Source organism: Podarcis vaucheri, assembly GCF_965113315.1.
Source record: "Podarcis vaucheri genome assembly, chromosome: 7".
Classification (NCBI taxonomy): Eukaryota; Metazoa; Chordata; class Lepidosauria; order Squamata; family Lacertidae; genus Podarcis; species Podarcis vaucheri.
In genome coordinates, this window is record NC_138765.1 from 71,681,010 (window position 1) to 71,818,247 (window position 137,238).

A 137,238-nucleotide genomic window follows, 5' to 3' on the forward strand; every position below is an offset into this window, starting at 1 on the left:
GCCCCATTAGCTAAAGTGGTGCTTCAGGTTAAGAACAGTTTCAGGTTAAGAACAGACCTCCGGAACGAATTAAGTACTTAACCCAAGGTACCACTGCATTAAAAATGGCAGCATGCTCTCCTCCAAAGGATACCCAAAGTGAACTCTGTTGCACACCCACCATACATGTAAAGGACACCTGGGAACTGTCTTTCCCCCCACACAAAGCAGCCAGCACATATACTAAGCAACCATTTCCAGGAATCTTTGTGGGAAGGCATGTGTTTTAAACCTGTGGGGCAAAGGAAGTAATGGTTTACAAACTTACAAGTGCTCTTACTTCCCATGTCACAAACAAAAGAAGTCAGGGCTGAGAAAATGGTGACCTGCCAACCTTCGCCTAGCGAGTTCATGACAATGAAAAGAAAATATCAGATTTGAGTCAGGCCAGACTTCCCAGCTCAAGATTTACGTCCCCGAATAGCTGGTGTGCACTGCGCTGTCTTTGAGCATCAAAGCTCATCTTGTAGGAGGTTTTGGGCTTATCCATCCTTGGTCCAGATAAGAGGAGGGGGAGGGTGGACCTGGTTGAAAAGTCCGATAAATGATCTTCTCTGAACCTTTTCGGAACCCCAGGCAACAAAGCAATCTAAGTGGCCCTCCTGAACCAGCCTCAAGACTTTGAGCTGTCTGGCAGAGCTCCAGAATGCTTCATACCAAACACAGAAGCCCTTTCTTCCGCTTTAACAGACACTTCTGTTTGGAAGGGCCCAGCAAGCAGCCTCTTGTCTGATGCTCAAGGCAAATGAAGCAGCCGTGAGAATGATTTAACTGTTCACGGCAACAATGGCAGCTCCAACCTGTTATCTTAATGCTCAGCACCAAGAGGAGGCACCCACACTTTGCAGGCACTGGGAACAAGCACATGGGACAATTCCAGCTGCAGACTTGGGAAACAGGAAGAGAGGGCCTTTTCTGCACCAAAGCTGCAGTCTTAATCACAGGTCATAGAATTGTAGATTTGGAAGGGGCCGTTTGCATCAATTGTCCAACCCCCCTGCAATGCAGGGATTTTGAACTCACAGCCCTGAGACTAAGAATTGCCTGCTCTACCAACTGAGATATCCTGACATCTTGTCTCTCAAGAGAGAGCTCTTCCTCTTTAGTCTCAGGGTCACCCCTTGTAGAACTCAGCAGGGAAGAGGATGGGGAGAAAGCTAGCATTGCTTGGCTTTGCCTGTCATTGGCTCTAGCGCCACCTACTGTTGGGCTCCCTCCCTTTTGTCCAATGGGCACCAGCCGCCCCGGATCCCGCTGGCCACTGTTGGCAACAGAATACCAGACTAAGATGGATTTTGGTCCGATTTAGCAAAATCATTGCATTCTTGACCTCTGAACAAAACCTCTACCAGGAACCCAGGGATCCCGCAGGAAAAGCTCCCAGCCTTTCTTTTGGAGAGGTTGACTGGAACCTCTCATTCCGGAAATAATTGATGTAGCCTTGATCCTCAGTGAAGAAGTGATGGATTTAGTTCTGGAGGGAGGGCTCACTGCTGCGTGCCAGTATTGCCTGCCAAGCTCCCAAAGATGCCAGTACCTGTTTATGCTTTCTGACCCATAGCCATTTTAATTGCAAGGAAGCCCATCATGCTGTTAAAGCCCAAAACACAGCTGACATGGCTTGGATTTTATTTTTTAAGGACTCTGATCCAGTTTCAATTGCTACTAAACAGGCCAGAGGCAGGGCTGTCAGGTGGGGTTCAATTCTGCCCCCTGTACTGCCAGGTGACGGTTCCTGGGTTTGGTAGTGCAAACTCATGTCACCTTATTGACGTTTTAAAACTCCTGGAAAAGACTTAACCTGAATTTCTGGCTTCTCTTCAGACGTTCTGTAGGATCTTCTTCGCAAGGATGACAGAAGCAGAGGCCCTTGTGCAGCCGACTTAAAGGTAAACTCCTAATGTTGTGATCTTCCTTGGGAGGGTGTTGTGGTCTATGAGAGAGGCTCTGTCACTGAGTTAAGGGCCGCTCCTACAGTCTCCTGTTTCCACCTCCAATAGGACAGGGGTAGGAGGAAAATAATCCTAACCTGTTGTAGGGATTCTTACAGTCTTATTTTCTTTCTGGAAAGATGGGAGGGTTTTTTTAGAAATGGCGGAGGAATCAAATTAAGTTCACATTTAAAGGAAAGCCTAACAAAGTCACTTTCTCCAAAATAATCACTGAATCAAAACACAGAGAATTTCTATTCCCTTCACAGAGCTAACAGATCCCAGAGTTCCCTGGGAAGAGGGATCAGTTGTTAAACCACTCTGGGAGTTTTAGCTCTCTGAGAGGAATAGGGTCTCCTACCAACTCTCTGCACCCTTAACAAAGTACAGTTCTCGGATTCCTTGGGGAAAAGCCATCACTGTTGACAGTGATATGCTACTGCAGTGCAGATGGGGCTTCAGTTCAGTCTTGAATGAATGTTTGTTGTGATTAGTTTGCGGGGCTGTTATACAACAATGAGCAGTCAGTGAGCAATTTGTTCTGGTGTGCTTGCAGGACTTTTTGCTGCCTTCCCCATAGAAATCTGCTTCCCTTTTATTTATTTTTCAAAAGTGGATTTGTTCCAAAAGGGTAACAGAGCGCTTTGATCTGTTTTCATTGCACAAGCCTACAATTATGGCATGTGCTAGGATCCCTCCTACAAAACACAGAGAATTTCGGGGCATCCTTTGTCACCCTTTCCATCAACACATGGCCAGCTCCCTTCCATCATGCCTTCTTCCCCTGGTGCCCCGAGTTGAGTCAGTCGCTTTCCTTCCTTTCCCCCTGAACACGACCAGACCGTGCAGGCGAAAACTTAAAATCATTAATAGCTCAGAGGCAGAGCATCTGACCTGCATGCAGAAACTCCCAGGTTCAGTTCCTGGCATGTCCAGGTATGCCTGGGTAAGACCTGGAGAGATGCTGCCAGTCAGTGTAGAGAGCACTGAGCTTTTAAAAAGAAAATCCACCCAAATTCCTGTGAACCAAAGAAGCCAGGGCCCTTGAGTTTTGTTCTTTGTGCTTCTTCCTAGGTCTTAGTGATGCACATAGAGACCTATAAGCTCAGCTAACTAGCCAGGCTAGAGGCCTTATGCCTTATCTCATGTTAGGAGCAGCTTTAGTCCCAAGGTTGTAAACAACATTCCTAAGTGTCTACATTTGACAAGAGAGAGTCCTTTGTTTCCTTGCCTAATGAATAGGTAATAAAGGAAAGACCATACATGGTATACCGGTAATTAGTATTGCGTTGTAACTTTAGATTGGAGGAGGTTTATGCATATGTACAGTGGTACCTTGGGTTACAGATGCTTCAGGTTACAGACTCCGCTAACCCAGAAATAGTACCTCGGGTTAAGAACTTTGCTTCAGGATGTGAACAGAAATCGTGTGGTGGCAGCGCAGTGGCAGCAGGAAGCCCCATTAGCTAAAGTGGTGCTTCAGGTTAAGAACAGTTTCAGGTTAAGAACGGACCTCTGGAACGAATTAAGTACTTAACCTGAGGTACCACTGTATTGCTTTAACAGATAACAGCTATGTACGGTATATAAAGCAGGCCTCACCCTTTTGGGCTTTGTTCAGCTTTTGGAGCGTGATCCCGCTGAGCCATTATTGCTAGCAATAAACACCGTTTGTTTTCTCACCGCCACGTGGAGATTTCCTTCAGCCTCAAACGTTAATTTTGCTACATTAGTATGTCGTTTTTTAAAAAAATTCTAGCTTACCTTATTCCTTGGGGAACACTTTTTTAATGTGGCAAAGCTGGCAGCACAGAGGACAATTCAGGTGCTTGGAATTGGCATTATTGCGCAACCCTTTATTTTTATTTATTTTTATTTTTGTAAGGGTGGAAGTCTTTTCATGCTTGCCTAACTCGATTTTCCTCAAGCCATTGGTCAAGGAAATCAGCATGAAATAAAAAATATATATGATTCTGACAGTCTCTTGGGAGCAGAGTGCATATATGTGGACTCTGAGCACAGATGCGTTTCATAGAATTATAGAATCGTAGCGTTGGAAGGGGTTCAAAGGAGCATCTAGTCCAACCTCCTGCAATGTTTGTGTGTCTTCATTCTGTAAGTTTTTTTCAAACGACACCCGTCTCCCCACCCAAAGCAAACAGGGGACAAGCTGGAATCCATTGTTGGGAGCAAAGCTCAGAGGTTGCTGCAATTTGGGGGGTAAGCCGTGGCAATTTTGGGCAGGGTGAGGATGGAGAGATACCCAGAGCCTTACGTGTGTCTCCTCCTAGCCCTTTGTAGTTCTCCCAATGGCGGTGGCTTTGCAACTGATGTCCTTCTGCGTCGCTCTCATTTCAACCCTCTTCCTGGTCGCGGCCACATGGACCGACTGCTGGATGGTTAATGCTGATGACAGCTTGGAGGTGAGGATGAGGAACAGGAACAGGTAGCTGAGCTCCAGCATGTTCTACTACGCTGGGGTAGCTAGCTTGGTGCCTATATATGCAACCATTCCCTATTCTCCAGATCTATCATTGCATCCCCCTTCCCTCAGGGCCTCTGCATAATAAGAAAGGTTGCGGTCACCCTTCTCTGCTTGTGGAGTGCTTTCCCTGGCCATGCCCACCTGGGGCCAACCTTTACATCCAGTGGAGGCAGTTCAATCTGCCCTCAGCCAGGCTCTCCCACATCTCTACCTGCTTACAAGTTCAGAGGGTGGGGCTGCCTGTTGGCTCCCCACTCCCTAGTCTCAGTGTTGCCTTTTGCAGAACTCAACAGGGAGGAGGATGGGGGTGAAACTGGAATCACTTTGCTCTTTCTGTCATTGGCTCTGGCGCCACCTACTGTCAGGCTCCCTGCCTGCAAAATGGGCACATTTTGGCAGCTAAAGTGTTCATCTCTCCTGGGGTACTTGATGAAATTTGATTGTAAACCAGCCCTGCGTTAGGCAACCAACTAGTTATAGTAGTAGCAGCAGTAGTAGTACTAATATAATAAATAATAGGTGAGGAAAAGGTACTGGTATGCTTTTGAACTGCTATGTTGAACTGCTAAGCTGGGACAGAGCAACAGGAGCTCACACTATCACACAGATACAAACCGCCAACCTTCTGATCAGCAAGCCCAAGAGGCTCGGTGGTTTAGACCACAGCGCCACCCGTGTCCCTAATCACAACAGGAACTGAGCCCAATTACCTATTGGAGCTCTTTGCTGTGAAAAGTGAGTAGCATATGGCTTGAGAATCCAGTTGCAGAGTCAACTTTACCTGTTGCAATCCAATTTATGCCACAAGGTGCCATAGGAAGGCACTGGACATAGTAAAAGATCCATCGCATCCTGGTCACTGTCTCTTCGAGCTCCTGCCGTCGGGACGGAGATACAGGACGATGAAGACAAGAATGAGCCATCTTAAGAACAGCTTCTTCCCCAGAGCGATCTCGGCCCTGAATGGGAAGCCTGGACTTTGAAAGTCATCTAATCTTCCTTGCTGTTTTATACTGTATTGTTTTAATTAGTGTTTTTATAGTTGTTTTGATTTTGTGTGGAGTGCCCTACCTGGGTGGATGGAGCAGCCAAGTAATTTCGTTGTCCCCGAGAGGGGGCAATGACAATAAAGATATTATTATTATTATTATTAACATGCAGAGATGCTTGTGGAGTAAGAAAAGTAGTTTATATTATAGGTAGTACATAACTTGGATAGGGACATTTTTTCATTCTATCCTAACCAATTAATCTGGGCAATACAAAGGCAGCCATGCTTGCTCCTTTGTTCTCAGAGGGTGGACCCAAGGTGCCCTCTCATCTTGAGGTCCAAAAGAGAAGTCAGAGTAGGTGGAGGAAGTTGTAAATAGGATGCAACCTAAGATGTTTCAGTCTAAAACATCCAGTCCTTTTCAGCTCTGGCCCGGCCTGGTGGAACACTCTGTCACTAAAGACTAGGGCCCTGCGGGATTTGACATCTTCCCACAGGGCCTGCAAGACAGTGCTGTTCCGCCTGGCCTTTGGGCTGAACTCAGTCTAACCCCCCCTTTATTTATTTATTTTGATGGAACCCCTAATGTAGGATTTTGTATATAAATTTTCCCTCGGCTCTTTTTGCTGGCCCATGTAGGACCAGCATGGATAGTTGGCCCCGGTGAATATTTGACATTTTCTCCCCTTATGGCTTTGATCTATAGGCTACCACTAAAACAAGGCTGCATTTTAAGGTGCATTTTAAACTGTATTCTAACTTATATTTTAATCAACTGTTTGTTTGGTTTTTGTTTTGTTTTAAAATGTTTTTACTGTATTTATATTTGGTGTTAGCCGCCCTGAGACCAGTCTTGGCCGGGGAGGGCGGGGTATAAATAAATTATTATGATTATGATTATGATTATGATTATTATTAACCAATGAGATAAAACAGTAAGCTTAAAGGTACAGCGATAGCCTGGAAATGTGGAGGTCCCTTTCTCTATTTGTCTCAGCCCCAAGCAACACCCCTTTTTGTACCCAAAACGTCTGATGATGTTCTTTGCAGGTCAGCCACAAATGCCGAGGACTGTGGAGGGAGTGTGTCACCAACATGCAAGACGGCATCAGGACCTGCGACCAGTACGACTCCATTTTAGCAGAGCATCCCCGTAAGTCTCCAACACCTGATGGGCTGAAGCATCTTCGGGTGCATTCAAGCTTTCTCAGCCTTTGCACAATTGCGACCCTCCCCTTCTACAGTTGGCCCCAATTGTTGGAGGTGCTGGGATGGGTTTCCGAGCATGTTAAGATTGCTAAAAGGGCTGGAACTGATGATCAGGCCTCCAGGGGTGGAGTAAAAATGCAGAGATGAGGGTTGACCAGTGGAGAGTCCTTTTTAAAGTAAGGTTGGATAGGCTTACGTCAGTGGATGGAGAACTGGATTTGGAACTGATGGGCCAAATCTTTATCTCCTGCCCCCCCTCCATGGGCCAAGTTTGACCTGTCAATCATCTGACATCACAATGACATCAGGGGAGCTTTTCTTTAAATAGAGCTGCGCACTGAGGCCCCGGCCGTTGTCTGGTTATTGGGGCTTGCACTGCACAAGGCATGACCTCATGGGTCAAATCGGGAGCCCCAGTACAGTTCTCCACCTGTGGCCTATAGTGATGATAATAATGTGCCCGTGATCTGTGGCAATGCAAATACTCTTTGGCAAGCTGTATCTCTCTCAGCCTCAGCTTGTTTTTTGGCAGTATAGGGGTAATAACACTGCCCTACATTTTTAGAGTTGGATGGGGGTAGTGCTAGCCTGGAACAGGCTTCAGCCAAAATCATACCCTCCAACATTTCTCCAATAACAATAGGGATGTCCTATATAACAACAACAACAATTTTATTATTTATACCCTGCCCATTTGAGTGGGTTGCCCCAGCCACTCTGGGCGGCTTCCCAACATATATAAAAACATAATAAAACATTAAAAGTTTTAAAAAAAACTTCCCTATACAGATGTCTTCTAAAAGTTGTACAGTTACTTATCTCCTTGGCTCAGGGGTTATGTAACTCCAAACCCTCCAACATTTATCCAATGAAAATACAGTGGTACCTCAGGTTACAGATGCTTCAGGTTACAGACTCTTCAGGTTACAGACTCTGCTAACCCAGAAATAGTACCTCGGGTTAAGAACCTTGTTTCAGGATAAGAACAGAAATCGCATGGCAGCGGTGTGGCAGCAACTGGAGGCCCCATTAGCTAAAGTGGTATCTCAGGTTAAGAACAGTTTCAGGTTAAGAACGGACCTCCAGAACGAATTAAGTTCTTAACCCGAGGTACCACTGTAGAGACTTCCTAAGGAAAAGTGGGGCATTCCGGGATCTAATCAGAAACCGGGACGGCTTCTGTAAACTGGAACTGTTCCTGGAAAATGGTGACTCTTGAAGGGTCTGGTCTGCAAAATGGGGCAGGGGCAGGAGGCATAATCTTGGATGGGCTGGAGGTCAGAGGCACCAGATTAGGTAAATAAGGAAGCAAGAGCTAGAGGAAGAGGCAGAGGCAGAGAGGTAATCAGAAGACAGGTCAGGTGCCAGCTTGAGCAGGGAAGAACCAGGGGGGAAGAGCCATAGCTTAGTGGTAAAACATCTGCTCTGCATGCAGAAGGTTACTGGTTCAATCCCTGGCATCTCCAAGTATCCTAGGAGAGACCCCTGCCTGAACTCCTGTATAGCTGCTTCCAGTCAGTGTAGAGAATCATCAATCATGAGCTGGATGCACCAATGACTCAGTATGTTAGCTTCTTATGTTTCTATTTAAATCAACTCTTTATCTGGCACCTTGCTTTAATTTTAGGAAAGGGACCTAGCTCAGTGGTTATAGCTCCTGATATGCATGCAGAAGGTCCCATTTTAATCCGGGTAGAGAAATGGGAGGGACTTCTGCGAGAAATCCTGGGGAGCTACTGCCCACTGGTGTAGACACTGATGGTCTAGGTGGACAAATGAGCTGGCTCAGTATTAAACAGACCTTCAAGGTTCCTCCCAACAGTCAGCCAGGGGACGCCAGGCCAGTCAGATTCTTCTCTGACTGACCTTCAACTACCTTGTATTTTGCTGTCCCTTCTCAGTGAAGATTGTGGTGACTCGAGCATTGCTGATCACAGCTGACATCCTCTCGGGATTTGCGTTAGTCTTGCTGGCGCTGGGCCTCGACTGCATCAAGTTTCTCAAGGACGAGCCGCACGTTAAGCTGAAGATGCGCTATTCGTCAGGATTAGTCCTGGGAGTCGGAAGTAAGCGCCTTTTCCATTGGGGTCTGGCTTTGTTGTTATCGACCAGGACAGCTACTGAGGCAAGCCTTGAGGTGGAAAGTGGAGTCTCCTGTACAACGTCTCTCATCCCTCATAATTACACAGCGGGATGCATTGGCCCTGATTCTAGGACAGGACCATCCAGGTCTCCTTTTCTGCTCCTTTAGATAAGACAGCCATCCTGTGTTGTGCCATGACTCACAATGGAAGCCATTTTGTGTTATGCCCCCACGCCTACAGCCAACAGCCATTTTGTGTTATGCTGCACACCTCAGGGCAGCCATTTTGTGACTGGCCCAAATATGCCCACCGGCCCAAAATGGTTTGCGACCCCTGGCCAGTTGATATGGAGCAGGTTTGCCACATATATGAACATATATGGAGGGATTTGGGTATTGGCCCAGCATATGGACTAACGCCTATGCCTTTCTTGAGAGAATTGTGTTTTCTTGGCCCACCAGGTGTCCTTGGACTGGTGGGCTCTGTCTGGTATGCCGTTGACATCTATATGGAGAGGACCACTCTTGTCTTGCACAGTGTGTTCTTGGGAGTCCATTATGACTTTGGATGGTCTTGCTGGCTGGGAATGGTGGGGTCCTCAGGATGCTTCGTGGCGGCCATTGTGTTGACTTGCTGCCTTTCTGCCACCACAGGAGGTCAGTACGAAGAGTTAAGAGTTCAGAGACAGCAGCAAAGGTGGTGTAAGAGGAAAAACCATAGTAGTTATCACTGACTGTGGCTATCCCCAATTGTCCTAAGGGAGGGGTAGGAAACTTGTGCCTCCCTATAATGCTAGGACCTGGGGCCATCCAAGAAAACCAAACGTAGGAGGACTCAGGACAGAGAAAAGTACTTCTTCACACAAGTCATGGTTAAATTATGGAACTCACTGTACTAAGAGGTAGTGTGAGCCACCAACTTGGATACCTTTACAGGAGGACTAGACAAATTCAGAGAGGCTATCAATGGCAACTAGCCAGTTATCACTATGTTCTGCCTCCACTGTTGGAGACATTATGCTTTGGAATACCAGTTGCCGGGAACCACAAGCGGGCAGGGTTGCTGTCGTGCTCAGATCCTGCTTGGGGGCTTCCCCTAATGGGCATCTGGTTGGCCACAGGATGCTGGACTAGATGAGCCTTTGGCCTGATTCTGCAGGGCTCTCCTTATGTTCTTACATTCTCCAGATATTCTTGGGCTACAGGTTCCAACCGCCCTACTAGCTACTAGCCATGCTGCCTAGGGATGATGGGCCCTAGCTGAATTCCTCCCACCCAACAGTGACAATTTAGAGGTGATGTCAGGAAACCCTGCTCACAGTGCCCTCTCTCCCGCATGGGAGAAGATAACCTAGCAGGGCTGTTACAAGATAATGTATGCACAATGGTGTAGCATGGTGGTGGGACTACCGGGGTGATTGCTCCAAGCGCAATTTTTTTAGGAGTGTGCCTCTGCAGCTTTTGCCCCAACCAGAGGTGCTCCCTGTCCTGCCTGCCTGCCTCACCTGAACAGCACGCCAGGCAGGAGCTGGGAGAGGATGGGCCCTTGCATACCTTGGCTGTGCGGTGCCCCCCCCAGCAGAGGAGGCGGGCGGACAGTGAGACTTGCTGCGGTGGTGATGCCCCAGCCGAAGGAGGTGCACACACATGTCCAGCCGCTGCACTGAAGCTCTGTCCGGTAGCGACATCAGCACCACATGGAAATGCCGCTTAGGGGGTGCAATATGTTCCTTGCCCCGGGCAGAGGCAACCCACGATACGCCACTGTGTATGCACCACTCTCCAAGAGCACTAGAGAGGGCCACGTCGATTTCTAAATAGTGTGACTTCAATTCTTCTTTCCAATGCAGGTGCTGCCCCCCGCAGGAGACCTCAGCGCCCGACACACCATTCGCCCATAGTCACTTGCAAAATGTATGCCATGGCTTCCCGCGTGTGACACGGAAGCAAGCGGTCCCAGCGAGCAAACTGCCTCTGGAACAGCTGCTCACGAGCCTTTTCTCTTCATGCTGGCTTTGGAGGGAAGGCATAAGACCACTTTGGGGCCTTAGCCGCATGGTGTGCCTTCTCCCCCCCCCCAAAAAAACCCCCCAACAACAGTCCTACTCCTGTGTGGCTTAGATGACTGCTCATGCAGCAGAAATAGGGAGCCCCACCTTGCCCCATCCCTGATATTGTGACTCTGCCTCAGATCCACTCTCTGATGCTTGTACATTGAGCGCAGCTGTTTGCAAAGGAAGCCCTACAGACAAACACACTCGTGCCCTAGAGCATGGAAATGCTATTGATCGCAACACAGCTTCTCCACACCTGGGTGGCATTCACACAGCAGTTTATTCCATTTTCCTTATTGTGCTCTATCTGTGAATTTCCACATTATATTTGTGCTTCCACATAACGTAAAAGCCCCTTCCAGAAATGCAGCAGAATATGGTGTAAGCTGAGCTTCATGTGCCACTTGCTTCCAGGAAAAAGAAGAAAATCATTTGCAAATAGCATGGAAACGAGTACTAAACTTGCACTACATCCCACTATAGTTCTTTGTCATGCGGACGCTCAAATGTGATGTGGAAATTAACAGCTAGGGACATGTCAGGAAGCCAGAAGGAATCACTATGTGGTTGCCGTGTAGCCCAAGCTCTTTGGAGCGAATCCTATAAATATATAGGATATATAAATCCTATATATTTATAGCACCCCTAGATGAGATGTGGGGTTGTCATATTGCAGCAAGGGCTGGATGGGGGCAGGGGGATTCAATTCCTCTCACATTTAAAGGCAAACGTATGGAAATTTGTACTTCCCTAAATAGAAGTGCAACCATTATTCAAAATTCACACTTCTCTGAATTTTGCAGTGCGGTTCTCTGACCAAGTAAATGCCTCTACCAGGGGACAGGGTGTCAAAAAAAATAACACCTGTTAGTGGGGAAAATGACGTTCAAAACTGTATTCTATAGGGGGAGATTGCTTTGCCAAAGTGTGTTTCTTAGGGGAAATTGCATATGAACCTGTGCATATTAGGAGAAAGTTGCACCACAACACTGACAATTTTTCATGAGGACTTTAAAAAAGAATTGAAAAAGAGTGTGTTTCTTAGGGGAAATTGCATATGAACCTGTGCATATTAGGAGAAAATTGCACCACAACACTGACAATTTTTCATGAGGACTTTAAAAAAGAATTGAAAACTGATGTGGGAACAAAGAGGACTGAACGTAAGGCTGGAAATATGAGAAACGGAGAGAACCAAAATGGACAGCTTCACCCATCATTAAATACTGGATGTCTTTTGCCAAATCACAATTCCTTTTTTAATATATTTGCAGCTCCAAGGGAGGATAACGTGTCACCTTCCAGCACTTAAAAACAAATTTGCAAAACTTCTCAAATGCAGCAGAAATGAAACGGATGCATGGCTAAATCTGAGCCCCCCTTTGAGCTTGACACCAAGGCCATGTGGTCCTTCTGGCTGCTCCCCGGTTGGCCCTGCTACCAATCGGCAGTCAAGTGTGAAGACCAGTCTGATGATGCAGAAAAGACACAATGCAATCCAACCAGCCAGCTGCTTCTGGTTTAATTGGAATCTTGCTTTATGGTCGCACCCGCTTCAAATATTTAAATCATATAGCTTTTAAAGCACGTGGCATTTAAAGCATATGGCTTCCACCAGAGAAGCCCAGGAACTATAGTTTCCCCCCTCGCAGAGCTCTAATCCCCAGCAGCCTTTACAAACGACATTTACTAGAAAGGCAACGGTTGGTTTGTCAGCAAAGAGAGGGCTGGACTCCTCCTTCATAGGTAGGTTTGCGGCCCTTTGGAGGTCAGTGGGCTGCAGAGAAGGTTCTGCTTTCTCTTCGGCGCCTGGGCATCAAGGCAGTCGGCAGTGATCAGTAAGGCACCACCGGAAGTGGTGCAAGCGGCGCCCGCGGCAGCCATCCAATAGGAATAGCCAAGCTCGTAAGTCACGCCAGGGATGCCCAAGCTAACCTGAAAGAGAACTGAGATGGTGAGCGATCCCTTTTCTTAAAAAAAACCTGGAAGCATTTTTATTAGGTATAGTAGGTGAAGCATAATTGTAGTAGGTATAGTAGGTGAAGCATAAATTGTTCATGTATGCTACTACTGCAGCAAGGACTCTTTAAGCCCAAAAATGGAAGCAACAAGGAGTACCAATGATTGAAGAGTGGCAGATGAAAACGATGGACTATGCGGAATTGGCAAAGCTGACCGGGAAAATCCGAAACCAGCGTGATCACGCTTTCCTAAAAGGCTGGAGTAAATTTGTACAATATTTGAAGGGTCATTGTAAACATTTACCAAGTTGTAAGAAATCTTGTAATGATAATGGTTATTAGCTTTTTATATTTATTTGAAAGTGGAGATAAGTTGAATGAGAAATACGTAAAATGGAAGATCATGCATTTTCCATTCAAAGTTCACCCTTATATCATAGCGTTCATACAAGGGTGAACTTTGAAAACCATGAGACGGGAGGGAGGGGAGTCAATTTGGCTCAGAAGAACAAAAAACAATGTGGATAGTAAGATTATGTTTAAATTTTGAAAAGCAATAAAAACACTACAAAAAAAGAGATGGTGAGCGATCCTGGACACACTGCAGGCATCGAACCAGGGGGAGCAGCACATTTTAAAGGCATGTGTTGATTACCATTAAAAAATTCTCACTTGTAGGGCTCTGCAGGCAGAAAGCCCCAGGTTCAAATTGGGGCATCTCAGGTACTTCTGGGGAAGGGCTGAGACCCTAGGGAACTGCAGCTAGTCAAGGCAGGAGGTGGATGGGGAACGCCCTAAAGAATCCATGTGGCTTCCAAGACGTTCTATACTAAACTCCATTCCCATTGGGGAATGGCCACAACTGTGTAGTAGAGCGCCTACTTTGCATGCAGGAAGGTCCCAGGTTCAAATCTAGCCATCGCCAAGCTGGGCAGGGAAAGACTCCCTTCCTAGAGAGCTGGGGCCAGTCAGTGTCAACAATACTGGGCTAAGCAGACTCTGGCATAAGGCAGCTTCTGCCATATAGCTCAGTTGGTAGAGCCCAAGACTCTTAATCTCAGGGTGGTGGGTTTGAGCCCCATGTTGGGCAGAAGTTTTTGGCAAGGCAGGGGGTTGTACTAAACGTCCCTTCTAACTCTACAGCTGATTCTTCTGTTCATATGTTCTTTTAGGCTACCTCACTTACCTCAAGCTTATACTTCTGAACGGTGTCGATGCCGTACCACAGAGAAGCAACCGCTCCAGAGAGCCCTGTGAAAGGGAGACCATTCCACATTAGAGTTTCCAGCTACCGTGGCTTCCTTGATAACAACAACAACAATTTATTATTTATACCCTGCCCATCTGGCTGGGTTTCCCCAGCCACTCTGGGCGGCTTCCAACAGAATATTAAAATACAATAGTCCATTAAACATTAAAAGCTTCCCTAAACAGGGCTGCCTTCAGATGTTCTCTAAGATCTCCTCTAAGGATAAATAGAATTTTAAGCTTTTTTTTATAAAAAAAAAAGCTGTGTGCACACCTTCGGCTGGTGTGTATCCACCTAGCTAACTTTTATTACCACTGCAATAAATGGACAACGCCAACTTGGGCCAATGAATTTCAATGGGTCTATCCTGAGTAGGACCGACACTAGATTGACCTCAATCTCATACAGGGATGGGGGTTGATTTTTATTTCATCTGCATTGAAAGGTGAACCTACCTATTTTTATTTTTACATTTCTATCTCACCTTTCCTCCATGGAGCTTAAGATGGCATACATTGTTCTCCGGCTGCTGATTATATCCCCAGAACAACCCTGGGAGGTAGTTTAGGCTAAAGAACAGTGGCTGGCCCAAGGTTACCCAGTGAGCTGAGGGATTTGAACCCAGGTCTCCCAGGTCTTAGTCCAACATTTCTAACCATTACACTCAACCACATTGGCTTTCTAAAACAATTCAAGAATACAGCCACCCTTAGAAATTTGTGCTTCTCTGGATCGAGCCAAGTAATGTTTACAAAAGTGTATATGATATTGGGAAGAAGGAGAAACATACAAACGCATTATATTGGGGGGGAATTGCTCTGCAAAAAGAAGGTGTGGAGTAGGCAAAATTGGAAATGTAAAAAAAATGCGAACAGTAGGAGAAATGTGCACTACAATGTGGACATGTAGAACTTATCATAAGAATTGGGGGGGGGGGGATGAGAGCCTGTGAAAAACCGAAATTGGCAGATATGCCCATCCTTGGTATCACACTGAATTCTGGAAGGGCGAGATCTCTTCGTCATATTCTAGAACATCATCCTATGAATCAGGGTCCTATTCAGTGCTAGTCCTACTCTGAATAATGGGCATGACCAACTTAGTTCAATGGGTCTGCTCAGTGCCAGATTTATGTATAAGCTAAACAAGCTGTAGCTTAGGGCCCCGCTCTCTTGCCCCCCCTCAAAAAAAATTAAAGGTCCATAAATTACCATATAGCATATATTCAACACAAAAAACAGTGACAATTTGTTGTTGACAAAGGACAGCTGGACATATAAATGGCCCCATTACCTTTAGTAGCTTAGGGCCTCATCAAACCTAAATCCAGCCCTGGGTCTGCTCTGAGTAGGACTTAGCTGGAGACAACCCTATACTTCCACATATTACCGTATTTTTCGCTCTATAAGACGCACCAGACCTCAAGACGCACCTAGTTTTTGGAGGAGGAAAACAAGAAAAAAAATATTCTGAATCTCAGAAACCAGAACAGCAAGAGGGATCGCTGCGCAGTGAAAACAGCAATCCCTCTTGCTGTTCTGGCTTCTGGGATAGCTGCGCAGCCTGCATTCGCTCCATAAGATGCACACACATTTCCCCTGACTTTTTAGGAGGGAAAAAGTGAGTCTTATAGAGCAAAAAATACGGTACTCTCTTTCAACTTACATTTACTTGTTTTGAGCAATCTGCACTGCTTCGTCACCACAGCTTTTCAGACTGTAAGAAGTTGCAGGTGCAGACAGTCATAAATGCGGGATCAGGTTTAACCTCCCCAATACCACTGTGAGCACAAATAATCATATGCGGAATAAAAGGGAATCTGGAAGGTTCCTCGGTTTTTTGGCTGCTGTTAAAGGCTTTAATGTGGGACTAATGTAAAAAAGGAAGAGGAAGGAGGCACCCTACAAACAAGACTGTGGAAGGCAAGGTCTAGATCGAGTACTATTCTGCCCCAACCTGAAACAAGGCAAGGCTGTGCTTACCTCCTAAGAGGAACAGGATCCCAGCAGCCAGGGAGAACTTCTGTTTCTGAAGGACTCTGCCGTGCATTAGCTTGGTACATTTCATGCCAGCAATGAAGGGAGGTATGGCAGAAAGAGTCAGAAAGGCAGAGAGGATCACCAAGACCCGAGTGACCACGAGAACAGCTGGTGGGATGGGGTGAAGAATCGAGAGAGAACAAGACTTTAGAAGATGGAAAGCACCTTGAAAGGAGATCAGGGTTTAATGGTAGACTGCAGGCAAATTTTGCTGTGGGGTTTCTGATGCTCAGCTATTTAATAATGGCAGCAACAACAAAAAATCTCCCCCCCTTCTCTCAAAAACCTCCTCTGGGTTAGAATAATAGAACTGTTGAGTTGGAAGAGACCACTAGGACCATCTAGTCCAACCCCCTGCAATGTAGGAATCTTTTGCCCAACGTGGGAAACTTCACTCCCAACATGGGTTGCCATATGACTGGATTTTCCCGGACATTTAGCAATTTCTGCCTGGAGACTGGTGACCTGCACAACTTGTAACCTGACCAATGTTGGGCCATTGTTGTGACTTATGGAATAAACCCACTGGCAATAACTGAGCTGAGAGTCTTAGTACTGCCTCTTTGACTGGGAGCCTCTGATCCCAGGTTCAATCCCTGAAAAACTCCAGGTGAGGCTGGGGGGGAACTGCTGTCTGAAACTTTGGAGAACCACTGCCAGCCAGTGTTGGTAATATTGAGCTAGATGGACTAATGGTACAGGGCAGCTTCCCGTGTGTCCTGTCCACCTTTGCAAACTGCTCCAACCAGGTGGACCTGGTTTATTTCCCTTACCTGGATGTTCGCTGAGATAGGAGATCGGGATGTCACAGGTCCAGAGGTCGGCGACGTTATCAAACACACACTCGCTCCACAACCCCCGGCACCGGGCACTCAGCCCCACTGAAGACAGGGGGTCCTTGGCGTCTTGCTAGAGAAGGGAAGAGAGAAAGAAATGTTTTGTGCAGGAATGAGGCACCGCTGGGGGTTTTGTACAGACAGGTGGAGTGAAGTGAGATGGAGTTGAGTAGAAAGGTGTTGGTGGACTAACTCAGTTGTACCCAGGCTGCCCGCCCCTCCAATTGGTTGGAGCCTCAGGATTGTGGCAGGAGGGAATCTGTCCCCTATTCGAGGATGGAAAGAACCTGAGGCTCTCCTGATGTGGTTGGACTCCGTTCAGCCCCAAGCATGGCTAATGAACTGGGGTGGTGGGAACTGTAGTCAGTGGAGGCTGGTGCCCATGAGGTCTGGTAGGACAGAAGGAAGGGAGGCCAACAGTAGGTGGCGCCAGAGGGCATGGCAGGCAGAGCCAACTCATTCTCGTTTTGTCCCCATCCCCCCCCCTTGAGTTCAACACTGAGACTAAGGAGGAAGATGAAGACACCCAGGACTACACTCTGGACTCGTTGTAAGAAAGAAGGAAGGTGAGTGGGGAGGAATGATTGGGGGTTGGGTGGAGAGAGACTTTGAGAACTATTTTTTTTAATTTGAGGTTCTTAAGCAGTGGTCCACAGACCACGGGCTGTTCATGAACCCCATTCAGCTGGTCCACAGACCAGGACAGTTGAGAATAACTTCTTCACACAGTACGTAATTTGTGGAACTCGCTCCTGCAGGAGGCAGTGGTGGCTGCCATACTTGGATAGCTTTCAAAGAGGATTGGAGAACCTCCTGGAGGAGAAGACGATCAATGGCTGCTATCCATGGTGGCTGTGTTCTGCCACCATGGCTGGGCTAGATGGGCTATTGGCCTGATCCAGTAGGTTCTTATGTTATCATGTTCTGACTGTCCTGTGTCTCAGGCACTCTCATCCTCACAACCCACACTCTCTCTTCTGTCTGTATCTTTCACACACACAGGCAGCTTACTTTTATAAATATTAGCAAATACGTTTGACAGAGCAGACTCCTGTGCATCCAACACCCGGAGAGGGTTCAGCAACGAAGAAAGGAAGAGGCGGCGATGGCTCCAGTGGCCAGTGTTTACCCAGTGAGGGCAAAGCTGGGGGCACTGGCCCCTCTTTATCAAAGTCACCAGAAGCAGGTTTGACCTTTCCAGGAGTACACCGGCCCTCCCTCGCCGCTGCGGTATATTTTCCCCAGAGCTTAACGTTCCTATGGCAACCAGGCCTTGGGTTTGACAACAGCACAAGCCAAGCACCCCTCCAGTTCTTCTATCAAGCAAGTTTTCAATTTCTTCAGAGAGGGAAAGGGGGACCAAGAAAATTTTGTATGCTGGGATGAGGGAATGGCTCTGAAGCTGATCCCAGGTGAAGAATTTCCCAGAAGGACTTTGTGTCTCCGTCTTGTAGCACACAGTGCTAGATTGCCCAATGGACTGATTAAGCACATTTCAGGTACCAGCAAAGCAGGGGTGCACACACGCACACACACAAATATATTTCTTTTGGGAAGTAATTTAACATTTGAGATTTTCAAAATAATAATAATATAAATACATAATAGTAATTTAAAAAAAATTAAAAAGCTTCTAAGTAATCATTATGGGGAAAATCAGAACTTTGTTAGACTTCCTTACCCTCCACTACAAATACCCCTCATTATTCCTGTTCTCTTTTTATTACTTATCTCCACCTAAGCCAGGGAGTGTTCCTCCTAACGCAGATCAAACTAATCCGAGGAAATCAGATCCTGTCGGGTGTCACAAATGACATACATGCATGTGCATTTCAGCATACACGTGAGTTCTGTGTCATTACGAATAGTACAATTTTATTCTATGGTTCAGTATTGTTTTTATTTTTAATTGCACATGGGGGGGGAGGCACCATAATCTTGTCAGTGCTTGGGACTTCTACAGGTTGCGATCCAGTGTACGCTATCTACACATTGCGTGGAGGAGAACAGACCTGCAAAATCCAAAGAAGCACAAAGGTTGGCTACATTGCACTTAACATCTCATTTCGGAACTTGAAGTTTGCCTTTGGAAATTGAAATCAGACAGGTTTGTGCATCCCTACCCACAGATGAAGCAGGAAAAAATGAAAACAACCTATGAAACCAAAGGGCAGGTGTTTGGCACAACACAGATTTTGATTCCACCCCCCCCCTCCCACCCCCTTCCCAGCTTTAAAGTCAAAGTCCTTTTAATTTGTTTCTTACCCTCCAGCAATCTGCTCCGGCACCCAGAACAAGAAGCAAAAAGCCCAGCCCTCCCAGTCCCATCACCAGGATGTCTGTTGCCACTGCCATGCCCGGGATCTCCATTCCACGCTCAACTAGGAATTTTCCTTCCCAACATCACACACACACACCACACTTTTCTTCTTGGAACCAGTAGACCAGAAGGTGACCAGCAGATCTAAGTGGAAAGGACTTTGGGAGGAAAGCTGGTAAAAGCCAGCATGTTCCCCCTTGTGGAAATGGAAAGAACATGCATTTTTGTTGGCAAAGTCAAACTGCTGCGTTAGCTGCACGACCAGGCTGTCTCCAGGCACTTCGAGATCATCTGCAAGTGGCTACACCGGGGTTCAGGTTGCCAGCCTTCATGTCACATTTGCCACCTACGTGCTTAATCTGGATTACTTCACTATCCTACTGAATTTGTTCTGTTGTTGTTGTTGTTCTTTAGTCGTTTAGTCATGTCCGACTCTTCGTGACCCCATGGACCAGAGCACGCCAGGCATTCCTGTCTTCCACTGCCTCCTGCAGTTTAGTCAAACTCATGCTGGTAGCTTCAAGAACACTATCCAACCATCTCGTCCTCTGTCGTCCCCTTCTCCTTGTGCCCTCCATCTTTCCCAACATCAGGGTCTTTTCCAGGGAGTCTTCTTTTATCATGAGGTGGCCAAAGTATTGGAGCCTCAGCTTCAGGATCTGTCCTTCCAGTGAGCACTCAGGGCTGATTTCCTTAGGAATGGATAGGTTTGATCTTCTTGCAGTCCATGGGACTCTCAAGAGTCTCCTCCAGCACCATAATTCAAAAGCATCAATTCTTCGGCAATCAGCCTTCTTTATGGTCCAGCTCTCACTTCCATACATCTCTACTGGGAAAACCATAGCTTTAACTATATGGACCTTTGTTGGCAAGGTGATGTAGAATTTGTTCTACAGTTATTCAATTGTTGATTTTGTCTTATGGGGATGCAGCTTCCCTCCCCAGCTCTGCTACGCATTTTGATAGGAAAGGGTTTTAAAAATTTATTTGTGAGACTCTTTTTTGGCACAGTTTGTTATGGAAAAGGAGCATACATTCCGAGTCACCTGGTAAAACTTTTCAGGATGAGGCAGCCCCCATATGGATGCGGGGCTGTATAATAGGAACACAGGAAGCTGCATCACACTGAGTCAGACCATTGATTCATCTAGCTCAGTATTGCCAACACGGACCTGGCAGCAACTGCCCAGGATTTCAGGCAGGGGCCTCTCCTAGACTTACCTGGAGACACCAGAAGGTGCTTAAACCTGGGACCTTCGGATGATGCTCTGCCACTGGGCTACAGCTCTTCCTCATCATCAATCTGGACAGGCCTGGATTTAGGTTTGATGAGGCCCAAAGCTACTGAAGGTAATGGGGCCCTTTATATGTCCAGCTGTCCTTTGTCAACAACAAATAGTCGCTGTTTTTTTTCTGTTGAATATATGCTATATGGTATTTTATGGACCTAATAGGTATCTAAAGCCATTTGCACATAACGAAATATGTATTTTATCAATTGTTGAACTGAAATACAATTAAGAAGTATATTAATAGTGATATTTTAGGGAGCAGGCTAGCAGGCAGGGCCCATTACTTACATCATAGGAGCCTTGTTGTTGTATAATTATAATTATAATTATAATTATAATTATCATCATATATACTCCTTGTATTGAACACAATTATAAAATTTATAGAGAAGAAATTTAAAATTGACTTCCAATTAATCTCACTGTATTATATTAATCTTCTTATATCTTATAGTGTGGTGGTTTGTTTGAAATTTTCTGTTATTTGTTTGTTTGTTTGTTTGTTTGTTTGTTTACTTGTATGTATGCCTGTTTTTCATAAATGTGTTTATTTTAAATTAATAAAGTTATATTAAAAGCAAAGGAGGCTTGTTGTTTAGTCATTTAGTCATGTCCGACTCTTTGTAGCTTCGAGAACACTGTCTAACCATCTCGTCCTCTGTCGTCCCCTTCTCCTTGTACCCTCCATCTTTCCCAACATCAGAGTCTTTTCCAGGGAGTCTTCTCTTCTCATGAGGTGGCCAAAGTATTGGAGCCTCAGCTTCAGGATCTGTCCTTCCAGTGAGCACTCAGGGCTGATTTCCCTAAGAATGGATAAGATTGATCTTCTTGCAGTCCATGGGACTCTCAAGAGTCTACACAACACAAAACACTGTTGCTGTATGTAGGTTTTGTTTTATTTCTTTTTTTAATCTTATATTTTGGAAAAGTACCTCTAGGTTTTTTCTTCCTTTAATTTTTTTTGGGGGGCCCAAGAGAATGGGGCCCTAAGCTATAGCTTGTTTAGCTTATACGCAAATCCGGCACTGATTCTGGAGTCAACAGAATCCAAACTTTTCTTTTCTTTTCTTTTTTAGAAAAAGGGTTATGTAGGGATACAATCCAGCGATTGCCTTGGTACCCAGTTCTCAGCAAACACCTTCCGTGCTCTCCAAAGCATACCTGAAGCTGGATCCTCCCTCAGCAGAGACTTTTCCGTGTGTGCGCGCGCGCGCTCGCGCCTCCCCTCCCGTCTTTCAACCAATCCATTTCCTGCCCTCCGCCGTTGGGTACCAGTGCAGCAGGATGCTGAATCGTATCCCAGGCTCCTGCCTCTTTAAGGCACGGGGTGGACGAGGTGGAGAGAAGGCGGATGCGTTTCTGCAGGGCTGGGGGAAAGGCAGGGCTGGAGACACAGTGACATCACCCAGCCTCCTCCCCAGCCAGAAACGCAGGATCCTAGTGCAGGGGGGCGGGAGGAGAGAGAGAGAGAGAGAGAGAGAGAGAGAGAGAGAGAGAGAGAGAGAGAGGACGGAGAGCGAACCTGCCGCCGTCTGTCCAAGGATCCCGGGGAAAACTGCAGGCATTATTGTAAATATTATTTATTATTATTATTATTATTATTGGAAGGATGCTCCACCATCTATCCTAATACAGGTAAATACATTTCCTACTGAATCATTGCCAGCCTGCTTCCTAAGATCTTTGAGACCAGGCCCTCCTTGCTAAAGGAGAAGGGGTGGGCTCCGCCTTACCTGCCTGTTTTAGCTCCAAGAGGGATGGAGGGAGGGGGTGTTTGAATGATGGTGGTTAAGAGAGGGAAATGTGGTGGGATTTTTAGGTGTGCTGTGGACTTTTGCCTTCACAGAGAGAGAACGGCCGTGACTGAGGGTTTTATCCCCCAGATTAGAATAATCCACTAGACTGAGCCTTAGCCTATGAGGGTGTCTAGACTACATATTTATACTCAAGGCTCTTTTCGTGAATCTTAAGCTTTTTTTTTAAAGTTTCTACTCTTTTGGATCCAGAGATAGAAGGAAAAATGGATTTTCAGGTTTACTCCCCCCCCGTTAAGTTTCTAGTCCTTTTGGTCCCAGATATATCAGTGAAGATGAATTTTCAGTTTTATTTTTGTTAAGTTTCTAGTCCCTTTGGTTGCAGAGGTAGAAGGCAAAAAAATAAAAAAGAGAAATATATGGGCTGTATTCCAGCTGGTTGCCCAGTAAATCTGCCCCGGTTTTCCAGTCTTCTAATCAATGAGTGAAAAGGTGTTGGGATAACAAATTGATGAATGTTAAGAGTACAATTATTATTAAAAATATGTTACCGTCAAGAATGTATTCCAGGTAATGTTTTGTAAAGAGGAGAGACTGAGCATAATGTAGTGGAGTACAATGATGAGTTTATGAGACTAGGACTGGGAAGACCCAGGTTCGAATTCCCACTCAGCCACTGGGTGACTTGGGGCCAGTAACTTATCTCTCAGACTTACCTACCTCACAGGGCTGTTGTGGGCATTAAACGGAAGCTGCCTTGCGGTATTTGGGGGAAGGGCTTGATAAAATGGTGTTGTGTATTTTATCATGCTTAGCTGACGACATGCGGTTGTATCTCTGTGAATTAATTCCATTCACACTTTTTGCACACAGCCCCGGAATCATTTGATGAAGCATTGCAGAACGATGAACAAAGTTTAATGATGTGTGGGCGAACCAGTAGAAAAGTCACCACTAGTGCACGATCATAGGTCACATCTGCACCATACACTTGAGTGTATGAGCCAGTGTGGTGTAGTGGTTAAGAGCGGTAGACTCGTAATCTGGGGAATTTGCGTCTCCGCTCTTCCACATGCAGCTGCTGGGTGACCTTGGGCTAGTCACACCTCTCTGAAGTCTCTCAGCCTCACTCAGCTCACAGAGTGTTTGTTGTGGGGGAGGAAGGGAAAGGAGAATGTTAGCTGCTTTGAGACTCCTTAGGGTAGTGATAAAGCGGGATATCAAATCCAAACTCTTCTTCTTCTTCTTCTTCTTGAGTGCTTGGCTTCCCCCAAAGGATCCTGGGGGATCCAGTTTACCACTCCTGACAGTTCCCAGAATTCCTTGGCAGAAGCAATGGGCAGAATTCAACAGCACTCTGTCAGTGCAAGCATTTCCCCCTCTACTCCCCCTGAGTTCTGATTTGGGGGATTCTCCTGACCCCACAGAACTGAATTAGGGCAGGCATGTGGGGGGACATGCAGGCAATGAGAGCGGGAGAAAGCTCCATTGCAGGGTTTCCCCAACTTGTGTCTCCAGCTCTTTTTGGACTACAACTCCCAGCATCCCTGGCTAGCAGCACCTGTGGTCAGGGATATGTGGGATGTAACATCACAAAAGCAGCCAAATACAACATTTCCTGTTTTCCCAGAGTGGACACACAGGGGAATGTTGCTCCAGCCAGGAGGACTTCCTGTCACACCTGGTCTGGAACATCCTCTCCCCCTGTGTGTGTGACCAGGTAGATGAGTGTGACCCTGGCAGACCCCATAAAAGGGCTGGTCACGCAGCCATCTTCCCTTTTTCGCCCTTCTCTCTTGATATGCTCTTTTGCTGTGAGCTGGCTCTCAGTCAGCAGCACACAGGCTCATCCCTCACAAGAGGATGAACCACACATTTCTCTGTAACTGTAACTAAAAGCTAAAGCCTGCCTTCAGGATCATACTGTGAACTGAATGTAAGTAAACCTTATCATTACAGTGGTACCTCAGGTTAAGAACTTAATTTTTTCTGGAGGTCCGTTCTTAACCTGAAACTGTTCTTAACCTGAGGTGCCACTTTAGCTAATGGGGCCTCCCCCTGCCTCTGTGCCACCACTGCACGATTTCAGCTCTCATCCTGAAGCAAAGTTCTTAACCTGAGGTACTATTTCTGGGTTAGCGCAGTCTGTAACCTGAAGCGTCTGTAACCTGAAGCCTCTGTAACCCGAGGTACCACTGTACTTTAGAAAAGAGGACTGTTGTGCCATTACAGTGGTACCTCGGGTTAAGAACTTAATTCGTTCCAGAGGTCCATTCTTAACCTGAAACTGTTCTTAACCTGAAGCACCACTTTAGCTAATAGGGCCTCTCGCTGCTGCTGTGCGATTTCTGTTCTCATCCTGAAGCAAAGTTCTTAACCCGAGGTACTATTTCTGGGTTAGCGGAGTCTGTAACCTGAAGCGTCTGTAACCTGAAGCGTATGTAACCCGAGGCACAACTGTATTGTTTCTAAGAGGGAACAGAGGGAATTTACCAGGAACAATCGAATCTGGACAAGCCAGACTGGATTGTTTAACTCAAAAGGTTCTAATGGATCTATCAACTAGCTTCCTGCTATGTTCAAGGGAATGTGCCCTGCTACTATCTCACTAGTGAGAGTGAGGAAAGATAATACTAACCAATATATCCTCTCCTACTATCCGCAACATTCCCACAGGATGATGGGAACTGTAGTCCAAAACCAGCTGGAGACCCAAGTTTGGGTAACTTGGCACTAGAGGAACTCACTGTGCTGGCTCAAAGCTAGCGCAGCTGTTTTGTTGACTGTGACCCAACGTGCTTTAAAAGTATGGCTTGGATGCGACCGATGCCACGTTGCAGAATACCCCCGCCCAAAACAAAATCAAAAAACCTCAAACCCCACCTGTAGACTTGGGATGGATCCCCACTTGTCATCTAGTCCAACCCCTTGCTCTGCAGGAAGGCAGCTGAAACTACCACTCCGTATTGCAAGCCTGTCTGATTTAGGGCAGCTGAAAAATGTTGCCAATAATACGTAAAGTTAAAGCGCTGGCTTTTCTTCGCAGGCAAAATCCATGATGATTCCTCCCACCACAACGAGCCCTTCTAGCGATGCCCTCTTCCCCACGTTGTCGTCTCAGGAACTGTGGAGGTCCCAGGTGGCAGGGTATGCAGGATCCGTCACTCGCCACATCAGCCACCGGGCCAACAACTTCAAGCGGCACCCAAAGAGGAGGAAACACATCCGGCCTTCGCCTCCCCCGCCACCCAACACCCCTTGCCCCATCGACCAGGTCCACTTTGGCGAGATCCACCCACAGAGGTCCTTCTGGGAACTGTTGTTCAATGGGTGCATTCTCTTCGGGATCGAGTTCAGCTACGCCATGGAGACCGCCTATGTGACGCCTGTCTTGCTCCAGATGGGCTTGCCGGATCAGCTGTACGGAATGGTCTGGTTCATCAGCCCAATATTGGGTGAGTGCTGGGGCCCCGATCCTCAGGAAGCAAGCTTAACTGCTCTGGGAACTGGTGGGACTTGGCAAAGTGAACCGTGGCCGGGTTGTGTCCCAATGCTAGTCCTACTCAGACGACAGTCCATTGAAGTCAACGGGGGCAGCTAGCTCAGTGCCATTCATTCTGATGGGTCTGCTCTGAGCAGGGCTTGGTTGCATGGATTTGCGATGTTCCTAAGGGCAATCCCCTTCTGCTGGTTCCCAGTCACAGGCTGAACTGGTACAGCCCAACACAGATTGGCCTTTATCTGAGACCTCTGTCTTGCTCTCCCTGGTCACAAAGTGCTGAATGACACTCTTATTTCCAACTCTCTTTTTGGGGGGGGGGGATATAATTTTTTATTGAAATTTTCAAACATTTTCACAATAAACTCTATACCCAGTAATTACATTGTTTCATAAATCCCCACTTCCACAGTGTTTCCACTGAAACATTTTCCACTGTATTATATCTTTATTACTAAAAGTTTCTCCATTTACTGTTATCTTGGCGTTTTCCTTCTGCTGCTTTTATCTCGAATCCTGCTGATGATTTTATTTGACTATGGTGGTTTATTTTTTATTTTATTTTTAAAAAATTGTTCCCAAAAGGCCTCCATTCTTCTGTGAAAAGTTCGTCATTTTTATCTTTAAATTTTGCTGTCAGCTTTGCCATTTCTGCATCTGAAGGCAGCCCTGTTTAGGGAAGTTTTTAATATTTGATGAATTATTGTATTTTAATCTTTTGTTGGAAGCAGCCCGGAGTGGCTGGGGAAACCCAGCCGGATGGGCAGGGTATAAATAAATTATTATTATTATTATTATTATTATTATTATTATTATTATTATTATTATTATTATTATTATTATAGAAGCCATTCCTCCTTCGTCGGAACCTTCTCATCTTTTCATCTCTGTGCATATAATATTCTAGCTGTGGTTTTTACATACATAAATAGTTTAGTCATCTTCTTTGGAACTTCTGTCCCTATTATACCTGCTAGGAAAGCTTCTGGTCTTTTGGCAATAACCCATTTAAACATTTTCTTCATTTCATTATATATCATTTCCCAAAAGCCTTTAGCTTTTTCTTTCTTTCTTTCTTTTTACATTTCCACCACATATGGGGGAATGACCCGTCTCCCTTCTTCTCTCTTCCAGGTTTCCTGCTGCAGCCCCTGCTGGGTGCCTGGAGCGACAGGTGCACCTCACCTTTTGGAAGGAGGAGACCCTTCATCCTGGTCCTGGCAATTGGTGAATAGATGCCCTCTTCTCTTCTCATGCCTTCCAGACCTACCCTTACAGTGCATCCGTGTTGTCCTTTTCTTTGCCTCCTTGCCCCCCTGTCCCCCTCATTCTGGCACCATGTAATTCCCAGTCACTGCATATCAGAATTTACTTACACATAGTTGTAGATACGATTCTGTTCTAGGTCAAAACAAGTGGGAACTGCAGCAGAATGTTGCAGTGCGTGAAGTGCTTTGTGACTATTCCCCCACTACCCCGGCTGGTATGTCTCCTTGAACTCTGCTGACTCTTGCTTGCCTGCATGGAAGACAGAGGGGTGTATGAGCATGAGCAGAAACTAATCTGTTGTACAAAGGTAGAATCACAGATTTATACCTTTGGAAGGGACCCCCAAGGGTAAACTAGTCCAAGTTATTGCAATGCAGGAATCACAGCTAAAGAACCCCGACAGCAGATGGCCAGCCAACCTCTGATTAAAAACCTCCAATGATGGAGAGACCAGCTCCTTCCAAGGGAGTCCATTCCACGGTCGAACATCTCTTAATGTCAGAAAGTTCTTCCTAATGTTTAATCAGAATCTCATTTGAATCCATTGGTTCAAGTCCTACCCTCCATAGCAGCAGAAAACAAGCTTAATAATAATAATAATTAATTTTATTTATATCCCGCCCTCCCCAGCCGAAGCCGGGCTCAGGGCGGCTAACAACACTAAAATAGTGCAACATTATAAAAACATCATAAGAATTAATTAAAATCAAAATTGATGGCAACCATAAACTAAAGTATTGTAAAGATTGCCAAAGGAGGGAGTCAGGCTGTGCCCTAACCAAAGGCCTGGTGGAACAGCTCTGTCTTGCAGGCCCTGCGGAAAGATGTCAAGTCCTGCAGGGCCCTTGTCTCTTGTGACAGAGCGTTCCACCAGGTTGGAGCCGCAGCCGAAAAAGCCCTGGCTCTAGTTGAGGCCAGCCTAACCTCTCTGTGGCCTGGGACCTTCAAGATGTTTTTATTTGAGGACCGTAAGTTCCTCTGTGGGGCATACCAGGAGAGGCGGTCCCGTAGATACGAGGGTCCTAGGCCGTGTAGTGCTTTGAAGGTTAAAACCAGCACCTTAAACCTGATCCTGTACTCCACCGGGAGCCAGTGCAGCTGGTATAGCACCGGATGAATGTGATCCCGCAGCGAAGACCCCGGAAGGAGTCTCGCTGCGGCATTCTGCACCCGCTGGAGTTTCTGGGTCAGTCTCAAGGGCAGCCCCACGTAGAGCGAGTTACAATAATCCAGTCTGGAGGTGACCGTCGCGTGGATCACAGTGGCTAGGTCAGGGCGAGAGAGGTAAGGAGCCAACTGCTTAGCTTGGCGGAGATGAAAAAATGCCGCCTTTGTTATAGCTGCAATCTGCGCCTCCATGGAGAGGGAGGTATCGAAGATTACACCCAAACTCTTAACGGACGGTGCTGGCACTAATTGCACCCCCGCAAGAGATGGGAGTTGCCCCCTCAATCCCATATCATCCCGTCCCAGCCAGAGGACCTCTGTCTTCGAAGGATTTAACTTCAACCAGCTCCCACGTAACCATCCAGCCACAGCTTCCAAGCATCTGATCAGTGTGTCTGGGGCCGAGTCAGGATGGCCATCCATCAACAGATAGAGTTGGGTGTCATCAGCATACTGATGGCAGCCCAGCCCAAAACTCCAGACAAGCTGGGCGAGGGGGCGCATAAAGATGTTAAAAAGCATCGGGGAGAGAATCGCACCCTGAGGCACTCCACACACCAAGGAGTGGCGGGATGACAGTTCCCCCCCAAGCGCCACCCTCTGTCCCCGACCAGAGAGAAACGAGCGCAGCCATTGAAGGACTGTGCCCTGGATCCCCACGTCGGCGAGGCAGTGGTCCAGAAGTTTGTGATCAACCATGTCGAAGGCTGCTGACAGATCTGGAAGAATCAGCAGCCCCGACCCGCCTCGATCCAGCTGTCTACGAAGATCATCTGTTAGGGTGACCAGAGCCGTCTCGGTCCCATGACCAGCGCGGAAGCCGGACTGGAATGGATCCAGAGCCGATGTTTCATCCAGAAACCTACCAAGCTGTTCAGCAACTGCTCTCTCAATCACCTTACCCAGGAATGGAAGATTCGAAACTGGGCGGTAATTGGATAGATCTAAGGGATCTAATGATGTTTTCTTTAAGAGCGAACGCACCACTGCCTCCTTCAGTTCCCCTGGGAATGTCCCGGTGCCAAGGGACAAATTGATGATATCCCCCAGGGGGGCCAGCACCTCGTCTGGACACGCTCTAATCAGCCAAGACGGGTCGAGAGGACAAGTGGTGGGTTTTCCAGCTCGGAGGAGTCTGTCCACATCGGCTGGGGATATCCGGTCAAAGTGGTCCAATACTGGACCCGAGGACAGTCGAGGGGCCTCCAGTTCCTTTATTGTATCCAAGTTGGCAGGGAGGTCATGGCGGAGCGACAGGACCTTCTCCGCAAAAAAGCTCGCAAATGCCTCACAGCTGTGTGTCGAATTGTTATTTAAATTTGGCTGTCCTTCAAGGGACGTTAAAGACCGAATTATACTAAATAATTGTGCCGGGCGAGAGCTAGCGGATGCAATGGAGGCCGAGAAGTAGGACTTCTTAGCGGACTTCACTGCCATCTCGTAGGTTTTCATAAAAACCCTATAAGATGTTCTTGAGGCTCCGTCACGGGCACCCCGCCATACTCGCTCTAGCCGTCTGAGGTCCCGCTTCATTTTCCGGAGCTCCTCAGTAAACCAGGGAGCCCGGTTTCTGCGGGGTCGCAGAGGGCGCTTAGGTGCGATCTCATTGATGGCTGCCAGGAGCTGGGTATTCCAGCCCTCAACAAGCTCAGTCAATGAGTCGCCAGGGGGAGAAAGGTCCCGCAAGGCTTGACGGAATCTATCAGGGTCCATCAGCCTCCGCGGGCGAGCCCAAATCGGCTCACCACCTAAGCAGGGTGGGGGTGGAACATCAATCCTGGCTTTCAGAGCGTAGTGATCAGACCATGGCACCTTCATCGAAGGAAACATGATCACATCTATACCGACGCCAAAGATCAGATCCAGCGTGTGGCCTGCTTGATGTGTGGGGCCCGAAACAAACTGGGAGAGCCCTAGTGTCGCCATGGAAGACACCAGGTCCAGAGCCTGTGAGGAGGGAGTGGCATCGGCATGGATGTTGAAGTCCCCCAATACCAATAGGTTAGGGAACTCCAAGGCCCAGTCGGCCGCCGCCTCCAGCAGGCCTGACAGGGTGGCTGCTGGTGCGCTAGGTGCGCTAGCTTGCTCCATCTTCCACGTGACAGCCCTTTTCAGATAACTGAAGACGGCTGTCACAGGTAATCATGCAGTTTAAAGTTGGACTTCACTATTTCTTAGCAAAAACACTATCTGCACAGACTTGAGTCTTAGGCCTAATGAATACAGCAGCTCATGCCAAGTGTTCTTCCTCCATGAAAATCAGTTGCCGAGACTGAAATTCCCCGCCTTCTCGGGGTTTTCCCCAAGCAATCGGAGACTGCGCTGGCATGCAGCCAACCTCTTCTCCTCCCTTTTCATGCCTCTTCTGGTTCTTAGGAGACCAGCAGAGAGGGGAGCTTGTCACAGCAGGAGGGAGAGACACCTGTGCTTCTTCACCAACCTGATTCCTCTCTGTCTCTTGGCCTCTCTCCTCTCACTCACCTGCTTCAGCTTCCAATTCTGGCCTTCTCTCTGCCACAGACTCTCCCCGCTCACAAAGCCCTGTTACCTCTTCGACTTCCAACGCCTCCTTCTCCCAGACTTCTCCCTTGTCTCCCTCTGACCACCTTCCCTTGTCCTCCCACCAATCCCTGGGCTCTGAGCCTTCTTCCCTTGGCGGTTCCACAGCTGGTTCCTCCCATCCTTCCTCTGCTACCAACTAGTCCATGGCAAAGGCTCTTGTGTCACCTCTCAGTCTCTTCTCCAGGCTAAACACACCCAACTCCCTCAACTGCTCTTCATAAGGCTTGGTTTCCAGACCCAAGGCAACATTTACAACCGTTGTTCTGTCTGCCACTGACATGTGACCCTTGGAAAGTTGCCTAGAAGGGAACACAACCAATCTGTGGCTCATGAAAAAGTACCAACTTGAATCCGAGCCTTCTTTGCTGTTTTCTGACTGCCTTGATTTGGTTCCCCTTCCTCCTCAGGGGCATTGCTGGGCCTTTCGCTGATGCTGAACGGCAGGGATATGGGCACGGCCTTGACCGACACTGTGAGTGACCACAAGTGGGGAATTGCATTCACCATCTGCGGAGTCATTCTGATGGACTTCTGTGCCGACTCTGCGGACAACCCCAGCCATGCCTACATGATGGACGTGTGCAGCCCGTCGGATCAGGACCGAGGACTCAACATGCATGCACTGCTAGCTGGTGAGGTTTTCGGCATATCGGCAATGGCAGTGCTGGGCATTTGCTTATTTTCAGCATTTAGACCTGGCCCTCTAGCTGAAAAGACACCCAGAGCGGCTGCTGAGACAGTTCTGCCCCTCGGGTTCACAAACTGATATATCAGAGCAAGCAAGGAAAAAGGGAATGGGAGGGAGGAGGAAAAAGCAAACTGGAGGACAAGCTCTTAAACGTAGTTGGTGATTTTAGACATAACACATATTATTCTGCTGTAAAGTGTGAGCCAGTATAGTGTATGGGAGATCTGGGTTCAAATCCACACTTAACCATGAAATTCACTTGGTACCCTTGGGTCTGCTGGTATCTCTGAGCTGAGCCTACCTCACAGATGGTTGCGTGTGTGTAGAATCATGTATGCTGCCTTGAGCATTTAAATAATCCTTATAGCCAGTGCTTTTTTCCTAAACAAATGTTTAGGGGTACTCTCATTTTCCTACTCATATTGAAATACTGCCCCACAATGAGGCCAGATTTAGATTCTCAAAATGTTTAGGGGTATGCGTACCCCCAGAAAAGAAAAAAAGCACTGCTTACAGCAACACTGAAAGATAGGTCTGCATTATTATGCATTATCAGATGGGCAGATAAAGCTAAGAGGGAGAAAATGTGGGTCTAAGGACATCTAGGCATATTCATGTCAGAGGTAATACCTGAGCTGGGCAATTTTATGATTCATCGTAGCTCAGCCTCTTAAGTCTCTGGGCATTTATGTGTTACATTTATACCCCACCTCTCCTCCAAGGATTTAAAGGTGGTATCTATAGTTCTCCCCCATCCATATTATCCTGACAGCAACCCTGTGAAGGAGACTGCATGACCCAGTCTCCAGGTCCTAGTCCGACACACTAACCACTAAACCACGCTGCCTCTCCGCATGCATCTCCAGATAGGGCTGTGAGAGAACTCTAGAATCATGGAATCATAGCACTGGAAGTGATCTAACAGGTCATCCAGTCCACCCCCTCTTTGAAAGCCTGGAGAGCTGCTGCCTGACAGTGTAGGCAATACTGAGCTAAATGGACCAATGATCTGAACTGTCATAAGGCAGCTTCGTAAGTGCCTGTGAGAGGCGATTTCAACTTTGTTCCTCTCCCCTCTTGGCAGGTCTCGGAGGTGGCTTTGGCTACGTTGTGGGAGGAATCAACTGGGACCATACTGGCTTCGGCAGGGCGATAGGGGGCCAGCTCCGGGTCATTTACATTTTTACCTCAATCACGCTGACGCTAGCGACTGCCTTGACTTTGGTCAGTATTCCCGAAAGGCCCTTGCAGTCTTTCAGCAAGCTGAAGAAGGTGATGAAGAGCCCTAACTTCCCTCTTCCTCCTTCGCCGCCCCTTCTCTTCGAGGACTGCGGGAGCGAAAACCTCGCGGCCCAGAACCCCGTCCGTTTGTACGCCAGTTTCACGAGCCCCATTTCCCCACTCAGCCCGCTCACGCCCAAGTACGGCAGCCTCATCAGCCGGGACAACTCCTTGACGGGGCTGAGTGAGTTCGCCTCATCTTTCGGGACCTCGAATATCGACAGCGTGCTCATTGACTGCTTCACGGCAGGGCACGATGGCTACTTGAGCATCCCGGCTAGCTTGCCCCGGCAGGGCATAAGCGTCAGCCTCCCTAGGGCCCCCGAAGGATTCCACTGCCACGAAAGTGCCGCCTTGGAAGCAGGAGAGAACGTCGGGGTGCTTGGGCCAGAGGGAGACTGCCTGAGGGTGGGTTCTCTGGACGCAATAAAACCACGGTCGTCGGGAATCCTGAAAAGACCGCAGACTTTAGCCATCCCGGATATTATCACAGGGAATCTCCCCGAGAGCAGTAGGAGAAGGAATGTAACCTTCAGCCAACAGGTGAGTGGTGAAAATGGTTATTTAGTAGTCAAGTTCAGCAAAAGGCCCCTGCAACTTGTTAGAAGCTTCCTTCTTCTGATTCTGTCTATAATGGTTTCCCGATTGGTTCAGCTGTTTAATCAACCTCCTCTCTTATCCTTAATAGGTTAAATCCTGCTCCATAGGGTGGAGCTTTGGCCTCTGATTCCCTCCCATTATTCCTGTTCTCCTGCAATGAAATGTTTTGTCCTTGTGGGGAACAGGGACTTACTTAATTATGGGGTAATAAAGGGGCAATTCATCAGTTTACGCTGGGCTGAACTGCACAGAAAGCCATTGAAAGCCAAAGGCGGGTGGAGGAAGTTTCTAATTAAGGGTACAGTATCCCTGAAAAGCTCAACAGCACTTTCCACACAGACATGCTGGGGGAGCACAAGTGCATTTTACTGGGGAAACATCACTGTAAATCAAGTCGGGGGGAAAAGATGAGCAGAGGAGGAGGAATATCTTACTCCGGAGCTATGCCAGAGACGTTTTGCTCTTCCTGCTCAGCTCCTGTTCCATGTTGCTTGTACGTTTTTGTATGCCGACCAGGGCATCCTCTTTGCGGTGCAGGTAGCAAACATTTTGCTGAACGGGGTCAAGTACGAGAGCGAATTGAACGGATCGAGCGAACTGTCTGAGCAGCCACTTTCAATGAAGCTACTTTGCTCGACCATCTGCCGGATGCCCAAACCCTTGAGGAACCTCTGCATCAATCACTTCCTAGGTAAACCTGTGAGTTGCTCCTGCTTTTTGCTATATTTGCACATTTGTGGTCCCAAGACTTCACAATGCCTCCAAAGCAGTGGTTTTGCAGGACCACTTGCTGGTCTTCAACGTTTGCCCAAGATGAGGCCCTGATTATGGCTGACTGCTGCCAAACAGAGCTACTGGATAAAATGTGTCTGTCTGTATGTGTTTTTAAACCTATTACCCGTAGTGGACAAAATACATTTTCTGGGCACCTGAAACTGTCAGCACAGGGATGGGAGGCTCTGTCCATTTTGATTCTCTCAGTTCCTTATTTTTTTCCAATCTTAAATTCAGTTCTCCAATTTTTGCAGCTATTTGCATTCAAATAATGATTTTTTAAAATGGACACATCTTTAAATGCACACTTTATGTGCATGTCTGTATATATTGTTGTGAGAACTGCAGTGCGGAATGTGGATAAGTATGAATTGTGAAGGATAGTTGTGTTTTGGCTCGCATATTATTTAAGAAAGTGAAAATTTGGCAGATTCCTCTTCAAATGTGTACTGAGCTGAGTTTCTCCTTTATCCTTTTGTTGGTTTTTATTTGCATCCCATTCAAATTATTATTTGCCACTTTCACGGTTATTTGTTGGATGTGTGACACTGGCTGATTTAGTTTAAGCATGCTGCCTTGATTGTTCTGGAAAAGCCACTTCCCGGATAGCATGGAAGAGAGAGGAACACACGAAAGAGCTGAGGGTTAAAAGAAGCTACAGCCTTTTTGGCCTTACAATTTCAAACTAGTGGGGAGAACCTTAGGGATGCAACCTGGTACCTAATTCATAGTAGAGGCTATATTATCAATTAGCAAATGTTAACAACAGTGCCAGCATTGTGGAATGGGTGAGACTGCAAGTTAAACGGTAGTGGTGCCATCAGAAAAACTTCAGGGCAGATGTCAAAGAGCCCCATGCAAGTAGGGACTGGCTTTCTGCAAGGGTTAATCAATTTCCATTTTTTTTTTTTAATACAAATCACTGCTTCTCTATATAGCCCCGGGGTTGCCAAGTCCTTGGAAGCAGGCTGCCTTGCATAACCGCTGCTTGATTTTCTCGCCTTCCAAACTGTGCCGCCTCCTTCACTGTCTTCCAATTCCTCCCCCAGGCTGGCTCTCCTTCGAAGGGATGCTCTTGTTCTATACTGACTTCATGGGGGAGGTGGTCTTCCAAGGGGACCCCAAAGCCCCTCACGATTCTGCAGAGTATCAGAAGTACAACGCCGGAGTCACCATGGGCTGCTGGGGCATGTGTATCTATGCGTTCAGCGCCGCCTTCTATTCAGGTACAAAACCTCTCCGGCCTTCGCCATAGAGACCCTTTTTTGTAGGGCACATGCTGTCTGGTTTTGGACATCGCTGTGGCTTTGTGTAACATCTGCGCGCATTCATGTATGTGAATGCATAAACACACGGGGCTGATGCTCCTACTCAGTTTGCCCTTCCCACCCACCCCTGAACCTACAGCCCACCTCCCCTTAAGGTAAAGGTAAAGGGACCCCTGACCATTAGGTCCAGTCATGACCGACTCTGGGGTTGCGCCGCTCATTTCGCTTTACTGGCCGAGGGAGCTGGTGTACAGCTTCCGGGTCATGTGGCCAGCATGACTAAGCCACTTCTGGATAACCAGAGCAGCACACGAAACACTGGAGCGGTACCTATTTATCTACTTGCACTTTGACATGCTTTCGAACTGCTAGGTTGGCAGGAGCAGGGACTGAGCAACAGGAGCTCACCCCGTTGTGGGGATTCGAACTGCTGACCTTCTGATTGGCAAGTCCTAGGCTCAGTTGTTTAACCCACAGTGCCACCCGCGTCCCTCCCCCTCCCCTTACTCCTCGCCAAAGATACTCTGCTGAGCCTAGAATGAAAGATGGCCCCAGGCGTGCCTTCCTGGGGAGAATATTCTGCAAGCATCCCCCTTTCTTCTTGACAAACCTTTGCAGCTTGCCCATGCCACCCTGACACCCTCTCTCTCTCTCTCTCTGCCCTGCTGCTGCAAGCCCAGCTTCACTGCTCTCCACTTCTGTCAATAGGAAGGGAGTTCCAAAGGGTGGGTGCTGCCACACCAAAACAACAATTTCTTACACACGATGGCAGGGCTGGGGCAGCTGTGGCCCCCCAGACGTTGCTGGGCTCCAGCTCCCATCACCCCATGTTTGAAAGCAACATCTGGATTCCCCACTCACTGTTATGGCAGGCTGCAGTCCAACACTCATGTAAATAGCAGTAGTTTTGAATCATAGGGTTGTAGAGTTGGAAGGGACCCAGAGGGTCACGTAGGCCAACCCCCTGCAATGGAGGAATCTCAATCATATACGAGATGGCCATCCAATCTCTGTCTTAAGAGCACTGTAGAGAAAGTGCCAAAACAGATGATGATGATGATGATGAAGAAGAAGAAGAAGAAGAGTTTGGATTTGATATCCCGCCTTTCACTCCCTTTAAGGAGTCTCAAAGCGGCTAACATTCTCCTTTCCCTTCCTCCCCCACAACAAACACTCTGTGAGGTGAGTGGGGCTGAGAGACTTCAGAGAAGTGTAACTAGCCCAAGGTCACCCAGCAGCTGCATGTGGAGGAGAGGAGACGCGAACCCGGTTCCCCAGATTATGAGTCTATCGCTCTTAACCACTACACTACACTGGCTCTCATGAAAGTTTAAAGGAGAGGTGACGCCCATCATTACTGAACGTTAGTATTACTGGCTGAGGGTGAAGGAAGTTGGAGCCTCACAACTTCTAGAGGGTCTCCCATCTCCCCCCGCCCCCCGGATTGAAGTTATATAATAATATTATTATTAATAATAATAACAATAATAATAATAATAATTTATTTATACCCCACCCATCTGCCTGGGTTTCCCCAGCCACTCTGGGCAGCTTCCAACAGAACACTAAAATACAATCACCTGAGTTTCCCCTCAGGCACAGCAAAACACACCGGATCTGCCCGAGAGAATAGTCAACGTCCTTCCTTTTCATTCCACAGCCTCACTGGAAAAACTGGAGGAATATTTCAGCATCCGCACGCTCTATTTTATAGCCTACCTCGCCTTTGGGCTTGGCACAGGACTGGCGACACTGTCGCGGAACGTCTACGTCATTTTATCACTGTGCGTAACTTACGGCATTTTGTTTTCGACACTCTGCACGCTTCCGTACTCGCTGCTGTGCGACTACTACCAGAGTAAAAAGGTGAGCCTCAGGTTTGGCGGCCCCCAACATATCACTTGGGGGTGGTTTCCACCTCACGGGTATCAAAAATATACTTGGCACCATGGGTCGAGGGATGTAGAGGAAGGAAGGGGAACCTGCGGCCCTCCAAAATGGCTGGCCTCCCTGCCTTCCATCCCACCACTCCCAAGGGGTGCCAGAAACTGTTTTCCAACCAGAGGCTTTTTCCCCCTGTCCCCTGAACAGTTCGCGGGATCGAATGAAGACGGCACCAAAAGAGGCATGGGGGTGGACATTTCCCTCCTGAGCTGCCAGTATTTCCTGGCGCAGATCCTCGTCTCCATAGTGATGGGGCCTTTGACAGCTGCCGTGGGCAGCGCCAACGGGGTGATGTACTTTTCCAGCGTGGTCTCCTTTGTCGGCTGCCTGTATTCATCCCTCTGCGTCGTTTACGAGATCTCACCAGGTGAGGAAATGGCCGAGGAGCAACAGCCGCTGATTCTGAGCGTGTGAAACTGGCGCGGGGAGGGGGATCCCGCGCCGCAGTGCAAGAGACAGTGGAAGGGGGGGGGGAACCACGGAGCTGTGCCCTTAATAAACAAAAACCACACACAAACTACACATGACTCCTTTTTGATGTCTTTAAGTGAAGGAGAAGAGTGGCAACCTCAGAAATGCAATCCTGCTCATGTCTATTTAGAAGCATGTGGGGCTCATTCCCAAGTAAATAGGTCTAGGGTTGAAACCCAAGGATGCTCCCAGGTTGCCAATGCTCTGTGAGAGGGAATCAAGCATGGACCAGAACTTTAGGTTTGGGCTATTAGAGAGGGTTCAAGTACTTGACAAATCCACTGAAGTAAAGGGAGCTTTTTTGTAGGTTGGAAAGTGCGGCAGGATAATCCATTGGAAAGTGTGGGGTGAAGAAATTATTAACGAAAAGGGAGCAGCTCCCTCCAGACATCTTTCTTATTCTGTATTCAATTGTAGAATCAGAAGGGACACAGAGGGTCATCCAGTCCAACCCCCAGCAATGCACGAATCCTGCCCACAGCCATCCCTGAGTGGGCTTGAACCACCAAACTTCTGCTTAACAGCCAGGCACACTGACCCATTGTACTACCTGAGATTTGTGCTCATGATTATACCTGAGCAAACCTGCTTTCAATACCATTTGCAAGTGCAAATATTTTAGGACGGGCATATTGCTTCATTTCCAATCTGGGCATTTCCTTTCGCTTCCTGCTGAAATCCTGGGACTCTTCATATCACAAATATCCCAGGCTGTCCTGATTTTGTTGCACTATGGCTCCAGGCAGCAATAATGTGGCAACACCAGGCACATTCAGACACATTCAGACATGGGCTGTGTTGTCTTGGTTTTCACAGTTGTAATGCTAGCGCCTCTGTCCTGTGTTCTGATGTTCCTTTCCCACTGCAAGGAAGGACCGGTTGTGTTATGGAAATGTGGCTTTTTGATCAACATACCAGCTTGTCACCAGCTAAATTTCATTCACAACAGTGGGTGCGGTCAGACACAATGACGAATGTCGTTGGACAAAGTTGCCCCTACTCCACCTTTTCTGTACATGCATGGTTCTGTTCTCACATGTAAACAGGGATAACTGAATGCAGGCAGGGCCGGATTTAGGTTTGATGAGGCCCTAAGCTACTGACGGTAATGGGGCCCTTTATATGTCCAGCTGTCCTTTGTCAACAACAAATTGTCACTGTTTTTTGTGCTGAATATATGCTATATGGTAATTTATGGACCTAATAGGTGTCTAAAGCCATTTGCACATGTTGCCATGCAAAGAGTCCATGCAGAATGTAAGCACCCTATATATAGAAATGAGCAAACCAATGATATTTTAGGGAACAGGCTAGCAGACGGGGTCCATTACTTACATCATAGAAGCCTATACAACACAAAACACTGTTGCTGTATATAGGTTTTATTTTATTTGTTTTTTATCTTATACAGTGGTACCTTGGGTTAAGAACTTAATTCGTTCCGGAGGTCCATTCTTAACCTGAAACTGTTCTTAACCTGAAGCACCACTTTAGCTAATGGGGCCTCCCGCTGCTGCCACGCCACTGCTGCGTAATTCCTGTTCTCATCCTGAAGCAAAGTTCTTAACCCGAGGTACTATTTCTGGGTTAGTGGAGTCTGTAACCTGAAGCGTCTGTAATCCGAGGTACCACTGTATTTTGGAAATGAACATCCAGGGTTTGTTTTCTTTACATTTTGGGGGGGGGGGCCAACGAGTGGGGCCCTAAGCTATAGCTTGTTTAGCTTATACATAAATCAGACACTGAATGCAAGTATACTGTATACCGCTTCAGATTTTGCCACTTTACTCCTGCAGTTTTCTCAGTTAGTAGGCTGGTTTGTTTGTTTGAAAAATGTAACCCGTCATTTCAAACAAGCAGCCCAGGGGTAAGGAACCTTCCTTCCCAAGAGCCATATGCCTCTGGAAGTGATCTGTTGGAGCATCACAGCAGTGATCAAAGCAGTTTACAGAAATCCACAGGGGAGCTAAATAACTTTAAAAAGCATTAGCCATGGGGGGGGGGGAGAGAGAGAGCTCAGTGTCGAATCCAATAAATGCCACATCAATATCAATATTAATATTAAAAAAGCAATAAACACATAACAGCTTCCTCTAGTGAACTCTGTTGGTGAATGAAATGGTCCACTCAGAAGTAAGGAGGCTGTCAGCATACTCAAGGGAGTCCTGAAGATCCAACAAAATTTTTTAGGGGAAAAGCACTATTGCAGCACAGGGCAGGGAACAGCACAAGGAGGACTAGGGTGCTTCTTGGGAAAGAAAAAGCTGAAAAGTTGTGGTTGTCATGGAATATCCTGGAGAAGGAATGGCTAGCTGGTTGGCACACTCCACACTACAACATTTTGTTGTGGGTTCTCACTTGTAATAAAGGTAAAGGTAAAGGACCCCTTACAGTTAAGTCCAGTCGTGAACGACTGGGGTTTTGGGGCTCATCCCGCTTTACTGGCCAAGGGAGCCGACGTTTGTCCACAGACAGTTTTTCGGGGTCATGTGGCCAGCATGACTAAGCCGCTTCTGGCGAAACCAGAGCAGTGCATGGAAATGCCGTTTACCTTCCTGCCAGAACAGTACCTATTTATCTACTTGCACTTTGATGTGCTAGGTTGGCAGGAGCTGGGACCGAGCAATGGGAGCTCACCCCGTCGCGGGGATTCGAACCTTCGACCTTCCGATCAGCAAGCCCTAGGCTCAGTGGTTTAGACCACAGCGCCACCTGCGTCCCTTCACTTGTAATAAGGGTAACAATACATGCCTAGCACATCATTCTAAACATTTCACATGCATGCAGTCTTTATAGCAGCCCTGGAAGGTAGGGGTGTGTATTACTATCTCCATAAAGCAGATGGGATTCATGTTACAAGAAAGGAGATTCCGACTAAACATTAGGAAGAATTTTCTGACACCAAGAACTCTTTGATAGCAGGAAGAGCTCCCTTGGAAGGTGGCAGGCGGATACAATTAAATAACCACACACTTTAAAAATAAAATTATCAATATGCACTTGCATAATTAAGAATAAATAGATATAAGCAGTAGTTACAGGTAGGTAGCCATGCTGGTCTGTCGTAGCCAAAACAAAATAAAAAAATTATACATGATAAAGCTATTTTTAACCATCTCACCCCTTGCTTTTCCCTGTAAAACCAATTGCAGTCGTTAACAGTCCGTCAACAGGTTTACCACACCTATCAGCCAATCACCCATTCCCACCACCCTTCTGAGTAATACCCCTCCCCACCCTCTCACTATATATAAAGGTCTGGTGACTTCTCTTTCAGTGTATCTGAAGAAGTGCGCATGCACACGAAAGCTCATACAATAACAAACTTAGTTGGTCTCTAAGGTGCTTCTGGAAGGAATTTGTATTCCTGCATTGCAAGGAGCTGAACTAGATGACCCTCGTGGTCTCTTCCAGCTCTACAATTCTATAATTCTATATTATTATTATTATTATTATTATTATTATTATTATTATTATTATTTATTTATTTTATTTTAAAGGATAGCTGAGGCTGCAATGCTACACAAGTATGTTGCACATACTTACCTGTGAGTAAGCTCCGCTGGTCTCAATGATGCCTACCTCTGAGTAGGCACTGTGTGTGCATCTCCTTAGCTCAGCGATAGCCTGGTGAGCTCCAGATGTTCCTGCCTACAATCCCCATAATTCCTCACTGTTAACTAATTGCGGTTGGAGTTCAAAGTTAACCGGTCTAAACGCAGAACCAATCAACAGCTGGCATCCTCATTTCCCCGCCCCAACTTTTCTTGTCGGCCAATAAAATTCCTCCCGTGCGAAGTCATCCGCGCCCATTGATTGGCTTGAGTTCGGAGAGCCCCGCGTGAATGGGGAATCTGGAAGTGGGCGTGGCTCCCTGCCCAGCTGAGCGTTCTGTTCTGAGGTCGGTGTTAATCGTGCTCAGCGATCAGATCAGAACAAGCTCTGCTAATGTCCGGTGAGTCTCTCTCAATGCAAACTATAAAACTGATAACACGAAGGGATGCTGTTAGCGGGAGGAAATCACTTTAAAACAAACAAACCAGGGTGATGGTCTCAAAGCATCGCTACAAAGCTTCCCCAACGTTAGTTTCAGGTTTAAGATACTTCCCTCCTCTTGCTGTTTAGCCAGCGCTATGTGGGATGTGGCGGGCTTGCATTTTTAAGCTGTATTACCGTAAATGCTTTTACACCCCACGTTTCCTCCAAGGAGCTCAAGGTAGAAAGGTGGTGGGGCTTAAATATTTAAATATTAAATATTTACCAGGATTTGTATTTTGCCTAATAATAGTAATGGTAATACCATCTGTAAGCGGTTTACATAAAATAATATAAAACGTTCATTAAAAAAATAGCTTTTTCTTTATTTTCCATCTCTCTTCCTTCTCCTTTCGATTTATCCTTTTCTTGTATTTTCCTCCTTCTGACTTAACTACTTAAACTAAAAAAGGAGCAGTTTTATTTCGGCATATCATAAAAATATACTTTGTAATGGGTATGTATGTATATCTTTGAATAAGTATCAACAAATAAAATAAAATAAATGAGACAAAAGTTATTAAAATACAGGTAACGTGTTGTAGCCGACGTTCAAATCAAAGTAGACTTGTTGAAGTTAATGGGTTATTAATAACTTGGGTTATTAATTTCAATGGGTCTGCTCTGAGCAGGACTAATATTGGATGCCACCCCAAACTAACAGTTTTAAAAACAAATTGGACACACTATTCACAGAAGCATAGAAGATGGCTCTCATATCACCTCTCGGTCTTCTTTTCTCCAGCCTAAACATACCCAACTCCTTCAGCTGTTCCTCATAGGGCTTGGTTTCCAGACCCATGATCATCTTGGTTGCTGTCCCTTGCACACTTTCCTGCTTGTCAATATCCTTCTTAAACTGTGTTGACCAGAACTGGATACAGGATCTGACTAAGGCAGAATAAGAGTAGAACTGTTACTTCCATTGATCTGGACACTATACTTCTGTTGATCCAGCCTAGAACAGTGTTAGCTTTTTTTTGCTACTGCATCACACTCCTGACTCTGTTAAGCTTGTGGTCTACTAAGACCCCTAGAACTTTCTTATATGTACTGTGCTGCTGTCAACCCATATGTCCCCCATCCTATATTTGTCCCTATTGGAATTCATTTTGTTAATTTTGGCCTAGTTCTCCCATCTGCTAAGGTTATGTTAAATCCTTGAATCTTGACTCTGTCTTATGTGGTATTAGCTACATTTCCTAATTTGGTGTCATCTGCAAGTTTGACAAGCACCCGGCCCAGTTCCTTCAACCAAGTCATTTATAAAGATGTTGAACAACACCAGGCCCAGGACAGAACCCTGCAGCACCCCACTTCTCACCTTTTTTAAAAAAAAAAAATAATTTTTATTGAATGATTTTATGTTACAAAAAAATACAACCATACTACCACTAAATATAATTAAGAAATAAAAATTACATACATCAATATTTAGTTTATTTACCGTCTTATTTCCTCCCAAACATTCCATACAAAAACACACATATGTGCAGACATCCACACCCCCCGCACACAAAATGATAATAATGAAAGTAAATATTTTTCCCCTTTTATCTTCCAAAATCTTTTCTTCAACTTTGACTTCCTGTCAAGTCCCTTTGCATATATTTTATCTTACAATCGAATGTACACAAAACAATAAACCTTTCTATATAAATTTTCCAATACATTCTGAAAACATAATACATCCTTAATTGTTGTCCACCTCCTTTTAGTTAATTTATCACTCGAATGCTAGCACGGAGTCAAAACTATTATTGTATTTTTTGCACATATCTTCTATAACCATCCCATTTTCCCACAAATTTTTGCTTTGAGTATCCTCTGAGTTTACTAGTCAATTGAGCCATCTCCACCAATTCGTGTAATTTGATTTGCCAATCTGTTATTTTGGACCCTCGTGATCTTTCCATCCCTTGGCCACAAGTATACGAGCCGCTGCAGTTGAACAACACCGGGCCCAGGACAGAACCCTGTGGCACCCCACTTCTCACTCTTTTATGGGATGGGAAGGAACTATTGGTGAGCACTGTTTGGGTTTGGTCAGTCAGCCAGTTTCAAATCCACCTAACTAATATTGTCTAGCTAGCCTAACATTTTACCAGGAAGCTCTACTGAAATCAAGATACGCTACACCCACAGCATTCCCCTGATCCAGCAAACTTGTAACCCCAAAAAAGAGAAAAGAAATAAGATTAGTCTGGCATGACTTGTTTTTCAGAAACCCATGGTTGGTCTTGGTAATCAAAGCATCTTTTTCAAAGTGCTCACAGACCGACTGTTTAATTCTGTTCTAGGACCTTTCCTGGTAAAGCAAGCTGACCAGTTGGTAGTTGCCTTTTTGAAGATGGGAGCAAAACCTTCCTGCTTCCAGCCCACAGGGACTTCACCTGTTCCCCAAGAATTCTCAAATATTAGAGGAGGAAACTCTGAGATTCCAAATGTGAGTTCCTTTGGTAATCCTTGAACACGGCTCAGCAGGCCCTGGATAGGTGTTGAACAATTCTACCTTCTCTCTGACACCCAATAGCATTTCTTCATCTTCTCCATGCAGAGGACCTACTGCTTGCTTGTTCTTCCTCTTGCTTCAAACATAGCTGCAGAAAACCATTTTTTATTATTTTTAATCTCTCTTGCAAGCTCGTTCTGAGCTTCTCCCTGCAAGCGTTGACCACTCATTTCTACATCATGATTTGCCTCTTCTATACATGCCCGTTTTAAATCTAAGAAAAATAAAATAAATGTTTTTATTGATTAGTTTAGGGTAATTTGGAATTTGATATTGAGTATAGAATTCTACTTTGTGAGACCCTCCTCCTCTTCTTTTTAAATATATATCAAGTTTCTAGACCTTATGACTGAGAAGTAGGCTTGAAATTGTAAGGACATTGTAGGACATTTTAGAAGCTGATGATTAAGGTCTGAGGCTTCACAACCTCTTGGCATTTCCCTGAATCGCTGCCAAGATTAGCAAAAGAAGCCAGGAAATGCAAACAAAGCAGGCATGTACGGTAAGTAAATTGTGGATTGCGGATAGTTTCATTTCCTGAATTCTCTCTGCAAAAGTTCTTTTCATATTCTTTCTTTCTTTTAAAAAATAGGTCGTTTCGTTACATATAACAGTACAAATGTTTCAGAGGTGCAGAAACAAACAATGGCCTTGCATGTTTGACATCTTGCGGCTCACAATTTAAGAAGGAGAATGTTGCAGAGCAGAAACATGGTTATTGTGGGGAGATAAAAAGAAGGCTATGAATAATATGATGATGATTCCCTGGAAGTACATTGAAGCTGTCAGCAATAAATTCTGGGATGCAGTCAAATCCAGATAAAGCCATAACTTTGCAGGAACTTCCCAGCCGTAAGCTTGTCCTAAGTTTTTGTTTCCTTGACGCAGATGGAAAGCAACACCGAGATGTCTCGCCAAGTCACTGTTCTCGTGATTGGAGCTGGAAGTCGGGGAAGGAATTATTCCTCTTTTGCTCAGCAGTTTCCTGCACGCATGAAGGTAAGAGCAGCTCAGGGGTCTTCTGGGGCTTGTGAACACACCCTTCTACTGATGTCAAAATAGCTCCAGGTGCAGTGGACTTCAAACCAAACACTTGATACTCAACCCCCCCCCAGCAAATGCCCCATTTTCCTTCACTGTGATTTTTGCATAGTGAACACACCCACGCCAATGATTTGTAATTCATGCAATTCATGATTTTGCCAGGTCAAAAATTATGAAACCGCTATCACAATATGGACTTTAAACTGGTTTTGGACAATACAATGGTACCTCGGGTTACATATGCTTCAGGTTACAGACGCCGCTAACCCAGAAATAGTACCTCAGGATAAGAACTTTGCTTCAGGATGAGAACAGAAATCGTGCTCCGGCAGCAGCAGGAGGCCCCATTAGCTAAAGTGGTGCTTCAGGTTAAGAACAGTTTCAGCTTAAGAATGGACCTCCGGAATGAATTAAGTACTTAACCCAAGGTACCACTGTATATCAATATATCAACCAGTCCTGTTCACAGGTGCGGAGAGTATTGCTTTCACTCAGGCTTCCCGTGGGCATCTGATTGGCTGCTGTGAGCATAGGATGTTGAACTAAATGGACCACTATGCTTTCCATGGTACAGTCGTACCTCGGAAGTCAAACGGAATCTGTTCGGCTTCCAAAATGTTTGGAAACCAAAGTGTGGCTTCTGATTGGCTGCAGGAAGCTCCTGCAGCCAATCTGAAGCTGCAGAAGCCCCGTCGGACATTCGGCTTCCAAACATTGTTCACAAACGGGAACACTCGCTTCCGGGTTTGCGGTGTTCAGGAGCCAAAACGTTCGAGAACTAAGCTGTATTGAAATAGCCTGCATTGGACCGCCATAGTCCAGCTATCTGCTTGTGAGATGCTGACAGCTTTCTCCCTTCGTTAGGTGATTGGTGTGGCAGACCCACATCCATTTGCGAGGAAGAGGCTCCAGAAAGCTCATGGCATTGACGAGGACAATGTGTTTGATGGTATGCAATTATTACTCTATATCTCTGCCCTGCCCTTGCTCCAAAACAGAGAGGGTCCCATCTGTGGTCTTCAGCGTAATTCATGTAGGTGTGGAGAGGGGGGGAATTGAGAAAATTGACCACTATCAGGATGTAGCCTCTGGGTGTCAGAATTCTGGTGAAAATGAAAGAGGCAATTGCTAGTGTGGTGTAGTGGTTAAGAGCGATAGACTCGTAATCTGGGGAACCGGGTTTGCGTCTCTGCTCCTCCACATGCAGCTGCCGGGTGACCTTGGGCTAGTCACACTTCTTTGAGGTCTCTCAGCCCCACTCACCTCACAGAGTGTTTATTGTGGGGGAGGAAGGGAAAGGAGAATGTTAGCCGCTTTGAGACTCCTTAGGGTAGTGATAAAGCAGGATATCAAATCCAAACTCTTCTTCTTCTCTTCCAATGTTTGCTTATTTGTCCTGTGTCTGGAAAAGTAAACCAACCCAGCAAATACCAATTGTTGCTGCTGATTTCAATATACTTTGTGTTTTCTTTGCATTGAAAGGGGGGGGGGTCTGGCTAACCCATTGACAATGTAATTTGGGTGATTCTTTATGGAAATAATGTAAACTCAATTTCGGCACAGCGGACCATGATGTAGTTTTTGGCCAGAGGTGAACTGCAGAGGAACAGAAACAGCGCTTCATTCAGGGCGGAATGGAAAAACGGTGCCTTCTGGCATCCCTGTGACATTGCACAGAAGCTAGAAGTTTCTCCAGTAAATATGCTCCCCATCTCCAAAGAGCTTACTGCAACATGCACACTGCTATTTCTCCCCTGCCCCCCCCACCAGTTTTATCCTCACAACAACTCTGTCAGGAAGGCGAGGCTGAACAAAAATTAATACATCTCTCTGACTGTTTTGGGGCTTGGTTTTTTCCTCTCTCCTCCTGCCTCTGGAAACATTGGCTGAGATCTTATTTTGCTTCGTTTCACACACTGAGTTTCGTCCAATGCTAGTGCTACTCAGAGTAGACCCATTGAACTAAGGTAGGTTGATTCATTTCAGTGAGTTTTGTCTGTGTAGAAATTAGTTGTATACACCCTGTAATGGGAATTGGGGTTGCTCGTGCGTAAAGGATGCTGAAGATCTAGGCAACGCTGCCTGGCTAAACCTTTCCCTGGCTGGACAGCCCTTTCTCCATGGCTGTGTCAGTCACTGGCAGAATCTGTCAGTGGGCATTTCCTGAACTTCTTCCAGCATAAAAATTCCTTGACGCCCAGTCTCCGCCTAGCCTCCCTGCGCGGAAGTTTCCTGCGCAGAGTAGGCGTAGCTAGCGGAGGTCCCGGACTCTCCCCGCTGGTCTCTGTGGAAGAGTCTTGGAGCTCTCTCTCCGAAGTCCTTCCCTGATCCCCTTCCTCCCCGGTGTCACGCTGATTACCTTCCCCAAAAGGAGTGTTCTCTCTCCCTCTACTGGTCCCTTCTCCTGCATGGTCGGGGAGCCTTACCTCCACTCTTGGCTCCGATGGCAGTTCACTGACACACCCCATTATGCCCCCCCCCCAGATATGAGAATGTACATTTGTGATAAATGCCTGTTTGTGGGTACGGCGATTCCAAGATAGATAAATATTTTTTAGAATTTTCTTCCTAATAATCATTTAAAGGTTATGCTAAATAACAGGAAATGGAGGGGAAGAGAACCCAGCAGCATAATATGTGTAATTTTCTGCTCTTGCGGTTCATCCTTTCACTGTTCAATCTTATTCTTTTAAGACTGGACAGCAGCGGCTGAGAAAGAGAGGTTTGCGGATGCTGTTATCATAGCAACGCCCGACAGCCTTCACAAGGTATTGCTAACCTTCTCCCACTCAAGGCTTCTTTTGAGTCAAGTCTGATTCATCTCGACTCTGCTTGCGTGCAAACAGTTTTGGTGGCAGTGCTCAGCTTAGCCCTGCGTGAGAAATAAAAGTAGAAGTAGTTTAGGGATATGCTTTGAAACAGGAAGGAGTTTAGCTTGAGCACTCACAGCCTCTGAATCTAACAGTGTCCCCCATACAGCCATGGGAATGCCCACCAAGGATGTTGGAGAATGGAAAGCAGAGAGGAAATTGCCAATGTCAGTTTGTTCCTTCCAAGTCGAGAAATACAATCAGTATTCACTGCTGTTGCTTTTGGTCTGCAAAGGATGTGAAATTGGTTACATTCCGCCTCCCCCCATTTCCTTTTATGTTTGTACGAGTGGGGTGGAGTAACTCGACGGCAATTTATTGTGCACAATGAATTAACTCTGCAAATTACCTAAGCCACGTTGTTTCCTGACAGCAGGATGAATAGCATCCATTTTGGCAGAAAGTAGACTGCAGAGGCATAGAAACGGCGCTGCATTTGACGAGCGCAAGGCAAAACAAAAAAGCATGCTGCCTAGTTTCCCTAATATCCACTTTGCCATATCACACACACCCCTTTCTCCCTGAAACACCATGGGTGCTTATCCATGCATTTTAGTATGGTTTTTGCAAAGTTTGTTTTACGCATTAAAAACTGTTCTGAAGGAGGAGGCTGTTGGAGTGATCCAAGGGTCAGCCAGTTGCCACTTCCCAAAACCTTGCTTCAGGAAAGGGATGGGGTTATGAGATTGTGCTTAGCAGTGGCTGGTGCCCATGGAGACAGGTAGGGTGGAAGGCAGGGAGCCCACCAGCAGGTGGCGCCAGAGCCAGTGGCTGGCAGAGCCAAGGAAATCTAGTTTTGTCCCCATCCTCCTCCCTGCTGAGTTCTACCAGGGGCAACACCGAGACTGTGTAGTAGGATGCTGGCGGTCTGTGCCACACCTGGGCTAAGCTGTAAGTAGGAAGGAAGGAAGGTGGGGGCAGGCTGAGGTTGCCTCATGCAACCTGATGGGCCAGCCCCCACTGATTGTGAATGATACAGGAACCGGCCAATTGTTGCTGTGCAATTCCGTCTTCTGCTGAAAGCCAGAAGACCACCATCCAAACACAGCCAAAATGGAGTCTTTGCGGTTCCAGAGGAGAGGGACCACTGAATAGGATGTCTGCCTTTAAGTTGCTATATAAAAAAAAGAGAACTATGTATTTAGAAAAATCCTTTCTCAAGACACAAAGGATGCATTGAAATGTCAGCTGCTTGATGGTAATTTGTGGTGGTCTCTTCCCCACCAGGCGCCGGCAGTGGCTTTTGCCCACAAAGGATACCACATCTTGCTGGAGAAGCCCATGGCGGTAAGTGTTACCTGTGTTAGAAACACTCATATACCGTATTTTTTGCCCCATAGGGCGCACCGGGTTTTTTTTGGGGGGGGGAATAAGGAGAAAAAAAATTATTTCTCCCCCAGGCGCAGGGCTGGGGCAGGGGAAGCCCGAGCTTCCCCCAACCCCAGCCCCTAGAACAGGCTGCTATCCGCAAGCCTAGGGAGCCCGGTGGGAAGTCGCACCGGTCTCCCCAGGCTTGCGGATATCTTCCCGAAGCCCGGGGCGCGTGGCTCAGCCGCCCCAGGCTTCAGGATGCAGGCAGCTCCCACTGCCAGCCTCCAAATCAGGTCAGGGAACAGCGGGAAAGCAGCGCTCCGCCTCCCCGCTGTCCCCCAAGCTTGTGGGGCTGGCGGTGGAGAAAGCAGTGCTTCTCCCCACCGTCAGCCTCCAAACCAGGTCAGGGAACAGCGGGAAAGCGTGCTCCGCCTCCCCGCTGTCTCCCGAGCTTGTGGGGCTGGTGGTGGGGAGAAGCGCTGCTTTCCCCACCGCCAGCCTCCAAACCAGGTCAGGGTTGGAAGCTGCTATCCGCAAGCCTTGGGAGCCCAACGGGAACTTCCACGGAGCTCCCAAGGCTTGCGGATAGCTTCCTGAAGCCTGGAGAGGGAGAGGGGTCGGTGCGCACCGACCCCTCTCGCTCTCCAGGCTTCAGCGAAAGCCTGCATTCGCCCCATAGGACGCACACACATTTCCCCTTCATTTTTGGAGGGGAAAAAGTGTGTCCTATAGGGCGAAAAATACTGTATATATTAGGCATTAAATGGCTCCTTAAACCAGGGTTACAGCTAGTTGCCTTTTGGGGGCCAGACAATTCGAAAGTTGTATTTTTCAATATGACTTTTTGGTTCCTGAAATTCAAGTAAAATATAACGGATAGAATTTGTTATATGTGATGCTAGTGTGTGAAAATAGTCGAGATGCAAGGATCCCTAGGCCTGTACCTCCAGCTGTATCTTCACTTGGCTGAAGGCCAAGCGCAAAACTTCCCCTGGAGAATTTCGAATGCTGTGTGCTGGCAGGACCTCTTGCTGGAGGAAATTGTTGAGGCCACAGTAGCAAGTCCAGGGTTAACTCAGAGGTATAATGGCTGCATGCTGGACCATAAGGCAGGCTTTCCAGTGGAAAGGAGAAGCTGTCTCAGAGCATGCCAAGCAAGGTCTTTCCTTCCTGGGTCTGTTTTCTGGGCTCCCAAGAATTCTTCCTTGGTTTGTTCTTCTGATGCCTGTTGACTTTTCGACGCACTTCCTCTGTCTTTGTAGCACTTGGCTGAGATCGAAAAATGTGCACTCAGCTGAGCCAAAAAGTGTGCATGTCAGCTATACAGTGGCGCCTCGCAAGACGAAATTAATTCGTTCGGCGAGTTTTTTCGTCTAGCAAATTTTTCGTCTTGCAAAGCACGGTGTCGGAAAAGTTTTGAAAAAGCTTCAAAAATCACCAAAAACCTCAAAAAAGGCTACCACACCGCGTTCTATGAGTTGCTCCTCAAAGTCAAGTCGCAACTATATTAACGGTGTTAACAAAAAGGAAACAAACTTGCAAAAAACGCAAGACGTTTTCATCTTGCGAAGCAAGCCCATAGGGAAAATCGTCTTGCGAAGCAGCTCAAAAACCGCAAAACCCTTTCGTCTAGCGAGTTTTTTGTCTTGCGAGGCATTCGTCTTGCGGGACACCACTGTAATTTCTTTGCTCAGGCCAGAATCTCTGACTGAATTCCTTGTGAGCAGTTGAGCATTTCTTTTGTAAGTCTCTGGGCTTAATGGTCTCGCGTGGTCAGTCAGCCGACCTTGCTGTCTTTGGAAGCCCTCCTGCTCATTCTGCTCACTTGTGAAATTCTAACCGCTGCTGAGAAGACCCAAACGCCTTCAAGTGTGACTCTAGCTGGTTGTTGATCTTCTTCCATTGACTGTTTCCATATGTCCACATCCTGGGGGCGTTTTTGGACTACAACTCCCATCATCCCTTACCCATTGACTGTGCTTGGCTGGGGCTGGTGGGACTTGGAGCCCAACAGCGTCCCTGGAAGGCCTAACCCCTGCCCTAGAGGGGTAGGAAATGCCCTATGTTCTTAAAATAGGTAAGAGCAGGGGGTAGCCAAGGTGGTGGCCTCCATATGTTGAACTACAACTCCCATCAGCCATGGTCAGTAATCAGGGATGATGGGAGTTGTAGTCCAGTAATACCTGGAGTGCATTGGGTTCCCCACCCTTGGGCTAAAGGCTCCTCCATGCTGGAAGCACCGTCCAGAAAGGAGTCTCCCTGCTGTGTCTCTGCATAAGTGGCTGATCTGGCTTTTATCAATGGAAACAAAGCCAGGGAAGCTGTGGCCTTGGGATGTTCTTGAACTACAGATCCCAAGAGCCCCAGCTGGCATTGCCAGGGATGTTGAGAGTCCTGGGGGGAGGGGCACCTGGCTTACCCTAGGTGAGGTGACCAGTGTTGCCTTGGCTGAAACTGATTGTTTATTTCCCACCTCCCTTTTGATCGCTCAGGTAACACTAGAGGACTGTAAAGAAATAGTTCTGGCCTGTAAAACCAACAACGTCATCCTCGCAGTCTGTCACGTCCTGCGCTACCATCCAGTGTCCTTGAAAATAAAGGTATGCCAGCTAGGCAGACAGTGAGGGGAGGACGTACTCTTAAAAATATCAGCCCTTCTAATTCCAAACTCGACCGGTGAGTGTCGACTGGACTGGATGTGAGAGAGATGGCCACTGAGAAGCTAGAGAAGGAGGCGTGGGAGATTAGGGTCTTGGGGAGAGGCCTCTTTCTTTGCCTGATACTTGTTCCTTTTAGCTGGAGATGCCAGGAGTTGCACTTGGGACCTTCTGCGTGCAAATCAGGCGGCCCCACCTCCTTGCAGAGAGCCTCAGAGCTATGAAGGGCCAAACCCTCTGGCCTGAAGGAAGGAGTGCTGGTTGTTTCTGCAGCACAGCGGGTTCCCCCCTCCAACCCCAGTGTTGAAGGAACCACTTCTCACAGAGACTGGGGACTGTGAGTTTTTAACTCAGAGGTAGCGTTTAGATGAGCAAACAGGCAACCCGTCTAACGCAAGGCTTCAATACTAAGCCTCTCTCTCTCTCTCATTCACGAGAGAGTGCAGTCCTTTCAAGTGCAAGGAAACAGTGCAGTTCTTACAGGGCTCAAAGGTGGCTTGTCTGCCCTTTATTCTCCTGGTAGAAAGTTCAACGCTGTGGTAATTCACCCAGCTGGCTCCCACAGAAGGGATCCTCCTGTATGCCCTTGACAAAATGCTTTCCTTCACGCTATCTATTTTCTATGTCTCCTTCATGTTCTCTTCTCAGACTCCTACTCTACACCTCTGCTGGGATGCACAAAATTTCCCTTTTTTAAAGGAGACGGTTAATGAGGGTCAAAAGGCACTGAACAGTGACTCAGAAGCTTGACCTTAATTACATTCACCTCTTTCACAGGGGAAGGTGGCAGAGAGGGTCCTCTTTGAGTTCTTGTCCAGCCTCCTCATTGGGTGCAGTTGTCTCCTGATCCTACCCAACACAAACCTCAAATAAACTGAGGAAACCAACTGCATTCACTGGATTGGTTTCTGTTCCAGGCAGGGGGCGAACGAGTGGACACCCTCGGTTTCCGCTCCCGTTTTCTTTTTCTCTGACAACGCTCTGCCCTATCTGCTTATTTTTGTTTAGGAACTCCTAGACGCTGGACTGATTGGAGACATCTGCCACATTCAGCACCTGGAACCTGTAAGTATAGAATCATAGAGTTGGAAGGGACCTCATGGGGTCATCTAGTCCAACCCCCTGCAATGCAGGCATCTCAGCTAAAGCAGCCATGACAGAGGGCCATCCAGCCTCTGCTTAAAAACCTCCAAGGAAGGAGAGGCCACAACCTGTCAAGAGGGACCGTTCCATTGTCAAACTATTGCTGTCAGAAAGTTCTTCCTGATGTTTAGTTGGAATCTCCTTTCTTGTAACATGAAGCCACGGGTTCGAGTCCTCCCCTCCGGAGCGGGAGGAAACAAGCTTGCTCCATCTTCCATGTGACAGCCCTTCAGATATTTGAAGATGCCTATCATATCTCCTCTCAGTCTCCTATTTTCCACGCCAAACATACCCAGCTCCTTCAAGCACTTTCATAAGGCTTTGTTTTCAGTATTACATGCCCAGGTTACACTGAATCCTATGAAACACGCTTCCTTGCACTCATGATGTAATAGCATGACTCCCCCCACATTTTCTCCTGCCTGTTTCCCCTTCCCCCACTAGCCCCATGCTGCCCTTATTCAGCCACCTGCCTGCCTGCCTTTGTAATTATATCAGTTCTGGGGAGTGGCACAGCTTGTCAGCTTCTTCCTGCTTAGTCTCAGTGTTGCCCCTTGTAAGACTCAGCAGAGAGGAGGATATGGATGAAACTGGAATCCATTGAGTCCACCTGCCACTGGCTCTAGCGCCACCTACTGTTGGGCTCCCTGCCTTCCACCCTACCAGTCATCCTTTTGGGCAGTGTAAAGGTAAAGGTAAAGGTACCCCTGCCCGAACGGGCCAGTCTTGACAGACTCTGCGGTTTGTGCGCCCATCTCACATCTATAGGCCGGGGGCCAGCGCTTTCCGGAGACACTTCCGGGTCACGTGGCCAGCGTGACAAAGCTGCATCTGGCGAGCCAGCGCAGCACACAGAACGCCGTTTACCTTCCCGCTGGTAAGCGGTACCTATTTATCTACTTGCACCCGGGGGTGCTTTCGAACTGCTAGGTTGGCAGGCGCTGGGACCGAGCAGCGGGAGCGCACCCCGCCGCGGGGATTCGAACCGCCGCCCTTACGATCGGCAAGCCCTAGGCGCTGAGGCTTTTACCCACAGCGCCACCCGCGTCCCTTTGGGCAGTGTACCTGTCCCCAAATTCTTGGTCAAGGACCATGTGTGTGGATGGTGCAATAAAAGACAAATGATACATTATCGAGCTATTCCAGCCTACTTGAAAAAGTGTTTAGCTAATATTTTGAGCGGGTGGGGCAAGCGCTCATAATAATTTCTCGCATTTATTTATTTGCACAAATTGGTGTGTAAATACAAAAGTCTGTTGGACAGTATACATTTTTTAAAAAGAAAGAAAAAAGAATGTCCTAAAACACAAATAAAACATCAGAAAGGTTGTGTATGTTCACGTGTGCCTATACTTGTTTATGATTTGCATTGCGTGGACATGTTAATGTTATAATTTGCTTATGCTTTTAAGTAAGTTGTAAGTCTCTCCAGGGCCTCTAACAAGTGACTAACAGACGACTTCTTCTTCTTCTTCTTCTTCTTCTTCTTCTTAAAAATACGCATTATTCATGGTGCAGAGTTGGGCCACCTTTGGGAAAAAAGTCTGTTTAAACGAAAAAGGTTTTATTGTCATCCCTGGCTGATGGAGCTAATGGGAGTTAGGGTCCAACAGCTTGCGAGGAGGCAAGTTCCCCACCTAAATTTTAGTGATTCATGCTTTCCACTCCAGCAGCACTTGCTCCCTGTCTCGAGACTGACCACAGACTGCTTTTCTCTCCCTGACCCCCCCCTCCAAGGTTGGATTCTGGCATTTTGCCCACTCCTTTGTACGAGGAAACTGGCGGAACGAAGCTGAGAGCACCTTCTCGCTGCTCGCTAAATCGTGCCACGATGTCGACCTCATCAATTACTGGATGGGCAGCAGAAGGTATGCAAGGAAGAACCCTTCTCTCTTAAGAGGCTGCTATTGTTTGCAGAGGCGGAAAGTGAGTGAGGTCCCAACGGAAGAAGACTGGCAACTTAAGTTGACAGAATATGCACAACTTGCAGGCTTAACATATAGAATAAGAGAGCAAGAAGAACATACGTATAAAGAAGATTGCCAAGCATTTATTGAGTATATGGAAAATAACTGCGCACAGCTGAAAACGCTGGCAGCATTAAGATAAATTGAACAGTGTAAATAAACTTTGATGAGTGTAATAATGGGGAAATGATTGGAATAGTTTTTGTAAAATATGCAGGGATGTGTGTGTGTGTGTGTGTGTGTGTGTGTGTGTTTGGGACGTTGCTCTTGAGGAAATCAGACAGGCCCCTGCAGCCCAGAAAGATGCCGAAAATGCATTTGTTTCAAGTTGCAAGTGTTTTAAAGAGAATGGATCTTGTTCCACATTGGCCCTTTGATCTGGATTTTATTATGTCTTTATTGTACAAAGTCTTGATACTTAAAAAAAAAAGTGCTGGTGTTTTATAAATATTGTTAGAAATAAATAAACCTCAAAATGCCTCTTCCCCTTCCCTCCCCGATTCTTCTTTCAGATGTTTGAAAGTGTCGTCTTTTGGCAACCTGTCCCATTTCACAAAAGAGCACAAGGTTGGTCAAACTTTCCAATGAGTACTTTTTTATGTTTTTAAAGGAAGAGTCTTTTGTGCATTTTGCCGCACTGGGTGAGTGGAGAATTTGAGCTGCCTCCTGCCAGCTTTCAACTTTGCCCCTGAAATAAAATCAACCCTTAATCCATACTGTGGAAACAATGATGTTCTGAGATGCTGTCTGTGAATTTAATAGTAATAATAGTTTATTTCTTATACCCTGTCCATCTGCCTGGGTTGCCCCCAGCCACTCTGGGCAGCTTCCCTTTACAGGACTGCCTTCAGATGTCTTCTAAAATTCATAAAGTTGTTTATCTGTTTGACATCTGATGGGAGGGCATTCCACAAGGCGGGTACCACTACCGAGAAGGCCCTCTGCCTGGTTCCCTGTAACGTCATTTCTCACAATGAGGGAACCGCCAGAAGGCCCTCGGAGCTGGACCTCAGTGTCCGGGCTGGACAACAGGGGTGGAGGCACTCCTGGTATACGGGGCCGAGGCTTTAAAGTTCAGCACCAACACTTTGGATTGTGTCTGGAAACGTACTGGGAGCCACATTCTGGGTTAGTTATAGTGCGCCATTTGTTTCTCAGCAATGACTTCTCTCCAACTTTCCCTTAGCCGGAAGGAGCCGCAGATCGCTGTTTAGACTGTTCGGTTGAACAAACCTGCCCGTATTCAGCAAAGAAGATTTATCTGGCACAGGCCGAGAGGGTAGGTACTGGGAGAGGTTCTTACCTTGGAGATAGGTTGATTTATTTATTCCCCCACCACAGGTTAACAAGTTACTCAGTAAGGAAAAACCAAACCAATCACTTAATTTTATTTTTTGTTTTTTTCTGACTGTAGAGGTGTACATTGATCAATTTGCAAGTGCCTGGCAGTTTAGAAAAAGAGTTATGAAAATGATTTCAGTTTGCAACAAGAAAATCACACACACACACACACACTTGTTTTTCTATGTCTATATAATTTGATGTATTTATTTAACTCGCCATTCTCCCAACTTGGGTTTCAAGGTAGCTTTTGACATTTAAAAACACCATTCTAAAATACAAAGTAATAAAAAGAAACCAGTTAAACGCAATAATTAAAGTACATCAGGACATATTTGGAACCAGAAGCTAAAATACAGTTTTCCCCACGGTCAGCAGCCCAGAGATCAGCATTGTCCGCACCTTAGTTTCCAAAGGCCTCTCTTAACAGGAAAGTCTCAGCCTTCTGGTGGAAGGGCATGAAAGAGGGAGCCACTCTAACTTCCCTTGGGAGAGAATCCCACAATATTGGGTGTATATGGTAAACGGCCACAAAACGCTGTAGGGCTAGTTGGGCTGCAGCAGTGAGGTGTAGTGGTTAGTGTGCTGGCTGGGGAGATCCAGTCTTCAGACTCTGGATCCAGCAGAGTTCTTCTTGCGTTCCTAAGATCCGAACTTGTTGAGGATGGGCTGGATCCTGCTGGGCAGCTGCTGTTGACCCGGTCTTCCTTTTGCTTCATCCCAGGGATACTTTGGGTGGCCAGTGTCTGTGGTCTGCCATAGTGGTGAGTACGATATAGAATCGCTGACCAACGCCTTGCGCCACGGCCCCTACGGAAGGTGTGTTTACGAGTGTGACAATGATGTTGTTAATCACCAGGTATGCAGCCTTGCACTAAACCTTCCTTCCTCTTCTCCCCAGCCGCCCTCCTCCGGTTATTTCTTAACCAAATTGACAAGTTACAGAAATGGCAGCATTATTGTCTTGGAAGATGTTCAGTAGGGCAAGTTCTGGGGTGACTTCTAAAACTTGTTTAGTTATTTTCTTTCTTGTATGATTGCTGTCCAGAAGAGTTGGATTTTGGGGCATTCTCACCACATGTGGAGGTATGTGCCTGTGGATTTTGGTGAGGTTCCTGGGTGTATTAGCGCTAGTTTTTGTGGTGTTAGGTACCATCTGTGAGTTTCAGAATGAATTCTTTCCTTTCCATTGATACGGATTTAAATGGAGGTTTAGACCACATTTTAGTCTATTGGGTGGGGTTAATCTCATAGCCTGTTCTCTCCAACCTCAAATTATCCTCTGCGCTTTTGCAGTGAATATTCTCTAGAAGCATAAATTGCTTGACTTTAATATAGTGCAGGACTGGGGAACCTTTTTTCAAGCTGAGGGCTGCATTCTCTCCTGGGTAATGTTCAGGGTGGCAAAAAGGAGGCAGAACAATGCAAATTTGACCTTTGTGCAGTTTTCTACACACATACATCTCTGTCTTCCATTTGGGAAAGCAAGAGGCACGATCAGAGTTCAAGGGCAAAGTCCAGTCTGGCATAAACTCTCAGGGAGTTGATAGTTTAAGAGCAGCTGGCTCCCAGTGAGTCTGCAGGGGCAGTCAGCTATATGGCACTATCTGACATGCACCTCTGATGGCCTCCTGACAACTGACACGAAATAGAAAGGGGACAGTTCCTTATATCATTTTATTTAACCAATCAGAAATGTCCCTTCAGATCAGTGAAAACAGTAATGACTCCAAGCCAATGAAAGCTGGCCTTGCTTTTGAATTTGAAACCTAAATGTCAATGCTGAACATAAAACTTCTGAATGGTGACATTTTTCATTGTCAGTTTTGGGGGTGGGATGTTTTGTTACTTTGCTCTACTTTGCTAATTTAAAACAGGGTTTCTCCAGCCATTGCTGGAATACAACTCCCATCATCTCGAGCTAGCAGAACCAGTGGTCAAGGTTGATGGGGATTGTAGTCCAAAAACAGCTGGAGACCCAACTTTGGGAAACCCTGATTTACGATTTCAAGGTTTCAGATATTTGTGTATGTGTATCATCTATCACACACACATCCACACTTTCTATTCCAAGTTTGCTAGCCCGCAGTTCTCAGATAATGTGGCTTGGACTATAACTTCCATCAGCCCAAGTTGGTGCTTACCGAAGGCATGCTTTGAAACCAGTCTTGAGTATTAGAAGCATCCGTTTAAATAATGGAAATTGAAACCTGCTTCCAGCTCCCTGCCATGTTCACTTGTTATTTTATGTCCCTTCTCAGGTTGTCAATATGGAGTTTGAAGGTGGAGCCACTGTCGCCTTCACAATGGTTGGCTTCACACACAAACTAGGCGTGAGGAAAACAACCATCTATGGGACAAAGGTAAACTTAGCTGCAGGGCTCTGTGAATGGAATTGCACCCACAGGCCGCACCCAGGGAATTCCCAATTCTGCAATCTGATCTCCAAGGTCAGTCACTGTCTCTCAGCCTTACCTACTTCACAGGGTTGTTGTAAGGATAGACTGGAGAGTGGGGGGAGGGAGTGCATCCATTACCTTGAGATCTTTGAAGAAAAGGTGGGGTGTACATGCAATACTGAATAAAATTAAAATCCTTCAGTCAGTTTCACCTCTGGTCATATTAAACACTGGCGGTCATCAGAAAACAGTTTTACCTTCCTGCATTTTTTATTTTTAGGGAGAACTTTCCTGCGAGGGTTCAGGACCAGTGGAGATTTATGATTTCCTGGAAAGGAAGAAAAGCAGCTTTTCTCCAGATAAAGCAGCCTGTGTCCCAATGTGCTTAAGTGCTCATAGTGGTGCGGACTACTACCTTATGGAGAGTTTCATTTCAGCTGTAGCGGTGAGTTTATTATGCGCATGCACCTCGCTTTAATTCCCCAATAAGTATGGAATTGTATTGTCACACACACAAACACACACACCCCTCTGCTTCTGAGATTGCCCACTATGCTTTCAAACCCATCTTCAGAGTCATAAGGACTGTACTGTGTGTACACTGGTTTCTGATAGCTACAGGGCACAGCCTGCAGTACTTTCAAGACTTTGTGTGTGTTGGAACATTGCTGAGAACTTATTTTTTTGCACGCAAATGCAGATTTGTACACATGGAACATTCTGAATTGGCCTTGGGTGAGGCTTCTATCAGCCTCAGTTCCATCTTCTGTACAATGGGTACATCTAATAACAGGACCTACCTTATAGGCTCGCCTTAAGGATTCCCAAGAATAAATGTGAATTCAAACACTCTGAAGGGCTCCACAAATGCTAGGCATTTATTATTCATCTCCAGGCCTTGCTAAAACATCTTTTGTTTTTCTCTGAAAAAACAGGAGAATAACCCATCTCTGATTCGAACCGGTCCAGAAGCCACCTTAAACTCTCATCTCCTTGTATTTGAAGCCGAGAGATCCAGAAAAGAGAATCGGGTTGTGCTTCTAGAACTGTGAAAAAGATAGGGGAGGTGATATTGTATCTCATGGTCAATTGCTATGCTGGTTTATGATTAACACTACTCTATGCAGCTGAATCACTTATGTTTCCTGCTTGGCAGGGGGTTGGACTCGATGGCCCTTGTGGTCTATTCCAACTCTATGATTCTATTCTATGTAGGGAGCAGCTTGCTTGCATACTTAAAATGAAGCAGTTAATAGCTTGCATTCCAAAGATCTTAAGGGCATCCTTATCATTCCTTTATAGCACAAGAACTACAGGAACATATTTCAATTTTCTAAGTTTGCATTCAAGGAAGACACGCCCTCCCCACTCTTGATTCTGCAGGAGCTTCTCTCCCTGGAAGTCCCTAAGAAGCCCCCAAAGGTAACCAGGGAGGGAGGGCTTTCAGTGGGGCTTCCAATATTTTGAGGAACAGCATCCCTGCTGAGGTATGGCAGTGTGAATTCTTTGCACTTTTTGGAAACACTCCAGGACGTTTTGGTATTTATCATTCTTCCCAGCTGCGTGAAAAGGTCTGTTTTAGGTGTTTCATATTGTTTTCAATGCTCCTGCCAACCTAGCAGTTCGAAAGCACGAAGTATAAGTAGATAAATAGGTACCACTCCGGCGGGAAGGTAAACGGCATTTCCATGCACTGCTCTGGTTCGCCAGAAGCGGCTTAGTCATGCTGGCCACATGACCCGGAAGTGGTACACCAGCTCCCTCAGCCAGTAAAGCAAGATGAGTGCCGGAACCCCAGAGTCAGCCGTGACTGGACCTAATGGTCCCTTTACTTTTACTATTGTTTTCAAGCCGGTGCTTGCTGTTCTTAAAACCTGTTTTTGTCGATTTTACTGTATGTTTGCAAATCGCATCACAGGAAAGGTGCTTCATAAAACAATTTACCCATGGATCAGTCTTGTATTTGAGGAGCTCCCCACCAGAGTTTCAGACAGCTGCCCGTTTCCCCGTCCTACCTGAAGATGCCAGAGAACGAGATATTTTAATTAAGGATGTTTTAATGCCCCAATAGAAATACACACAAAAATTGTCGAGTAGCACCTTAAAAAGGTAAAGGTACCCCTTTATCTACTTACACTTTGATGTGCTTTTGAACTGCTAGGTTGACAGGAGCAGGGACCGAGCAACTGGAGCTCACCCCATCGCGGGGATTCGAACCGCCGACCTTCTGTTCTTTATTACAGCAGGTAGCCGTGTTGGTCTGCCGTAGTCGAAACAAAATGAAAAAATTCCTTCCAGTAGCACCTTACAGACCAACTAAGTTTGTTCTTGGTATGAGCTTTCGTGTGCATGTACACCTCTTCAGATACACTGAAACAGAAGTCACCAGACCTTTATATATAGTGGGAGGGTGGGGAGGGGTATTTCTCAGAAGGATGGTGGGAATGGGTGATTGGCTGATAGGTGTGGTAAACTTACCGCTCTCCACCCCCTCAGTATATAAAGGTCTGGCGACTTCTGTTTCAGTGTATCTGAAGAAGTGTGCATGCACACGAAAGCTCATACCAAGAACAAACTTAGTTGGTCTGTAAGGTGCTACTGGAAGGATTTTTTTATTCATATATATATATATATATATATATATATATATATATATATATATGCTTTCGTAGATTTTCACGGGTACAGGAATGCAGGTTTTGGTGTCTTCGGGTGTCTTCCCGTGTAAGAGTCGGGGTGTCTGTGCGAAACGTCGCACAGACACCCCGACTCTTACACGGGAAGACACCCGAAGACACCAAAACCTGCATATATATATATATATATATATTTCTACTGCGTCAGATCAACACAGCTACCTACCTGAATTTAATGCCCCAATGGAACTGTTATTCCATCACAACAGCCACCCATTATCTGGAATAGCGCACATTGAGTTACAACAGGTGCCCAACACCTGCGTTTTCTGAAACAAATGAAGACATTTTTGTTCTGGCTGGTTTTCCCAGCAGGGTGAATGGGTCTTTGCCACATGTATCAGTCTTTAGTTTGAGTTTTGTTTTAAATGCATTTTCTGGTTTTGAATGGCCATTCATGTACATCACCTTGAGACACTTTAGGTGAGTAACAAAGCACTGATGGTAATATTCTGTATGCAAAGCAGATTCTCTACCACTGAACTTCCCTTCAGACAAATTTAGCCCCTCCCTTTCAGACAAATTTACAAACGATAAAGCAATCAGTGGCTAGTAGCCACATTGGCTATATACTGTTATTAAGTATTAATTTATATATTGCCCTATACCCAGAGGTCCAGTAATGGAGGCAGTATGTGTCTGAATACTTAGTTGCTTGGAAGCAATATTGTGGGATAACGGTTTCATTCATCCCCTCCTTGTCGGCATCTAGCTGCCCTCTTGGGGAGGGGGAGACTGAACTGGACCCTGGACTAGATGGGCCCTTTCGATTTGCATCAGCAAAGTTCTTACGTTCTAACGGAGTGTTCTACCCCTCCTTTGCCAGCTGCTAGCAGAACATCTGCTTTGCACGCAGAAGGTATAATTATACAGTTCTGTGATGCTATGAATTCCTGGCATCTCCCTGTAGGGCTGGGAGAGAACCCTGCAGAGGTGCTGCCAGTCAGTGTGCAGTGTTTCTCAACCTTGGGTCCCCAGGTGTAGTCGGACTACAACTCCCATCATCCCTGCCCACTGGTCCTGCTAGCTAGGGATGATGGGAGTTGCAGCCCAACAACAGCTGGAGACCCAAGTTTGGGAAATACTTGTGTAGAGAATGGGCCCAATGGTCTGACTCTCCACTTGTAAGAATTCGGTTGCTCATTATGGCAGCACCTACACTTTGGGACTCCTGCCTTCTGAGATTGAGCCTTTACTTTATTCAGTGTCTGACAAAAACATTCTTCTTTAGACCAGCCTACCCAGACGCTTAGAAAGTTGAAGTAACTTTAAACTGTTTTACTATTTTAAGCTTTGTATGTTTTAAAGTGAAGCTGTGAATTTTTATTGATTTTGTTCTATCTTTTCGCAAACCGCTTTGAGGTCTTAAAAAAAATAATCATTCAAGCTATGTATAAATTTCACAAAATAAATAATAAAAGCCGTTTTGCAGACTGATCTGCCTTTGGGATCTGCCAAATGCAAAAAGAAAAAGAGCATGTGCTCTGCCACTGAGGAGGAAACCCACAAAGCAAGACTACTTAGATCATGGTGCTGATAGTGCCAAGGTTGCAGGTTTGAGCCCCATATGGGACATCAGCTTATTCCTACACTGCAGAACTAGATGATCCTCAGGGTCCCTTCCAAGTCTATAATTCTATGATTCTTTAGTACTGTTTAGTCTGCTTGTCATGGCCAAGAGGTGGCCAGGGCCCTCAAATCTTATCCACTAACCCCTGCAAATGATTTTGTTGTTTTGCCAGACACGCCTCTTCTTAGGCCTCCTCGGACTTTCATATATACAACATACCAAGACCTAGAAACTTTTTATTTATTTATTTACCAGAAAGCTGGATTTTGCACCTTTTTAGTGGGAGGAGGCAGATCAGCAGGCAGGTGCGTAGATGGAAAACTTCCCTTCCCTCCCATCAGTCCATTAACATTCCTCTGCCAAAGTGGTCCAGGAGGAAAGCCTTTCCCTCAATAAAGTATCTCACAAGGCAGTGACTCTGCAGACACCAGAGGAGCGTTAAATCTGGCCAAGAGATGGAGAAAGAACTGATTTTTTAAAGATGGGAGCAGGAAACCTGCGGATGGTTGGATGATGATAAATGCCCAACTGGCAGCAAAGGCAGTGGACAGGTATCATGGGAGTTGCAGTCCTGCAAAGGCTCCCATCCCACATTCCTGGAAGTACCTCTCTTAGCAGGTGTTACGCTTCTGTCGAGTCAGGCTGTGAGCTAGGCCATGGGGTGGGGAAGCTGCAGCCCTCCAGGTGGAAGTGGGCTCCAGCTCCCACCATCCCTGCCCACTGGTCATTCCGGCAGGGGTTGAGGAGGGTCCAGGAGCATCTGGCGGGCCACACGTCACCAAACCTGAAGAAGGCTGCGGCTCCATCATGTTGCAAACAGAGACAGAGCCTGTGTCTGCTCGCTTCTCCTGCACAACAGGCGGTCCTTCATCCTGGCACTGCCTTCGAGGAGCTGGTAGCGAGAGCCCCACACTTTGCTCTTTATTCATTCCGAGCTGGGCTGGCTTCTTCCTGAGCAGCCCTCTCAGCCTGCTGGGCTTGTGCTTTCCTCACTCTTTCGGCGTTTGTGATGGTCATCGGATGCAGGGGGAGGAATCCAGAAAGCCCTGGGCGGAGGAAAGAAAAGGCACTTTGCTGTTGCTGTCTATACTCTTCACAGCAAGGGTGGGGGAACCTCTCTCAGCCTGATGGGTCACATTCGCTTCCGGTCAACTTTCCAGGGGGCATGTATGAATGGTGCGTGAGGCCAGAGGCAAAAGCGGCTGGAGCAATTTGTGCAGTTATTACCTTTGCACAATAGGCTGCTTTCCCTATCCTCCATCCAGGAAGCTAAGCAAAGACACATTATCAGAGTTCAAGCCAGACACCTGAGAGTGTGAAGCAGGAGCAGTGAGGGGATGTGGCTTAGGCAGAATTCTGAGGGCCAGATACAGAGGGCTGGAGGGCCACATTTGATCCCTGGTTCTGAAGCTCTCCTTCCCTGCATTATGTCTCGAGGTCAACTGTCTAAAGCATAGCACGGTGGGGAGAGGCAGGACACACAAAATCTGGAGTTCATCGCCTTCAGAAAATGTACCAACTATTTTGCAGTCATATGTCAGGGGTGCATGCTGCTGTTAAGACTACAACTCTCATCTGACCCAATGGCCAATGGTTAGGGATAATGGGAGTTGGGAGTCCAAAAAGATACAGCTTCCCCAACGCTAGGCTTAAACGCAAAGCTGTGAAAGAACTGATTGCCTGGTTGCCCGTGACATCAGGAAGCACGCTGTGCTTTCTGTTCCACTTTTTCCCCCAGACAAATTTTCAGCTTAAAAATAAACGGGAGGATTAAGAAAAAAAATTCCTGCATTGAAGGTAATTGAATTGGAGGAGCCCTGGGGCCCCTTATACCCTCGTATGATTTTATGAATCATCATTATCAGGAGCTGCCTAAGTTCAATGGATAACTGTACAATAATCAGAATTTTATTCAGCAAAACCCCACCACAAGGATAGGTTAAAATAATGCAGGAGTTTGGCATGGTGGGGAAACCATTCAAAATATAAAACACATTTAATTTTTGTATAAATGCTTTGTTCAACAAGCAAAATGTCAATCTAAGTAAGGGAACACAGAAAGCGACAACAAAACAGGAGGAAAATCCCCCCCCCAAAAAAGAAGGAAACCAGGTGGCATTACCCAGAAGTTTCTCGACGGGCTTGGTGAGATGGGCGCCATTGGCAATCCAGTATTTCAGCCGCTCGAAGTTCACACCAACGATCCTCTCATTGTGGTCGTTGGGAAGCGGGTCGTAGCACCCAATCTGCTCCAGGTGCTTCCCGTCCCGGGCTCGCTTGTTCTGTGCAGCCACGATCCGAAAGTAAGGCCTGTTGGCGCAGCCACCCATAGCAAAGCGGATGACGGTATGCGCGTTGTAGTACTTTTTCAGGAGGCAGTGCCCTGGAAGGGAGACCGTGCAAAGGCAATGTCAACAGAAGCCCTGCATTTATTGAAGATTTCCCTCCAGTGGTTAAACAAGCTGAAGGAAATACTTCTTTACACAGAGCACAGTTAAGCTGTAGAACTCGCTCCCAATGGAGACAGTGATGACCACCAACTCCATAGTGCTTTTCTTCATCTGCAATATATATCACTCATAAATGCTGATTTTTGTTTTTACACCCCACCCCACCCCGCCTAGAAGTACCAAATATCTGTTTAGTTACAGTTAATTTTTAAGTCGTTTCAGTCTTTAAACAATGGTAAAAAAAAAGGTAAAGTTAAAGGACCCCTGACAGCCAAGTCCAGTCGCAGATGACTCTGGGGTTACAGTGCTCATCTCGCTTTACAGGCTGAGGGAGCCGGCGTTTGTCGCAGACAGTTTTTCCGGGTCATGTGGCGCAACGGACCACAAAGCAGAGCAGCACTCCGAAACGCCGTTTACCTTCCTGCCGGAGCGGTACCTATTTATCTACTTGCACTTTTTGGCGTGCTTTCGAACTGCTAGGTTGGCAGGAGCTGGGACCGAGCAACGGGAGCTCACCCTGTCACAGGGATTCGAACCGCCAACCTTCTCATAGGCAAGCCCAAGAGGCTCAGCGATTTAGACCACAGCGCTACCCACGTCCCTTAAACAATGGTACCATTGAATGCAACCTCGCCGTCGCTCCCGGAACCCGTTCTGGGGGCTGGGGTCGGGGGAAGCTGGGGCTTCCCCCGCCCCCAGCCCGGCAAGCTCAGGGGGGAGGAATAATTCCCCCCTTTATTTCCCCCCACCCCCCCAAAAAATAAGTGTGTCCTATGGGCCAGTGCGCCATATAGGGTGAAAAGTACGGTAATCTCACTTACCCAGCTGAACCATGATGTCTGGTTCCTGTAGAGAAGGGGAAACAGAGGTAACAAATCAGATCCCAACACTCAGTAGCAGTCTCATATTAAAACAAAGAAAAAAGCGCCATCAGCTTACAGTTATGAACTGAGGAACCAGGCTACCTAAATTTCAGCAATTCTGAAATAAACGAGAGAGGGGGATGTGGAATAGAAGTTAAGCCCAGGGAATGAGAGCACAGAATCCTTGTTGTCTATTCCTCAATTATCCCTAACCCAGAAAGGTAGACAGCTCTTTTTATACAGTCAGACCACCAGTCCATTTACGACTGCCACCTTTGTTCTGGCAAAATATAGGACAGGATCGGGCAGAGCAGTTGGGGGGGGGGTATTATTTTTTTTCCAGCTGGTGCTGAAGTGAATTCAAAGCAATCTATTACAATCTATTGGCGCCTCTGAAATTTGTCACACACCCACACCCACGAAGTTGTAAATCTGTCTGTGCTTGGCTACCCACAGCTTAAATACATGACCTTTCTCACACCCTTTCGAACACATGCATTTGGAGAGGATGCCTAACTTGGCAGAGTAAGAGAGACACACACAGAGAACATCTTATACTGAAATATGGGACAATCCTGTATTATACAGGACAGGCGGCGCCCCTGAATTTAGCAGTTATCTATCCGCAGCGGCTCTGCAAGGTCTCACATAGCGTACACTCCCTACCTTGGGACCTTCCAGATGCAAAGCAGTTGCTCAACCACTGAGCTACGCTCCTTCCCCTCAAAATAAAGTAAGGAGCTAGTCCACATGGTTCCGAGAAAAGGGGCTGATTGAAGCAGCCGGCTTCTCCCCCGCGTGGCGAGCTGTACCTGCTGCCTGAGCCCTTAGCTGCTATTCCCCAAACCCGCGCAAGGCAACTCGGCGCGCTCACACGACCACAATTCCCCTCCAAGCGACAACCGTAGAGACGCTACTTACAAGGTCCTGGAGGTCGGAAATCACGTGAGGAGCCCGAGTCGGCCGCGCGCATGCGGCGGAACGAGCGTGGGAGAGGCGACCAATCAGAACTCGGTGTATTAAAAAAAAAGACACGACGCCGAAGCACATGCGCCAGAGGGCGACGGGAGCTGTAGTTCCGCTTCCGCGTTGCTAAGCAACCGCATTAGGCCGCGCAGGCAGGGAACCAGCCAGCGCGCTCCTTGGCCGGGCTCCGGCTCGCGCGGCCCGTGTCCCCTTGGCAGGTGAGGAGGAAGGAGGAGGAGGTGCTTAAAAAAAAAGTATAGAGATAGTTTGGTATATACGCTGAACTTAAATTTAACCACCCACACTTAAAATTGTGTGCTGTCGCATGTTAGGACAGGCTGTCTGTAATCTTCTCTCCCCCCCCACTTCTTTTCCAGTTGTTAGAACATACTAGCACATCGAAAACAGCTGGAAAAGGAAAGAAATGTGGGTCTCTCCTTGTTGACTCAGCCCCACCATTTTATAATTTGTCTTTCCAGACGGATCGACAAAAACATTTGATTGGTTCATCTAGCCACTAAACCTTGCGGCCCTGAAATAGATTGCTTTATGCCACGTTCCTAACTGCATTTACTCAAAGGTAAGCTTTAAGAGTGGTAGTGATGTTATTTGTGGAGGATAAGGTTACCTGTGGCTACTAGACAGCTGTGCTCTGCTGTCGAAGGCAGTAGACCTCTTGAATACCTTTTGCTGGGAGAGAGTATATCTTCACTCAGGTCCTGCTGACAGGCTTCCCAGGGGCTTCTGGTTGGCCACTCCAAAGACAGGACTTTGGACTTTTATTATTATGAATTCAATTTTTATATCGCCAGCTATCAAAAGATCCCAGGGCTATGTCCAACATTAAAAACACATTACAGAACACCCATGATAAAAAACATAAAAAGCATACGTACAGACAGCCTAATTAGGCAATAGTCATCATCACAGTCCTCTCCAACACACTTTCCACAGGCTAGAGGTCATTTAGTGGCTAAAGGCCTGGGTAAAGAATAATGTTTTTGTCTGGTGCCTAAAGACATGTAATGATGGCTCTGGGGAGAGTGTTCCACAATCGGGGAGCCACCACAGAAAAGGCCCGGCTCTTGTCACCCTCCAAACTTCTCTGGGATGGGGGATGTAGAGAAGGGCCTCAGATGACAAGCGCGTGGTCCAGGTTGGATTAGCCATTGGCCTGATCCAGCAGCCAAGCTCGCCTCAGTCATAAGTATGTCCCACTCATATTCAGTAGGCATGTGTGTGTGTGGGGGGGGTGTCTATCCACAGACACAGTGTGCATAGGCTCACAGTCTTTGTTCAGTCCTATATACCCCATCTGACAATAAGAAGGTCTCTTTTTCTCATAACGGGCTTTTAAACTTTGCAGGGCTCTTTACCCCTTTGTTGCAACGGGAGCACCTGAGCCGCTGCCCTCATGGAGGAACGCGACACCTTGATGAGGAAGAGCTTCACAGTGCTGCAGGAAATGAGCAAAGGGAAGCAGCGGCAGCAGTCGCAGCAGAACAATCCGGTGTGGACTCCTCCATCCAGCGGCAAAACCATCTCCAGCAAAGCAGGCCAAGCAGTGAGGGAGTACTATGAGAAGCAGGTAGGCAAAGCCTTGATACGAGCAGAATCCTAGCAGGAATTTGAAAGGGCCCTGGACATCATTTAGTCCAGCCCTGCCTGCTCAGTGCATGATGCCGTGAACAGCAGAGGTTGCCGATGTGGTGCCTCCTTTTTCGTCTCCTTTGCACCCTCAATTCCTCTCCTTCCCCAGGCTAAGGAACAGCTGGCGAGCCCTACAAGGTCTCCCTACATGCCCGAGGAGGAACTGTGGAAATCCTTCCTCATGCGCCCTGGGTGCCCCAGGTACAGCCACAAAGCTACTTCAACATCTGACCTTGGTAAGGCTCAAGAGGAAGAGGCAGTCTCTGTGGGAGACCAGGGTGGTGTAGTGGGCTGGAAGACAGCTTTCCCCAACCTATGGTTCTCCATCCAGGCACTGCTGGGCTGCAACTCCCATCAGCCCCCAGCCAGCATGGCCAATGGTAAGTAGTGGTCGGAGCTGGGAGTCCAACAACATACGGAAGGCAGCAGGTTCCCCATCCCTGAGTTAGGTGGAGCAATGGGCTGTGTTTTTCTGTGGTGCAGAGATGGGGAACCTCAGCCCAGCACCAAAGATGGCCCTTCAAGCCTCTCTTTTGGGCCTTTGGGACTCTCTCCAGGCTACATCCTGTTCACAGCCCACACCCCTGCTGTGTACCTGCATGTGTGCTTTTGTCTGGCTGAGATGCATCATTGTATTCTGTTAACATCTCCTTTCCTTTCCCTAGCTAGCAGGACCAGTGGTTCAAGGATGATGGGAATTGTAGTCCAAAAACAGTTGGAGGCCCAAGTTTGGGAAACTCTGCCCTAGTCCTACACTCCACCCTCGTCAACACACAGGAAGGATAGAGAGAGGTGGGGGGGGTGCCTATAGAGACTAGTCTACCGCAAAAGTTTACATTTATTGCTCCACCCAGTTTTGCCTCTGGCCTCACCCACCACTAGCATGTGGCCCCACAGAAGGTTGCTGAAAAGGAAATGTGGCCCTTGGGATGAAAAAGGTTCCCCACCCTGCTCTGGGGGCTGCACTCAAGCAGGTGAGATGTGTGCAGTAGCTAGGAGCAAGCAGTCATCAAAGTACTTTAATGAGCACCTTTCCATCCATCATCAATCAAGAAGGCATTCTAACTGAACTCAAGAAAATCTTACTTGAACTGTCAGGATGTTGACGTACATTCCAGATAACCGACTCCTGAGCTTGCTAAGTGCTGTTGTAACCCTAACCTGCCCCTCTTCCATAATCTTCTCACGTCCAAAATGTCTCTTCGGGTGGGCATGAGAACCAGTGGTCCTCCAGGATGTTGCTGGACTTCAGTTCCCACCAGCCTCAACTATCATGGCCAGTGGTCAGGGAAGAGGGGAGCTGTGATCATCCAACAACCTGCTGAGAGCTGAAGGTTTTGTTTTGCTGCATGCTGCATGCTGTCTAAACTGAAAAAGTGGTGCCTCCATTATTGGCGATTTCCATGCACTGTGTGTGTGAAAGACCCATGTAACCGTCTCCTTCCTCCTCCTCCTCCCCCTCCCCCTTCTCCTTGCAGAGAATGAGATAACCAAAGGCCACCTGCCTTGCAACATCAGCACCATAGGTCTGTCCTCCCAGCTCTCCTTGGAAGAATGGAACTTGATACTTCAGAGACCAGGTATCTTTGAGTCAAAGAGCTGCCTCAGATGTGAGTGCCTTTGTCTGACTTGCTGGTTCCCACACAGATCCCTCCCCTCCCCTTCCTGCTGCAAACCGGAGTTTACATCTCAGGACTATGCAGAAAGGGGTGTGGGGCAGGCAGCTTTTGCTATGTTTAAACAAAACTGCAGTGCTTTCGTTTCAGCTGCTATAACTCGCCTCTTTTCAGGCAACTGAGCTGGACAATTTCTAGCCTTCCGATGCGGTACATCCCAGGACAGCCTTCTTTTTATAATGGCAATGTATTAAATGTATCGTTAAAGGGCTCCACTATTGCCCATGGCACCCTGGGTGCTTCCAGACGATTGCTAGACCCGTGTGGGTTTCAGTCGCATCCCAGCAGATTCAGGACTAGCGCCGGAGATGATCCATAGCACTACCTTGACGGTGCCTTTCTCTCCTCCACTCCGTTGCCATTGCGCGCACAGATTGTCCAGCCTCATCTACTCAGAGCATGTCTGGGTTGCCTAAGTGGAAAAGTTTCACCGAGGGCTTGACAGGCGACGTCTACCTGAAAAGCCAAACCCGCAAAGGAAACAGAATCCCATGGTACGTCAGTCTGCTGCAGGAAAAGGTAAGGATGTAACTGTCAAAGCAGCTTGGCAGAGGAAAGGGAGCAGGGAACTGGGCCGTGCAAGGCTTACTGGAAAGCACTGGCACTGGCCAGGCCCATCCTGGTACCCTGGATGCTGAGCATGGGGGGACTCAGTATAGCCTGCTCTCCATCAGACAAACATTAATACAGCCAGAGTAATAGAGCTATCCTTCTGTAGTTACAGTTTTTTATACCATGTGTAGGCTATTTATCAAAGCATATACAGTTCTACAATTTCCACTACGTGTCCTTCCAGGGAGGCACGCGAAAGTGGGCCTTCTGGTGCAGGTCAGTGGATCTGAGTAGGTTCAACACCAGGAGAAGCACTCTGAAAGATATAGGGGTCCTGAACTACACGGGCCTTTATAGACCCAAGTCGGCATGATGAATTGGGGCTTGGGAACATACAGCTGATGGAAAGATCTCTGGCTCCTGGAGATTGTCTGCCTGTCAGAGTAAAAATTATTGGGCTACATCAGTAGTCTTCCTTGTATCTGAACATGGCTGTCTTCCCTCCCTACCCCATATAACAGTCCAGGGCCCCTGTTTTCAGCTCGAGGCCACATTCCCTTGTGGAGAGCCTTCTGCGGGGCCCGCATGCCAGCAGGGGGCACAGCCGGAGGTGAAGAGTAGGCAGGGCAGCGGGGGCAGCTCTTTCCCTTTGCACAGCAGCCTACATTCCAGCAGGGCTTCTATACAGAAGCATCCATTTCTCCATACTCTGCCAAGGCAAGTAAGAGGCATGAGCCGAGCTCTGGAGCACCTTCCAGCCAGGCAGAAACTCTCAAGGAGGGCAGAGACTAGGGCCAGTAAGGGGGAATGGCCGAGGAGTGCTGCAAGGGCCAGGAAGAGCAGCCTGGGCGGCTGCATTTGGCCTGTAACCTGAGGTTCCCCACCCTTGCCATGTAAATGGACAAAGTGTTTATTGCCCTGGTGGGGCACCCATGTCATGCAACTGTAGGAAGTGTCTTTGAGGTCTCAGCCTGGCTGTTCCCATATCTCACCCGTCGCCCCCCCAGGATACAACTTTGCAAAAGATGGAAGCGGAACTCGTCCGGAAGGATGCCGTGATCTCAGTCCTCCGGGAGGAGCTGGAAGTGATGCAGATGCAGCTGGACCAGGCCCAGCAGGGGGGTGAGATCGCCCCAGTGGAGAGACCCGCCCAGAAGGTTGGCCCAGTCCTTCTTATCTGTTTATTCATTTACTGCCTTTCTGTCCTGCTTTTCCTCTAAGGAGGTGAGATTGGCGCATACGTGGTTCTCCCCTGCTCCACATTTTACTCTCACAACAGCCCTGCGTGGTAGGTTAAGCTGAGAGGCTGAGGCTAGCTCAAGGTTAACTAGCAGGCTTCACACCCAAGTGGGGATCTGAACCCGGGTCTCCCGGGTCCTAGTTTGGCACATGAACCACTGTTTTTTAAATTTTCATTTCAACAATTTGCATGTCGCTTAACCACTATACAGTAAGACTAAATGTGAGTTAAAACTATGAAATCAGCATTCACTGGAACAACCTGCTGAGATAATCTTTGGAAAAGAAAAAATTCAGGAAGCACTGGACATTCAACAGGCCTGCCTGACCTCAACTGGAAGGGAGCGCCACAAAAATGGGATCCAAGGCACTGAACACAGAGAGGCTCCTAGAGAGAGCCATGGGGGACCACTGGCAGCTACCTCATTGCAGGGTGTTGGACTGGATAATCCCCATGGTCCCTTCCAACCCTACAATTCTATGATTCTCTGATTCCTGCATTGCGGAGGGTTGGACTAGATGACTCACGAGGTCCCTTGCAACTCTGCAGTTCTATGAAAAGAAGGATCCCGAACCACACGACACTACATTGGCTGTCTGTGTGTAATTCTGTAAGCCTCTATATGTGCCAGGGGCTCTTACTTTGCAATCCAACTAAAGGGAGAGCAGGGCAAGTGAATGCACAGCCTCTGTGCTAATGGCAAATGCTTGGAGATATGCTTGGTGGATTCGCCCTCAGTGGTGGCTGGTGCCTATAGGGATTGGTAGGCCTGGAGGCCAACAGTAGGTGGCGCCAAAGCCAGTGGCAGGCACAGCCAGAGTCAATGGCAGGCAGAGTCCCTATGCTTCCTATGCTTTGCATCCTCTGTGCCCAGTATTTCCTACAACAGTTCTGAGATAACCTTGCAAGTTCTAGCAGCATTTCCCCAAGTTACTGGAGGGCTGCGCCCTCAGTTTCCAGCTTCATCGCCTTCTGAATCTTTTATCCCTCTCCTTAAAAGGAACCGGAAGAAAAACCTACAGTGCAAGTGAGTGACCCAAACCTGCGCAGGCGAGGTGTCTCTCTGCTGGTCCTTATGAAGCAGAAGAGCATCCCGGAAGAATTTCGGCAGGAATTGGAGCGGTTGAAATTGGAGGTGGCCCAGACAGATAAACAGGTGGACTCCAAGATGGCTCTCCTTAGCAAGACGCTGCTGAAGGATCAGAATGAACTGGAGCAGCTGGAGAAAGAGGTGAGCCCAAAGGCCAGTCGGGGAGAAATTTTTCTACACTTGTAGCAAATTCGTTTCCCAAGCTCTGGTGTCCATAGAGCCGAAACAGCACCGTCCACACAAAAGAGGGGAAGTTTCTGCAGGTATGGGGAACACACAAAGATTTGCAGAAGTACAGAATGTCTATGGGGCTGGGCAGAACCCTGCCCCCTCCCCAAGCTAGAGATGGGCACCCTTTGACCTGTGGTTCAGTTGTGGCCCCCACGATTGCCTACCTGGCCCTTGGGAGTCCCTTTCCCTTGCTATCCTGCCTTTCCCCCAGGCCACAGCAAGACCTCATTCTCTAGTGTCCAAACTGACCTGGCTGGCACCCTCCTTATCAGGGTCAGAATCAGCAGTGGTGAAGTTAGGTGGCTTTAGACTCTGGTCTTAAGGACCCTACTCCTTTAGAAGGTTCAATCCCCAGTGTCTCCAGGTCACCCTCTTGAGGTGCTGCCAGTCCATGTAGACAATGCTGAACAAAGTGGAGCAAGCTTCTGAATCATAGAATCATAGAATCATAGAATCATAGAGTTGGAAGAGACCACAAGGGCCATCGAGTCCAACCCCCTGCCAAGCAGGAAACACCATCAGAGCACTCCTGACATATGGTTGTCAAGCCTCTGCTTAAAGACCTCCAAAGTAGGAGACTCCACCACACTTCTTGGCAGCAAATTCCACTGTCGAACAGCTCTTACTGTCAGGAAGTTCTTCCTAATGTTTAGGTGGAATCTTCTTTCTTGTAGTTTGGATCCATTGCTCCGTGTCCGCTTCTCTGGAGCAGCAGAAAACAACCTTTCTCCCTCCTCTATGTGACATCCTTTTATATATTTGAACATGGCTATCATATCACCCTTTAACCTCCTCTTCTCCAGGCTAAACATGCCCAGCTCCCTTAGCCGTTCCTCATAAGGCATCGTTTCCAGGCCTTTGACCATTTTGGTTGCCCTCCTCTGGACACGTTCCAGTTTGTCAGTGTCCTTCTTAAATTGTGGTGCCCAGAACTGGACACAGTACTCCAGGTGTGGTCTGACCAGAGCAGAATACAGTGGCACTATTACTTCCCTTGATCTAGATGCTATACTCCTATTGATGCAGCCCAGAATTGCATTGGCTTTTTTAGCTGCCTCGTCACACTGTTGGCTCATGTCAAGTTTGTGGTCAACCAAGACTCCTAGATCCTTTTCACATGTACTGCTCTCAAGCCAGGTGTCACCCATCTTGTATTTGTGCCTCTCATTTTTTTTGCCCAAGTGCAATACTTTACATTTCTCCCTGTTAAAATTCATCTTGTTTATTTTTGCCCAGTTCTCTAATCTGTCAAGGTCGTTTTGAAGTGTGATCCTGTCCTCTGGGGTGTTAGCCACCCCTCCCAGTTTGGTGTCATCTGCAAATTTGATCAGGATGCCCTTGAGTCCATCATCCAAGTCGTTGATAAAGATGTTGAATAAGACCGGGCCCAAGACAGAACCCTGTGGCACCCCACTAGTCACTCTTCTCCAGGATGAAGAGGAACCATTGATGAGCACCCTTTGGGTTCGGTCAGTCAGCCAGTTACAAATCCACTGAGTGGTAGCATAGTCAAGACCGCATTTTACCAGCTTCTTTACAAGAATATCATGGGGCACCTTGTCAAATGCCTTGCTGAAATCAAGGTAGGCTACATCCACTGCGTTCCCTTCATCTACCAGGCTTGTAATTCTGTCAAAAAACGAGATCAGGTTAGTCTGACATGACTTATTTTTCAGAAATCCATGCTGACTATTGGTGATCACAGCATTCCTTTCTAGGTGCTCACAGACTGTTTGCTTAATGATCTGCTCCAGAATCTTCCCTGCTATTGATGTCAGACTGACTGGGCGGTAATTATTTGGGTCCTCTCTTTTCCCCTTTTTGAAAATAGGGACAACATTTGCCCTCCTCCAGTCTGCCGGGACTTCGCCTGTTCTCCAGGAATTCTCAAAGATGACTGCCAGTGGTTCTGAGATCACATCTGCCAGTTCTTTTAATACTCTTGGATGCAGTTCATCTGGCCCTGGAGACTTGAATACATCTAAACTAGCCAAATATTCTTGTACTATCTCCTTAGTTATTCTGGGCTGTGTTTCCTTTGCTGAATCATTTGCTCCAAATTCTTCAGGTCGGGCATTGTTTTCTTTATCGGAGAAGACTGAGGCAAAGAAGGCATTGAGTAGTTCAGCCCTTTCTGTGTCCCCTGTTTGCATTTCACCATCTTCTCCTCTGAGTGACCCCATTGTTTCTTTGTTCTTCCTTTTGCTACGGACATACCCATAAAAGCCTTTTTTGTTGCTTTTAACCTCTCTAGCAAGCCTGAGTTCATTCTGTGCTTTAGCTTTTCTGACTTTGTGTCTACACGTGCTGGCTATTTGTTTGAATTCCTCTTTGGTGGTTTCCCCCCTTTTCCATTTTTTGTACACATCCTTTTTTAATCTTAATTCAGTTAAAAGTTCTTTAGATAGCCACCCTGGCTTCTTTAGGCACCTTCCATGTTTCCGTCTCATTGGTATTGCCTGACGTTGTGCTTGTAGTATCTCCCTCTTAACAAACTCCCAGCCATCATGAACTCCCTTTCCTTTTAGTATTGTTGTCCATGGGATCTCACCCAGCACTTCCCTAAGTTTTATGAAGTCGGCTTTCTTAAAGTCAAGAAATTGAGTCCTAGTATGCTTGGCTGCTCCTTTCCGCTGTATAGTAAACTTCAGAAGAGCATGATCACTCGTGCCTAATGATCCTTCCACTTCTACCCCACTAACCAGGTCATCAACATTGGTTAGGACCAGATCTAAAATGGCTGTTCCTCTTGTTGCTTCTCCCACTTTCTGGACAATGAAGTTGTCTGCAAGGCCAGTGAGGAATCTGTTTGACCTTATGCTCTTGGCTGAGTTTGACGTCCAACAAATATCCGGGTAATTGAAGTCCCCCATTACTACTATCTCCCTTCCTTTTGCATGCTTGGCCATCTGTTCCAGGAAGGCATCATCTATGTCCTCCGTTTGGCTTGGGGATCTATAGTAAACTCCCACAATGAGGTCTCTGTTATTCTTCTCTCCCTTAATTTTGACCCAAATGCTCTCACTTTGGCTTTGAGGATCTAAATCGTGGATCTCTTCACAGGTATACACATCCCTGACATATAACGCCACTCCTCCTCCTTTCTTGTCTGGTCTGTTTCTCTGAAATAGATTGTATCCCCCCATTATTACATTCCAATCGTGGGACTTATCCCACCAGGTTTCAGTGATGCCTATTATGTCATATTTAGTTTGCTGTACCAAGAGCTCAAGCTCATCTTGTTTATTTCCCATGCTTTGCGCATTAGTGTACAGACATTGAAGTCCATTAATCATTCCCCCGTGTCTCTTATTTAAGGATTTTTTCCTCCCACCACTAGGTCCGCGTGCTGTTTGCTCCATTTGGTCTATGACATTTGGATGATCATCTTCATTAATTGAAAGACTCCTACCTTCAGGAGCACTGTCTCCCTCCCCCACATTAGTCAGTTTAAAGCCCTCCTGATGAGGTTTCTGAGATTTTTGGCAAAAACATTTCTCCCAACCGTTGTGAGGTGCAGCCCATCACTTGCCAGAAGTCCATCTTCAAGAAACTGCAGTCCGTGATCTAAGAATCCAAACCGTTCCTGTTTACACCATTTGCGAAGCCAGCTATTCACTTCCACTATTTTCCCCTCTCTCCCTGGGCCACGTCGTTCAACTGGGAGGACAGATGAGATGACAATTTGTGCATTTAGTTGCTTCAATTTCCTGCCGAGAGCCTCGTAGTCTCTTTTGATCTTCTGGAGGCTATTGCTTGCAGTGTCATTGGTTCCCACATGAACCAAGAGGAAGGGGTATTTGTCAGTGGGTTTTATGATTCCTTGCAGTCGTTCAGTTACATCTTGGATCTTAGCCCCGGGGAGACAGCACACTTCCCGAGACATCTTGTCAGGCCCACAGATCACTGCTTCTGTTCCCCTCAGTAGGGAATCCCCTATCACCACTACACGCCTCCTCTTGGGTTTGGTCGGGGTTCTTCCGTGAGCTGTCCGTTCCAAGGTCGCCTGCACATTCCCTGAGGACTGACTTTGCTGCTCGTCTTCATATACCTGATCGACTGTAATGAGGGAGAGATCCTCAAATTGAGTCTGCTCTTCATCTTCCATGCTAGGGGAGAGGACCTCAAAGCGATTGTGTATTTCTAAGCAATCAGAGTGAACCCTGGGCCTCCTACTTCTTTGAGTCACGTTTCTCCATATATCTGGCTCCTGTGTTGGTGAACTAGACTCCTTCTCAGGGGAGTCCCCTGTCTCCTCCTTGGTGGAGACGGTGTGCTCTGTTGCTTCCAAGAAGAGCTCCAGCTCTCTAATTCTTTGGAGCGTAACTACACGTTCTGGCTTGGTTTAAGAAAGGTTTTATGTGCCTAAGTCATCCTCATCACTTTCCTTACTTCCAAATGTGGTCCGACCTGCTGCTGCATTTAACGGGGGCCCATCTGCTCACTCTGTGGGGTCCCAGGACCTGTGCCCTAAAGTTCTGCCTCGTTGGTGAGTAAAAGGTCTAATCCAGGCAGGGAAAATGGAGGAAGAAGGGGAAATGTTTGAGTAGAGGAACCTAGCAGAGGCCAGTTTCCTCATTTTCCAGTTGTAAATTTGATTCTGCACATTTCTACAGCAATTTGCACTTTTGAAGGGGGAAAAAAACCCAACAACCCCTAAATTCTCATGAGAATTCACCAGTATTTTAGTGTGGATTTCTCCTAATATACCCTTTTTTTTGGGGGGGGGAATGCAGTTTCCCCTACTATAAAGCATTTTTGAATGCTGTTTTCAGTAAGGTATGCATTTCTATACAAATCTTCTCCTTAGGGTGTGCATATTTTGCATGCTTTTCTTACTTGGAGAGCTGCAGTACAAAATTTGGAGAAGTGCAGATTTCAAAGGCTAATTGTGTTCCAGCTCACGTGTTGCTTTGAGAAGTACGGATTGTGTAGTTTCCTGTTAAAACGCGAACGAAATTGGCTTTCTCCCATGCCCTTACTATGGCATCCCAGTCTTTCTTTGCGCTCTCTCTGCACAGTACTCTGAAATACAGGAAAAGGTACGCTTGGAGGGCGAGGAAAAGATGCGCGTGGAAAGCGGGTCTTACAAAGAAGTGAATACGGAAGAATCGGAAGAGGAGCTCCTTTTTAGCAAGCTTCTCGAGTTCCAGAGGATGAACGACGAGCTGTACGACGAGCTGCAGAAAGTGAAATTCGATTATGACATGGCCAAGGGTAACTTTGGAAAGCTGAGATGGTTATATATATATATATATGGAAATGCGTTGGCTAATATTTTCCTTGGGGAACCAAGAGTCACCCCTTCTGGAGGCAACCTCACATTGTAGGCACTGATTGAAATGGAACTAAGGTGAGGCCACTGAGAAACAAGAGGGAGTTGTGAGCATGCTCAGTGGAACTCTGAGGTTAGTTGAAATGCAAAACAATCATTTTGGAATCCTAAGCGGGTGACCTCCTCAAGAGCCCAATGAGAGCTGAGCGTGCCCAGCAACCATGGATTGCTGAGTGTTGGTTGGAAAAAGAAAAGGAAACCAGGGAATGGGGAATGGAATGGAGTTTCCTGGGATTGGGCATGGTAGCCCATTGGAAAAAGCAAAGAAAACCAGGGCACAGGGAATGGAATGGAGTTTCCTGGGATTGGGATTGGTTGTCCATTGGACGAGAGCATGCCTGCAAGAAGGCAAAAACAAAACAGCAGCATTGGTTTGCAGGTCCCTCTCTTGTTAATTCAGAGGGTTCATGCTAGTGGAGAGTTTCTGGCGATCCATACTGGGTGGCCTCGATCACATTCTCGGGCTTTTCTTTTGATTCCCTAGGCGCGTTATCTTCCTTGCAAAGGCAGCTATCCTTTGAGGCATCCCAGCTCAGGAAAGCTCACGCAGAGCGAGAATCATTGCAGAAGGAGCTGAGGGAGCGGGGAGCTCAGCTGGAAGCCATGTCTAATAAAGTATGTTGATTGGGGGGTTTACACAGTTCTGCTGGGTTTGGATTGCGGGGAAGGCTGAGAATTCTTTTAATTTTTTAAGGCGTGCTCTTAAATAGCTGAATGCATGAGATGGTGAGGAGGGGGTCGTTTCTCAGTGGTTGAGCACCTGCTTTCTGTAAGGAAGGTCTCCACTCCAGGACACTTTTAAAGATGTAGGGAATTCAAATTAATTTGATGTGAATTTGTTACAAATTAAGAATTGAATGGAAAACAACTACGGAGTGGGAATGATTAAGTTTTTTATATACACAGATGGAGGGAAATGAAGGTTTTGTTTCAGAAATAATAATTAATGGGTTAATGTGGATTGATAAACGGATGAGCAATCCTCACTTCATAACACTGGAAATGTTAACTAGTGTACAAGCAGGAATTGACAAATGAATGGACAAGTACAAAAGGGGAAATTGTGAATTAGAGATAATTATGAAATATAAGCAGCAATAAGGGTTAATTATTGGCACATCTGGGAAGCCATTATTTATTTATTTTAAAAAAGTTGTACAGTGATACCTTGGGTTATGAACTTAATTCGTTCTGGAGGTCAGTTCTTAACCTGAAACTGTTCTTAACCTGAGGTACCACTTTAGCTAATGGGGCCTCCCACTGCTGCTGCGCAATTTCTGTTCTTATCCTGAAGCAAAGTTCTTAACCCGAGGTACTATTTCTGATTTAGCAGAGTCTGTAACCTGAAGCATCTGTAACCCGAGGTACCACTGTATTAAAGTTGTTTAATTCATTATGGATTTGTAAAAATAGATAAAAATTAACTGGAGAAAGAGAAGGTATCCAGTTCAATCCCCACTATCTCCAGATAAGGATTTGGAACAGCCTCCTCTCTGAAACCCTGGACAGCCACTGGCATTCATGCAGCCAATCCTGAGCTAGTTGGACCAGTAGTCTGACTCAGCATAAGATAACTTCCTAGGTCCCTGAGAGGGCTGAGAGAATGGATTGGCCCCTCTACATGTTTCTAGCAGGTTTGCTGCTAAGATCTTCATGGCCTTATGGTGAGATGGCAGGTCTGTGGCTGGCTGGAGGTTCACGTGGCACTTGGAGGAAGTTGCCATGGCTTAGTGGTAGAGCATCCGCTTTGCAAGCAGAATTCTCCTGGGTTCAATCCCCAGCATCTCCAGGCAGTGCTGGAAAGGTCCCCAGCACGAGATCCTGCAGAGCTGCTGGCAGATGGGAGTAGACATAAGGACGTACCAAGGGCCCTGCTCTTGCCTCAGGCCGGTGGTCCATTTTGTCCAGCATCCTGTTCTCACAGGGGCCAAAATCACAAGAGCACTCCTTCCCTCCTGTGGTTCCCAGCAACTGGTGTTCCAGTAGCATTACTGCCTCCCAACTACGGAGGCAGAGCATGGCCATTGTGGCTAGGATCCATGGACAGCCTTCTCCATGAATTGGTCTAACCCTAAATAATTGGTTGGCAGCCATCGCTACCTCCTGTGGGAGCGAATTCTGCAGTTTAAGTAATCAAGGCAATACTGAGTTAGATGCAGCTGTGCTCTGGCTGAGTCTAAGGAAGCTTCCTGTATTCTTACGGGCTGTACCTTCCAGCTGGGATTTCCGTCGGGCCGTGAACATACTAAATGGAGTTGTACTAAACAAACATACTAAATGGAGCCCTTTATCATGCTTGCCTTTTTATTTTAGTTTAGCAACTTGAGAGAGGAGAGGAAGCACGACGAAATGATGGGCTCCATCGAGAGAGAGAATTACAATCTCAGGCAGGTGAGTTGCTGCTCCCTGCCAGTAGGGAGGGCGAATATCTCAGTTTTGGTTTCTCTCATTTTTTCCGGTCTTAAACTTCGCTTCTCCACATTTCCACATCAGTTTGCATTTTTTGTGTGTGTCGGGGGTGGCGGGGAGTCCTCATGAACTTCCTCAGCATTTCCGTTTGAATTTCTCCTAATATGCCCATTGTTGCATGCATTTTCCTCTAATTTGAGGCATTTTAAAATTATATTTCCCCATATATATGCATTTGCAGGTGCGCTGCACCCTAGCGTATGCATTCCCCCCCCCCACCTTACCTGTCTGGGGAACTGCACTGGAAAATTTGGGGAAGTGTGAATTTCAGTGGCTGGACTGTGCTTCAGTTCATTTCTTGTTGCAGAAAGTGCAAATCAGGTGGCTTTGCCACTAAATGCAAACTGAATCCACAAAGCAGGTTCCTAAGTTCTTATTGTGGGTCTCCAATGTGGTGCCCATGGGCACCAGTGTGCTTGCCTGTAATTCCTAAGGCACCTGCAAAAGAGACTGAGCTTTTCATGCGCCATTCCTGTTTCTACAGCCTCAGCCTCTCTGACATTCAAGCCATTATTCTGTTTTGTTTTTTGCTTTATTAATTACTACATTTCTATCCCACTTGTCCTCCAAGGAGCCCAAGGTGCTGTATACGTGTCTCCCTCTCTCCACTTTTTTCCTACCTTTGAGGTAGGTTAGACTGAGAGATAATGATTGGCCCAAGCTGTCCCACGACAGCAGCCATCTTCTGATATGCCGTGCCCCCACAGCAGCCATTTTGCACTCTCCTCTCACATTTCAATTATTGTTGCGCACAGTGTTTGGCTGGAGAAAAATTCGGCACAGTGTGGATTTTCAAAGGATAGCTGCGTTTCGGTTTGTTTATTAGTCTGGGAACTGCAAATTACGTAGTTTCCCATTAGAAAGCAGACCAAATCAAAACCTCCATCCTTACTCTTAGTTACCAGTTCTATCTTTCTCCTCTCCTGCCACGCAGGACCTCGCTGATCTGGAATCCAAACTAACTGACAAGAGCCAGATGATTGATGACTTGCAGAGCAATGTCAACCGGCTCCAGGCCGAGCTGTTACTGAATCAGCAGCATGTTGGGAACCAGCTGAGCCAGCAAAACGACCTGCAGAGACAGCTGGAGATCTTGCAGCGGGCAGAGCAGCAAACCAGAGTCACTCTGGAGAGCATCAGTGCCAGGGTAATTTTCTCCACAGATCGCAGGGCTTCTTCAACCCCTACTACCACCCCTGTTATTGCTATTATGTCCTTGTTATTACCGTTATTACCATTTGCATTTCTTATCAACCCTTCACCACAGCAGTGCAAAAATACGCTACTAAACTCAGTTAAAACAAAGGCTGTTGGTCCATCTAGCTGAGTATTGTCTACACCAGGGCTTCCCAAACTTGGGTCTCCAGCTGTTTTGGGACTACAGTTCCCATCATCTCTGACCACTGGTCCTTCTAGCTAGGGATGATGGGAGCTGTAGTCCAAAAACAGCTGGAGACCCAAGTTTGGGAAACCCTGGTCTATGTCTACTGGCAGAGGCTCTCCAGGAGTTTTGTGCCCAGTGCAACCTGCCAGGGATTGAACCCAAGACCTTCTCTGTTTAATGCATGCTTGCATGCTTACATGCATATGTGCATGTAATGTTATGAATGTACGTTTATGTCTACACACAGGCCCAAAGTATTTTCACTAGTACCTCAGGAACAGAACTGAATTCTGTCGGTCTGCAAAATGGCAGCTCCCAGAGTCTGGTGGTTGGTGCCCATTGGAGCTGGTGGGGAGGCAGTACGTGGCACCAGAGCCAGTGACAGCTGCAGCCACTGCCAGTGACAAGCAGAGGCAGATCTAGTTTTGACTGCATCCTCCTTTCTGCAACACAAGGGCAACGCTAGGGCTAAGGAGAAGGAATTGGACAGCCAGGGCCATCCACAGGGCTGGATGTAAGCAAGAAGGCAGGCAGGTGGGGGTGAGCTGCTTATTGTGGGGCTGTACCCCATTTGCCCCTCTTCCGCTTCCCAGAGTTCCTTGGGGTAAGCCGTGCTATTTTAAATGGATAAAAATCTGAATTGAAGTTTCTAGTGCTCTTTGAAAGATGGAGACAAATCAAAAATTTGAAAATGGCATGAAACATGGCTCTTGCAAATGAGTAACCAAGAATCCTGGCCGCTTCCAGAATGTCCCTGTTTCAGGGGTGCGATTCAGTCACGTGCTGGGAAATCCAGATTGTGCAACTCAGGTGGATTTGGTGTTCTTGTGCAATAAACCCACTTCCGGGGAAAAACCAGACCTTTTGCTGTAAGGAAAGTGACAGGGATATCCACTGGAAAGTGAGCGATAAGGACTGCTTGGTGCAATGTCATTCAACCTTCTCCCAAAGAAATCAGAATAAGCAATGGTCCTACTCGGAATCTTTGTGCACGTGTATCAGGACAAATATAGACTGGTTGCCTGGGAGAGACCTCTGCCTCACTGCATTAGCTTTGATTCTAAGGAATGACATTCTCTAATTTTTGAACTAAGGCACTGTCCACTTCATTCCCCTGCCCTTTTTTTCACTGAAAGTTTGAAAGGTTTCGGAGCAGAATCATCCAGGCATCTTACAGCACCCCTGGCACCAAGTCTCCCCAGGCCGAAATCACAGACGATGAAGTTTTAGAGTCCTTACAGGTAAAAGTAACCATGTGGAAGTCAGATTGTCACTGTGGCTGCAATGCAGAAGCGGGATGGGGGAATGGAATAGCTGCCTCCATTTCTAACAGAAAGCTCCTCTGTGGATCTGTCTTCCAGAAAATAATAACAGACCGTCTAGACTTTTACCAGTTGCTGAAACAGAAAGGGGTGAAAGTCCCAGCTCTGGGCGCCGCCGAACCGCTCCCTCCAATCACTACCTCTAAGAAAAAGAGTTCCAGCAGATAGAGATTTGGAAGCTAAAGTCTCTCCTCTTCACATTCTTTCCTAACTGGGGCTTGATCCATTCTTGGTCATCTTTTATAATTCCTTTTCCTGACTCCAATTAAATGATTGCACGTAATGTTTAGTTTTTCTCTCTGACCTACTTGCCGCTTCCTCTTATTCTGCAAGAAACCTGCTCCTACTAGTGGTGTAAGTTGCTAATAATTTGCATTACCACCGAAGCAGTCATGTCATATCGTCACAATACAGCTTGAAGACTCAGCAGTAGCAACTACTTCCAAAACCACGTTATTTATTTTAATTTTATTGCTAGGGGCCTCGTACTTCGTGTTGTGCAGGAATTCTAAGACACACACACACACAAAAATCAGTGCAGTTTTTAAATCAGTGGTTGAAATCAGTGCAGGGTTCAGTCCTCCATTGTGATTCCAAAGGTGTCTGGTTGTATCCAGACATGGAAGAAAACTTGCTCCTTGATCTCAGGAACCATCGTGCCAAATTTGTGACAGTACCTTAAGAGGTGGCTAAATGAACAGACAAGCAACTTTCCAAAATATATAGCAGTCTGCATTCATGGCATAACCTTGTGGCAAGAAATTCTGTAAGTTTTAACTGTGCATCAATCTGACGCAAGTGTAAAAATTGCTCAGGAGTAACTGTTCAGATGAGATATATTTATAGGGTTGTATCCAGTTAAATCCTAATCGGAGCAGACCCACTGAAACGAATGGATCTGTTAGTCATATCCATTAATTTCAGTGAGTCTGCTATTGAGTAGGATTAACGTTGGGTCCCACCCTTGACATTGATGGAATAAATATCAATAGGAGGCCGGGTCATTATCTGTGTTCAGTAAGGCACAAATAAATGCACATTTGCTCTATTCCATGACAAGAAACACACATTTCAGCCTTCCAGATTCTTAATTGGTGCCCAGATCCAAACATCAACAAAAACCACTGCCACCCCACTTGGGAACCCTCATGCAAAGTTTGGTGGCAATATCTCAGGAGGCGGTATGAACTCATGCCAAAAAATGGGTGAAGTCACACCCAAAATGTTTCAGTACGCTATGTTAATTCCAAATGGCGCCTGGAGTTCAAACATCAATGCATGCCTCATCTTAGAAACCTTCATCCCAAGGTTGGCAATGGTATCTCGAGAGGTGGCCAAACCTATCCCAGAAGACGGGAAAAGTCACGCCAAAGTTGTTAAGGGTTTCAGAACTCACAGGGTTAAAGAGTTCTGAGTGACGTCTCTTTCCTGAGGCGTGGTCACAGACACTTACGGAAGTGGTTTACTTTGAGTGTTTCAGTCTGTCTGTGTCTCGTATACTATGCGAGAGGAAGAATGTGCGAGCTTTCGCCGGGCTGATTTATGCTGTTATACTACATGATTAAAGGCTAAGAAGATAAGGAACGCCTTGTGTTTGTTCTGAATTATTACCCACGCACAGCAATTGCTTCTAACCGCTGTGATCGCTCTGCTAACCAAGGCACCAAGGCGGAGAAAGGACGTTTGGATCGGCACGGACAGTTTGCGAGCTGCGCAACGGGAGAGTGCTGGACTCCATGTTTGGCCCTCTTGGCGCTCTTGGCCGAGCATAGGTTATGGGCAGTTTGCCAACGCTTTGAAGCTGTTGCAGGAACGTCCCACGTGTGGGGGAAGCCAGCAAGCCAGCTGAGAAGACGCTGGGGCCAGCTAGAGCTTTCTGATGCTGGAAGGAGCTCGCTGGGAAGGAGGAGCCGATCTGCCAGGAGCCGGAGGAAGCTGCTGCCAGTCGTGAGTACGCTTACCCCGGGGGAGGAGATGGCTCAGTCCCAGGAACATGGTTTTGAGCTTAAGCTGCCATGTGCGAAGTTGACCAGCCAAACGTGGCTGGAGTGGAGCTATTTAGCAGAGTTGTCCTTAGTCGGAGCCAGGCTCTGGGAAATGGTCCAGCCGATGTCTAAGGCAGCTGGGGCGGTTGCAGACCAACGTGAAGCTGAGAAGCGTGTGCTTGCGTTTTTGGCTGAGAACGTGGCTGCTGATCTGAAGCCTATTGTTCTGGGTGCCAGGAAGCCAGAGGCTGCTTGGCTAGCGCTCCAGGAAGCTTGTGAAGCTGGAGCCGGGAGTTGGCTGCATCAGAACAGGAAAGGCAAGATGGCGCTGACCACCTTCGTGGAAGCCGGTGCACAGCTGGGAAAAGCTGTGGGGCCCCTGAGGGGGGCGAAGGGTCTAAAAGCTGCGTGGGTGCTGCAACATGTCTGCGTGAGGAGCCTGGAGAGAGGCAAGCTGCTGGGAGCCCTTTACCCATCAGAGGGGGTGCAGGAAAGCGTCCTGGGAGCCCTGTGAGAAGTGGGGGGGGGTGGTGAGCAGTAAAAGCTCAGAGAAGCCTCTTTTTCCAAAGGCTGCCAAGAGTTGTTTGCGTTGTAAGCCGAAGCCTGGGAAGCCAGACAGAGCTGAAGGCTTCGAGGTCAGCCACCTGCTGCAGAGGGAGATAAGTGCTGCAGAGCTGTCTGGGAACGCTGAGATAAGTCCAGTCTTCAGGGCAACTGAAAGAGTTGTGGTTACGGAAGCTGCCAAGGACAGGGGCAGCGGGACGTTCGTTGCCATGGCAACGTTACAGGACAACTCCAGCAAGGACAGAATGTTGCAGTGGGTGGTGGATTCCGGTGCCAGTCATCACCTGATTGGAACGCCACCTGCTGGGGGGCTGCGGAACTGCAGGGCTGTTTCAGCTGGGACAACTGTTACGTTGGCTAATGGGACACAAAAGCCAGTTTCTAACGTTACAAATGTTTATGTTTCCTTTTTGCAGGCGGAGCTGGAGTGCTACATTGTGCCGGAGATACATTGTTGCCTGTTATCTGTACCTGCTCTTGTAAAGCAAGGGTACAAAATTTGCTTTGAAAATGATGCCTGTTCCATTTTCAGAGGGGGGAAACAGCTTGCCAACGTGAAATGCAAGAACAATCTCTTTGTTCTGGAAACACCTCTGGAGGGTGGGGGGAATGCTAGAAAAGCACAGGCGCAATGTGCTAGTGTTCCCAGCCATGATTCATGTGTTCATGTATGGCACAAGAGAATGTCTCATGCTTGTTTGGAAGATGTTCAGAGGTTGCCCGGCTGCACCAAGGGTTGCAAAATCACACCATGTGAGGGATCCCTAGAGTGCAGGGCATGCAGAAAGGTACAAAGGTGCAGTTTTCCCGGGGTAAAGAGGGTAACCACAAAACCTTTTGAACTTGTTCACACAGATCTTGCAGGACCCATGAAGTGTGAGAGTCTGGGTGGGGCCAGGTTTGTGCTGACAGTGACAGATGATTTTTCTCAGAACGGATGGTCTTTCTTTCTCGGAACGCAGGGGGAGGCGGCGCAACTGATCCAGGATTGGGTTGCGGAGGTGGAACTAAGGTTCTCCACCAAAGTGCAAGGGTTCAGGAGCGACCGTGGGTCACAGTTCACTGGGTCTGCTCTGAAGGAGTTTTTCAAGCAAAAGGGAATTCGTCACCAGGTGACGGATGCAAAGTCTCCTCAAGAGAGAGGCGTGGCAGAGCACAGGAGTGAAACACTGGCTGAAGCTGTCAGGGTTTTGCTGTGTGACTCTGGGCTGCCTCAGAGCTTTTGGAGTGAAGCTTGGAAATTTGCCAGCTTTGTTTTTAACAGGTCCTACAATCACGCTGTAGGTGACACACCGTTTTTTCTGTTGCACAAGTAAAAGCCACAGGTGCATTTCTTCCGTGCGTTTGGTTCCAGGGCTTCAGTGCCAATACCAACAGCTCAACGGAAGGAGGGTGGTCCAAGGTACTAGGAAATGATTTTCTGTGGGTATGATCCTGCAACAAATGGGTGGAAGTTTGCATACCCAGAGGGTGATCAGACCAAGCTGCTGGTCAGCAAGCATGCTGAGTTCTGTGAGCAGGGTGGTTGGTCACGGCCTAGGGATGGTCCTGATGTTCTCTCAGAATGTCTGTCCGATTCTGAGGGGGAGGAAAGGGATGAAGGAGAAACAGAGGCGGAGCCTGTTGCTGAAGACCAGGTTGCTGAGGAGGGTCAAGCACAGGGGTGGGTTTCTCCACAGGCTGTTAAGAGAGAACCCAAGAGTGAGCCTTCATCTCCTGTTAGCCAAGTGCAGAAGGCCCGAAGACGCAGCAAATCAGAGGGGGAGTCTTCTGTGCTGGGAGACACACTTGCTGACCCCAGTGGGTCAGGAGGAGCACCTGAGGTTGTGCTCCGGCGGTCAACTCGCACCACAAAGGGGATTCCACCTGAGAGGTTTCAGGTCACCAGTGCGTGGGTTGGTTTCGCACAGTGTGATTCTGGGAGTGTGGAAGGGATTCAACTATTGCCTGGGATAGATGCCAGTGGGAGGCAAAAGGCAATGGGAGGTGAGTTGAACTCAAAGAGGTCTGTAAATATGTGTCCTCAGTTTCCCTCAGGATGCGAGACGAGAGGGGGTGTTAAGGGTTTCAGAACTCACAGGGTTAAAGAGTTCTGAGTGACGTCTCTTTCCTGAGGCGTGGTCACAGACACTTACGGGAGTGGTTTACTCTGAGTGTTTTAGTCTGTCTGTGTCTCGTACGCTATGTGAGAGGAGGAATGTGTGAGCTTTCGCCGGGCTGATTTATGCTGTTATACTACATGATTAAAGGCTAAGAAGATAAGGAACGCCTTGTGTTTGTTCTGAATTATTACCCACGCACAGCAATTGCTTCTAACCGCTGTGATCGCTCTGCTAACCGGCCAAGGCGGAGAAAGGACGTTTGGATTGGCACGGACAGTTTGCGAGCTGCGCAACGGAAGAGTGCTGGACTCCATGTTTGGCCCTCTTGGCGCTCTTGGCCGAGCATACGGGAAAACGGGAAAAGTCACGCCAAAGTGATGTTTCGTTCTGCCACCTTGAATCAAAATGGCACACAGAATCCAAGCATTAATGTAGACGGCTGTCCCCACCTCTGAACAAACTACATTTCCTTTGTTGTTTTGAAAATAAATTATATTAAATAATAAAATTATTAATAAATTTTAATAAATATCTTTTTTAAAAAACTGCATTTCCCTGGATTCTTGGGGAGAGAAACTGTGATTGTTTTAAATGATATAATACTGCTTTAAATGTTTAGCACAGCTGGGACCTAGGAAATGAGTGATGTTTTAATTTCTCCTGGGATTTGGGGGCAGATGTGAATTTGGTGTGACCTGGGTGTGGCCCAGAGAGAGTCTCAAGGGCCATACAGAGAGGCCTGGGGAAGGAGGGGCGCTGTGTCTTGGGTCTGAGATTACCCATCCCTGGAATAGATCCAGTTAGCTGGAAGTCTTCCTGCACCTGTTTTAGGGTCCACGATCAGCTCAAGCCTGCCTGGGGCCTCCCCTTTGCCCCACGTGAACAGGGTGCCCTGCTAAGGGGATCACTTGCACATCACCCAAAAGGAGGAAAGAGATTTGCCAGGAAAGGGAGGGCACAGATTTGCGTATACTTTTCATAGGCTAATTTATATGAATAGACGATAGACCAGGGCCAAATGAAGAGGCCCCGAGGCCTGAAAAGATTATGGTGCACACACACACCTGCAATTGGAGTTCAAGATATCAACAACATTAAACTGTGAAATGAAAATTTAACATAAAAAGGGTGGATTTATTGCAACGCATGGCAGGATCTGATTTCCTTGCGTTATTTCGATCTGCGTCAATAGGATCGCTAACGATCTCCCGCTGTCATGGGAGCTGCCTCCATTAAGGCAGACCGGAACCAGGAGACTGTCCCACAGGATCTCCTAGAACATTGCTTGAAAACTGCCGCTCTGCAGGACGGAACGAGGAACTCTGGCCCACAATCGGAAGCCCCCTGGAATCCCGGAAGCAGAACCTTCGAGATAATTTGAACTGAAACGGACCTTCTCTGTTCCTGGACGCTGGGCCTGGTGCCTCCTGCCTGCAGATCCCAGAAACATAGCAGTACCTGCCTGCAGACCCACAGACATGCCGCCAACACCGTCCTCCTAATCCTGCCCGCAGCCGCTTCTCTTTCCAGTCTATTTCTGAAATTCCTTTGTAGTAAAACAGCTACTTTGAGATCTTGTATAGAATGTCCTGGGAGATTGAAGTGTTCTCCTACTGACTCCAATTAAATGACTCCTTCAGCTCTCTATATTGGACAAACAGGCCAAACCTTACGCCAAAGAATAAACGGACATAAATCTGACATCAAGAATCACAAAACAGAGAAACCAGTAGGAGAACACTTCAATCTCCCAGGACATTCTATACAAGATCTCAAAGTAGCTGTTTTACTACAAACGAATTTCAGAAATAGACTGGAAAGAGAAGCTGCTGAATTGCAACTCATTACCAAACTTAAAACCATGGAGAGACCTGGTCTGAACAGAGACATTGGATTCTTATCTCATTATACATGACTAAGCCATTTCTCACCTTCTCACCCCTTGCCTTTTCCTGTAAGACCTATTACAGTCGTTAAGAATCGTCAACAGGCTCATCTCAGCTATCTGCCAATCTCCCATTCCCACCACCCTTCTGAGTAATACCCCTCCCCACCTTCTCACTATATAGAAGGATCTGGCAACTTCTGTTTCAGTGTATCTGAAGAAGTGTGCATGCACACGAAAGCTCATACCAAGAACTAACTTGTTGGTCTTTAAGGTGCTACTGGAAGGAATTTTTTTATTCTGCACGCATGAAGGTAAGAGCAGCTCAGGGATCTTCTGGGGCTTGTGAACACACCCTTCTACTGATGTCAAAATAGCTCCAGGTGCAGTGGACTTCAAACCAAACACTTGATACTCAAACCCCCCCCCCCAGCAAATGCCCCATTTTCCTTCACTGTGATTTTTGCATAGTGCACACACCCACGCCAATGATTTGTAATTCATGCAATTCATGATTTTGCCAGGTCAAAAATTATGAAACCGCTATCACAATATGGACTTTAAACTGGTTTTGGACAATACAGTGGTATCTCGGGTTACATATGCTTCAGGTTACAGACGCCGCTAACCCAGAAATAGTACCTCAGGATAAGAACTTTGCTTCAGGATGAGAACAGAAATTGCGCGGCAGCGGGAGGCCCCATTAGCTAAAGTGGTGCTTCAGGTTAAGAACAGTTTCAGCTTAAGAACGGACCTCCGGAATGAATTAAGTACTTAACCCAAGGTACCACTGTATATCAATATATCAACCAGTCCTGTTCACAGGTGCGGAGAGTATTGCTTTCACTCAGGCTTCCCGTGGGCATCTGATTGGCTGCTGTGAGCATAGGATGTTGAAATAAATGGACCACTATGCTTTCCATGGTACAGTCGTACCTCGGAAGTCGAACGGAATCTGTTCGGCTTCCAAAACGTTTGGAAACCAAAGTGGGGCTTCTGATTGGCTGCAGGAAGCTCCTGCAGCCAATCTGAAGCTGCAGAACCCCGTCGGACATTCAGCTTCCAAAAATTGTTTGCAAACGGGAACACTCGCTTCCGGGTTTGCTGTGTTCGGGAGCCAAAACGTTCGAGAACTAAGCTGTATTGAAATAGCCTGCATTGGACCGCCATAGTCCAGCTATCTGCTTGCGAGATGCTGACAGCTTTCTCCCTTCGTTAGGTGATTGGTGTGGCAGACCCACATCCATTTGCGAGGAAGAGGCTCCAGAAAGCTCATGGCATTGACGAGGACAATGTGTTTGATGGTATGCAATTATTACTCTATATCTCTGCCCTGCCCTTGCTCCAAAACAGAGAGGGTCCCATCTGTGGTCTTCAGCATAATTCATGTAGGTGTGGAGAGGGGGGGAATTGAGAAAATTGACCACTATCAGGATGTAGCCTCTGGGTGTCAGAATTCTGGTGAAAATGAAAGAGGCAATTGCTAGTGTGGTGTAGTGGTTAAGAGCAATAGACTCGTAATCTGGGGAACCGGGTTTGCGTCTCTGCTCCTCCACATGCAGCTGCTGGGTGACCTTGGGCTAGTCACACTTCTTTGAGGTCTCTCAGCCCCACTCACCTCACAGAGTGTTTATTGTGGGGGAGGAAGGGAAAGGAGAATGTTAGCCGCTTTGAGACTCCTTAGGGTAGTGATAAAGCAGGATATCAAATCCAAACTCTTCTTCTTCTCTTCCAATGTTTGCTTATTCGTCCTGTGTCTGGAAGAGTAAACCAACCCAGCAAATACCAATTGTTGCTGCTGATTTCAATATACCTTGTGTTTTCTTTGCATTGAAAGGGGAGGGGTCTGGATAACCCATTGACAATGTAATTTGGGTGATTTTTTATGGAAATAATGTAAACTCAATTTCGGCACAGCGGACCATGAGACAAATAATGTAGTTTTTGGCCAGAGGTGAACTGCAGAGGAACAGAAACGGCGCTTCATTCAGGGCGGAATGGAAAAACGGTGCCTTCTGACATCCCTGTGACATTGCACAGAAGCTAGAAGTTTCTCCAGTAAATATGCTCCCCATCTCCAAAGAGCTTACTGCAACATGCACACTGCTATTTCTCCCCTGCCCCCCCCCACCAGTTTTATCCTCACAACAACTCTGTCAGGAAGGCGAGGCTGAACAAAAATTAATACATCTCTCTGACTGTTTTGGGGCTTGGTTTTTTCTCTCTCCTCCTGCCTCTGGAAACATTGGCTGAGATCTTATTTTGCTTCGTTTCACACACTGAGTTGTGTCCAATGCTAGTGCTACTCAGAGTAGACCCATTGAACTAAGGTAGGTTGATTCATTTCAGTGAGTTTTGTCTGTGTAGAAATTAGTTGTATACACCCTGTAATGGGAATTGGGGTTGCTCGTGCGTAAAGGATGCTGAAGATCTAGGCAACGCTGCCTGGCTAAACCTTTCCCTGGCTGGACAGCCCTTTCTCCATGGCTGTGTCAGTCACTGGCAGAATCTGTCAGTGGGCATTTCCTGAACTTCTTCCAGCATAAAAATTCCTTGACGCCCAGTCTCCGCCTAGCCTCCCTGCGCGGAAGCTTTCTGCGCAGAGTAGGCGTAGCCAGCGGAGGTCCTGGACTCTCCCCGCTGGTCTCTGTGGAAGAGTCTTGGAGCCCTCTCTCCGAAGTCCTTCCATGATCCCCTTCCTCCCCGGTGTCACGCTGATTACCTTCCCCAAAGGGAGTGTTCTCTCTCCCTCTACTGGTCCCTTCTCCTGCATGGTCGGGGAGCCTTACCTCCACTCTTGGCTCCGATGGCAGTTCCCTGACACACCCCATTATGGTCGTCCCCCCCCAGATGTGAGAATGTACATTTGTGATAAATGCCTGTTTGTGGGTACGGCGATTCCAAGATAGATAAATATTTTTTAGAATTTTCTTCCTAATAATCATTTAAAGGTTATGCTAAATAACAGGAAATGGAGGGGAAGAGAACCCAGCAGCATAATATGTGTAATTTTCTGCTCTTGCGGTTCATCCTTTCACTGTTCAATCTTATTCTTTTAAGACTGGATAGCAGCGGCTGAGAAAGAGAGGTTTGCGGATGCTGTTATCATAGCAACGCCCGACAGCCTTCACAAGGTACTGCTAACCTTCTCCCACTCAAGGCTTCTTTTGAGTCAAGTCTGAGTCATCTCGACTCTGCTTGCGTGCAAACAGTTTTGGTGGCAGTGCTCAGCTTAGCCCTGCGTGAGAAATTAAAGTAGAAGTAGTTGAAGGATATGCTTTGAAACAGGAAGGAGTTTAGCTTGAGCACACACAGCCTCTGAATCTAACAGTGTCCCCCATACAGCCATGGGAATGCCCACCAAGGATGTTGGAGAATGGAAAGCAGAGAGGAAATTGCCAATGTCAGTTTGTTCCTTCCAAGTCGAGAAATACAATCAGTATTCACTGCTGTTGCTTTTGGTCTGCAGAGGATGTGAAATTGGTTACATTCCGCCTCCCCCATTTCCTTTTATGTTTATACGAGTGGGGTGGAGTAACTCGACGGCAATTTATTGTGCACAATGAATTAACTCTGCAAATTACCTAAGCCACATTGTTTCCTGACAGCAGGATGAATAGCATCCATTTTGGCAGAAAGTAGACTGCAGAGGCATAGAAACGGCGCTGCATTTGACGAGCGCAAGGCAAAACAAAAAAGGATGCTGCCTAGTTTCCCTAATATCCACTTTGCCATATCACACACACCCCTTTCTCCCTGAAACACCATGGGTGCTTATCCATGCATTTTAGTATGGTTTTTGCAAAGTTTGTTTTACGCATTAAAAACTGTTCTGAAGGAGGAGGCTGTTGGAGTGATCCAAGGGTCAGCCAGTTGCCACTTCCCAAAACCTTGCTTCAGGAAAGGGATGGGGTTATGAGATTGTGCTTAGCGGTGGCTGGTGCCCATGGAGACAGGTAGGGTGGAAGGCAGGGAGCCCACCAGCAGGTGGCGCCAGAGCCAGTGGCTGGCAGAGCCAAGGAAATCTAGTTTTGTCCCCATCCTCCTCCCTGCTGAGTTCTACCAGGGGCAACACCGAGACTGTGTAGTAGGATGCTGGCGGTCTGTGCCACACCTGGGCTAAGCTGTAAGTAGGAAGGAAGGAAGGTGGGGGCAGGCTGAGGTTGCCTCATGCAACCTGATGGGCCAGCCCCCACTGATTGTGAATGATACAGGAACTGGCCAATTGTTGCTGTGCAATTCCGTCTTCTGCTGAAAGCCAGAAGACCACCATCCAAACACAGCCAAAATGGAGTCTTTGCGGTTCCAGAGGAGAGGGACCACTGAATAGGATGTCTGCCTTTAAGTTGCTATATAAAAAAAGAGAACTATGTATTTAGAAAAATCCTTTCTCAAGACACTAAGGATGCATTGAAATGTCAGCTGCTTGATGGTAATTTGTGGTGGTCTCTTCCCCACCAGGCGCCGGCAGTGGCTTTTGCCCACAAAGGATACCACATCTTGCTGGAGAAGCCCATGGCGGTAAGTGTTGCCTGTGTTAGAAACTCTCATATACCGTATTTTTTCCCCCATAGGGCGCACCGTTTTTTTGGGGGGGGAATAAAGAAAAAAATTATTCCCCCCCCCCAGGCGCAGGGTTGGGGCGGGGGAAGCCTGAGCTTCCCCCGACCCCAGCCCCCAGAACAGGCTGCTATCCGCAAGCCTAGGGAGCCCGGTGGGAAGTCGCACCGGTCTCCCCAGGCTTGCGGATATCTTCCCGAAGCCCGGGGCGCGTGGCTCAGGGCCCCAGGCTTCAGGATGCAGTCAGCTCCCACCGCCAGCCTCCAAACCAGGTCAGGGAACAGCGGGAAAGCGTGCTCCGCCTCCCCACTGTCTCCTGAGCTTGTGGGGCTGGCGGTGGAGAGAAGCACTGCTTTCCCCACCGCCAGCCTCCAAACCAGGTCAGGTTTGGAGGCTGCTATCTGCAAGCCTTGGGAGCCCGACGGGAACTCCCGCGGAGCTCCCAAGGCTTGCGGATAGCTTCCTGAAGCCTGGAGAGTGAGAGGGGTCGGTGCGCACCGACCCCTCTCGCTCTCCAGGCTTCAGCGAAAGCCTGCATTCGCCCCATAGGACGCACACACATTTCCCCTTCATTTTTGGAGGGGAAAAAGTGTGTCCTATAGGGCGAAAAATACGGTATATATTAGGCATTAAATGGCTCCTTAAACCAGGGTTACAGCTAGTTGCCTTTTGGGGGCCAGACAATTCGAAAGTTGTATTTTTCAATATGACTTTTTGGTTCCTGAAATTCAAGTAAAATATAACGGATAGAATTTGTTACATGTGATGCTAGTGTGTGAAAATAGTCGAGATCCAAGGATCCCTAGGCCTGTACCTCCAGGTGTATCTTCACTTGGCTGAAGGCCGGGCGCAAAATTTCCCCTGGAGAATTTCGAATGCTGTGTGCTGGCAGGACCTCTTGCTGGAGGAAATTGTTGAGGCCACAGTAGCAAGTCCAGGGTTAACTCAGAGGTATAATGGCTGCATGCTGGACCACAAGGACAGGCTTTTCAGTGGAAAGGAGAAGCTGTCTCAGAGCATGCCAAGCGAGGTCTTTCCTTCCTGGGTCTGTTTTCTGGGCTCCCAAGAATTCTTCCTTGGTTTGTTCTTCTGATGCCTGTTGATTCTTCAACGCACTTCCTCTGTCTTTGTAGCACTTGGCTGAGATCGAAAAATGTGCACTCAGCTGAGCCAAAAAGTGTGCATGTCAGCTATACAGTGGCGCCTCGCAAGACGAAATTAATTCGTTCGGCGAGTTTTTTCGTCTAGCAAATTTTTCGTCTTGCAAAGCACGGTGTCGGAAAAGTTTCGAAAAAGCTTCAAAAATCACCAAAAACCTCAAAAAAGGCTACCACACCGCGTTCTATGAGTTGCTCCTCAAAGTCAAGTCGCAACTATATTAACGGTGTTAACAAAAAGGAAACAAACTTGCAAAAAACGCAAGACGTTTTCGTCTTGCGAAGCAAGCCCATAGGAAAAATCGTCTTGCGAAGCAGCTCAAAAACCGCAAAACCCTTTCGTCTAGCGAGTTTTTCGTCTTGCGAGGCATTCGTCTTGTGGGGCACCACTGTAATTTCTTTCCTCAGGCCAGAATCTCTGACTGAATTCCTTGTGAACAGTCGAGCATTTCTTTTGTAAGTCTCTGGGCTTAATGGTCTCGCGTGGTCAGTCAGCCGAGCTTGCTGTCTTTGGAAGCCCTCCTGCTCATTCTGCTCACTTGTGAAATTCTAACCGCTGCTGAGAAGACCCAAACGCCTTCAAATGTGACTCTAGCTGGTTGTTGATCTTCTTCCATTGACTGTTTCCATATGTCCACATCCTGGGGGCGTTTTTGGACTACAACTCCCATCATCCCTTACCCATTGACTGTGCTTGGCTGGGGCTGGTGGGACTTGGAGCCCAACAGCATCTCTGGAAGGCCTAACCCCTGCCCTAGAGGGGTAGGAAATGCCCTATGTTCTTAAAATAGGTAAGAGCAGGGGGTAGCCAAGGTGGTGGCCTCCAGATGTTGAACTACAACTCCCATCAGCCATGGTCAGTAATCAGGGATGATGGGAGTTGTAGTCCAGTAATACCTGGAGTGCATTGGGTTCCCCACCCCTGGGCTAAAGGCTCCTCCATGCTGGAAGCACCGTCCAGAAAGGAGTCTCCCTGCTGTGTCTCTGCATAAGTGGCTGATCTGGCTTTTATCAATGGAAACAAAGCCAGGGAAGCTGTGGCCTTGGGATGTTCTTGAACTACAGATCCCAAGAGCCCCAGCTGGCATTGCCAGGGATGTTGAGAGTCCTGGGGGGAGGGGCACCTGGCTTACCCTAGGTGAGGTGACCAGTGTTGCCTTGGCTGAAACTGATTGTTTATTTCCCACCTCCCTTTTGATCGCTCAGGTAACACTAGAGGACTGTAAAGAAATAGTTCTGGCCTGTAAAACCAACAACGTCATCCTCGCAGTCTGTCACGTCCTGCGCTACCATCCAGTGTCCTTGAAAATAAAGGTATGCCAGCTAGGCAGACAGTGAGGGGAGGACGTACTCTTAAAAATATCAGCCCTTCTAATTCCAAACTCGACCGGTGAGTGTCGACTGGACTGGATGTGAGAGAGATGGCCACTGAGAAGCTAGAGAAGGAGGCGTGGGAGATTAGGGTCTTGGGGAGAGGCCTCTTTCTTTGCCTGATACTTGTTCCTTTTAGCTGGAGATGCCAGGAGTTGCACTTGGGACCTTCTGCGTGCAAATCAGGCGGCCCCACCTCCTTGCAGAGAGCCTCAGAGCTATGAAGGGCCAAACCCTCTGGCCTGAAGGAAGGAGTGCTGGTTGTTTCTGCAGCACAGCGGGTTCCCCCCTCCAACCCCAGTGTTGAAGGAACCACTTCTCACAGAGACTGGGGACTGTGAGTTTTTAACTCAGAGGTAGCGTTTAGATGAGCAAACAGGCAACCCGTCTAACGCAAGGCTTCAATACTAAGCCTCTCTCTCTCTCATTCACGAGAGAGTGCAGTCCTTTCAAGTGCAAGGAAACAGTGCAGTTCTTACAGGGCTCAAAGGTGGCCTGCCCTTTATTCTCCTGGTAGAAAGTTCAACGCTGTGGTAATTCACCCAGCTGGCTCCCACAGAAGGGATCCTCCTGTATGCCCTTGACAAAATGCTTTCCTTCACGCTATCTATTTTCTATGTCTCCTTCATGTTCTCTTCTCAGACTCCTACTCTACACCTCTGCTGGGATGCACAAAATTTCCCTTTTTTAATGAGGGTCAAAAGACACTGAACAGTGACTCAGAAGCTTGACCTTAATTACATTCACCTCTTTCACAGGGGAAGGTGGCAGAGAGGGTCCTCTGTGAGTTCTTGTCCAGCCTCCTCATTGGGTGCAGTTGTCTCCTGATCCTACCCAACACAAACCTCAAATAAACTGAGGAAACCAACTGCATTCACTGGATTGGTTTCTGTTCCAAGCAGGGGGCGAACAAGTGGACACCCTCGGTTTCCGCTCCCGTTTTCTTTTTCTCTGACAACTCTCTGCCCTATCTGCTTATTTTTGTTTAGGAACTCCTAGACGCTGGACTGATTGGAGACATCTGCCACATTCAGCACCTGGAACCTGTAAGTATAGAATCATAGAGTTGGAAAGGACCTCATGGGGTCATCTAGTCCAACCCCCTGCAATGCAGACATCTCAGCTAAAGCAGCCATGACAGAGGGCCATCCAGCCTCTGCTTAAAAACCTCCAAGGAAGGAGAGTCCACAACCTGTCAAGAGGGACCATTCCATTGTCAAACAATTGCTGTCAGAAAGTTCTTCCTGATGTTTACTCATGATGTAATAGCATGACTCCCCCCACATTTTCTCCTGCCTGTTTCTCTTTTCCCCTTCCCCCACTAGCCCCATGCTGCCCTTATTCAGCCACCTGCCTGCCTGCCTTTGTAATTATATCAGTTCTGGGGAGTGGCACAGCTTGTCAGCTTCTTCCTGCTTAGTCTCAGTGCTGCCCCTTGTAAGACTCAGCAGAGAGGAGGATATGGATGAAACTGGAATCCATTGAGTCCACCTGCCACTGGCTCTAGCGCCACCTACTGTTGGGCTCCCTGCCTTCCACCCTACCAGTCATCCTTTTGGGCAGTGTACCTGTCCCCAGATTCTTGGTCAAGGACCATGTGTGTGGATGGTGCAATAAAAGACAAATGATACATCATCGAGCTATTCCAGCCTACTTGTAAAAGTGTCTAGCTAATATTTTGAGCGGGTGGGGCAAGCTCTCATAATAATTTCTCGCATTTATTTATTTGCACAAATTTGTGTGTAAATACAAAAGTCTGTTGGACATTATACATTTTTTAAAAAGAAAGAAAAAAGAATGTCCTAAAACACAAATAAAACATCAGAAAGGCTGTGTATGTTCACGTGTGCCTATACTTGTTTATGATTTGCATTGCATGGACATGTTAATGTTATAATTTGCTTATGCTTTTAAGTAAGTTGTAAGTCTCTCCAGGGCCTCTAACAAGTGACTAACAGACTTCTTCTTCTTCTTCTTCTTCTTCTTCTTCTTCTTCTTCTTCTTCTTCTTCTTAAAAATACGCATTATTCATGGTACAGAGTTAGGCCACCTTTGGGAAAAAGTCTGTTTAAACGAAAAAGGTTTTATTGTCATCCCTGGCTGATGGAGCTAATGAGAGTTAGGGTCCAACAGCTTGCGAGGAGGCAAGTTCCCCACCTAAATTTTAGCGATTCATGCTTTCCATTCCGGCAGCACTTGCTCCCTGTCTCGAGACTGACCACAGACTGCTTTTCTCTCCCTGACCCCCCCCCTCTCCAAGGTTGGATTCTGGCATTTTGCCCACTCCTTTGTACGAGGAAACTGGCTGAACGAAGCTGAGAGCTCCTTTTCGCTGCTCGCTAAATCGTGCCACGATGTCGACCTCATCAATTACTGGATGGGCAGCAGAAGGTATGCAAGGAAGAACCCTTCTCTCTTAAGAGGCTGCTCTTGTTTGCAGAGGCGGAAAGTGAGCGAGGTCACTTCCCAACGGAAGAAGACTGGCAACTTAAGTTGACAGAATATGCACAACTTGCAGGCTTAACATATAGAATAAGAGACAAGAAGAACATACGTATAAAGAAGATTGCCAAGCATTTATTGAGTATATGGAAAATAACTGCGCACAGCTGAAAACGCTGTCAGCATTAAGATAAATTGAACAGTGTAAATAAACTTTGATGAGTGTAATAATGGGGAAATGATTGGAATAGTTTTTGTAAAATATGCAGGGATGTGTGTGTGTGTGTGTGTGTGTGTGTGTGTGTTTGGGACGTTGCTCTTGAGGAAATCAGACAGGCCCCTGCAGCCCTGAAAGATGCCGAAAATGCATTTGTTTCAAGTTGCAAGTGTTTTAAAGAGAATGGATCTTGTTCCACATTGGCCCTTTGGTCTGGATTTTATTATGTTTTTATTGTACAAAGTCTTGATACTTTTAAAAAAATGTGCTGGTGTTTTATAAATATTGTTAGAAATAAATAAACCTCAAAATGCCTCTTCCCCTTCCCTCCCCGATTCTTCTTTCAGATGTTTGAAAGTGTCGTCTTTTGGCAACCTGTCCCATTTCACGAAAGAGCACAAGGTTGGTCAAACTTTCCAATGAGTACTTTTTTATGTTTTTAAAGGAAGAGTCTTTTGTGCATTTTGCCGCACTAGGTGAGTGGAGAATTTGAGCTGCCTCCTGCCAGCTTTCAACTTTGCCCCTGAAATAAAATCAAGCCTCTAATCCATACTGTGGAAACAATGATGTTCTGAGATGCTGTCTGTGAATTTAATAGTAATAATAGTTTATTTCTTATACCCTGTCCATCTGCCTGGGTTGCCCCCAGCCACTCTGGGCAGCTTCCCTTTACAGGACTGCCTTCAGATGTCTTCTAAAATTCATAAAGTTGTTTATCTGTTTGACATCTGATGGGAGGGCATTCCACAAGGCGGGTACCACTACCGAGAAGGCCCTCTGCCTGGTTCCCTGTAACGTCATTTCTCACAATGAGGGAACCGCCAGAAGGCCCTCGGAGCTGGACCTCAGTGTCCGGGCTGGACAACAGGGGTGGAGGCACTCCTTCTGGTATACGGGGCCGAGGCTTTAAAGTTCAGCACCAACACTTTGGATTGTGTCTGGAAACGTACTGGGAGCCACATTCTGGGTTAGTTATAGTGCGCCATTTGTTTCTCAGCAATGACTTCTCTCCAACTTTCCCTTAGCCGGAAGGAGCCGCAGATCGCTGTTTAGACTGTTCGGTTGAACAAACCTGCCCGTATTCAGCAAAGAAGATTTATCTGGCACAGGCCGAGAGGGTAGGTACTGGGAGAGGTTCTTACCTTGGAGATAGGTTGATTTATTTATTCCCCCACCACAGTTTAACAAGTTACTCAGTAAGGAAAAACCAAACCAATCACTTAATTTTATTTTTTGTTTTTTTTCTGACTGTAGAGGTGTACACTGATCAATTTGCAAGTGCCTGGCAGTTTATGAAAATGATTTCAGTTTGCAACAAGAAAATCTCTCTCTCTCACACACACACACACACTTGTTTTTCTATGTCTATATAATTTAATGTATTTATTTAACTCGCCATTCTCCCAACTTGGGTTTCATGGTAGCTTTTGACATTTAAAAACACCATTCTAAAATACAAAGTAATAAAAAGAAACCAGTTAAACACAATAATTAAAGTACATCAGGACATATTTGGAACCAGAAGCTAAAATACAGTTTTCCCCACGGTCAGCAGCCCAGAGATCAGCATTGTCCGCACCTTAGTTTCCAAAGGCCTCTCTTAACAGGAAAGTCTCAGCCTTCTGGTGGAAGGGCATGAAAGAGGGAGCCACTCTAACTTCCCTTGGGAGAGAATCCCACAATATTGGGTGTATATGGTAAACGGCCACAAAACGCTGTAGGGCTAGTTGGGCTGCGGCAGTGAGGTGTAGTGGTTAGTGTGCTGGCGGGGGAGATCCAGTCTTCAGACTCTGGATCCAGCAGAGTTCTTCTTGCGTTCCTAAGATCTGAACTTGTTGAGGATGGGCTGGATCCTGCTGGGCAGCTGCTGTTGACCCGGTCTTCCTTTTGCTTCATCCCAGGGATACTTTGGGTGGCCAGTGTCTGTGGTCTGCCATAGTGGTGAGTACGATATAGAATCGCTGACCAACGCCTTGCGCCACGGCCCCTACGGAAGGTGCGTTTACGAGTGTGACAATGATGTTGTTAATCACCAGGTATGCAGCCTTGCACTAAACCATCCTTCCTCTTCTCCCCAGCCGCCCTCCTCCGGTTATTTCTTAACCAAATTGACAAGTTACAGAAATGGCAGCATTATTGTCTTGGAAGATGTTCAGTAGGGCAAGTTCTGGGGTGACTTCTAAAACTTGTTTAGTTATTTTCTTTCTTGTATGATTGCTGTCCAGAAGAGTTGGATTTTGGGGCATTCTCACCACATATGGAGGTATGTGCCTGTGGATTTTGGTGAGGTTCCTGGGTGTATTAGCGCTAGTTTTTGTGGTGTTAGGTACCATCTGTGAATTTCAGAATGAATTCTTTCCTTTCCATTGATACGGATTTAAATGGAGGTTTAGACCACATTTTAGTCTATTGGGTGGGGTTAATCTCATAGCCTATTCTCTCCACCCTCAAATTATCCTCTGCGCTTTTGCAGTGAATATTCTCTAGAAGCATAAATTGCTTGACTTTAATATAGTGCAGGACTGGGGAACCTTTTTTCAAGCTGAGGGCTGCATTCTCTCCTGGGTAATGTTCAGGGTGGCAAAAAGGAGGCAGAACAATGCAAATTTGACCTTTGTGCAGTTTTCTACACACATACATCTCTGTCTTCCATTTGGGAAAGCAAGAGGCACGATCAGAGTTCAAGGGCAAAGTCCAGTCTGGCATAAACTCTCAGGGAGTTGATAGTTTAAGAGCAGCTGGCTCCCAGTGAGTCTGCAGGGACAGTCAGCTATATGGCAGTATCTGACATGCACCTCTGATGGCCTCCTGACAACTGACACGAAATAGAAAGGGGACAGTTCCTTATATCATTTTATTTAACCAATCAGAAATGTCCCTTCAGATGAGTGAAAACAGTAACGACTCCAAGCCAATGAAAGCTGGCCTTGCTTTTGAATTTGAAACCTAAATGTCAATGCTGAACATAAAACTTCTGAATGGTGACATTTTTCATTGTCAGTTTTGGGGGTGGGATGTTTTGTTACTTTGCTCTACTTTGCTAATTTAAAACAGGGTTTCTCCAGCCATTGCTGGAATACAACTCCCATCATCTCGAGCTAGCAGAACCAGTGGTCAAGGTTGATGGGGATTGTAGTCCAAAAACAGCTGGAGACCCAACTTTGGGAAACCCTGATTTAAGATTTCAAGGTTTCAGATATTTGTGTATGTGTATCATCTATCACACACACATCCACACTTTCTATTCCAAGTTTGCTAGCCCGCAGTTCTCAGATAATGTGGCTTGGACTATAACTTCCATCAGCCCAAGTTGGTGCTTACCGAAGGCATGCTTTGAAACCAGTCTTGAGTATTAGAAGCATCCGTTTAAATAATGGAAATTGAAACCTGCTTCCAGCTCCCTGCCATGTTCACTTGTTATTTTATGTCCTTCCTCAGGTTGTCAATATGGAGTTTGAAGGTGGAGCCACTGTTGCCTTCACAATGGTTGGCTTCACACACAAACTAGGCGTGAGGAAAACAACCATCTATGGGACAAAGGTAAACTTAGCTGCAGGGCTCTGTGAATGGAATTGCACCCACAGGCCGCACCCAGGGAATTCCCAATTCTGCAATCTGATCTCCAAGGTCAGTCACTGTCTCTCAGCCTTACCTACTTCACAGGGTTGTTGTAAGGATAGACTGGAGAGTGGGGGGAGGGAGTGCATCCATTACCTTGAGATCTTTGAAGAAAAGGTGGGGTGTACATGCAATACTGAATAAAATTAAAATCCTTCAGTCAGTTTCACCTCTGGTCATATTAAACACTGGCGGTCATCAGAAAACAGTTTTACCTTCCTGCATTTTTTATTTTTAGGGAGAACTTTCCTGCGAGGGTTCAGGACCAGTGGAGATTTATGATTTCCTGGAAAGGAAGAAAAGCAGCTTTTCTCCAGATAAAGCAGCCTGTGTCCCAATGTGCTTAAGTGCTCATAGTGGTGCGGACTACTACCTCATGGAGAGTTTCATTTCAGCTGTAGCGGTGAGTTTATTATGCGCATGCACCTCGCTTTAATTCCCCAATAAGTATGGAATTGTATTGTCACACACACACACACACACACACCCCTCTGCTTCTGAGATTGCCCACTATGCTTTCAAACCCATCTTCAGAGTCATAAGGACTGTACTGTGTGTACACTGGTTTCTGATAGCTACAGGGCACAGCCTGCAGTGCTTTCAAGACTTCGTGTGTGTTGGAACATTGCTGAGAACTTATTTTTTTGCACGCAAATGCAGATTTGTACACATGGAACATTCTGAATTGGCCTTGGGTGAGGCTTCTATCAGACTCAGTTCCATCTTCTGTACAATGGGTACATCTAATAACAGGACCTACCTTATAGGCTCGCCTTAAGGATTCCCAAGAATAAATGTGAATTCAAACACTCTGAAGGGCTCTACAAATGCTAGGCATTTATTATTCATCTCCAGGCCTTGCTAAAACATCTTTTGTTTTTCTCTGAAAAAACAGGAGAATAACCCATCTCTGATTCGAACCGGTCCAGAAGCCACCTTAAACTCTCATCTCCTTGTATTTGAAGCCGAGAGATCCAGAAAAGAGAATCGGGTTGTGCTTCTACAACTGTGAAAAAGATAGGGGAGGTGATATTGTATCTCATGGTCAATTGCTATGCTGGTTTATGATTAACGCTACTCTATGCAGCTGAATCACTTATGATGTTTCCTGCTTGGCAGGGGGTTGGACTCGATGGCCTTTGTGGTCTATTCCAACTCTATGATTCTATTCTATGTAGGGAGCAGCTTGCTTGCATACTTAAAATGAAGCAGTTAATAGCTTGCATTCCAAAGATCTTAAGGGCATCCTTATCATTCCTTTATAGCACAAGAACTACAGGAACGTATTTCAATTTTCTAAGTTTGCATTCAAAGAAGACACGCCCTCCCCACTCTTGATTCTGCAGGAGTTTCTCTCCCTGGAAGTCCCTAAGAAGCCCCCAAAAGTAACCAGGGAGGGAGGGCTTTCAGTGGGGCTTCCAATATTTTGAGGAACAGCATCCCTGCTGAGGTATGGCAGTGTGAATTCTTTGCACTTTTTGGAAACACTCCAGGACGTTTTGGTATTTATCATTCTTCCCAGCTGTGTGAAAAGGTCTGTTTTAGGTGTTTCATATTGTTTTCAATGCTCCTGCCAACCTAGCAGTTGCTCCTGCCAACCTAGCAGTTCGAAAGCACGAAGTGCAAGTAGATAAATAGGTACCACTCTGGTGGGAAGGTAAACAGCATTTCCATGCACTGCTCTGGTTCGCCAGAAGCGGCTTAGTCATGCTGGCCACATGACCCGGAAGCTGTATGCCGGCTCCCTCGGCCAGTAAAGCGAGATGAGTGCCGGAACCCCAGAGTCATCCATGACTGGACCTAATGGTCCCTTTACTTTTACTATTATTTTCAAGCCGGTGCTTGCTGTTCTTAAAACCTGTTTTTGTCGATTTTACTGTATGTTTGCAAATCGCCTCACAGGAAAGGTGCTTCATAAAACAATTTACCCATGGATCAGTCTTGTATTTGAGGAGCTCCCCACCAGAGTTTCAGACAGCTGCCCGTTTCCCCTTCCTACCTGAAGATGCCAGAGAACGAGATATTTTAATTAAGGATGTTTTAATGCCCCAATAGAAATACACATAAAAATTGTCCAGTAGCACCTTAAAAAGGTAAAGGGACCCCTTTATCTACTTGCACTTTGATGTGCTTTTGAACTGCTAGGTTGACAGGAGCAGGGACCGAGCAACTGGAGCTCACCCCATCGCGGGGATTCGAACCGCCGACCTTCTGTTCTTTATTACAGCTAGGTAGCCGTGTTGGTCTGCCGTAGTCGAAACAAAATGAAAAAATTCCTTCCAGTAGCACCTTACAGACCAACTAAGTTTGTTTTTGGTATGAGCTTTCGTGTGCATGCACACCTCTTCAGATATACTGAAACAGAAGTCACCAGACCTTTATATATAGTGGGAGGGTGGGGAGGGGTATTACTCAGAAGGATGGTGGGAATGGGTGATTGGCTGATAGGTGTGGTAAACTTACCGCTCTCCACCCCCTCAGTATATAAAGGTCTGGTGACTTCTGTTTCAGTGTATCTGAAGAAGTGTGCATGCACACGAAAGCTCATACCAAGAACAAACTTAGTTGGTCTGTAAGGTGCTACTGGAAGGATTTTTTTATTCCAGTAACAAGAAGCCGAAAGCACCAGCCTGAAGATGACGAGTGAGACCTCGTCGAAACGTCGCACAGACACCCCGACTCTTACACGGGAAGACACCCGAAGACACCAAAACCTGCATATATATATATATATATATATACTGCGTCAGATCAACACAGCTACCTACCTGAATTTAATGCCCCAATGGAACTGTTATTCCATCACAACAGCCACCCATTATCTGGAATAGCGCACATTGAGTTACATCAGGTGCCCAACACCTGCGTTTTCTGAAACAAATGAAGACATTTTTGTTCTGGCTGGTTTTCCCAGCAGGATGAATGGGTCTTTGCCACATGTATCAGTCTTAAGTATAGTTTGAGTTTTGTTTTAAATGCATTTTCTGGTTTTGAATGGCCATTCATGTACATCACCTTGAGACACTTTAGGTGAGTAACAAAGCACTGATGGTAATATTCTGTATGCAAAGCAGATTCTCTACCACTGAACTTCCCTTCAGACAAATTTAGCCCCTCCCTTTCAGACAAATTTACAAACGATAAAGCAATCAGTGGCTAGTAGCCACATTGGCTATATACTGTTATTAAGTATTCATTTATATATTGCCCTATACCCAGAGGTCCAGTAATGGAGGCAGTATGTGTCTGAATACTTAGTTGCTTGGAAGCAATATTGTGGGATAACAGTTTCATTCATCCCCTCCTTGTCGGCATCTAGCTGCCCTCTTGGGGAGGGGGAGACTGAACTGGACCCTGGACTAGATGGGCCCTTTCGATTTGCATCAGCAAAGTTCTTACGTTCTAACGGAGTGTTCTACCCCTCCTTTGCCAGCTGCTAGCAGAACATCTGCTTTGCACGCAGAAGGTATAATTATACAGTTCTGTGATGCTATGAATTCCTGGCATCTCCCAGTAGGGCTGGGAGAGAACCCTGCAGAGGTGCTGCCAGTCAGTGTGCAGTGTTTCTCAACCTTGGGTCCCCAGGTGTAGTCGGACTACAACTCCCATCATCCCTGCCCACTGGTCCTGCTAGCTAGGGATGATGGGAGTTGCAGCCCAACAACAGCTGGAGACCCAAGTTTGGGAAATACTTGTGTAGAGAATGGGCCCAATGGTCTGACTCTCCACTTGTAAGAATTCGGTTGCTCATTATGGCAGCACCTACACTTTGGGACTCCTGCCTTCTGAGATTGAGCCTTTACTTTATTCAGTGTCTGACAAAAACATTCTTGTTTAGACCAGCCTACCCAGACGCTTAGAAAGTTGAAGTAACTTTAAACTGTTTTACTATTTTAAGCTTTGTATGTTTTAAAGTGAAGCTGTGAATTTTTATTGATTTTGTTCTATCTTTTTGCAAACCGCTTTGAGGTCTTAAAAAAAATAAACATTCAAGCTATGTATAAATTTCACAAAATAAATAATAAAAGCCGTTTTGCAGACTGATCTGCCTTTGGGATCTGCCGAATGCAAAAAGAAAAAGAGCATGTGCTCTACCACTGAGGAGGAAACCCACAAAGCAAGACTACTTAGATCATGGTGCTGATAGTGCCAAGGTTGCAGGTTTGAGCCCCGTATGGGACATCAGCTTATTCCTACACTGCAGAACTAGATGATCCTCAGGGTCCCTTCCAAGTCTATAATTCTATGATTCTTTAGTACTGTTTAGTCTGCTTGTCATGGCCAAGAGGTGGTCAGGGCCCTCAAATCTTATCCACTAACCCCTGCAAATGATTTTGTTGTTTTGCCAGACACACCTCTTCTTAGGCCTCCTCGGACTTTCATATATACAACATACCAAGACCTAGAAACTTTTTATTTATTTATTTACCAGAAAGCTGGATTTTGCACCTTTTTAGTGGGAGGAGGCAGATCAGCAGGCAGGTGCGTAGATGGAAAACTTCCCTTCCCTCCCATCAGTCCATTAACATTCCTCTGCCAAAGTGGTCCAGGAGGAAAGCCTTTCCCTCAATAAAGTATCTCACAAGGCAGTGACTCTGCAGACACCAGAGGAGCGTTAAATCTGGCCAAGAGATGGAGAAAGAACTGATTTTTTAAAGATGGGAGCAGGAAACCTGCGGATGGTTGGATGATGATAAATGCCCAACTGGCAGCAAAGGCAGTGGACAGGTATCATGGGAGTTGCAGTCCTGCAAAGGCTCCCATCCCACGTTCCTGGAAGTACCTCTCTTAGCAGGTGTTACAACGCTTCTGTCGAGTCAGGCTGTGAGCTAGGCCATGGGGTGGGGAAGCTGCAGCCCTCCAGGTGGAAGTGGGCTCCAGCTCCCACCATCCCTGCCCACTGGTCATTCCGGCAGGGGTTGAGGAGGGTCCAGGAGCATCTGGCGGGCCACACGTCACCAAACCTGAAGAAGGCTGCGGCTCTATCATGTTGCAAACAGAGACGGAGCCTGTGTCTGCTCGCTTCTCCTGCACAACAGGCGGTCCTTCATCCTGGCACTGCCTTCGAGGAGCTGGTAGCGAGAGCCCCACACTTTGCTCTTCATTCATTCCGAGCTGGGCTGGCTTCTTCCTGAGCAGCCCTCTCAGCCTGCTGGGCTTGTGCTTTCCTCACTCTTTCGGCGTTTGTGATGGTCATCGGATGCAGGGGGAGGAATCCAGAAAGCCCTGGGCGGAGGAAAGAAAAGGCACTTTGCTGTTGCTGTCTATACTCTTCACAGCAAGGGTGGGGGAACCTCTCTCAGCCTGATGGGTCACATTCGCTTCCGGTCAACTTTCCAGGGGGCATGTATGAATGGTGCGTGAGGCCAGAGGCAAAAGCGGCTGGAGCAATTTGTGCAGTTATTACCTTTGCACAATAGGCTGCTTTCCCTATCCTCCATCCAGGAAGCTAAGCAAAGACACATTATCAGAGTTCAAGCCAGACACCTGAGAGTGTGAAGCAGGAGCAGTGAGGGGATGTGGCTTAGGCAGAATTCTGAGGGCCAGATACAGAGGGCTGGAGGGCCACATTTGATCCCTGGTTCTGAAGCTCTCCTTCCCTGCATTATGTCTCGAGGTCAACTGTCTAAAGCATAGCACGGTGGGGAGAGGCAGGACACACAAAATCTGGAGTTCATCGCCTTCAGAAAATGTACCAACTATTTTGCAGTCATATGTCAGGGGTGCATGCTGCTGTTAAGACTACAACTCTCATCTGACCCAATGGCCAATGGTTAGGGATAATGGGAGTTGGGAGTCCAAAAAGATACAGCTTCCCCAACGCTAGGCTTAAACGCAAAGCTGTGAAAGAACTGATTGCCTGGTTGCCCGTGACATCAGGAAGCACGCTGTGCTTTCTGTTCCACTTTTTCCCCCAGACAAATTTTCAGCTTAAAAATAAACGGGAGGATTAAGAAAAAAAATTCCTGCATTGAAGGTAATTGAATTGGAGGAGCCCTGGGGCCCCTTATACCCTCGTATGATTTTATGAATCATCATTATCAGGAGCTGCCTAAGTTCAATGGATAACTGTACAATAATCAGAATTTTATTCAGCAAAACCCCACCACAAGGATAGGTTAAAATAATGCAGGAGTTTGGCATGGTGGGGAAACCATTCAAAATATAAAACACATTTAATTTTTGTATAAATGCTTTGTTCAACAAGCAAAATGTCAATCTAAGTAAGGGAACACAGAAAGCGACAACAAAACAGGAGGAAAATCCCCCCCCCAAAAAAGAAGGAAACCAGGTGGCATTACCCAGAAGTTTCTCGACGGGCTTGGTGAGATGGGCGCCATTGGCAATCCAGTATTTCAGCCGCTCGAAGTTCACACCAACGATCCTCTCATTGTGGTCGTTGGGAAGCGGGTCGTAGCACCCAATCTGCTCCAGGTGCTTCCCGTCCCGGGCTCGCTTGTTCTGTGCAGCCACGATCCGAAAGTAAGGCCTGTTGGCGCAGCCACCCATAGCAAAGCGGATGACGGTATGCGCGTTGTAGTACTTTTTCAGGAGGCAGTGCCCTGGAAGGGAGACCGTGCAAAGGCAATGTCAACAGAAGCCCTGCATTTATTGAAGATTTCCCTCCAGTGGTTAAACAAGCTGAAGGAAATACTTCTTTACACAGAGCACAGTTAAGCTGTAGAACTCGCTCCCAATGGAGACAGTGATGACCACCAACTCCATAGTGCTTTTCTTCATCTGCAATATATATCACTCATAAATGCTGATTTTTGTTTTTACACCCCACCCCACCCCGCCTAGAAGTACCAAATATCTGTTTAGTTACAGTTAATTTTTAAGTCGTTTCAGTCTTTAAACAATGGTAAAAAAAAAGGTAAAGTTAAAGGACCCCTGACAGCCAAGTCCAGTCGCAGATGACTCTGGGGTTACAGTGCTCATCTCGCTTTACAGGCTGAGGGAGCCGGCGTTTGTCGCAGACAGTTTTTCCGGGTCATGTGGCGCAACGGACCACAAAGCAGAGCAGCACTCCGAAACGCCGTTTACCTTCCTGCCGGAGCGGTACCTATTTATCTACTTGCACTTTTTGGCGTGCTTTCGAACTGCTAGGTTGGCAGGAGCTGGGACCGAGCAACGGGAGCTCACCCTGTCACAGGGATTCGAACCGCCAACCTTCTCATAGGCAAGCCCAAGAGGCTCAGCGATTTAGACCACAGCGCTACCCACGTCCCTTAAACAATGGTACCATTGAATGCAACCTCGCCGTCGCTCCCGGAACCCGTTCTGGGGGCTGGGGTCGGGGGAAGCTGGGGCTTCCCCCGCCCCCAGCCCGGCAAGCTCAGGGGGGAGGAATAATTCCCCCCTTTATTTCCCCCCACCCCCCAAAAAAATAAGTGTGTCCTATGGGCCAGTGCGCCATATAGGGTGAAAAGTACGGTAATCTCACTTACCCAGCTGAACCATGATGTCTGGTTCCTGTAGAGAAGGGGAAACAGAGGTAACAAATCAGATCCCAACACTCAGTAGCAGTCTCATATTAAAACAAAGAAAAAAGCGCCATCAGCTTACAGTTATGAACTGAGGAACCAGGCTACCTAAATTTCAGCAATTCTGAAATAAACGAGAGAGGGGGATGTGGAATAGAAGTTAAGCCCAGGGAATGAGAGCACAGAATCCTTGTTGTCTATTCCTCAATTATCCCTAACCCAGAAAGGTAGACAGCTCTTTTTATACAGTCAGACCACCAGTCCATTTACGACTGCCACCTTTGTTCTGGCAAAATATAGGACAGGATCGGGCAGAGCAGTTGGGGGGGGGTATTATTTTTTTTCCAGCTGGTGCTGAAGTGAATTCAAAGCAATCTATTACAATCTATTGGCGCCTCTGAAATTTGTCACACACCCACACCCACGAAGTTGTAAATCTGTCTGTGCTTGGCTACCCACAGCTTAAATACATGACCTTTCTCACACCCTTTCGAACACATGCATTTGGAGAGGATGCCTAACTTGGCAGAGCAAGAGAGACACACACAGAGAGAGAGAGCATCTTATACTGAAATATGGGACAATCCTGTATTATACAGGACAGGCGGCGCCCCTGAATTTAGCAGTTATCTATCCGCAGCGGCTCTGCAAGGTCTCACATAGCGTACACTCCCTACCTTGGGACCTTCCAGATGCAAAGCAGTTGCTCAACCACTGAGCTACGCTCCTTCCCCTCAAAATAAAGTAAGGAGCTAGTCCACATGGTTCCGAGAAAAGGGGCTGATTGAAGCAGCCGGCTTCTCCCCCGCGTGGCGAGCTGTACCTGCTGCCTGAGCCCTTAGCTGCTATTCCCCAAACCCGCGCAAGGCAACTCGGCGCGCTCACACGACCACAATTCCCCTCCAAGCGACAACCGTAGAGACGCTACTTACAAGGTCCTGGAGGTCGGAAATCACGTGAGGAGCCCAAGTCGGCCGCGCGCATGCGGCGGAACGAGCGTGGGAGAGGCGACCAATCAGAACTCGGTGTATTAAAAAAAAAGACACGACGCCGAAGCGCATGCGCCAGAGGGCGACGGGAGCTGTAGTTCCGCTTCCGCGTTGCTAAGCAACCGCATTAGGCCGCGCAGGCAGGGAACCAGCCAGCGCGCTCCTTGGCCGGGCTCCGGCTCCCGCGGCCCGTGTCCCCTTGGCAGGTGAGGAGGAAGGAGGAGGAGGAGCAGAACGGAGCGAAAGGCCAAGAGAAGCTTCAGCACAACGGCCGGAGAGAGAATAAGAGAACAGGCCCCGCCTCTGCCTTTTGGCCCCGCCTTCGTTGCGCTTGCCGGCTTCCGATGCGCATGCGTGCGCTGGTAGCCTTCATAGAATCGTCGTTGGAAGGTTTTCCCAGGGTCCAACCCACTGCGAGGTTTAAAGCACCCCAAACATATTAAATTGACTTCTTTTTAATGGATTAATTGATGAATTTAAATAAATATGCACATCATCAAACCTTGATATAGGTGCTTAAAAAAAAAGTATAGAGATAGTTTGGTATATACGCTGAACTTAAATTTAACCACCCACACTTAAAATTGTGTGCTGTCGCATGTTAGGACAGGCTGTCTGTAATCTTCTCTCCCCCCCCCCACTTCTTTTCCAGTTGTTAGAACATACTAGCACATCGAAAACAGCTGGAAAAGGAAAGAAATGTGGGTCTCTCCTTGTTGACTCAGCCCCACCATTTTATAATTTGTCTTTCCAGACGGATCGACAAAAACATTTGATTGGTTCATCTAGCCACTAAACCTTGCGGCCCTGAAATAGATTGCTTTATGCCACGTTCCTAACTGCATTTACTCAAAGGTAAGCTTTAAGAGTGGTAGTGATGTTATTTGTGGAGGATAAGGTTACCTGTGGCTACTAGACAGCTGTGCTCTGCTGTCGAAGGCAGTAGACCTCTTGAATACCTTTTGCTGGGAGAGAGTATATCTTCACTCAGGTCCTGCTGACAGGCTTCCCAGGGGCTTCTGGTTGGCCACTCCAAAGACAGGACTTTGGACTTTTATTATTATGAATTCAATTTTTATATCGCCAGCTATCAAAAGATCCCAGGGCTATGTCCAACATTAAAAACACATTACAGAACACCCATGATAAAAAACATAAAAAGCATACGTACAGACAGCCTAATTAGGCAATAGTCATCATCACAGTCCTCTCCAACACACTGTCCACAGGCTAGAGGTCATTTAGTGGCTAAAGGCCTGGGTAAAGAATAATGTTTTTGTCTGGTGCCTAAAGACATGTAATGATGGCTCTGGGGAGAGTGTTCCACAATCGGGGAGCCACCACAGAAAAGGCCCGGCTCTTGTCACCCTCCAAACTTCTCTGGGATGGGGGATGTAGAGAAGGGCCTCAGATGACAAGCGCGTGGTCCAGGTTGGATTAGCCATTGGCCTGATCCAGCAGCCAAGCTCGCCTCAGTCATAAGTATGTCCCACTCATATTCAGTAGGCGTGTGTGTGTGTGTGGAGGGTGTCTATCCACAGACACAGTGTGCATAGGCTCACAGTCTTTGTTCAGTCCTATATACCCCATCTGACAATAAGAAGGTCTCTTTTTCTCATAACGGGCTTTTAAACTTTGCAGGGCTCTTTACCCCTTTGTTGCAACGGGAGCACCTCAGCCGCTGCCCTCATGGAGGAACGCGACACCTTGATGAGGAAGAGCTTCACAGTGCTGCAGGAAATGAGCAAAGGGAAGCAGCGGCAGCAGTCGCAGCAGAACAATCCGGTGTGGACTCCTCCATCCAGCGGCAAAACCATCTCCAGCAAAGCAGGCCAAGCAGTGAGGGAGTACTATGAGAAGCAGGTAGGCAAAGCCTTGATACGAGCAGAATCCTAGCAGGAATTTGAAAGGGCCCTGGACATCATTTAGTCCAGCCCTGCCTGCTCAGTGCATGATGCCGTGAACAGCAGAGGTTGCCGATGTGGTGCCTCCTTTTTCGTCTCCTTTGCACCCTCAATTCCTCTCCTTCCCCAGGCTAAGGAACAGCTGGCGAGCCCTACAAGGTCTCCCTACATGCCCGAGGAGGAACTGTGGAAATCCTTCCTCATGCGCCCTGGGTGCCCCAGGTACAGCCACAAAGCTACTTCAACATCTGACCTTGGTAAGGCTCAAGAGGAAGAGGCAGTCTCTGTGGGAGACCAGGGTGGTGTAGTGGGCTGGAAGACAGCTTTCCCCAACCTATGGTTCTCCATCCAGGCACTGCTGGGCTGCAACTCCCATCAGCCCCCAGCCAGCATGGCCAATGGTAAGTAGTGGTCGGAGCTGGGAGTCCAACAACATACGGAAGGCAGCAGGTTCCCCATCCCTGAGTTAGGTGGAGCAATGGGCTGTGTTTTTCTGTGGTGCAGAGATGGGGAACCTCAGCCCAGCACCAAAGATGGCCCTTCAAGCCTCTCTTTTGGGCCTTTGGGACTCTCTCCAGGCTACATCCTGTTCACAGCCCACACCCCTGCTGTGTACCTGCATGTGTGCTTTTGTCTGGCTGAGATGCATCATTGTATTCTGTTAACATCTCCTTTCCTTTCCCTAGCTAGCAGGACCAGTGGTTCAAGGATGATGGGAATTGTAGTCCAAAAACAGTTGGAGGCCCAAGTTTGGGAAACTCTGCCCTAGTCCTACACTCCACCCTCGTCAACACACAGGAAGGATAGAGAGAGGTGGGGGGGGTGCCTATAGAGACTAGTCTACCGCAAAAGTTTACATTTATTGCTCCACCCAGTTTTGCCTCTGGCCTCACCCACCACTAGCATGTGGCCCCACAGAAGGTTGCTGAAAAGGAAATGTGGCCCTTGGGATGAAAAAGGTTCCCCACCCTGCTCTGGGGGCTGCACTCAAGCAGGTGAGATGTGTGCAGTAGCTAGGAGCAAGCAGTCATCAAAGTACTTTAATGAGCACCTTTCCATCCATCATCAATCAAGAAGGCATTCTAACTGAACTCAAGAAAATCTTACTTGAACTGTCAGGATGTTGACGTACATTCCAGATAACCGACTCCTGAGCTTGCTAAGTGCTGTTGTAACCCTAACCTGCCCCTCTTCCATAATCTTCTCACGTCCAAAATGTCTCTTCGGGTGGGCATGAGAACCAGTGGTCCTCCAGGATGTTGCTGGACTTCAGTTCCCACCAGCCTCAACTATCATGGCCAGTGGTCAGGGAAGAGGGGAGCTGTGATCATCCAACAACCTGCTGAGAGCTGAAGGTTTTGTTTTGCTGCATGCTGCATGCTGTCTAAACTGAAAAAGTGGTGCCTCCATTATTGGCGATTTCCATGCACTGTGTGTGTGAAAGACCCATGTAACCGTCTCCTTCCTCCTCCTCCTCCCCCTCCCCCTTCTCCTTGCAGAGAATGAGATAACCAAAGGCCACCTGCCTTGCAACATCAGCACCATAGGTCTGTCCTCCCAGCTCTCCTTGGAAGAATGGAACTTGATACTTCAGAGACCAGGTATCTTTGAGTCAAAGAGCTGCCTCAGATGTGAGTGCCTTTGTCTGACTTGCTGGTTCCCACACAGATCCCTCCCCTCCCCTTCCTGCTGCAAACCGGAGTTTACATCTCAGGACTATGCAGAAAGGGGTGTGGGGCAGGCAGCTTTTGCTATGTTTAAACAAAACTGCAGTGCTTTCGTTTCAGCTGCTATAACTCGCCTCTTTTCAGGCAACTGAGCTGGACAATTTCTAGCCTTCCGATGCGGTACATCCCAGGACAGCCTTCTTTTTATAATGGCAATGTATTAAATGTATCGTTAAAGGGCTCCACTATTGCCCATGGCACCCTGGGTGCTTCCAGACGATTGCTAGACCCGTGTGGGTTTCAGTCGCATCCCAGCAGATTCAGGACTAGCGCCGGAGATGATCCATAGCACTACCTTGACGGTGCCTTTCTCTCCTCCACTCCGTTGCCATTGCGCGCACAGATTGTCCAGCCTCATCTACTCAGAGCATGTCTGGGTTGCCTAAGTGGAAAAGTTTCACCGAGGGCTTGACAGGCGACGTCTACCTGAAAAGCCAAACCCGCAAAGGAAACAGAATCCCATGGTACGTCAGTCTGCTGCAGGAAAAGGTAAGGATGTAACTGTCAAAGCAGCTTGGCAGAGGAAAGGGAGCAGGGAACTGGGCCGTGCAAGGCTTACTGGAAAGCACTGGCACTGGCCAGGCCCATCCTGGTACCCTGGATGCTGAGCATGGGGGGACTCAGTATAGCCTGCTCTCCATCAGACAAACATTAATACAGCCAGAGTAATAGAGCTATCCTTCTGTAGTTACAGTTTTTTATACCATGTGTAGGCTATTTATCAAAGCATATACAGTTCTACAATTTCCACTACGTGTCCTTCCAGGGAGGCACGCGAAAGTGGGCCTTCTGGTGCAGGTCAGTGGATCTGAGTAGGTTCAACACCAGGAGAAGCACTCTGAAAGATATAGGGGTCCTGAACTACACGGGCCTTTATAGACCCAAGTCGGCATGATGAATTGGGGCTTGGGAACATACAGCTGATGGAAAGATCTCTGGCTCCTGGAGATTGTCTGCCTGTCAGAGTAAAAATTATTGGGCTACATCAGTAGTCTTCCTTGTATCTGAACATGGCTGTCTTCCCTCCCTACCCCATATAACAGTCCAGGGCCCCTGTTTTCAGCTCGAGGCCACATTCCCTTGTGGAGAGCCTTCTGCGGGGCCCGCATGCCAGCAGGGGGCACAGCCGGAGGTGAAGAGTAGGCAGGGCAGCGGGGGCAGCTCTTTCCCTTTGCACAGCAGCCTACATTCCAGCAGGGCTTCTATACAGAAGCATCCATTTCTCCATACTCTGCCAAGGCAAGTAAGAGGCATGAGCCGAGCTCTGGAGCACCTTCCAGCCAGGCAGAAACTCTCAAGGAGGGCAGAGACTAGGGCCAGTAAGGGGGAATGGCCGAGGAGTGCTGCAAGGGCCAGGAAGAGCAGCCTGGGCGGCTGCATTTGGCCTGTAACCTGAGGTTCCCCACCCTTGCCATGTAAATGGACAAAGTGTTTATTGCCCTGGTGGGGCACCCATGTCATGCAACTGTAGGAAGTGTCTTTGAGGTCTCAGCCTGGCTGTTCCCATATCTCACCCGTCGCCCCCCCAGGATACAACTTTGCAAAAGATGGAAGCGGAACTCGTCCGGAAGGATGCCGTGATCTCAGTCCTCCGGGAGGAGCTGGAAGTGATGCAGATGCAGCTGGACCAGGCCCAGCAGGGGGGTGAGATCGCCCCAGTGGAGAGACCCGCCCAGAAGGTTGGCCCAGTCCTTCTTATCTGTTTATTCATTTACTGCCTTTCTGTCCTGCTTTTCCTCTAAGGAGGTGAGATTGGCGCATACGTGGTTCTCCCCTGCTCCACATTTTACTCTCACAACAGCCCTGCGTGGTAGGTTAAGCTGAGAGGCTGAGGCTAGCTCAAGGTTAACTAGCAGGCTTCACACCCAAGTGGGGATCTGAACCCGGGTCTCCCGGGTCCTAGTTTGGCACATGAACCACTGTTTTTTAAATTTTCATTTCAACAATTTGCATGTCGCTTAACCACTATACAGTAAGACTAAATGTGAGTTAAAACTATGAAATCAGCATTCACTGGAACAACCTGCTGAGATAATCTTTGGAAAAGAAAAAATTCAGGAAGCACTGGACATTCAACAGGCCTGCCTGACCTCAACTGGAAGGGAGCGCCACAAAAATGGGATCCAAGGCACTGAACACAGAGAGGCTCCTAGAGAGAGCCATGGGGGACCACTGGCAGCTACCTCATTGCAGGGTGTTGGACTGGATAATCCCCATGGTCCCTTCCAACCCTACAATTCTATGATTCTCTGATTCCTGCATTGCGGAGGGTTGGACTAGATGACTCACGAGGTCCCTTGCAACTCTGCAGTTCTATGAAAAGAAGGATCCCGAACCACACGACACTACATTGGCTGTCTGTGTGTAATTCTGTAAGCCTCTATATGTGCCAGGGGCTCTTACTTTGCAATCCAACTAAAGGGAGAGCAGGGCAAGTGAATGCACAGCCTCTGTGCTAATGGCAAATGCTTGGAGATATGCTTGGTGGATTCGCCCTCAGTGGTGGCTGGTGCCTATAGGGATTGGTAGGCCTGGAGGCCAACAGTAGGTGGCGCCAAAGCCAGTGGCAGGCACAGCCAGAGTCAATGGCAGGCAGAGTCCCTATGCTTCCTATGCTTTGCATCCTCTGTGCCCAGTATTTCCTACAACAGTTCTGAGATAACCTTGCAAGTTCTAGCAGCATTTCCCCAAGTTACTGGAGGGCTGCGCCCTCAGTTTCCAGCTTCATCGCCTTCTGAATCTTTTATCCCTCTCCTTAAAAGGAACCGGAAGAAAAACCTACAGTGCAAGTGAGTGACCCAAACCTGCGCAGGCGAGGTGTCTCTCTGCTGGTCCTTATGAAGCAGAAGAGCATCCCGGAAGAATTTCGGCAGGAATTGGAGCGGTTGAAATTGGAGGTGGCCCAGACAGATAAACAGGTGGACTCCAAGATGGCTCTCCTTAGCAAGACGCTGCTGAAGGATCAGAATGAACTGGAGCAGCTGGAGAAAGAGGTGAGCCCAAAGGCCAGTCGGGGAGAAATTTTTCTACACTTGTAGCAAATTCGTTTCCCAAGCTCTGGTGTCCATAGAGCCGAAACAGCACCGTCCACACAAAAGAGGGGAAGTTTCTGCAGGTATGGGGAACACACAAAGATTTGCAGAAGTACAGAATGTCTATGGGGCTGGGCAGAACCCTGCCCCCTCCCCAAGCTAGAGATGGGCACCCTTTGACCTGTGGTTCAGTTGTGGCCCCCACGATTGCCTACCTGGCCCTTGGGAGTCCCTTTCCCTTGCTATCCTGCCTTTCCCCCAGGCCACAGCAAGACCTCATTCTCTAGTGTCCAAACTGACCTGGCTGGCACCCTCCTTATCAGGGCCAGAATCAGCAGTGGTGAAGTTAGGTGGCTTTAGACTCTGGTCTTAAGGACCCTACTCCTTTAGAAGGTTCAATCCCCAGTGTCTCCAGGTCACCCTCTTGAGGTGCTGCCAGTCCATGTAGACAATGCTGAACAAAGTGGAGCAAGCTTCTGAATCATAGAATCATAGAATCATAGAATCATAGAATCATAGAGTTGGAAGAGACCACAAGGGCCATCGAGTCCAACCCCCTGCCAAGCAGGAAACACCATCAGAGCACTCCTGACATATGGTTGTCAAGCCTCTGCTTAAAGACCTCCAAAGTAGGAGACTCCACCACACTTCTTGGCAGCAAATTCCACTGTCGAACAGCTCTTACTGTCAGGAAGTTCTTCCTAATGTTTAGGTGGAATCTTCTTTCTTGTAGTTTGGATCCATTGCTCCGTGTCCGCTTCTCTGGAGCAGCAGAAAACAACCTTTCTCCCTCCTCTATGTGACATCCTTTTATATATTTGAACATGGCTATCATATCACCCCTTAACCTCCTCTTCTCCAGGCTAAACATGCCCAGCTCCCTTAGCCGTTCCTCATAAGGCATCGTTTCCAGGCCTTTGACCATTTTGGTTGCCCTCCTCTGGACACGTTCCAGTTTGTCAGTGTCCTTCTTAAATTGTGGTGCCCAGAACTGGACACAGTACTCCAGGTGTGGTCTGACCAGAGCAGAATACAGTGGCACTATTACTTCCCTTGATCTAGATGCTATACTCCTATTGATGCAGCCCAGAATTGCATTGGCTTTTTTAGCTGCCTCGTCACACTGTTGGCTCATGTCAAGTTTGTGGTCAACCAAGACTCCTAGATCCTTTTCACATGTACTGCTCTCAAGCCAGGTGTCACCCATCTTGTATTTGTGCCTCTCATTTTTTTTGCCCAAGTGCAATACTTTACATTTCTCCCTGTTAAAATTCATCTTGTTTATTTTTGCCCAGTTCTCTAATCTGTCAAGGTCGTTTTGAAGTGTGATCCTGTCCTCTGGGGTGTTAGCCACCCCTCCCAGTTTGGTGTCATCTGCAAATTTGATCAGGATGCCCTTGAGTCCATCATCCAAGTCGTTGATAAAGATGTTGAATAAGACCGGGCCCAAGACAGAACCCTGTGGCACCCCACTAGTCACTCTTCTCCAGGATGAAGAGGAACCATTGATGAGCACCCTTTGGGTTCGGTCAGTCAGCCAGTTACAAATCCACTGAGTGGTAGCATAGTCAAGACCGCATTTTACCAGCTTCTTTACAAGAATATCATGGGGCACCTTGTCAAATGCCTTGCTGAAATCAAGGTAGGCTACATCCACTGCGTTCCCTTCATCTACCAGGCTTGTAATTCTGTCAAAAAACGAGATCAGGTTAGTCTGACATGACTTATTTTTCAGAAATCCATGCTGACTATTGGTGATCACAGCATTCCTTTCTAGGTGCTCACAGACTGTTTGCTTAATGATCTGCTCCAGAATCTTCCCTGCTATTGATGTCAGACTGACTGGGCGGTAATTATTTGGGTCCTCTCTTTTCCCCTTTTTGAAAATAGGGACAACATTTGCCCTCCTCCAGTGTGCCGGGACTTCGCCTGTTCTCCAGGAATTCTCAAAGATGACTGCCAGTGGTTCTGAGATCACATCTGCCAGTTCTTTTAATACTCTTGGATGCAGTTCATCTGGCCCTGGAGACTTGAATACATCTAAACTAGCCAAATATTCTTGTACTATCTCCTTAGTTATTCTGGGCTGTGTTTCCTTTGCTGAATCATTTGCTCCAAATTCTTCAGGTCGGGCATTGTTTTCTTTATCGGAGAAGACTGAGGCAAAGAAGGCATTGAGTAGTTCAGCCCTTTCTGTGTCCCCTGTTTGCATTTCACCATCTTCTCCTCTGAGTGACCCCATTGTTTCTTTGTTCTTCCTTTTGCTACGAACATACCCATAAAAGCCTTTTTTGTTGCTTTTAACCTCTCTAGCAAGCCTGAGTTCATTCTGTGCTTTAGCTTTTCTGACTTTGTGTCTACACGTGCTGGCTATTTGTTTGAATTCCTCTTTGGTGGTTTCCCCCCTTTTCCATTTTTTGTACACATCCTTTTTTAATCTTAATTCAGTTAAAAGTTCTTTAGATAGCCACCCTGGCTTCTTTAGGCACCTTCCATGTTTCCGTCTCATTGGTATTGCCTGACGTTGTGCTTGTAGTATCTCCCTCTTAACAAACTCCCAGCCATCATGAACTCCCTTTCCTTTTAGTATTGTTGTCCATGGGATCTCACCCAGCACTTCCCTAAGTTTTATGAAGTCGGCTTTCTTAAAGTCAAGAAATTGAGTCCTAGTATGCTTGGCTGCTCCTTTCCGCTGTATAGTAAACTTCAGAAGAGCATGATCACTCGCGCCTAATGATCCTTCCACTTCTACCCCACTAACCAGGTCATCAACATTGGTTAGGACCAGATCTAAAATGGCTGTTCCTCTTGTTGCTTCTCCCACTTTCTGGACAATGAAGTTGTCTGCAAGGCCAGTGAGGAATCTGTTTGACCTTATGCTCTTGGCTGAGTTTGACGTCCAACAAATATCCGGGTAATTGAAGTCCCCCATTACTACTATCTCCCTTCCTTTTGCATGCTTGGCCATCTGTTCCAGGAAGGCATCATCTATGTCCTCCGTTTGGCTTGGGGATCTATAGTAAACTCCCACAATGAGGTCTCTGTTATTCTTCTCTCCCTTAATTTTGACCCAAATGCTCTCACTTTGGCTTTGAGGATCTAAATCGTGGATCTCTTCACAGGTATACACATCCCTGACATATAACGCCACTCCTCCTCCTTTCTTGTCTGGTCTGTTTCTCTGAAATAGATTGTATCCCCCCATTATTACATTCCAATCGTGGGACTTATCCCACCAGGTTTCAGTGATGCCTATTATGTCATATTTAGTTTGCTGTACCAAGAGCTCAAGCTCATCTTGTTTATTTCCCATGCTTTGCGCATTAGTGTACAGACATTGAAGTCCATTAATCATTCCCCCGTGTCTCTTATTTAAGGATTTTTTCCTCCCACCACTAGGTCCGCGTGCTGTTTGCTCCATTTGGTCTATGACATTTGGATGATCATCTTCATTAATTGATAGACTCCTACCTTCAGGAGCACTGTCTCCCTCCCCCACATTAGTCAGTTTAAAGCCCTCCTGATGAGGTTTCTGAGATTTTTGGCAAAAACATTTCTCCCAACCGTTGTGAGGTGCAGCCCATCACTTGCCAGAAGTCCATCTTCAAGAAACTGCAGTCCGTGATCTAAGAATCCAAACCGTTCCTGTTTACACCATTTGCGAAGCCAGCTATTCACTTCCACTATTTTCCCCTCTCTCCCTGGGCCACGTCGTTCAACTGGGAGGACAGATGAGATGACAATTTGTGCATTTAGTTGCTTCAATTTCCTGCCGAGAGCCTCGTAGTCTCTTTTGATCTTCTGGAGGCTATTGCTTGCAGTGTCATTGGTTCCCACATGAACCAAGAGGAAGGGGTATTTGTCAGTGGGTTTTATGATTCCTTGCAGTCGTTCAGTTACATCTTGGATCTTAGCCCCGGGGAGACAGCACACTTCCCGAGACATCTTGTCAGGCCCACAGATCACTGCTTCTGTTCCCCTCAGTAGGGAATCCCCTATCACCACTACACGCCTCCTCTTGGGTTTGGTCGGGGTTCTTCCGTGAGCTGTCCGTTCCAAGGTCGCCTGCACATTCCCTGAGGACTGACTTTGCTGCTCGTCTTCATATACCTGATCGACTGTAATGAGGGAGAGATCCTCAAATTGAGTCTGCTCTTCATCTTCCATGCTAGGGGAGAGGACCTCAAAGCGATTGTGTATTTCTAAGCAATCAGAGTGAACCCTGGGCCTCCTACTTCTTTGAGTCACGTTTCTCCATATATCTGGCTCCTGTGTTGGTGAACTAGACTCCTTCTCAGGGGAGTCCCCTGTCTCCTCCTTGGTGGAGACGGTGTGCTCTGTTGCTTCCAAGAAGAGCTCCAGCTCTCTAATTCTTTGGAGCGTAACTACACGTTCTGGCTTGGTTTAAGAAAGGTTTTATGTGCCTAAGTCATCCTCATCACTTTCCTTACTTCCAAATGTGGTCCGACCTGCTGCTGCATTTAACGGGGGCCCATCTGCTCACTCTGTGGGGTCCCAGGACCTGTGCCCTAAAGTTCTGCCTCGTTGGTGAGTAAAAGGTCTAATCCAGGCAGGGAAAATGGAGGAAGAAGGGGAAATGTTTGAGTAGAGGAACCTAGCAGAGGCCAGTTTCCTCATTTTCCAGTTGTAAATTTGATTCTGCACATTTCTACAGCAATTTGCACTTTTGAAGGGGAAAAAAAACCCAACAACCCCTAAATTCTCATGAGAATTCACCAGTATTTTAGTGTGGATTTCTCCTAATATACCCTTTTTTTGGGGGGGGGGAATGCAGTTTCCCCTACTATAAAGCATTTTTGAATGCTGTTTTCAGTAAGGTATGCATTTCTATACAAATCTTCTCCTTAGGGTGTGCATATTTTGCATGCTTTTCTTACTTGGAGAGCTGCAGTACAAAATTTGGAGAAGTGCAGATTTCAAAGGCTAATTGTGTTCCAGCTCACGTGTTGCTTTGAGAAGTACGGATTGTGTAGTTTCCTGTTAAAACGCGAACGAAATTGGCTTTCTCCCATGCCCTTACTATGGCATCCCAGTCTTTCTTTGCGCTCTCTCTGCACAGTACTCTGAAATACAGGAAAAGGTACGCTTGGAGGGCGAGGAAAAGATGCGCGTGGAAAGCGGGTCTTACAAAGAAGTGAATACGGAAGAATCGGAAGAGGAGCTCCTTTTTAGCAAGCTTCTCGAGTTCCAGAGGATGAACGGCGAGCTGTACGACGAGCTGCAGAAAGTGAAATTCGATTATGACATGGCCAAGGGTAACTTTGGAAAGCTGAGATGGTTATATATATATATATGGAAATGCGTTGGCTAATATTTTCCTTGGGGAACCAAGAGTCACCCCTTCTGGAGGCAACCTCACATTGTAGGCACTGATTGAAATGGAACTAAGGTGAGGCCACTGAGAAACAAGAGGGAGTTGTGAGCATGCTCAGTGGAACTCTGAGGTTAGTTGAAATGCAAAACAATCATTTTGGAATCCTAAGCGGGTGACCTCCTCAAGAGCCCAATGAGAGCTGAGCGTGCCCAGCAACCATGGATTGCTGAGTGTTGGTTGGAAAAAGAAAAGGAAACCAGGGAATGGGGAATGGAATGGAGTTTCCTGGGATTGGGCATGGTAGCCCATTGGAAAAAGCAAAGAAAACCAGGGCACAGGGAATGGAATGGAGTTTCCTGGGATTGGGATTGGTTGTCCATTGGACGAGAGCATGCCTGCAAGAAGGCAAAAACAAAACAGCAGCATTGGTTTGCAGGTCCCTCTCTTGTTAATTCAGAGGGTTCATGCTAGTGGAGAGTTTCTGGCGATCCATACTGGGTGGCCTCGATCACATTCACGGGCTTTTCTTTTGATTCCCTAGGCGCGTTATCTTCCTTGCAAAGGCAGCTATCCTTTGAGGCATCCCAGCTCAGGAAAGCTCACGCAGAGCGAGAATCATTGCAGAAGGAGCTGAGGGAGCGGGGAGCTCAGCTGGAAGCCATGTCTAATAAAGTATGTTGATTGGGGGGTTTACACAGTTCTGCTGGGTTTGGATTGCGGGGAAGGCTGAGAATTCTTTTAATTTTTTAAGGCGTGCTCTTAAATAGCTGAATGCATGAGATGGTGAGGAGGGGGTCGTTTCTCAGTGGTTGAGCACCTGCTTTCTGTAAGGAAGGTCTCCACTCCAGGACACTTTTAAAGATGTAGGGAATTCAAATTAATTTGATGTGAATTTGTTACAAATTAAGAATTGAATGGAAAACAACTACGGAGTGGGAATGATTAAGTTTTTTATATACACAGATGGAGGGAAATGAAGGTTTTGTTTCAGAAATAATAATTAATGGGTTAATGTGGATTGATAAACGGATGAGCAATCCTCACTTCATAACACTGGAAATGTTAACTAGTGTACAAGCAGGAATTGACAAATGAATGGACAAGTACAAAAGGGGAAATTGTGAATTAGAGATAATTATGAAATATAAGCAGCAATAAGGGTTAATTATTGGCACATCTGGGAAGCCATTATTTATTTATTTTAAAAAAGTTGTACAGTGATACCTTGGGTTATGAACTTAATTCGTTCTGGAGGTCAGTTCTTAACCTGAAACTGTTCTTAACCTGAGGTACCACTTTAGCTAATGGGGCCTCCCACTGCTGCTGCGCAATTTCTGTTCTTATCCTGAAGCAAAGTTCTTAACCCGAGGTACTATTTCTGATTTAGCAGAGTCTGTAACCTGAAGCATCTGTAACCCGAGGTACCACTGTATTAAAGTTGTTTAATTCATTATGGATTTGTAAAAATAGATAAAAATTAACTGGAGAAAGAGAAGGTATCCAGTTCAATCCCCACTATCTCCAGATAAGGATTTGGAACAGCCTCCTCTCTGAAACCCTGGACAGCCACTGGCATTCATGCAGCCAATCCTGAGCTAGTTGGACCAGTAGTCTGACTCAGCATAAGATAACTTCCTAGGTCCCTGAGAGGGCTGAGAGAATGGATTGGCCCCTCTACATGTTTCTAGCAGGTTTGCTCCTAAGATCTTCATGGCCTTATGGTGAGATGGCAGGTCTGTGGCTGGCTGGAGGTTCACGTGGCACTTGGAGGAAGTTGCCATGGCTTAGTGGTAGAGCATCCGCTTTGCAAGCAGAATTCTCCTGGGTTCAATCCCCAGCATCTCCAGGCAGTGCTGGAAAGGTCCCCAGCACGAGATCCTGCAGAGCTGCTGGCAGATGGGAGTAGACATAAGGACGTACCAAGGGCCCTGCTCTTGCCTCAGGCCGGTGGTCCATTTTGTCCAGCATCCTGTTCTCACAGGGCCAAAATCACAAGAGCACTCCTTCCCTCCTGTGGTTCCCAGCAACTGGTGTTCCAGTAGCATTACTGCCTCCCAACTACGGAGGCAGAGCATGGCCATTGTGGCTAGGATCCATGGACAGCCTTCTCCATGAATTGGTCTAACCCTAAATAATTGGTTGGCAGCCATCGCTACCTCCTGTGGGAGCGAATTCTGCAGTTTAAGTAATCAAGGCAATACTGAGTTAGATGCAGCTGTGCTCTGGCTGAGTCTAAGGAAGCTTCCTGTATTCTTACGGGCTGTACCTTCCAGCTGGGATTTCCGCCGGGCCGTGAACATACTAAATGGAGTTGTACTAAACAAACATACTAAATGGAGCCCTTTATCATGCTTGCCTTTTTATTTTAGTTTAGCAACTTGAGAGAGGAGAGGAAGCACGACAAAATGATGGGCTCCATCGAGAGAGAGAATTACAATCTCAGGCAGGTGAGTTGCTGCTCCCTGCCAGTAGGGAGGGCGAATATCTCAGTTTTGGTTTCTCTCATTTTTTCCGGTCTTAAACTTCGCTTCTCCACATTTCCACATCAGTTTGCATTTTTTGTGTGTGTCGGGGGTGGCGGGGAGTCCTCATGAACTTCCTCAGCATTTCCGTTTGAATTTCTCCTAATATGCCCATTGTTGCATGCATTTTCCTCTAATTTGAGGCATTTTAAAATTATATTTCCCCATATATATGCATTTGCAGGTGCGCTGCACCCTAGCGTATGCATTCCCCCCCCCACCTTACCTGTCTGGGGAACTGCACTGGAAAATTTGGGGAAGTGTGAATTTCAGTGGCTGGACTGTGCTTCAGTTCATTTCTTGTTGCAGAAAGTGCAAATCAGGTGGCTTTGCCACTAAATGCAAACTGAATCCACAAAGCAGGTTCCTAAGTTCTTATTGTGGGTCTCCAATGTGGTGCCCATGGGCACCAGTGTGCTTGCCTGTAATTCCTAAGGCACCTGCAAAAGAGACTGAGCTTTTCATGCGCCATTCCTGTTTCTACAGCCTCAGCCTCTCTGACATTCAAGCCATTATTCTGTTTTGTTTTTTGCTTTATTAATTACTACATTTCTATCCCACTTGTCCTCCAAGGAGCCCAAGGTGCTGTATACGTGTCTCCCTCTCTCCACTTTTTTCCTACCTTTGAGGTAGGTTAGACTGAGAGATAATGATTGGCCCAAGCTGTCCCACGACAGCAGCCATCTTCTGATATGCCGTGCCCCCACAGCAGCCATTTTGCACTCTCCTCTCACATTTCAATTATTGTTGCGCACAGTGTTTGGCTGGAGAAAAATTCGGCACAGTGTGGATTTTCAAAGGATAGCTGCGTTTCGGTTTGTTTATTAGTCTGGGAACTGCAAATTACGTAGTTTCCCATTAGAAAGCAGACCAAATCAAAACCTCCATCCTTACTCTTAGTTACCAGTTCTATCTTTCTCCTCTCCTGCCACGCAGGACCTCGCTGATCTGGAATCCAAACTAACTGACAAGAGCCAGATGATTGATGACTTGCAGAGCAATGTCAACCGGCTCCAGGCCGAGCTGTTACTGAATCAGCAGCATGTTGGGAACCAGCTGAGCCAGCAAAACGACCTGCAGAGACAGCTGGAGATCTTGCAGCGGGCAGAGCAGCAAACCAGAGTCACTCTGGAGAGCATCAGTGCCAGGGTAATTTTCTCCACAGATCGCAGGGCTTCTTCAACCCCTACTACCACCCCTGTTATTGCTATTATGTCCTTGTTATTACCGTTATTACCATTTGCATTTCTTATCAACCCTTCACCACAGCAGTGCAAAAATACGCTACTAAACTCAGTTAAAACAAAGGCTGTTGGTCCATCTAGCTGAGTATTGTCTACACCAGGGCTTCCCAAACTTGGGTCTCCAGCTGTTTTGGGACTACAGTTCCCATCATCTCTGACCACTGGTCCTTCTAGCTAGGGATGATGGGAGCTGTAGTCCAAAAACAGCTGGAGACCCAAGTTTGGGAAACCCTGGTCTATGTCTACTGGCAGAGGCTCTCCAGGAGTTTTGTGCCCAGTGCAACCTGCCAGGGATTGAACCCAAGACCTTCTCTGTTTAATGCATGCTTGCATGCTTACATGCATATGTGCATGTAATGTTATGAATGTACGTTTATGTCTACACACAGGCCCAAAGTACTTTCACTAGTACCTCAGGAACAGAACTGAATTCTGTCGGTCTGCAAAATGGCAGCTCCCAGAGTCTGGTGGTTGTTGCCCATTGGAGCTGGTGGGGAGGCAGTACGTGGCACCAGAGCCAGTGACAGCTGCAGCCACTGCCAGTGACAAGCAGAGGCAGATCTAGTTTTGACTGCATCCTCCTTTCTGCAACACAAGGGCAACGCTAGGGCTAAGGAGAAGGAATTGGACAGCCAGGGCCATCCACAGGGCTGGATGTAAGCAAGAAGGCAGGCAGGTGGGGGTGAGCTGCTTATTGTGGGGCTGTACCCCATTTGCCCCTCTTCCGCTTCCCAGAGTTCCTTGGGGTAAGCCGTGCTATTTTAAATGGATAAAAATCTGAATTGAAGTTTCTAGTGCTCTTTGAAAGATGGAGACAAATCAAAAATTTGAAAATGGCATGAAACATGGCTCTTGCAAATGAGTAACCAAGAATCCTGGCCGCTTCCAGAATGTCCCTGTTTCAGGGGTGCGATTCAGTCACGTGCTGGGAAATCCAGATTGTGCAACTCAGGTGGATTTGGTGTTCTTGTGCAATAAACCCACTTCCGGGGAAAAACCAGACCTTTTGCTGTAAGGAAAGTGACAGGGATATCCACTGGAAAGTGAGCGATAAGGACTGCTTGGTGCAATGTCATTCAACCTTCTCCCAAAGAAATCAGAATAAGCAATGGTCCTACTCGGAATCTTTGTGCACGTGTATCAGGACAAATATAGACTGGTTGCCTGGGAGAGACCTCTGCCTCACTGCATTAGCTTTGATTCTAAGGAATGACATTCTCTAATTTTTGAACTAAGGCACTGTCCACTTCATTCCCCTGCCCTTTTTTTCACTGAAAGTTTGAAAGGTTTCGGAGCAGAATCATCCAGGCATCTTACAGCACCCCTGGCACCAAGTCTCCCCAGGCCGAAATCACAGACGATGAAGTTTTAGAGTCCTTACAGGTAAAAGTAACCATGTGGAAGTCAGATTGTCACTGTGGCTGCAATGCAGAAGCGGGATGGGGGAATGGAATAGCTGCCTCCATTTCTAACAGAAAGCTCCTCTGTGGATCTGTCTTCCAGAAAATAATAACAGACCGTCTAGACTTTTACCAGTTGCTGAAACAGAAAGGGGTGAAAGTCCCAGCTCTGGGCGCCGCCGAACCGCTCCCTCCAATCACTACCTCTAAGAAAAAGAGTTCCAGCAGATAGAGATTTGGAAGCTAAAGTCTCTCCTCTTCACATTCTTTCCTAACTGGGGCTTGATCCATTCTTGGTCATCTTTTATAATTCCTTTTCCTGACTCCCATTAAATGATTGCACGTAATGTTTAGTTTTTCTCTCTGACCTACTTGCCGCTTCCTCTTATTCTGCAAGAAACCTGCTCCTACTAGTGGTGTAAGTTGCTAATAATTTGCATTACCACCGAAGCAGTCATGTCATATCGTCACAATACAGCTTGAAGACTCAGCAGTAGCAACTACTTCCAAAACCACGTTATTTATTTTAATTTTATTGCTAGGGGCCTCGTACTTCGTGTTGTGCAGGAATTCTAAGACACACACACACACAAAAATCAGTGCAGTTTTTAAATCAGTGGTTGAAATCAGTGCAGGGTTCAGTCCTCCATTGTGATTCCAAAGGTGTCTGGTTGTATCCAGACATGGAAGAAAACTTGCTCCTTGATCTCAGGAACCATCATGCCAAATTTGTGACAGTACCTTAAGAGGTGGCTAAATGAACAGACAAGCAACTTTCCAAAATATATAGCAGTCTGCATTCATGGCATAACCTTGTGGCAAGAAATTCTGTAAGTTTTAACTGTGCATCAATCTGACGCAAGTGTAAAAATTGCTCAGGAGTAACTGTTCAGATGAGATATATTTATAGGGTTGTATCCAGTTAAATCCTAATCGGAGCAGACCCACTGAAACGAATGGATCTGTTAGTCATATCCATTAATTTCAGTGAGTCTGCTATTGAGTAGGATTAACGTTGGGTCCCACCCTTGACATTGATGGAATAAATATCAATAGGAGGCCGGGTCATTATCTGTGTTCAGTAAGGCACAAATAAATGCACATTTGCTCTATTCCATGACAAGAAACACACATTTCAGCCTTCCAGATTCTTAATTGGTGCCCAGATCCAAACATCAACAAAAACCACTGCCACCCCACTTGGGAACCCTCATGCAAAGTTTGGTGGCAATATCTCAGGAGGCGGTATGAACTCATGCCAAAAAATGGGTGAAGTCACACCCAAAATGTTTCAGTACGCTATGGTAATTCCAAATGGCGCCTGGAGTTCAAACATCAATGAATGCCTCATCTTAGAAACCTTCATCCCAAGGTTGGCAATGGTATCTCGAGAGGTGGCCAAACCTATCCCAGAAGACGGGAAAAGTCACGCCAAAGTTGTTAAGGGTTTCAGAACTCACAGGGTTAAAGAGTTCTGAGTGACGTCTCTTTCCTGAGGCGTGGTCACAGACACTTACGGAAGTGGTTTACTCTGAGTGTTTCAGTCTGTCTGTGTCTCGTATACTATGCGAGAGGAAGAATGTGCGAGCTTTCGCCGGGCTGATTTATGCTGTTATACTACATGATTAAAGGCTAAGAAGATAAGGAACGCCTTGTGTTTGTTCTGAATTATTACCCACGCACAGCAATTGCTTCTAACCGCTGTGATCGCTCTGCTAACCAAGGCACCAAGGCGGAGAAAGGACGTTTGGATCGGCACGGACAGTTTGCGAGCTGCGCAACGGAAGAGTGCTGGACTCCATGTTTGGCCCTCTTGGCGCTCTTGGCCGAGCATAGGTTATGGGCAGTTTGCCAACGCTTTGAAGCTGTTGCAGGAACGTCCCACGTGTGGGGGAAGCCAGCAAGCCAGCTGAGAAGACGCTGGGGCCAGCTAGAGCTTTCTGATGCTGGAAGGAGCTCGCTGGGAAGGAGGAGCCGATCTGCCAGGAGCCGGAGGAAGCTGCTGCCAGTCGTGAGTACGCTTACCCCGGGGGAGGAGATGGCTCAGTCCCAGGAACATGGTTTTGAGCTTAAGCTGCCATGTGCGAAGTTGACCAGCCAAACGTGGCTGGAGTGGAGCTATTTAGCAGAGTTGTCCTTAGTCGGAGCCAGGCTCTGGGAAATGGTCCAGCCGATGTCTAAGGCAGCTGGGGCGGTTGCAGACCAACGTGAAGCTGAGAAGCGTGTGCTTGCGTTTTTGGCTGAGAACGTGGCTGCTGATCTGAAGCCTATTGTTCTGGGTGCCAGGAAGCCAGAGGCTGCTTGGCTAGCGCTCCAGGAAGCTTGTGAAGCTGGAGCCGGGAGTTGGCTGCATCAGAACAGGAAAGGCAAGATGGCGCTGACCACCTTCGTGGAAGCCGGTGCACAGCTGGGAAAAGCTGTGGGGGCTCTGAGGGGGGCGAAGGGTCTAAAAGCTGCGTGGGTGCTGCAACATGTCTGCGTGAGGAGCCTGGAGAGAGGCAAGCTGCTGGGAGCCCTTTACCCATCAGAGGGGGTGCAGGAAAGCGTCCTGGGAGCCCTGTGAGAAGTGGGGGGGGGTGGTGAGCAGTAAAAGCTCAGAGAAGCCTCTTTTTCCAAAGGCTGCCAAGAGTTGTTTGCGTTGTAAGCCGAAGCCTGGGAAGCCAGACAGAGCTGAAGGCTTCGAGGTCAGCCACCTGCTGCAGAGGGAGATAAGTGCTGCAGAGCTGTCTGGGAACGCTGAGATAAGTCCAGTCTTCAGGGCAACTGAAAGAGTTGTGGTTACGGAAGCTGCCAAGGACAGGGGCAGCGGGACGTTCGTTGCCATGGCAACGTTACAGGACAACTCCAGCAAGGACAGAATGTTGCAGTGGGTGGTGGATTCCGGTGCCAGTCATCACCTGATTGGAACGCCACCTGCTGGGGGGCTGCGGAACTGCAGGGCTGTTTCAGCTGGGACAACTGTTACGTTGGCTAATGGGACACAAAAGCCAGTTTCTAACGTTGCAAATGTTTATGTTTCCTTTTTGCAGGCGGAGCTGGAGTGCTACATTGTGCCGGAGATACATTGTTGCCTGTTATCTGTACCTGCTCTTGTAAAGCAAGGGTACAAAATTTGCTTTGAAAATGATGCCTGTTCCATTTTCAGAGGGGGGAAACAGCTTGCCAACGTGAAATGCAAGAACAATCTCTTTGTTCTGGAAACACCTCTGGAGGGTGGGGGGAATGCTAGAAAAGCACAGGCGCAATGTGCTAGTGTTCCCAGCCATGATTCATGTGTTCATGTATGGCACAAGAGAATGTCTCATGCTTGTTTGGAAGATGTTCAGAGGTTGCCCGGCTGCACCAAGGGTTGCAAAATCACACCATGTGAGGGATCCCTAGAGTGCAGGGCATGCAGAAAGGTACAAAGGTGCAGTTTTCCCGGGGTAAAGAGGGTAACCACAAAACCTTTTGAACTTGTTCACACAGATCTTGCAGGACCCATGAAGTGTGAGAGTCTGGGTGGGGACAGGTTTGTGCTGACAGTGACAGATGATTTTTCTCAGAACGGATGGTCTTTCTTTCTCAGAACGCAGGGGGAGGCGGCGCAACTGATCCAGGATTGGGTTGCGGAGGTGGAACTAAGGTTCTCCACCAAAGTGCAAGGGTTCAGGAGCGACCGTGGGTCACAGTTCACTGGGTCTGCTCTGAAGGAGTTTTTCAAGCAAAAGGGAATTCGTCACCAGGTGACGGATGCAAAGTCTCCTCAAGAGAGAGGCGTGGCAGAGCACAGGAGTGAAACACTGGCTGAAGCTGTCAGGGTTTTGCTGTGTGACTCTGGGCTGCCTCAGAGCTTTTGGAGTGAAGCTTGGAAATTTGCCAGCTTTGTTTTTAACAGGTCCTACAATCACGCTGTAGGTGACACACCGTTTTTTCTGTTGCACAAGTAAAAGCCACAGGTGCATTTCTTCCGTGCGTTTGGTTCCAGGGCTTCAGTGCCAATACCAACAGCTCAACGGAAGGAGGGTGGTCCAAGGTACTAGGAAATGATTTTCTGTGGGTATGATCCTGCAACAAATGGGTGGAAGTTTGCATACCCAGAGGGTGATCAGACCAAGCTGCTGGTCAGCAAGCATGCTGAGTTCTGTGAGCAGGGTGGTTGGTCACGGCCTAGGGATAGTCCTGATGTTCTCTCAGAATGTCTGTCCGATTCTGAGGGGGAGGAAAGGGATGAAGGAGAAACAGAGGCGGAGCCTGTTGCTGAAGACCAGGTTGCTGAGGAGGGTCAAGCACAGGGGTGGGTTTCTCCACAGGCTGTTAAGAGAGAACCCAAGAGTGAGCCTTCATCTCCTGTTAGCCAAGTGCAGAAGGCCCGAAGACGCAGCAAATCAGAGGGGGAGTCTTCTGTGCTGGGAGACACACTTGCTGACCCCAGTGGGTCAGGAGGAGCACCTGAGGTTGTGCTCCGGCGGTCAACTCGCACCACAAAGGGGATTCCACCTGAGAGGTTTCAGGTCACCAGTGCGTGGGTTGGTTTCGCACAGTGTGATTCTGGGAGTGTGGAAGGGATTCAACTATTGCCTGGGATAGATGCCAGTGGGAGGCAAAAGGCAATGGGAGGTGAGTTGAACTCAAAGAGGTCTGTAAATATGTGTCCTCAGTTTCCCTCAGGATGCGAGACGAGAGGGGGTGTTAAGGGTTTCAGAACTCACAGGGTTAAAGAGTTCTGAGTGACGTCTCTTTCCTGAGGCGTGGTCACAGACACTTACGGGAGTGGTTTACTCTGAGTGTTTTAGTCTGTCTGTGTCTCGTACGCTATGTGAGAGGAGGAATGTGTGAGCTTTCGCCGGGCTGATTTATGCTGTTATACTACATGATTAAAGGCTAAGAAGATAAGGAACGCCTTGTGTTTGTTCTGAATTATTACCCACGCACAGCAATTGCTTCTAACCGCTGTGATCGCTCTGCTAACCGGCCAAGGCGGAGAAAGGACGTTTGGATTGGCACGGACAGTTTGCGAGCTGCGCAACGGAAGAGTGCTGGACTCCATGTTTGGCCCTCTTGGCGCTCTTGGCCGAGCATACGGGAAAACGGGAAAAGTCATGCCAAAGTGATGTTTCGTTCTGCCACCTTGAATCAAAATGGCACACAGAATCCAAGCATTAATGTAGACGGCTGTCCCCACCTCTGAACAAACTACATTTCCTTTGTTGTTTTGAAAATAAATTATATTAAATAATAAAATTATTAATAAATTTTAATAAATATCTTTTTTAAAAAACTGCATTTCCCTGGATTCTTGGGGAGAGAAACTGTGATTGTTTTAAATTATATAATACTGCTTTAAATGTTTAGCACAGCTGGGACCTAGGAAATGAGTGATGTTTTAATTTCTCCTGGGATTTGGGGGCAGATGTGAATTTGGTGTGACCTGGGTGTGGCCCAGAGAGAGTCTCAAGGGCCATACAGAGAGGCCTGGGGAAGGAGGGGCGCTGTGTCTTGGGTCTGAGATTACCCATCCCTGGAATAGATCCAGTTAGCCGGAAGTCTTCCTGCACCTGTTTTAGGGTCCACGATCAGCTCAAGCCTGCCTGGGGCCTCCCCTTTGCCCCACGTGAACAGGGTGCCCTGCTAAGGGGATCACTTGCACATCACCCAAAAGGAGGAAAGAGATTTGCCAGGAAAGGGAGGGCACAGATTTGCGTATACTTTTCATAGGCTAATTTATATGAATAGACGATAGACCAGGGCCAAATGAAGAGGCCCCGAGGCCTGAAAAGATTATGGTGCACACACACACCCGCAATTGGAGTTCAAGATATCAACAACATTAAACTGTGAAATGAAAATTTAACATAAAAAGGGTGGATTTATTGCAACGCATGGCAGGATCTGATTTCCTTGCGTTATTTCGATCTGCGTCAATAGGATCGCTAACGATCTCCCGCTGTCATGGGAGCTGCCTCCATTAAGGCAGACCGGAACCAGGAGACTGTCCCACAGGATCTCCTAGAACATTGCTTGAAAACTGCCGCTCTGCAGGACGGAACGAGGAACTCTGGCCCACAATCGGAAGCCCCCTGGAATCCCGGAAGCAGAACCTTCGAGATAATTTGAACTGAAACGGACCTTCTCTGTTCCTGGACGCTGGGCCTGGTGCCTCCTGCCTGCAGATCCCAGAAACATAGCAGTACCTGCCTGCAGACCCACAGACATGCCGCCAACACCGTCCTCCTAATCCTGCCCGCAGCCGCTTCTCTTTCCAGTCTATTTCTGAAATTCCTTTGTAGTAAAACAGCTACTTTGAGATCTTGTATAGAATGTCCTGGGAGATTGAAGTGTTCTCCTACTGACTCCAATTAAATGACTCCTTCAGCTCTCTATATTGGACAAACAGGCCAAACCTTACGCCAAAGAATAAACGGACATAAATCTGACATCAAGAATCACAAAACAGAGAAACCAGTAGGAGAACACTTCAATCTCCCAGGACATTCTATACAAGATCTCAAAGTAGCTGTTTTACTACAAACGAATTTCAGAAATAGACTGGAAAGAGAAGCTGCTGAATTGCAACTCATTACCAAACTTAAAACCATGGAGAGACCTGGTCTGAACAGAGACATTGGATTCTTATCTCATTATACATGACTAAGCCATTTCTCACCTTCTCACCCCTTGCCTTTTCCTGTAAGACCTATTACAGTCGTTAAGAATCGTCAACAGGCTCATCTCAGCTATCTGCCAATCTCCCATTCCCACCACCCTTCTGAGTAATACCCCTCCCCACCTTCTCACTATATAGAAGGATCTGGCAACTTCTGTTTCAGTGTATTTGAAGAAGTGTGCATGCACACGAAAGCTCATACCAAGAACTAACTTGTTGGTCTTTAAGGTGCTACTGGAAGGAATTTTTTTATTCTGCACGCATGAAGGTAAGAGCAGCTCAGGGATCTTCTGGGGCTTGTGAACACACCCTTCTACTGATGTCAAAATAGCTCCAGGTGCAGTGGACTTCAAACCAAACACTTGATACTCAACCCCCCCCCCCCCCAGCAAATGCCCCATTTTCCTTCACTGTGATTTTTGCATAGTGCACACACCCACGCCAATGATTTGTAATTCATGCAATTCATGATTTTGCCAGGTCAAAAATTATGAAACCGCTATCACAATATG

At 47.2% G+C, this 137,238-nt stretch overlaps 9 protein-coding genes and 1 pseudogene across 19 annotated transcripts in view; 7 read left to right on the forward strand and 3 right to left on the reverse strand.

The window, feature by feature from the left end:
• The first annotated feature begins 1,801 nt into the window (after positions 1-1,801).
• Positions 1,802-11,344, forward strand: LOC309536412 (claudin-16-like). The gene is made up of 6 exons (XM_082230644.1): positions 1,802-1,928; positions 4,262-4,393; positions 6,497-6,599; positions 8,557-8,721; positions 9,201-9,395; positions 10,589-11,344. Exons 2-6 carry the CDS (start codon positions 4,280-4,282, stop codon positions 10,675-10,677), a joined length of 666 nt encoding a protein of 221 aa, XP_082086770.1. The 5' UTR covers positions 1,802-1,928; positions 4,262-4,279; the 3' UTR covers positions 10,678-11,344.
• Positions 11,345-12,196: 852 nt separating this feature from the next.
• Positions 12,197-20,171, reverse strand: LOC309536404 (claudin-16-like). 2 transcript variants are annotated; one of them, XM_082230616.1, is made up of 5 exons: positions 19,143-20,171; positions 16,815-16,950; positions 15,985-16,149; positions 13,940-14,004; positions 12,197-12,727 (listed from the first exon to the last, which is right to left on the reverse strand). In XM_082230616.1, exons 1-5 carry the CDS (start codon positions 19,245-19,247, stop codon positions 12,533-12,535), a joined length of 666 nt encoding a protein of 221 aa, XP_082086742.1. In that variant the 5' UTR covers positions 19,248-20,171; the 3' UTR covers positions 12,197-12,532. The 2 variants fall into 2 exon arrangements, with proteins under 2 accessions (XP_082086742.1, XP_082086743.1); XM_082230617.1 differs by lacking the exon at positions 19,143-20,171 and adding an exon at positions 17,889-18,063.
• A 1,523-nt stretch (positions 20,172-21,694) lies between these two features.
• SLC45A1 (solute carrier family 45 member 1) lies at positions 21,695-37,843 on the forward strand. Of its 2 annotated transcripts, none has more exons than XM_082229963.1 (9): positions 21,695-22,124; positions 25,290-25,698; positions 26,877-26,969; positions 31,148-31,372; positions 32,513-33,252; positions 33,847-34,000; positions 35,133-35,309; positions 37,012-37,217; positions 37,443-37,843. In XM_082229963.1, the coding sequence occupies exons 1-9, from the start codon at positions 21,774-21,776 to the stop codon at positions 37,707-37,709; spliced, it is 2,622 nt and encodes an 873-aa protein (XP_082086089.1). In that variant the 5' UTR covers positions 21,695-21,773; the 3' UTR covers positions 37,710-37,843. The 2 variants fall into 2 exon arrangements, with proteins under 2 accessions (XP_082086089.1, XP_082086090.1); XM_082229964.1 differs by having other exon boundaries at positions 21,695-22,058.
• A 3,770-nt stretch (positions 37,844-41,613) lies between these two features.
• LOC309536223 (2,7-anhydro-N-acetylneuraminate hydratase-like) lies at positions 41,614-60,180 on the forward strand. Of its 3 annotated transcripts, XM_082230228.1 has the most exons (15): positions 41,627-41,725; positions 44,102-44,247; positions 45,202-45,312; positions 46,222-46,306; positions 48,052-48,125; positions 49,455-49,514; positions 52,031-52,138; positions 53,204-53,260; positions 55,076-55,206; positions 55,818-55,872; positions 56,492-56,584; positions 57,371-57,505; positions 58,908-59,009; positions 59,326-59,490; positions 59,981-60,180. In XM_082230228.1, exons 2-15 carry the CDS (start codon positions 44,152-44,154, stop codon positions 60,095-60,097), a joined length of 1,389 nt encoding a protein of 462 aa, XP_082086354.1. In that variant the 5' UTR covers positions 41,627-41,725; positions 44,102-44,151; the 3' UTR covers positions 60,098-60,180. The 3 variants fall into 3 exon arrangements, with proteins under 3 accessions (XP_082086355.1, XP_082086356.1, XP_082086354.1); XM_082230229.1 differs by lacking the exon at positions 44,102-44,247 and having other exon boundaries at positions 41,614-41,721; XM_082230230.1 differs by lacking the exon at positions 52,031-52,138 and having other exon boundaries at positions 41,624-41,725.
• Positions 60,181-61,860: 1,680 nt separating this feature from the next.
• LOC309536430 (small ribosomal subunit protein bS16m-like) lies at positions 61,861-67,689 on the reverse strand. Of its 2 annotated transcripts, none has more exons than XM_082230670.1 (4): positions 67,546-67,689; positions 66,583-66,607; positions 65,434-65,694; positions 61,861-64,357 (listed from the first exon to the last, which is right to left on the reverse strand). In XM_082230670.1, the coding sequence occupies exons 1-4, from the start codon at positions 67,672-67,674 to the stop codon at positions 64,233-64,235; spliced, it is 540 nt and encodes a 179-aa protein (XP_082086796.1). In that variant the 5' UTR covers positions 67,675-67,689; the 3' UTR covers positions 61,861-64,232. The 2 variants fall into 2 exon arrangements, with proteins under 2 accessions (XP_082086796.1, XP_082086797.1); XM_082230671.1 differs by having other exon boundaries at positions 67,437-67,548.
• A 271-nt stretch (positions 67,690-67,960) lies between these two features.
• On the forward strand, positions 67,961-84,822 carry LOC309536154 (coiled-coil domain-containing protein 27-like). 2 transcript variants are annotated; one of them, XM_082230083.1, is made up of 13 exons: positions 67,967-68,170; positions 68,957-69,178; positions 69,350-69,476; positions 70,719-70,850; positions 71,290-71,435; positions 72,476-72,625; positions 73,709-73,939; positions 79,051-79,246; positions 79,849-79,979; positions 81,678-81,755; positions 82,768-82,980; positions 84,354-84,458; positions 84,579-84,822. In XM_082230083.1, exons 2-13 carry the CDS (start codon positions 69,005-69,007, stop codon positions 84,705-84,707), a joined length of 1,812 nt encoding a protein of 603 aa, XP_082086209.1. In that variant the 5' UTR covers positions 67,967-68,170; positions 68,957-69,004; the 3' UTR covers positions 84,708-84,822. The 2 variants fall into 2 exon arrangements, with proteins under 2 accessions (XP_082086208.1, XP_082086209.1); XM_082230082.1 differs by having other exon boundaries at positions 67,961-68,170; positions 84,354-84,822.
• Positions 84,823-91,379: 6,557 nt separating this feature from the next.
• LOC309536275 (putative oxidoreductase YteT) lies at positions 91,380-107,019 on the forward strand. Of its 2 annotated transcripts, XM_082230317.1 has the most exons (14): positions 91,380-91,389; positions 92,295-92,379; positions 94,136-94,209; positions 95,537-95,596; positions 97,999-98,106; positions 99,153-99,209; positions 100,424-100,554; positions 101,170-101,224; positions 101,848-101,940; positions 102,724-102,858; positions 104,261-104,362; positions 104,679-104,843; positions 105,336-105,541; positions 105,613-107,018. In XM_082230317.1, exons 1-13 carry the CDS (start codon positions 91,384-91,386, stop codon positions 105,450-105,452), a joined length of 1,188 nt encoding a protein of 395 aa, XP_082086443.1. In that variant the 5' UTR covers positions 91,380-91,383; the 3' UTR covers positions 105,453-105,541; positions 105,613-107,018. The 2 variants fall into 2 exon arrangements, with proteins under 2 accessions (XP_082086443.1, XP_082086444.1); XM_082230318.1 differs by lacking the exon at positions 97,999-98,106 and having other exon boundaries at positions 105,613-107,019.
• Positions 107,020-107,161: 142 nt separating this feature from the next.
• On the reverse strand, positions 107,162-113,003 carry LOC309536431 (small ribosomal subunit protein bS16m-like). Of its 3 annotated transcripts, none has more exons than XM_082230672.1 (4): positions 112,860-113,003; positions 111,892-111,916; positions 110,743-111,003; positions 107,162-109,666 (listed from the first exon to the last, which is right to left on the reverse strand). In XM_082230672.1, the coding sequence occupies exons 1-4, from the start codon at positions 112,986-112,988 to the stop codon at positions 109,542-109,544; spliced, it is 540 nt and encodes a 179-aa protein (XP_082086798.1). In that variant the 5' UTR covers positions 112,989-113,003; the 3' UTR covers positions 107,162-109,541. The 3 variants fall into 3 exon arrangements, with proteins under 3 accessions (XP_082086798.1, XP_082086799.1, XP_082086800.1); XM_082230673.1 differs by having other exon boundaries at positions 112,751-112,862; XM_082230674.1 differs by lacking the exon at positions 112,860-113,003 and adding an exon at positions 112,813-112,831.
• Positions 113,004-113,315: 312 nt separating this feature from the next.
• Positions 113,316-131,489, forward strand: LOC309536156 (coiled-coil domain-containing protein 27-like). Its single transcript, XM_082230085.1, has 13 exons — positions 113,316-113,334; positions 113,671-113,771; positions 114,558-114,779; positions 114,951-115,077; positions 116,320-116,451; positions 116,891-117,036; positions 118,077-118,226; positions 119,310-119,540; positions 124,660-124,855; positions 125,456-125,586; positions 127,284-127,361; positions 128,373-128,585; positions 129,959-131,489. The coding sequence occupies exons 3-13, from the start codon at positions 114,606-114,608 to the stop codon at positions 130,310-130,312; spliced, it is 1,932 nt and encodes a 643-aa protein (XP_082086211.1). The 5' UTR covers positions 113,316-113,334; positions 113,671-113,771; positions 114,558-114,605; the 3' UTR covers positions 130,313-131,489.
• A 5,497-nt stretch (positions 131,490-136,986) lies between these two features.
• Positions 136,987-137,238, forward strand: part of LOC309536274 (putative oxidoreductase YteT) — a 14,655-nt pseudogene continuing 14,403 nt past the window's right edge. The window contains exon 1 of the transcript XR_014224525.1: positions 136,987-136,994. The product of XR_014224525.1 is annotated as a putative oxidoreductase YteT (transcript). The remainder of the gene's footprint in view (positions 136,995-137,238) is intronic.

Excerpts from the sequence above, each read along its gene's own strand:
- LOC309536412 (XM_082230644.1), top strand. The coding sequence starts at position 4,280 with ATGGCGGTGGCTTTGCAACTGATGTCCTTCTGCGTCGCTCTCATTTCA. Across the intron at positions 4,394-6,496 it reads ATGCTGATGACAGCTTGGAG|GTCAGCCACAAATGCCGAGG; the intron begins GTGAGGATGAGG and ends TGTTCTTTGCAG. Across the intron at positions 9,396-10,588 it reads CCTTTCTGCCACCACAGGAG|GTGCTGCCCCCCGCAGGAGA; the intron begins GTCAGTACGAAG and ends TTTCCAATGCAG.
- LOC309536404 (XM_082230616.1), bottom strand. The coding sequence starts at position 19,247 with ATGGAGATCCCGGGCATGGCAGTGGCAACAGACATCCTGGTGATGGGA. Across the intron at positions 14,005-15,984 it reads GATCCTGTTCCTCTTAGGAG|GGCTCTCTGGAGCGGTTGCT; the intron begins GTAAGCACAGCC and ends TCCCTTTCACAG. Across the intron at positions 12,728-13,939 it reads TTCAGAAGTATAAGCTTGAG|GTTAGCTTGGGCATCCCTGG; the intron begins GTAAGTGAGGTA and ends GTTCTCTTTCAG.
- SLC45A1 (XM_082229963.1), top strand. The coding sequence starts at position 21,774 with ATGCTGAATCGTATCCCAGGCTCCTGCCTCTTTAAGGCACGGGGTGGA. Across the intron at positions 26,970-31,147 it reads CATCCTGGTCCTGGCAATTG|GGGCATTGCTGGGCCTTTCG; the intron begins GTGAATAGATGC and ends CTTCCTCCTCAG. Across the intron at positions 33,253-33,846 it reads ATGTAACCTTCAGCCAACAG|GTAGCAAACATTTTGCTGAA; the intron begins GTGAGTGGTGAA and ends TTTGCGGTGCAG.
- LOC309536223 (XM_082230228.1), top strand. The coding sequence starts at position 44,152 with ATGGGAGCAAAACCTTCCTGCTTCCAGCCCACAGGGACTTCACCTGTT. Across the intron at positions 44,248-45,201 it reads GAAACTCTGAGATTCCAAAT|ATGGAAAGCAACACCGAGAT; the intron begins GTGAGTTCCTTT and ends TCCTTGACGCAG. Across the intron at positions 59,491-59,980 it reads GTTTCATTTCAGCTGTAGCG|GAGAATAACCCATCTCTGAT; the intron begins GTGAGTTTATTA and ends CTGAAAAAACAG.
- LOC309536430 (XM_082230670.1), bottom strand. The coding sequence starts at position 67,674 with ATGTGCTTCGGCGTCGTGTCTTTTTTTTTAATACACCGAGTTCTGATT. Across the intron at positions 65,695-66,582 it reads AGACATCATGGTTCAGCTGG|GGCACTGCCTCCTGAAAAAG; the intron begins GTAAGTGAGATT and ends TCTCCCTTCCAG. Across the intron at positions 64,358-65,433 it reads GCCCGTCGAGAAACTTCTGG|GGCTTTCTGGATTCCTCCCC; the intron begins GTAATGCCACCT and ends TCCTCCGCCCAG.
- LOC309536154 (XM_082230082.1), top strand. The coding sequence starts at position 69,005 with ATGGAGGAACGCGACACCTTGATGAGGAAGAGCTTCACAGTGCTGCAG. Across the intron at positions 79,980-81,677 it reads TGGAAGCCATGTCTAATAAA|TTTAGCAACTTGAGAGAGGA; the intron begins GTATGTTGATTG and ends TTTTTATTTTAG. Across the intron at positions 82,981-84,353 it reads TGGAGAGCATCAGTGCCAGG|TTTGAAAGGTTTCGGAGCAG; the intron begins GTAATTTTCTCC and ends TTTCACTGAAAG.
- LOC309536275 (XM_082230317.1), top strand. Across the intron at positions 95,597-97,998 it reads TGCTGGAGAAGCCCATGGCG|GTAACACTAGAGGACTGTAA; the intron begins GTAAGTGTTGCC and ends TTGATCGCTCAG. Across the intron at positions 101,225-101,847 it reads ATTTCACGAAAGAGCACAAG|CCGGAAGGAGCCGCAGATCG; the intron begins GTTGGTCAAACT and ends ACTTTCCCTTAG.
- LOC309536431 (XM_082230672.1), bottom strand. The coding sequence starts at position 112,988 with ATGCGCTTCGGCGTCGTGTCTTTTTTTTTAATACACCGAGTTCTGATT. Across the intron at positions 111,917-112,859 it reads TTTCCGACCTCCAGGACCTT|GAACCAGACATCATGGTTCA; the intron begins GTAAGTAGCGTC and ends CCTTCTCTACAG. Across the intron at positions 111,004-111,891 it reads AGACATCATGGTTCAGCTGG|GGCACTGCCTCCTGAAAAAG; the intron begins GTAAGTGAGATT and ends TCTCCCTTCCAG.
- LOC309536156 (XM_082230085.1), top strand. The coding sequence starts at position 114,606 with ATGGAGGAACGCGACACCTTGATGAGGAAGAGCTTCACAGTGCTGCAG. Across the intron at positions 117,037-118,076 it reads TCAGTCTGCTGCAGGAAAAG|GATACAACTTTGCAAAAGAT; the intron begins GTAAGGATGTAA and ends TCGCCCCCCCAG. Across the intron at positions 124,856-125,455 it reads CGATTATGACATGGCCAAGG|GCGCGTTATCTTCCTTGCAA; the intron begins GTAACTTTGGAA and ends TTGATTCCCTAG.